This window comes from Littorina saxatilis, linkage group LG2 (genome assembly GCF_037325665.1).
Source record: "Littorina saxatilis isolate snail1 linkage group LG2, US_GU_Lsax_2.0, whole genome shotgun sequence".
Lineage (NCBI taxonomy): Eukaryota > Metazoa > Mollusca > Gastropoda > Littorinimorpha > Littorinidae > Littorina > Littorina saxatilis.
Genome location: NC_090246.1, coordinates 58914595 through 59058773, shown reverse-complemented (window position 1 = coordinate 59058773; position 144179 = coordinate 58914595). Strand labels below are relative to the sequence as shown.

At 40.4% G+C, this 144179-nt stretch overlaps 6 protein-coding genes across 13 annotated transcripts in view; 3 read left to right on the top strand and 3 right to left on the bottom strand.

The window, feature by feature from the left end:
- Nucleotides 1–24969: 24969 nt before the first annotated feature.
- Nucleotides 24970–46257, top strand: LOC138953605 (equilibrative nucleobase transporter 1-like). The gene is made up of 11 exons (XM_070325473.1): nt 24970–25462; nt 26134–26180; nt 27483–27559; nt 27831–27923; nt 29722–29771; nt 30134–30354; nt 31116–31337; nt 32179–32280; nt 32975–33164; nt 34716–34830; nt 41738–46257. Exons 1-11 carry the CDS (start codon nt 24972–24974, stop codon nt 41888–41890), a joined length of 1761 nt encoding a protein of 586 aa, XP_070181574.1. The 5' UTR covers nt 24970–24971; the 3' UTR covers nt 41891–46257.
- A 2039-nt stretch (nt 46258–48296) lies between these two features.
- Nucleotides 48297–85565, bottom strand: LOC138959391 (carboxypeptidase E-like). The gene is made up of 9 exons (XM_070330855.1): nt 85145–85565; nt 69516–69718; nt 66832–66999; nt 65530–65693; nt 63599–63732; nt 56320–56459; nt 53378–53495; nt 51709–52007; nt 48297–51009 (listed from the first exon to the last, which is right to left on the bottom strand). Exons 1-9 carry the CDS (start codon nt 85392–85394, stop codon nt 50797–50799), a joined length of 1689 nt encoding a protein of 562 aa, XP_070186956.1. The 5' UTR covers nt 85395–85565; the 3' UTR covers nt 48297–50796.
- Nucleotides 85566–85793: 228 nt separating this feature from the next.
- Nucleotides 85794–102553, top strand: LOC138959384 (transcription factor A, mitochondrial-like). The gene is made up of 7 exons (XM_070330832.1): nt 85794–85876; nt 87510–87652; nt 88173–88243; nt 88863–89012; nt 89788–89883; nt 90196–90252; nt 98707–102553. Exons 1-7 carry the CDS (start codon nt 85803–85805, stop codon nt 98986–98988), a joined length of 873 nt encoding a protein of 290 aa, XP_070186933.1. The 5' UTR covers nt 85794–85802; the 3' UTR covers nt 98989–102553.
- Nucleotides 102554–102692: 139 nt separating this feature from the next.
- On the bottom strand, nt 102693–109342 carry LOC138959385 (guided entry of tail-anchored proteins factor CAMLG-like). The gene is made up of 4 exons (XM_070330834.1): nt 109158–109342; nt 106511–106959; nt 104777–104842; nt 102693–104483 (listed from the first exon to the last, which is right to left on the bottom strand). Exons 1-4 carry the CDS (start codon nt 109261–109263, stop codon nt 104310–104312), a joined length of 795 nt encoding a protein of 264 aa, XP_070186935.1. The 5' UTR covers nt 109264–109342; the 3' UTR covers nt 102693–104309.
- Nucleotides 109343–110325: 983 nt separating this feature from the next.
- Nucleotides 110326–120364, top strand: LOC138959383 (solute carrier family 25 member 16-like). Its single transcript, XM_070330831.1, has 8 exons — nt 110326–110672; nt 113452–113544; nt 114429–114562; nt 115022–115085; nt 116832–117020; nt 117677–117839; nt 118360–118431; nt 120070–120364. The coding sequence occupies exons 1-8, from the start codon at nt 110591–110593 to the stop codon at nt 120242–120244; spliced, it is 972 nt and encodes a 323-aa protein (XP_070186932.1). The 5' UTR covers nt 110326–110590; the 3' UTR covers nt 120245–120364.
- A 20715-nt stretch (nt 120365–141079) lies between these two features.
- LOC138959382 (serine/arginine repetitive matrix protein 2-like) overlaps nt 141080–144179 on the bottom strand; it is a 41030-nt gene continuing 37930 nt past the window's right edge. For all 8 annotated transcript variants that reach the window (XM_070330823.1, XM_070330822.1, XM_070330826.1 and 5 more), the window contains one exon: nt 141080–144179. This exon is cut by the window's right edge and continues 267 nt beyond it. The gene's annotated coding sequence lies outside the window, so the exon portion shown is untranslated.

Here is a 144179-nt window from a genome sequence, read left to right as displayed (position 1 = left end):
ACTCCCAACAAGAGCAGAACTGTTGAAACCAGGAAAACAGCAGAACAAGAAGAATCACAAAGATTTGATTGCTCGCCAGAAGAAGCAGAAAGAGTACTTTGACAGAAAAGCCAGTGGAAATTTGACAAAACTCAGAGCAGGAGATCCAGTCATGATGCAGTTTGGTAACAGATGGAAGAAAGCAGAAGTAGTTACTCCTCATTCTACACCAAGATCCTATGTAGTCAGAGATGAACAGAATGTAGAGTACAGAAGAAACCGCAAAATGCTCAGACCAACAAAGGTAGCATCCAGAGACAGTGATTCCAACAGAACAGTTACCATGCCAACTACTGATCAGAATGTGAAAGACTCAAATCAGAAAGAAAAAGAAAAGAAAATAGGAACTGAACAGATTCCAGTACAAACTGATGACAAGAAAATGGTTGAAAACAAAGACAGTGCAGTAACAACCAGATCCGGAAGAGTTGTCAAACAACCCAAGAAATACAGTGATGAGTACACATGAACTGAGTAGGTACAGCTAACATGCAGTAATGATGATAAAAGTATGCTAGAGTAGACAGCAGAGAATGATAACCAGAGTAATGGTACTATTTTATTTTCAGAAAGTTATGAACAGTTCAGTTGTATTTTTTATTGATTACAGTATTGATTAAGAAAGATTCAGAATATGAATAAGAATGTATGCTGGAGATAAAGAATGTTTGAAGACAGATTTTATTTTCAATTGCTCAGAGACACTAAATGAACAGAAGATTCATTCACGCAATGTTTGAAACAATGACTATGTACAAGATGTTTGTAACACATGTCAAAACAACATTCACATCATATAAACATGCAGACACAATGATAATGTCTTGAAGATTTTATTATGTTTATTGGAGTGCAAACCATTGTCCATCTTTAGGTGATGTAGGTAAACATTATAGAATAGTAACCAGAGTGTGAATGTGTAACAAATCCATTGTCAGTATGAATGCTGAAATTGTCAGTATGAAAGTTCAATGTGTGAATAAGAACATTTTTATAAGTGAAGTTTCACAGGAGTAAGTTTAAAAGTTTTGTTTCTGTTCTAAGTGTTAATTAAAAGAAAATAAATGAAGGCCCACATAATTTAGTAAAAGATAAAGATTCAAAATCTAGATGTACATTCAAGTTGAAGAAAATGACTAGAAGTATTTTCTTATTTGTAAAAGAGAGGATGTCATGTATATTGCTAGGCAAGCATATCATGTTCCATTTAGAGATAGCTCCATTAGAGTGAGTCTATTAGCTAAAGGTCCAAGGGACAGCACTCCGTATGAATAGGAAGAGTTGAGGTTCTGGATATTAAAGCATGGCCGAACCAACACTATGTCTCCGCCTCTCTGTACGTAAACCCACAAATACAACAAGGAGGAGTTCACACCGGCGGGGCAACACGCAGCCATTAACCTGAGAGAACAGCCGAACGCGTCACACAAAAATACGTCATGACAAAGTTACACGCAAAGCGAAAGAGACTTTGACGTCATTTACTTTTGTTCGGAATTTTCCGTCTGTTCCTAGCTTGTCAGTGAAGACCTGACGTGAGTAAGCTTGCCCAAAACGTCTTTGTTCTCTATTCTCATTGCAGCTGTGAAATAATCAGTCTTGTGTCTCGGTCGTGTAGGTACAGAGTGTGCTTCTGCAATCATTGTGTTCGTGTTGATGACGGCTTCATAAGACAAAATAATAAGCGAATCTATCGCGAGGAAGACGTTTATGTACAAATCACCGAACCCAACCCATTTTTTGTGTGCATTTTTCTGAAGAATAATACAATACAATACAATACAATAACTTTATTAATCTCTAAAAGAGAAATTACATTGCTGAGCGTTTGTGTCCGTAATAATAACATACATAAAACATTCAAAATAAACATTTGTTCTTTGTCCTGAGAAAATATAGCACATTGGTTATCACATAAGAAAGTATATTAAAAATAAATAAACATGCATTCACCATCAACAATGCACAAACGTAAGTCAGCACCTTGCCGGTTATCACATATTGTCTAAGAGAGTAGAATAAGAGTATATAATCATGCAAAACAAAATCAACAGTACTGAAACAATACAGAACACTGACCCCGTGCATCAGAGCGACAACACCAGCATCTACCGCCCCACCTGAGAATTGAAGATGTGAATTGCAGATGGAATGAACGAATTTCTGTAGCGTGTGGATCTTGCGGTTGGTTGTCTGAATCTGTTGCTCCTGTCTGTCCGTCTACTGTCAAATTCATGTGGTTAATTTCATCCGTTTAATGCTTGTCGAAACATATCTGATCACAGATGAGGTCGCAGTTTGTAGGTTGAATCTATGAATCGGCCAGAGATAGATCTGCATTTCTGGTCAGAAACCAACATTCACACCACAGACATTCCAAACATTTATATTTATTGAGCGAGCCAGTCTGAAGAGTACTCGGGTCCAGCGCGAGCGTTTTTACACCCCCAAATACCTGGGACGGTCCTTACAAAAATTGGGACCAGTCAAACACACGGTTAGGGAGTTATTGGTGGATTAAAATTATACAACGACTTATAGACGGACACCCCCGTTGGTCAAAGGGAAATAACCATTCTCACTGCCACCAACTGAGAAGGTTATTTCCCTTTGACGGGGGTGTTTTTCCTATCAGAGGAATTTCTTGTTTATTTAGAAGCTCATGTTCTAAATAAGTAATTGTTTATAAACAATGTAAAAAAATTCTAAATAATTTTTTTTTTACGTAAACCATTCATTGTTTACCTAAACAATTCATTGTTTACGTAAATAATTCATGTTTACGTAAATAATTCATTGTTTACGTAAATAATGTATTGTTTACACAAATAATCCCTTATTTTACAAAATAATATTTTTGGGGTGGATAAAGTGAGCAGTTGCTAAATAAATCATTGTTTACCTATATAATGCATTATTTAGCAGATTCGCTAAATAATGAAAACTGCTTTCCCTAAACAATGAATTTTCATTATTTAGGGGAATCAAGAATTGACTTCTAAGCTTCATTTTTATATTTAGTCAAGTTTTGACTAAATATTTTAACATCGAGGGGGAATCGAAACGAGGGTATGGTGTATGTGTGTCTGTCTGTCTGTCTGTGCGTGTGTGTGTGTGTGTGTGTGTGTAGAGCGATTCAGACTAAACTACTGGACCGATCTTTATGAAATTTGACATGAGAGTTCCTGGTTTTTCTTTGTGTATATACTATAATTCAATACAAGGTATCTCCAAACATTATTTATCAGAAAATGTTCGTAAATTTGTTTATTTTACAAGCTGAAATTGCCGTACGAAAAGAACTTGAATGCGAAAACAAACAAAAGGTCAAGGTCATGACCGGGAGTGATTAGTGTTTGCATTCTCTCCCTTGAAGTTGCTGAAAAAAAGTTTTCCGTCCTAAGTTTTCTGTTCTGTCTCAACAAAAACTTTCTCTTTCCATTTCTCTTACTGCATGATTAAACTTTTTTTTATCTGTAAGTTACACAACACAACACAACTTGGTATAATTATACGAAACTGGGTAATGTGTTGAAACCCCAACAACCAGTATCCACTGCCAGTATCAAAACCCACTGCCAGTATCAAAAGTTTCTGCTACAGCAACCGCAGCAGGACCAGGTCCGCCAGACAGAATGCCGCATATGGCATCAGCAGCAGCGCGTGAAAAAACTTCCAAAATGTCTCTGGTTTCAATATTATCGTTCCTTCCTGCTCCCTCGGCCATTTTGAATTCCTTCGTGACGCGAAAATTCTCCGTAGTTTCGAATATGTTTTTACTTTTCTCTTTGAAATGAAACGATTAAAGGAAGAGAAATGGAAATACAGGCATGTTGTTGGGACATAAACAGAACAGAGAACATAAGGGGGAAAAACTGTGTTTCAACAACTTCAAGCAAGAAAATGCAAACACTAAACACTCCCGGCAGGGAAAAACCTTAATTGACCTTGACCTTTGACTGTGTTTGAGATCAGTTATTTTCGTACAGCAATTTCGGCTTGTAAAATAAACAAAATAATATCCAAACAATGTCAGCTATTTTAAGATAATAGTGTGTGGAGAGACCTTGTATTCAATTATAGTAATCACTGAAAGACATAAAACTTAGTTCAGAAGCGAATCCTAGAAACCCCTAAATAATGGAAAATGTGTTGGCTAAACTACTTACGTAAACAATATATTATTTAGACGTATTTTACATTGTTTGTAAACAATCAGCAATGTTGCTAAATAAATCATTATTTACGTAAACAATGAATTATTTACGTAAACAATGAATTGTTTAGGTAAATAATGAATGGTTTACGTAAAGAAAAAATTATTTAGAATTGTTTTACATTGTTTATAAACAATTACTTATTTAGCACATGAGCTTCTAAATAATCAATCAATCAATCAATCAATGAGGCTTATATCGCGCATATTCCGTGGGTACAGTTCTAGGCGCTCTGCAGTGATGCCGTGTGAGATGAAATTTTATACGGCCAGTAGATTGCAGCCATGTCGGCGCATATTTACCTTTCACGGCCTTATTCCAAGTCACACGGGTATGGTAGACAATTATTAACTGTGCCTAAGCAATTTTGCCAGGAAAGATCCTTTTGTCAATCGTGGGATCTTTAACGTGCACACCCAATGTAGTATACACGGGGGGTGGTTCGGACACCGAAGAGAGTCTGCACACAAAGTTGACTCTGTGAAATAAATTTCCGCCGAACCTGGGATTGAACTCGCGCTGACAGCGGCCAACTGAATACAAATCCAGCGCGCTACCGACTGAGCTATATCCCCTAAATAATGATTATTTAGCTAAAACTGGTGAAAAAAACATGAAAAAGTATCCAAATAATTATTTGACAAATGGAATGCCGTACTTACTGAACCTATTTTCTTCCATTCTGAGCACATTTATAGAATAAACATGACATAGTTATATAATTTTGAATTCAGGAGAAGATGAAGACTACATGTTTTTAATCTGTAACGGTAAATTCGATTTTAATGACAACTTTAATGAGCAAACTAATTAACAAATATTTTAAACTTCCAACTGAAGCTGAAAAGTAATCCCATAGTCCGGACTTCGTCGATGATTGCATGACCAAAATGTCAAATCAATTTGGTTGAAAAAAGAGGGCGTGACAGTGCGGCCTGCCCTCAACTTTCACTAAAAGCCGGATGTGACGTCATCAAAGATATTGATCAAAACAAATTAAAACAATTCTGGGGATATCTGCCCAGGAACTCTCATGTGAAGTTTCATGAAGATCGGTCCAGTAGTTTTCTTGGAATCGTTCTACACGCACACACATCACACATTCTCACACACACACACATACACCACCAGCCTCGTCTCGATTCCCAGACTATGTTAAAACATTTAGTTAAAATTTGACTAAATGTTAAAACATAGTCAATTCGAGTAAGCTTTGCAACAGTGATTCGTCTGAGCACTCGCTATTTTATGTATTAGGTTCTTTATATAAAACTATACCGTGTGCCGTTTCTATGACAAAGAACAGTTGTCATCTGTGGAATCTTCGATAACATAATTATGGTAACAGACAAACAAGAGGTCGACAACTAGGTTGCCCCACCGTGTGTAGGTGTTTTGTAACATATATTGCATTGTAGCAGCTGCGCACAAACAGGCTGTTACTAAAAAACAAAGTCGAAATAATCATGAGCATGGGAGCAAACTTGGACAGAGAGAGATCAAGCTCATCATTCTTGAAACGACACGAGGGAAAAACACGCGAGGCGATAACATCGCACAGCGAGGAAATGGACTACGAAGGTTTGTGCACTGCTATTTTTCTCCTGCTGACTTCTTAATTGCGCAAAAAATAAAGTCGCAATATTGCATTTCACCTGTTGTTTGTTACAAGGTGGCAAACAACCTGTCGTCTTCACGATGAGCAGGGTACGAGAGCCAGGTCACTACTATTTTCGTCGTCATCAAAAACAAACAAACAAACAAACAAAACAAAAACAAACGAAAGACAGAAAAAGATGTGGAGGAGCGGAGATAACGTTTCTGTTTTTGTGCTGCCAGACTTAAAGTGCCGGCTTCACGCCTTGGCTGACACGGAAAATCATCAAAAAAAGCTCCAAAAAAGAATTATGTGAAAAAGGGGGCGAAGAAATTCAGGCGAAACAGAGAAACAGGCAAAACGAAACTACTCTAACAGGCACACCTTGTGTAACACCAGCAGAATGCCTGTGGGTGGTGTTTTTTTTTTTTTGTTATCCTCCAAGCAGCACAACAGGTGAATCACAGGCATTCCGACAGAGTCGTTGGGTTCACGGTAATTAACATAAAAAAGAAATAATTCTCGAAAGCATGTAGGACCCATCTGACTAATTACCCTAGTTTACGCCCAACTCTTCTTCAGACTTTTCTTTCTGGAACAATAGCCGCCGATTAAGTATAAATTCCTTACTTGCGAGAATTACAGACGTGCCTGAATGAATGAGAAATATCCGCATCAAAATCAGACACGCAAAGCATTTTGTGTATGAACTGGACTTGTTTCGTGACTGACCCTAACCCTAACCCTAACCCTAACCTGAGTCCAGTGTTGTCAAGTTTCTTCCTTCAATACAATACAATACAATACAATAACTTTATTAATCTCTAAAAGAGAAATTGCATTGCTGAGCTTTTGTGTCCGTAATAAAACATACATAAAACATTCAAAAATAAACATTTGTTCTTTGTCATTCATACATTCTTGTGTTCTTATACATTTCTTCAATTCATACATCAATATTCTATCATAATTATGTACATACATTTATTCTCTTTTAACAGTCTGTCTTCAAACGCATCTCAGAGAGGGAGGCTAGAGATTTGTGTTGTGCCATAGGTAAAATCATGTGCTTAGCTATGAAGTAATGTTATCACATGTTATTTAAGGAAAATGAGTAAATATATGTACCAAGCGTATAACATCAGCAAAACTGAGAAAATACAGCACATTGGTTATCACATAAGAAAGTATATTAAAAATAAATTAACATGCATTCACCATCAACAATGCACAAACGAAAGTCAGCACCTTGCCGGTTATCACATATTGTCTAAGAGAGTAGAATAAGAGTATATAATCATGCAAAACAAAATCAACAATACTGAAACAATACAGAACACTGACCCCGTGCATCAGAGCGACAACACCAGCATCTACCGCCCCACCTGAGAATTGAAGATGTGAATTGCAGATGGAATGAACGAATTTCTGTAGCGTGTGGATCTTGCGGTTGGTTGTCTGAATCTGTTGCTCCTGTCTGTCCGTCTACTGTCAAATTCCGGTCTGAGTGGGTGCGAGTCGTCAGCCAAAATCTTCTGTACCTTGTCAGTCAGTCGTCGTTCATGTGTTGATGTGAAATTGTCCTGCTTCCTCCCAACCACCCCACTTGCTTTCCTGATGAATTTATCTAATCTATCCCTGTCTTGCTTGTTGATGTTGCCACCCCAACACACGGAGCCAAAGTACAACACACTATTGCACGTTGAAGTGTAAAACATCTGAAGGATTTCTTGTCTGATGTTAAAAGACCTGAGTTTTCTCAAAAAGTACAGGCGAGAGTGGAGTTTCTTCACAAGGGCATCAGAGTTTGGTTTCCATGTCAACTTATTGTCTATAATCACCCCCAAATACTTATACTGCTCTACCTTCTCTACGACCTCCCCCTTGATCACTATCTCCCTGTGTACATGTTCCCCCCTCCTGTTGTCCATTATCATTTCCTTTGTCTTCCCCACATTAAGCTCTAAATAGTTGTTTTCACACCACCCCACAAACCTATCTACCTCCTGCCTGTTACAGTGTAGTCAGAGTCGTCGTCATCAGTCAGCAGTCCGGTCAGTCCAGTGTCGTCAGCAAACTTGGTTATGGGGCAGGAGTCACTAGAACTTCTAAAATCTGCTGTGTAGAGAGAAAAAAAGAAAAGGTGAGAGTACTGTGCCTTGTGGTGCCCCTGTGTTTGTGCAGATTGTGTCTGAAACTGATTGCCCCCCCCCCCCCCCCACCCTAACATACTGTCGCCTGTTTGTCAGGTAGTCCATAACCCGCATGATGATGATCGAGTGCCATTCGCCATTCTCAATAAAACTGAAGGTGAATCGAACTATCGTCCTATATATCGACTCTACCGAAAATGTACAGGCCAGTCACATGCTTGACAAGGCGTTGAAGCTAACGCAACAACATTCTGATGAGATGGTACTCAGGTGAGCCACATTGTCAAAAAATTCGTGCTGTCTCGAGCAGACCACATGTATGGCGGTGCGGCACAGACACGTTTGGATTGGGGATGGACGCTGTACAAAAATAACTTCTAGGGTGAACTGCTGCAGAGGAAGAGGTCCACCGGGAAGTATTAAGAAAACAAGAACACGTCCAAAGCCTTCTTGCAAATCTTCAATCGACTTTAGAGAAGTCTAGAAAAAATTGGGGTTTTTTCTGAACATGTACGGCAACATGTTCGTGTACCGTCATCAAATGCTAGCCAACACGACTTTGCAAAATGGATTCTGGAAAGCGATCGTGCTGAACACGAATGCGTAAAAATAAAATTCCGTTTGTAAAATGTTAGCATCTATAAAGAAAAGGCATAGGTTAATTAAGCAATACTGGAACTGGTTTTTTCCCATCTCCCAGGTCAACTTATGTGCAGACCTGCTAGTGGCTTATCCCCCTTCGTGTGTACACGCAAGCACAAAACCAAGTGCGCACGGAAAAGATCCTGTAATCCATGTCAGAGTTCGGTGGGTTATAGAAACACGAAAATATCCAGCATGCTTCCTCCAAAAGCGGCGTATGGCTGCCTAAATGGCGGGGTAAAAACGGTCATACACGTAAAATTCCACTCGTGCAAAAACACGAGTGTAGGGGAAGGGCTCCTAATATGGACCACTTTTTGTTTCATGCTGATAACTAGCTTGTTTTCTTGCGAAGAAGTTTTATTTTGTGTTTGGTAGTCCCTCTCTCTTAGGTTAACCGTTAGGCCTAATTAGAGTGAAATAGCTTTGATAGACATTTAGCAAAAATTAAATACAGAAAAAATCACAAATGGTCCATATTAGGAGCCTGGGCGCCTAATATGGACCAGTGAAGCGGCCTTCACGAATCACTGTAAAAAGCACACTATACTTCAAAATAACATTATACAACTTAGTGTACAAGTCAGACTAATTAAAATATGCTTTAGATTGATCTGTTTGGGGTTGATCAGAGCATAATTGTTTGAAGAACGCCAGGAAACTAAAGAAGCTTATCAAAAACAGAGTGAAAATAAGTGAAATTATCAACTTCCACGAAAGGAAGACTTTTTGTAATAATTTTTTTAAATCTCGAGGGCTAGTTATAGGTTATTTCCAGCAAGCTTCTTAATGAATTAATGAAAATAGCCTTTAGCTTTTATTTTCTTCGATTTGTTGAAGGTGGTCCATATTAGGGGACTCGCACATACTTTGAAATGTTGCTATTATTGTTTGTTTGCAGTAGAAACTCGGGGTCAACACTGCTAAAATGTAACAAATACGGACTTAGCTGTCATATATAGCAATTTTTGTGTGATTAAAGCTTTGGCTGTGGACAGAAACGAGTCCGTTTTAGGCGGCAAATTTAGAGTGAACGCTGCCAAAAGTGAAAAAAAGAGAAAAAGCCTAACGGTTTTGAGGTTTCTGTTTCTGCAACTGTTTTGACATGTGCAAGTTATTCAGAGAGGGTGAATACAGCGAATAAAACTGTTTTGAGCGCTCTAGCGCCGTTAGTTTGTCAGAACAGGAGGTGGTCCATATTAGGAGCCGGTCCATATTAGGAGCCCTTCCCCTACGTGGGAGTTTCAGCCCACGAACGCAGAAGAAGAAGAAGGTTAACTGGACAGGACAACCATCATACACAAAATGAAACTTCTTTACGAACAAAAATTGTTTCAGGACAACAACGCACAGGTTTTGTCAGCTTGTATCTTGGCTGCTATTTTTAAATGCTGGTCCTTTCGAAACAGCATCAGCAGCCCAGTTTTCCAGGATTCACTGAAAAAGTGCGAAGGCTAACAGTAACAGTACAGTCGTCTGCGTGTTTTATCTTTAGAACATTACGTCAGTATGGTCACTGCAATCTGTTAGATATTTTACATATTTCTATGAAAATATACATGCATGTTTCTATGAAAACAGGCAAACGAGAACGCAAAATATGCTGTTTCTATGTAAACAGGCAAACAAGAACGCAAATATGCTGTTTCTATGTAAACAGGCAAACAAGAACGCAAATATGCTGTTTCTATGAAAACAGGCAAACAAGAACGCAAATATGCTGTTTCTATGAAAACAGGCAAACAAGAACGCAAATATGCTGTTTCTATGTAAACAGGCAAACAAGAACGCAAATATGCTGTTTCTATGTAAACAGGCAAACAAGAACGCAAATATGCTGTTTCTATGTAAACAGGCAAGAACGCAAATAATTATGCTGTTACTATGAAAACAGGCAAACAAGAACGCAAATATGCTGTTTCTATGAAAACAGGCAAACAAGAACGCAAATATGCTGTTTCTATGAAAACAGGCAAACAAGAACGCAAATATGCTGTTTCTATGAAAACAGGCAAACAAGAACGCAAATATGCTGTTTCTATGTAAACAGGCAAACAAGAACGCAAATATGCTGTTTCTATGAAAACAGGTAAACAAGAACGCAAATATGCTGTTTCTATGAAAACAGGCAAACAAGAACGCAAATATGCTGTTTCTATGAAAACAGGCAAACAAGAACGCAAATATGCTGTTTCTATGAAAACAGGCGAACAAGAACGCAAATATGCTGTTTCTATAGTATTAGCCAATCTTGATGAAAACATACGTGAGGCGACAAGCAAGTGGAAGGGTCTCTGCCCTCGATCAGTGGACCGAAAAGAGGTTTACGATCCCCGAGTCGGTGCAAGCACGCCATCACAGACGCAATCTTGTGACAGGTAGGCTATTTTAACTAGACACACCGCTCTGGCACTTCGTGATAACATCTATGGAGGGGCTTTGAGGGGGGAAATACAGGTATGGCAAGCACAGGTGCCTGCCAGTGCAAACTTTGCATTCGTTTCTCCAGTGTTGATAGTCTTGGTGTCCTTTGCTTACAGTTACAGTACAAAATGAATGGTAGACAGTATCAGTGCTGCTGCTTAGTGTTTACATTGTCTTTGCAAGAACCTGTGCGAAAGTGTCTGCACCAGCAAAAAGAAAGAGCGAAGAATCTGATGGGGTGCTATTCTTCCGCTTCCTTTGATGTGCTAACAAATTACAATTATTTGGAGATCTGTCTTGTTCGCCAGTAGGAATGCCACATCGGATGAATGACTTTCACCTGTGTCTGGGAGATTGATAGGGGGAAGTGTCTCCGAGGAAAAACAAAGCTTTTGGATAGTTTATATAGGTCGCTGACCTAGATTCTCCTCTTTACGTCTATGGAGTCGAAGTTCAGTGGACGCTGCTTGCTCGACCGGCATCCACCTGCAATGTACGGGCATGCTCTTTCAGTTGCTGGGTATGACGAGTTTCAGCCGTGATCTGTACGTATATGTGGAAGAGACCGAGTGATGAGATGAGATGAGATGAGATGAACGGATATGTTAGAGGTGAATGATGTCATGGTTGTATTGCCCGTGAAGCCGGGAGAGTCGGGGAGGTCGAAGAGTAAACACTATGCATATGTTATTTTACATATTCATATAATTATAAAAAAATCTCAACGCAAGAACCAAGACATGCAGGCAGGCAGACAGAGAGAGAGAGAGGGAGAGAGAGAGAGAGAGAGCGAGAGAGAGAGAGAGAGAGAGAGCGAGGGAGAGAGAGAGGGAGAGAGAGAGAGAGAGAGAGAGAGAGAGAGCGAGGGACAGAGAGAGAGAGAGAGAGCGCGAGGGAGAGAGAGAGAGAGGGAGAGAGAGAGAGCGAGGGAGACGGAGAGAGAGAGAGAGAGGGGGAGAGAAAGAGGGGATGGAGAGAGAGAGGAGCGAGATAGAGAGAGCGAGGGAGAGAGAGAGCGAGGGAGAGAGAGAGAGGGAGCGAGATAGAGAGAGCGAGGGAGAGAAAGACAGAGAGAGAGAAAGACAGAGAGAGAGAGAGAGAGAGAGAGAGAGAGAGCGAGGGAGAGAGAGAGAGAGAGAGAGAGAGCGAGGGAGAGAGAGGGAGAGAGAGAGAGCGAGAGAGAGAGAGAGAGAGAGAGAGAGAGAGAGAGAGAGAGAGAGAGAGAGAGAGAGAGAGAGAGAGAGTGGGGAGATGAGAGATATGATGACGATGATGGTGGTCGTGGAACTTTATTTTACAAAGATAGATTTAAAGCTACGCCTTTTTTTTTAAACCTTTCCTTAAATCTAATACAAAGTTCTTATAAATGATAAACAAGCAGAACAAACCAACAGATAAACAAACAAAACAAAGAAAAAGAAAAATAGAAAATTCAAAAGGATTCAGCACGCTAGCAAAACTTACAAAAGGTTCATAAAAGCAATACATAAGCCTATATAGAACATAATCAAAAACTATATTAAAGTGTCCGACACTCCCGATGCACAGGCACTTGACACGATGTGGGCGGGGCCTGTGAGCTGGATGTAAAGAAAATAATTGTAAATTAAGACTGGCTTCAGTGATAGATTAATAATCTTGCTGAAAATAACCTATTACTAACCCTTTGGCTTTCAACAAAATACCAAACAGTCTCCTTCATGTGAAAGTTGATAATTTCATTTATTATTTTTCAGTTCCTGAAGTCTCCTGTTGTGCTTCAAATAATGTTCTCGTCGAACCGAAACAAATAAATCTGATGCAGAACTGAATTAGTCTGATTCGAACACTAAGTTGTATCATGCATGTTAATTTGAAATACACTCGACTCCACTTAGCTCGACCCCGCTTAGCTCGTCCGCCGTTTAGCTCGTCGCCATATTTTTTCCCCGGGCTGACGTCCTTCTTTGTATCTGTAAAATTAAGCTGGTTAGCTCGTCCGCCGGTTAGCTCGTCCGCCGCTTTGCTCGACCAAACTTTCCAGTCCCAAGGCATGGTGTGACGTCATTTACGCCGGATAGCTCGTCATAACGACATTGTGTCGTCAGCGATGACGTCTTCTGACAGGATGACAGTAACAAAAGAACGTTCCATAAACTGCCAGACTTTTCGAATTGAATGTCAAAGAAGAAAACATGCGCTGTTTATCTGATTTTGCTACTTTGTTTCAATTTTCTCCCACTTATTAGTAGGTACAATGTACACACAAAACTTTCTTTGTATGACTAATTAGAATAATGTTTGGACAATGACACCTGTCAATCATTTCTGGCATCCATCTGTCACTCAGTCCTAGACAAATGCCAATCGTTGGGTAGTCTCACAACGCAGAAAAGATGCAAACGAAACGAATGTGTGTTCATGTGTGTGTGTGTGTGCATACCAATTAGCTCAGATCACCGAAAAAGACAAAGTCAGTCAAGTCGGCTGGATCGTAGTTTTTAGTTTCTTCCATTTTGTTGTTGTTTTTTTGTTTTAGTTTTTATATTTAGTCAAGTTTTGACTAAATATTTTAACATCGAGGGGGAATCGAAACGAGGGTCGTGGTGTATGTGTGTCTGTCTGTGCGTGTGTGTGTGTGTGTGTGTGTGTAGAGCGATTCAGACTAAACTACTGGACCGATCTTTATGAAATTTGACATGAGAGTTTCTGGGTATGAAATCCCCGAACGTTTTTTTCATTTTTTTGATAAATGTCTTTGATGACGTCATATCCGGCTTTTCGTGAAAGTTGAGGCGGCACTGTCACGCCCTCATTTTTCAACCAAATTGGTTGAAATTTTGGTCAAGTAATCTTCGACGAAGCCCGGACTTCGGTATTGCATTTCAGCTTGGTGGCTTAAAAATTAATTAATGACTTTGGTCATTAAAAATCTGAAAATTGTAAAAAAAAATAAAAATTTATAAAACGATCCAAATTTACGTTTATCTTATTCTCCATCATTTCCTGATTCCAAAAACATATAAATATGTTATATTCGGATTAAAAACAAGCTCTGAAAATTAAATATATAAAAATTATTATCAAAATTAAATTTTCCAAATCAATTTAAAAACAGTTTCATCTTATTCCTTGTCGGTTCCTGATTCCAAAAACATATAGATATGATATGTTTGGATTAAAAACACGCTCAGAAAGTTAAAACGAAGAGAGGTACAGAAAAGCGTGCTATGCAGCATAGCGTAACCACTACCCCGCTCTTCTTGTCAATTTCACTGCCTATGCCGTGAGCGGTGGACCACGAGTATACGGTCTTGCTGCGTTGCATTGCGTTCAGTTTCATTCTGTGAGTTCGACAGCTACTTGACTAAATATTGTATTTTCGCCTTACGCGACTTGTTTATATTTAGTCAAGTTTTGACTAAATATTTTAACATCGAGGGGGAATCGAAACGAGGGTCGTGGTGTATGTGCGTGTGTCTGTGTGTCTGTGTGTGTGTGTGTGTGTGTAGAGCGATTCAGACTAAACTACTGGACCGATCTTTATGAAATTTGACATGAGAGTTTCTGGGTATGAAATCCCCGAACGTTTTTTTTTCATTTTTTTGATAAATGTCTTTGATGACGTCATATCCGGCTTTTCGTGAAAGTTGAGGCGGCACTGTCACGCCCTCATTTTTCAACCAAATTGGTTGAAATTTTGGTCAAGTAATCTTCGACGAAGCCCGGACTTCGGTATTGCATTTCAGCTTGGTGGCTTAAAAATTAATTAATGACTTTGGTCATTAAAAATCTGAAAATTGTAAAAAAAAATAAAAATTTATAAAACGATCCAAATTTACGTTTATCTTATTCTCCATCATTTGCTGATTCCAAAAACATATAAATATGTTATATTCGGATTAAAAACAAGCTCTGAAAATTAAATATATAAAAATTATTATCAAAATTAAATTGTCCAAATCAATTTAAAAACACTTTCATCTTATTCCTTGTCGGTTCCTGATTCCAAAAACATATAGATATGATATGTTTGGATTAAAAACACGCTCAGAAAGTTAAAACAAAGAGAGGTACAGAAAAGCGTGCTATCCTTCTTAGCGCAACTGCTACCCCGCTCTTCTTGTCAATTTCACTGCCTTTGCCATGAGCGGTGGACTGACGATGCTACGAGTATACTGTCTTGCTGAAAAATGGCATTGCGTTCAGTTTCATTCTGTGAGTTCGACAGCTACTTGACTAAATATTGTATTTTCGCCTTACGCGACTTGTTGTTTGTATGTTATGGTTTTGTTGCGCAGATTTTTTGTTGATGTGCATGTTTTTGAAAATGGTGTGTGTGTGTTTTGTGTGTGTGTGTGTATGTAAGCACGCAAATGAGTTAGTGCTTTTTTTGCGTGTGTGTTTGTGTGTGTTTAACTTTTTTCTGGCGCCGTGTTTACTTGGTTTTTCATTTAAAATTCTTCTCATTGGACTGCTTATTTTTGGATTTAATAAAAAAAATCCCAAGAAATGTGCTTTCTGTTTCATGGTTTACATCTCTCTCTCTCTCTCTCTCTCTCTCTCTCGCTCGCTCTCTCTCTCTCTCTCTCTCTCGCTCGCTCTCTCTCTCTCTATGTCTCATTCTCTCTCTCTCTCTCTCTCTCTCTCTCTCTCTCTCTCTCTTCTGCCTATCTCTCTGTTATTTTCATAGTAACACATGTTACAAACCCAATATGCGAAACGAATATAAACTCTATCAACATCTTACCGAGTCTATGAACAGAAATTCGTCATTTGACCATTGCACATCATAGCTCCTACTCCATGGTGATGAAAGGATAACTTCTGGTTTGTAGACACGGTAAAATGTCATGTTGTGAACAAAGGGCTATTCGAGGATGATCTACTAGATTGATAGTTATCTCAGAACCTGATACACCCGTTTACAAGTGTTTATGTGCTTTTAATATTGGTCTGGACGAATTCGCCGGATAGCTCGTCGCAGCATATCCCCCAGGGAAATTGGACTCCGTTTACCTCGTCCGCTGCTTAGCTCGTCGGCCGGTTAGCTCGTCGCGAATTTTTCGGTCCCGAGAGGGACGAGCTAAGCGGAGACGACTGTATCGTGTGATTACTACAATGACTCGTAATGGCCGCTTCACTGTCCGTATTTGCGTGCCTAGGCTCCTAAAATGGACAAGTTGTGAATTGTTCAGTATTCAGTTTTTGATGAATGCCAATTTGCTTTAATTAGGCCTAACGGTTAACTAAAGAAAGAACAACTACCAACCACAAAATGAAACGTCTTCACGAGAGAATAAGTTATTTATCAGCATGAAACAAAAATCGGTCCCTCCCCCTCCCCCCGCAAGAAAAAGGTCATCGATCAAGTTCTGTGCGCCTCGATGGTTTTTTTTTATGATGACCCAAGAACAAAGGTAAGTACGCACACAAACAAAGAGATGATAACACGACGAAAAGAAAGATCAGCGGAACTGGGAAAGAACACACACACACACACACACACACGGCACACGCACACACACACACACACACACACACACACACACACACACACACACACACACACACACACAGTACTCTCAAAGCCAGCCTTATCACTGCAAAGGGGTTAAATTCATGTTTTTCTCTTTTTTCCCACAGGCCCACAGAAAAAAACACGTAACTAATGGCATCATGAAAGAACCATTAAAGGCACAGTAAGCCTCCCGTAAACCATCACAGAGCTCCCCGAGCGTCTACATACAGTACACGCATACTTCCATTTGAACGCTAACCGAACGGGAACATCCTGGCTGCTTTCTGTCGAGCGTGAGAAATTTTCAAAGAATTTATTTTCGTGGACTTGCTCCTCTACAACAATGGCGCATCGTTTTGGTGCTGGACGTCTGTTATGAATATTCAATACCGGAAATCACGCCCGGACAGTAAGCCTCCCGTAAACCATCACAGATACTGTCAGGATTTTACACACAGTACAAACACCCTTCCATTTGAACGCTCACCAAACGGGAACATCCTAGGTGCCCTACGTAAAGAGCGAGCAATTTTTAAAGAATTAATTTTGCAGATTGTCTCGAACACTTTTTGGACCCATCCTGAACTCAGGTCAAAAATGAGTTACTTCCCTTCGGGTCTCATTCTATCGATGTAAACTGGCCATAGCCGTGGATCGATGATTAACAGAATGTTTTTGAACCGTGGTGCGTTTTTACGCTAGACCTAACTTTTAAAATCTAAATAATAAATTGACAGCTTGTTACACAAACATTCTTTAATCATAAAAGAATTCTTTTTTTCATCAAGACAAGATCAGTACAATTCGAAGTTGTGAAAGTTTGAAAAAAGAAAAGCCCGGAAGCTGGGTCACGCAAGGGTCGTAGCAGACGACGGTTTATGCATATCGCCGTTCCTCTCAACAGTCAAAAGCCATCGCTAGAGTTCTTGTGAACCACAGACGTTTGTTTCGTGCATACAAACGTGCTATTGTAGATAACAGGGGCGGACGAGGGGGGGGGGGTGCACAGGGTGCAGGTGCACCCCCCTTCCAGCAAAAAAAAATAAAAAAAATTGGAAAGCTGATTCTATGACCATTTATAAGTTCATATGGCATCAGATGGCACCATTTTGCTTCTTTGGGCCAAAAAAATTTCCGGGGGTGCATGCCCCCGGACCCCCCTAGCAAATTCGGGCGCTTCGCGCCCATCACATTCACTTTCGATTCAAAGTGCACCCCCCCTTACAAAGCAACTGATCTGCCCCTGGATAAGCTCACATCGAGTCGCATTCAAATGACTAACTGACGACTACATTGTGAAAGAGGGAAACTGGATCGCACGGGTTCACGATGGCTCAGGGGTAAGATAAACCACGCAAAAATAAATTCTTTGAAAATTGTTCGCTCTTTACGGAGGGCACCTAGGATGTTCTCAATCGGTGAGTGTTTAAATGAAATGGTGTTTGTACTGTGTGTAAAAGCCTGACCGTATCTGTGATGGTTTACGGGAGGCTTACTGTGCCTTTAAGCACTACCCAACTGCCCGCAAATACTTTTACTGGAAAAAAACCCCAGAGAAACGGCGATCCCAATAGATTCGCTGCCACTCTCTGTCTGGCTTACCACTCTAAACAGAGCCTGTGGAATTACCCGAACATTTGCTTTAAAAAGACGTTCACCTAATTCTAAAGGTCTGGATACTGTCTCTGTTATAAATGACGCCCTGTGAATGTTCTGATTGTGAAGTACAGTCTCTATTGGTGTGTAAAAGTAATTTCTTGTTCAAATCTCCTACCGCCTCTATTTTGTTCCCCTGATGGTGCACTTTTTCTGATGGATGCTTTAAAGGGGGTCGTCTACATTTTTGCTTTTTTTTCAATAATCTTATGGTTAGATTTCGCTAAAAAGTTCTGTCAGATGATGAATGAACCATGGGGAAAAAAGTTATAGAAAAAAAATATATGTAAAAAAAAGATTTTATTTTTGGGTAGCGTGACTCACGCTTCCAATATTTTGTTTTCTGTTTGCTGAGAACATGTGCTTTGCCTAAAAATACTGACCAATCAAATTCATGTCACTATGCTTATAGCCACGCCCAAACAAGTGCAGCAACAGTTTGACACTGGAGCGCTGTCCACGCTTTTTTTTAAACGCACAAAATGCACGGGATTTGAGAGGAGTTTTGCGCTTGGCATTTTCCAAACTAAGGATATCCTACTATGAGTACTACGCTGGAATACTACAAGGAATTTTCAAACGGCAACACTGGCTTCGTCTTTCCTGATCGAAAGGAGGTGTATTGTTGATAATTGTAGATAATAGACTCTGCATTGTAATGGTTAAATGGCGATTTTCGGTATAAAAATGTAGACAAAGACCTTTAAGCAAATGATACGTATTTTCCTTTCGTATTTTTGAAAGGTGAATATGCCTGATCAAAAGTGGAATTGAGAGGTAAGTGAAAACAAATTGTAATAATACTGCATCATGCTTGTTAAATGTTATTCGTTACACCAAGCGCGTGTGTGTGAGTCAATGAAACAGGGAATGCAGTGGTACGCAAAGTCCATAGCTTTGTGTGCATCTTTGTGTTCTTAACAACCACGATCAAGAAAGTAAATTAAGTATTCCTATATAATGCTTGAAATTTTATTTCTCGTTTTATAATTACGGCTTGAAACAGGTGTTCTCTCAACTTGTGTCTTTCAAATTTGACAGTAGAGATATATGCCTGTGCCGGCACCTGTCGCAGTACCGCGCTACCTTTACTATCTGTAGGCCTACTTACCCGTCATAAAGATCTAGGCAGATACGTCAGTTTAAGTGCAGATCTTTGTGATGAGACCATTTATTGTACAACCAGCAAAGGCCATTCATCCCCTACCATATTCAACAAATTGATGTTACACTTTTACATTTTACACAGTGTCTGTACAGTGGAACATGCAACACATGAGCCGGAAATCTTATACCGTAAAATGACTGGTAGTAGTTGAGAAGTTGCATGGTACAGACAAATTGGCTGCTCTCTTGCTTGGGAAACGAGTTTTGCATGTTTCTATGGTTTCTTCGAATCGATAATCTTTTTCTTTTCTTTTTATATTTGGTCAAGTTTTGACTAAATGTTTTAACATAGAGGGGGAATCGAGACGAGGGTCGTGGTGTGTGTGTGTGTGTGTGTGTGTGTGTGTGTCTGTGTGTGTGTGTGTGTAGAGCGATTCAGAGTAAACTACTGGGCCGATCTTGATAACATTTTTAATGAGAGTTCCTGGGTATGATATCCCCAGACGTTTTTTTTCATTTTGGAGAGAGAGAGATAAAAGAGCAAGCCACTCAAGGAGTAGTTCGGTCACAGAGACACGAACGTGACCATTGCAAATCTAATGTTAGAGATGCCACGCTGTTACAACGCTGCAGGTATTCCCAAACTGCACAAGTTTAATCACGCTGAATGGGAACGAGCGCTCGAGCCTTTCACTGACGATCGTCGATGAACAGTTGATGTGACCGATTACAGTGTACACAGGTTGGATTTAATGGGCGATGGCATGACAGCTACTTGTACCAAGATCGTGCTGTACAGCAGCAATGCATTCGTACTTTCCAAACAGCATCATCGCACGCTTATTACAGATAACGCGAAGGTCAACAGGGATCGTCTGCTACAGTGGGTTGTTCGCTTCAGGCTGTAACGTTCTGCTTTATTTACATGCTGCATCGAGCCTCGTAAGTAAGTGTTTTGCAGGGTTTTCTCATTTGGTCATGATCGCACGTGTGTTTTATTTGCTTCAGTTGTAATGTATCATTGTTTACTGATCTTGCGATGCTAGTCAGTAAAAGGGCCACTAAGCTTACTGCGACTGAAACAGACAGTTATCCTCATTCTGCGCGCTTCCTAAAATGAGGTATTATACTAAGTGAACAGAGTCGGTATCAAGGTTGGCAGGGAGACCAGTGAAGCGCCGATTAATTGTGACAAAGCAGTCAAATCCTTCAGCTCTCGTTGCCCTCTTAGTTTTCTCTGGCATCTCGTGAATAAATATGTTCCTGCAGTATTGGGATAATCTGCCTATATAGCGTCTACTGGGTATCCATCGGAGCTAGGTAGCCCGGGTACAGGCACCCAATGTTGATCGGTTCGCTGTGACAGTGGTTTAATTTGGGGGAAGGCAGTAATGGTGTCTGCTCTGTTCTTATCGGGAACGTCCCACTAGTCCGAGGGTTCACTAGTCCGAGGGTTCACTAGTCCGAGGGTTCACTAGTCCGAGGGTTTACTAGTCCGAGGGTCCACTAGTCCGAGGGTTCACTAGTTCGAGGGTTCACTAGTCCGAGGGTTCACTATAGACGCTTGAACAAAGGATATTCAATTTGATTTGTTCCAGCGTCGCGGACGACGCTGGTATCTGTGGTTGGGAAGAACGTGCCTGTGGAGAATTAGTCTCCAAGCCAAAGCGCGCTGACTCTCCAAGCCAAAACAATTTCAAAGCTGAAAAAAAATGTACAATTTACGCGAAACGATTAAACACAGCTTTCGGGTGTTTTTTTTTAATCTAAGATGTACATAAATATACCACTCCGACCATAAGGAAAAGAAAAAAAGACACACACAAAAAAAAGACCGAGAGGAGCCGAGTCAATCCGAGACCAACCGAGAGGACGTGTTTCGCGCCGTTTCGACGTCGTTTGTTCAGATGCGGCCGGTTGGATCAGTTGCGGTCATACAAGAAAAGATCTTCAACAATCCCGATCATCATCATGGTACAATAATGTTTTGTGCGCCCCCATGTATGTGTTCTGTGCTAATAATGCACGGTTGTGAAATGTCCGTACACATTTTGTGGCACTATGTAATTGTTAGTGCATCCTCCTGCGGATGCTTCGTGCTAAAAATGCACTTCCATTAAAATATTGTACGCTCATGTCAGTAATATATTTTCAATTGTTTCTCTGTCAATTTCAAGTGTTTGTTTCCAATTACTTCAGTATCTCCCTGTTGCAATTCCAGGTGATTCATTATGCATGTGCCAATTTGAGGTGTTTAATTCTGATTCCTGTATTTACAGTGTAAAATTAAAACTATTGTTTTCAAACATTCCTATGACACCTGGTAATGGTTCTGTGGTTTTGTTTTTAATTTGTATTTTGTTTTTCTGCAATAAATATTTGAAATGGATCTGAGGCCGACTTACCACTTTTAGCACTCTTTTTCACCACATTCCCACGTACAGATATTGCAATATCAACTCTTCCTTTCTACCTGTTTCAAACAAGCTCTATTTTTTAATTAAAACGTTTTTACTAAATGTCTTAACATAGAGGGGGGAATCGAGACGAGGGTCTTGGTGTATGTGCGTGTGTGTGTGTGTGTGTGTGTGTGTGTGTGTGTGTGTGTGTGTGTGTGTGTCTGTCTGTGTGTGTGTGTCTGTCTGTGTGTGTGTGTGTGTGTGTAGAACGATTCAGACTAAACTACTGGACCGATCTTTATGAAATTTGACATGAGACTTCCTGGGAATGATATTCCAGGACGTTTTTTGGGTTTTTTTTTTATAAACGTCTTTTATGACGTCATATCCGGCTTTTTTGTACAAGTTGAGGCTGCACTGTCACACCCTCATTTTTCAATCAAATTGATTGAAATTTTGGCCAAGCAATCTTCGACGAAGGCCGGACTTCCGTATTGCATTTCAGTTTGGTGGCTTAAAAATTAATTAATGACTTTGGTCATTAAAAATCTGAAAATTGTAAAAAAATAAATAAATTATAAAACGATCCAAATTTACGTTCATCTTATTCTTCATCCTTTTCTGATTCCAAAAACATATAAATATGTTATATTTGGATTAAAAACAAGCTCTGAAAATTAAAAATATAAAAATTATGATCAAAATTAAATTTCCGAAATCGTTTTAAAAACTATTTCATCTTATTCCTTGTCGGTTCCTGATTCAAAAAACATATAGATATGATATGTTTGGATTAAAAACACGCTCAGAAAGTTAAAACGAAGAGAGGTACAGTAAAGCGTGCTATGAAGCACAGCGCAACCGTTACCGCGCCAAATAGGCTCGTCACTTTCACTGCCAGTTTTGCACTAGCGGCGGACTACGTTCAGTTTCATTCTGTGAGTTCCACAGCTTGACTAAATGTAGTAATTTCGCCTTACGCGACTTGTTTTTTCTTGTGGCTGTTTGATCAATTCATAGCAAGCATTGACTGAAATAAACAATTTATATATCCAGCACAACATGCAATTCATTGACTTTTGACCCTAACCTTTTAACACTTCCCAAAATAAATCTTTGGTGGACATTGCATCGACGCTGTTCATTTTGAATGAACATTTTTCTTGTTTTTATTTTGTGTGTGTATGTGTGCGTGGATGTGCGTGTGCGTGCGTGCGTGTGTTTTTCACTACTGTGGGAACCAAATCGAAGAATATTCTCAAAAAAACCCTGAGTTGTTTTCATTCAAAAAGATAATGTGGTGTTTTATATTTGACTGAAGAAATCTCAGACTATTTCCCCCAAGAAACTTAGTTATTTATATTTTGACTGAAGAAAGGATATTAAATTTATCAGGATACCGCCCCGACTGGACAATTACGTGATCGAACTGCCTACAGTTTTTAGTCATATTATATAGCACCTCGGGTTTCCTTTTGCCCGTGAGGGTCAATTAGTTATCCCACCGACCTGAATTATGGAGAGGATCGAGCCTGGGTTGTACTACAGCCTCACACATAATTTCATTGAAATCGGTTCTCAAACATCGGATATCTATTTGCGGACAGACACACACACACTTACATACACACACACACACACACACACACACACACACACACACACACACACACACACACACACACACACAGACAGACACACACACACAGAGACAGACAGACACAGTGAAACCTATATACCGCCTTTTAAGGGGCGGTATAATAACTGAAAAATCAAGCGTCTATAGAGAACCCTCGGACTAGTGAACCCTCGGACTAGTGGGACGAACTGGAAAATCAAGCGTCTATAGTAAACCCTCGGACTAGTGAACCCTCGGACTAGTGAACCCTCGGACTAGTGAACCCTCGGACTAGTGAACCCTCGGACTAGTGAACCCTCGGACTAGTGGACCCTCGGACTAGTGAACCCTCGGACTAGTGAACCCCTCTCGTTTTCAACCTCTGTGTAACATATAAAGTTATATAGCTCTGTGAAATTCTTGTTCCTAATTTGTGGGTCGCACTGCTGGATTCTACTTTAGTATACTTTTAAAGAGCACCGTGCTGTGAGATCGACACTCACTCACTCTCTCGGCTCACTCTCTCTCACTCTCTCTCCGGCTCACTCTCTCTCTCTCTCTCTCTCTCTCTCTCTCTCTCTCTCTCTCTCTCTCTCTCTCTCTCTAAAATTAGTGGGTAGCACTGCTGGATTCTTCCTTGGTATTTTTTTTAAAACACCGTTCCGTGAGATCGACAGACTCTCTCTCTCTCTCTCTCTCTCTCTCTCTCTCTCTCTCTCTCTCTCTCTCTCTCTCTCTCTCTCTCTCTCTCTCTCTCTCTCTCTCTCTCTCTCTCTCTCTCTCTCTGAGAGCATCAATGGTGTTCATTTAACTAAAATATTTCTCCGAGGGGCGGGAAGGGGTGGTCAGTTCTGGATTGTGGTTTTGTCGTACTGGGTCGGTCAATGTCTAAAGGCAGAATGTAGAGGAAATTAACTAAACCCAACGCTTATGCAACAAACGTTAGGTATCAACACAGACTCGAAGAGAAAGTTTGAGAGAGAAAGAGAGAGAGAGAGAGAGAGAGAGAGAGAGAGAGAGAGAGAGAGAGAGAGAGAGAGAGACTGACTTAGTGTGTACATGTGTGTGTGTGTGTGTGTGTGTGTGAAGTCACAGGTTATGCGCGTCTTTGCCGGGTCCCAAGGCCTTCGCTAGCCTTTCTATGAACCTTTCCTTGACACTTTATTTATTTATTTTATTTATTTTTTATGTTATGCAATTTATATCGCGCACATATCTCAACCACGGATTCAAGGCGCGAAGATATTGCAGCATAGCAGGGACCTTATGTTCGATGGTAGGCCTATTTTTAAATTACAGATCAATAGACGGAAATGTGTTTTTAATGTGCACTGCAAGTAATGAGTGCAAGTATCAATGTCAGAATGTCCATGTCAATTTGTCTTTGGTCACAAAACCCAGAAATGCTCCTGGTTTGTACAACTTGATGTAAGAATTCGATTCACCGGACGTGAAACAAATGCACAGAAGAAACAGAACACGAAAAATCCAGAAAAAACAAAAAATCGTAGTAGGCCCTATCAACATTCTAGACAGTAATTAGGTATGTCAAATACTACTTGATTGGATCTTTTACTTCCTCCACAATGTCATATACCTTTTGAATTTCAGATGGTTCGATGAATATATATAACATGGAAACAAAGCAGGCCAGAAAATGGCGATGGCTCATTTTTGCATCAGCGAGCCTGGAAACAATCCTCTTCGGTGGAATCGTGTTCGGTTGGAGTTCCTTGGTCTACGTCTTGAAACAGGATGGTGTCTTCTACCATTTGTGCAACGATGTCAACGTGAATTACTCTCATGTAGTTGTAAATGTTGGCATTTTAAATCTGTCACATGCTCTAAATCAAAGTACTACATTGTCTTCGTTTGATTACTCTTACGGGTACGTCACGAACGACTCATTCAGCAAACCAAGAGTGTATTCTTCGCCCACCGATGACGTATCAGACGCTATGACGTCAGGGGTACTGATGACGTGTGATGCTCAGGACAACATGCTGTCGCTGTGTTTCTCCGTAAGTTCGGGTATCCTGTACACCGCTGCAAGTATCGTTGGAGCGATGAGTTACAAACTGGGAACCAGAACCACCAGACTGGTGGGTTGGTAAGTCGTGCGTGTGTGTGTGTGTGTGGGGGGGGGGTATGTCACATAATGTGCCGGTGTGTGTGTGTGTGTGTGCGTCAGTGCACGTCCATACACCTGTGTGTCTGAGTTGTTGACTTGGACTTGTCTGCACGAAGGCAAGGCTGACATATAGCTTCTGACGATACGTAAATAAATAAGATATCATTACTCCTCTTGAAGACACATAAAACAAAATATGGTAATAAATCGTTCATAAGATAAGTACTTGAAACGTTTAGGGATGTTTGGCATCTATGTTTCTATTGCTGTGTGGTTTGTGCGGCATGCCTATTACTCACTGAGCGTTTGAAGACGTGGTTGTTTTTTTAGAGGGATGATATACCTTCGTCAAAAGAAACTTGACAGGTGCTTTTGGGTGTAGATCTGTGTGATTGGTGGTTATTTATGTTACAATCAATTAGGTTATAGAAAGGCAATTCACACTGCTACATTTTGCAACAAACAGCTTGATTTTAAACGAGAAAGTGTCTATCTAAACAATTAAGTGTCTAAATAATCGCATCACAAAGATCTACACCCGAACGCACCTGCCTAATTTCTTTTGAAAAGTCGTATGCTTTCCATCGTTAGTTAGTTTCAAATAATAAAACACTGTTTTACTGGCAACCATCCTTTGGTCTTTTCTTCAGGTTGACTTTTACTGTTGGTGGTCTTCTGACAGCATTCACGTCACCAGGTAAAGACACATAGTTTACTGCGGAAAGTGCACTTACTAAGCATAATTGTTGACGGGAACTAATTCTGCTCAAAATACCTTGCTCATCAGTAAAAAGTTCGAGCGACGTTGTTTGGAAGGCAGAGGGTCATATTTTAAAAACATTGCGCGAAGCTTGTACTGGTGACTGATTGGCTGATTGGGAATGATTCATATAGCTCTTCCTGTGTAAGTGAGATCTGTGAATTTGCAGGACATGTAATACAGCAAAGACCAAATCGACTCCTCCCTCCTCTGCCTCAAAAAAAAAAATATATATATATATATGTAGTCTTTGCCTATAACTAGCGAGGACGTTGAAAAGAACACAGATAGACACAAAAAACAAGTCGCGTAAGGCGAAAATACAATATTTAGTCAAGTAGCTGCCCTTTTTCAGCAAGACCGTATACTCGTAGCATCGTCAGTCCACCGCTCATGGCAAAGGCAGTGAAATTGACAAGAAGAGCGGGGTAGTAGTTGCGCTAAGAAGGATAGCACGCTTTTCTGTACCTCTCTTTGTTTTAACTTTCTGAGCGTGTTTTTAATCCAAACATATCATATCTATATGTTTTTGGAATCAGGAACCGACAAGGAATAAGATGAAAGTGTTTTTAAATTGATTTCGAAAAAAAAATTTTGATAATAATTTTTATATATTTAATTTTCAGAGCTTGTTTTTAATCCGAATATAACATATTTATATGTTTTTGGAATCAGCAAATGATGGAGAATAAGATAAACGTAAATTTGGATCGTTTTATAAATTTTTATTTTTTTTTACAATTTTCCGATTTTTAATGACCAAAGTCATAAATTAATTTTTAAGCCACCAAGCTGAAATGCAATACCGAAGTCCGGGCTTCGTCGAAGATTACTTGACCAAAATTTCAACCAATTTGGTTGAAAAATGAGGGCGTGACAGTGCCGCCTCAACTTTCACGAAAAGCCGGATATGACGTCATCAAAGACATTTATCAAAAAAATGAAAAAAACGTTCGGGGATTTCATACCCAGGAACTCTCATGTCAAATTTCATAAAGATCGGTCCAGTAGTTTAGTCTGAATCGCTCTACACACACACACAGACACACACACAGACACACGCACATACACCATACCCTCGTTTCGATTCCCCCTCGATGTTAAAATATTTAGTCAAAACTTGACTAAATATAAAAAGCAAACACGAAACAAACAAACAAACAAACAAACAAAACACTAGAAGAGCTGTTACACGACTGTTTGTAAATTCAGAACTGCATTATATATTTTTTTTCTCAGAAATCCCATGGCTGCTATTTGCTGGGCTACCAATCATCGGTTTTGGTGGCGTTGTATTATTGATCACAAATATTCAGGTACGTACTTGCTTCCCGGACATATAATATGATTGATTGGATGAGTTATTCATTTATTGATTCCTTGGCTTGTGGTTGAGTGGGCCGGTTGTTTGTCTGATGGAGGAGTGATGCTTGAATAAAAACGATAATGGCATACAAGTCAAACATAATTGGTTTGCAAATTGTTTGAGAAAATTAGTATATTGCTTATATGGCAGCTATGCTTTACACAAACAAAATGAATTGCTGATTTAGGGTAATTTTGCAAGTGACATTGTATTCTGTTCAGGTAGGGACTTTATTCGACACAGGCAGTTCAACGGTGATCGCCGCTATCTGTGGACTGTTCGACACGTCCTCTGTCGTCATGCTCTTCGTCAAGGTACCAAGTACCTTTTATTGCTCCTTCTTTTTCCTCAAGTATCATACATATTCAAAACATTTGAGCAAAATTCAGGAAGAGGTTCCGATGTATTTGCATTGAGGAATATTGCATATGTGGTAGTCGAAGTTCCTTATAAGCTACGTAGATCTGTGGCTTTTTTCACTGGCTGATGCTAAATGAACGAAGACCACCTCAGTATGAGGAGGTGTTCTAACGCGTTTTGTCAAAATGTAAAAACTTTTTACAAAACGCAGGGGGCTCAAACACGCGTTTTGTCAAAATGTAATAACCCTAGAATTCTGGGCTATCATCCAGTTTCAGTTTTACAGCAAGCTGTTATACAGGGAATTGATTAATTAAAAAAAATGTAGCCAACGAGGTTGTCAATTGGTTGGTCAAGATGAAAGACATGTCTGAAGGTGCCGGCAACCGCCTGTGCCGACAAGTCGGCTTTCTTTGATGATTGACGTCCATTTAACAAAGCAAAATCAGGCTATCACACATACACGCACACTAAAAAAATATTCGTTCAGAAAATCTTTGTTTACATTTATATGACGTTAAAATTATCATATCACTGACTCCCGCTGGAAAACCCCTTTAAACGCAAAACAGCAGACTATAACACAAGCAAAATAATGCATCGTGCAGAAAATTTCATTTATTTCGGCGACGATTAATGGCAACTGACTTCCACTTGATTGTCGCTTTAACTGCAAAAAATAAGACTATCAAGCAAACCAGAACACAAAAACAAAATGGTCCTCATTCAGGATATTTACATTTTGAGTTAAATTGAACAAAATGACTTTTATCTGAATGTCCTTTTAACTGCGAGAATTCAGACTATTACAGAAGCAAAAAAAAAAAATTCTTCGTTCAGAAGATCGTTGTTTACAATTTATATAACCTTAAAATGGCCCCATTGACTTCCGCTTGGATGTCCTTTTAACTAACACCAAAATGAAACTATCCCACATATATATACAAAGAAGCAGATGTTGTTTTTGATCAGAAGATCTTTGTTTACATTTTATATGACGTTGAAATTATCAAATTTGTTTCCGCTTTGATGTCCATTTAACTAAGCAAAATCAGGCTATCACACAAGGCAACACAAACACGCACACTAAAAAAAATATTCGTTCAGAAAATCTTTGTTTACATTTATATGACTTAAAATTATGTTCTCACTGACTCCCGCTGGAAACCCCTTTAAATGTGAAAAAGCAGACTATAAGATAAGCAAAACAATGCATCTTGCAGATTTTTTTTTTTTTTTTTGGGGGGGGGGTGGGGGGGGGGGGGGGTGGCGACGATTCATGCCCACTGACAATGTAATGATCCTAAAGACTTTTGTTTGATTGTCCCTTTAATTGCAACAAATCAAACTATCAAGCAAACCAACACACAAAAACAAATATTGGTCTTCATTCAGGATATTTTAAATAATCGGGGTAAAAGGAAATAAATGACTTTTAATTGAACTGTGGATTTGCATGAGTAGCATACAAACAGACAGACACACAATTTGGAAATTATTTGATGGTGAAGATTCTAAGTTTTCTTGACTTCCAATTTCAAAGAAGATAAGGGGTCTTGTGGGCGCGCCACTCGTTTTGTCAAAACGTTTTTACAAAACGCGGGGCGCGCCCCGTGTTTTGTAACAAAGTGTGAAATGTTTTGACAAAACACGGGGCGCGCCCCGCGTTTTGTAAAAATGTTTTGACAAAACACGGGGCGCGCCCCGCGTTTTGTAAAATGTTTTACATTTTGACAAAACGCGTTACAACAGGAGGGTCTACACTGTGCTCAAAGCTACTTTGCTAAACCGCGCCGGATCCAGTAAGAGGCTGTTTAGACCGCAACGCGCGATCGGCTCGAGTCTTTTAGACCGCATCAGCGAGGTGTGCTTGTTGAGGACCGTGATATGACATTTCTCTGGTTCTGTTCTTCATCATTCTCTTCTTGCAGTGTTTACTTGTGCGGTAGTAAAAAAAATAATAATTAGTTCAGCTTCTGCACGCACACCTTCATTTCACTTTTTCAGTCCTTGAGCAGCAGAGAGGTTCGAACTCTTTTAATCCCAAGCCCCATGGTGAATTCTGTGTAAAAATTTGACTTTATGAGACCTTTTTTTCTTCTTTTTACGAAATAACTACACGTTGTAAACTGCAGACAACAGAGAAATAATCAATGTTTATGAGGTCAATTTGTTCGTTTCCGTTTGCCAGCGAAGCCGGATTCAGTCGTCGGAACAGCTTGTTAGTGCTGACCGGCCTGCACGTGCTGACACTGCTGAGCACCATGCTGCTGATGCCACGGACACACTTCGCGTGGAGCGACGTGCCCAAGAAGACAGTGGACATCAAGCCCTTGAAAAACGGCGACGCCGCGGATACGGAACCACTCAACGAACACCGTAAAGGTAGTGGCGAATAACGAGTGTTTTTTTGGTCCAGAGGTGGTAAGAAATACTATAAATCATTGGGTGTGATCTTGGTTGTGGTCCTCTCACACTGATCAAGCTATATGTTTTGACATGTGCAAGTTATCCAGAGAGGGTAAATATGGCGAATGCAATTGTTTTGAGCGTTGTAGCACCGTTAGTTGTGTGGTCCATATCAGGAGCCGGTCCAAATGGGTAGCGCCGTGTACTGTATGGCAGCTCGCTTTCCCCGGGGAGAAAACAGCCCGAATCTCACAGGACTATATATGAATCTTATTCTTATCCTTATCCTTATATTAGGCAACCCTCCCCTATATATGTAGCGCGAACCACACACTTTTTGAAAGCTCTCCAGGCTTTGCGATATGACGTCACGAAACACTTTCAACAACTTGAAGGAATGACATTACAACACAACATCTAACTTACAGCATTACGACGTCAACTTTCAAGAATTTATTTTGTGTGAATGTTACGACCTCGGTCATAAAACGACATAGCAACATCCCAAATGAATGTCTGCTCTCGATTTTGCTTGCTTTTTATGTCGAATTTTCTTTTGGACTAGTTTGGGTATGACATTCACTTATAATGTACGTTCTGTTGCGATTTTGGTCTTAAAAAGACAGATCAACTGATCAATTAAATGACAGTTTCTTCTTCTTTTTGAAGGTGTTTCTTCTTCTCGTGCTTCTCTCTGTATCTTCTTCTTCTTGACATTATTTTTGTTTCGTCAACAGAAGGAAGCCCAACGCACTTATCAAACGACAAATTTCTAAACAACAACGGCATTGTGAATATAGCAGAGCACAAGAAGTACATGCCCACATTGAGAGAGTGCGTGCTATCCACGATGTACATCTTTGAAGTAGCGTGGATAGCGCTGTTACAACTCCGGTTCTCCTACTTCCTCGTCTCCATCAACCCGTGGCTTACACACCGTCTTCACACTGAGCAGCAAGGTTGTGTATTTCTCATCAGAATACAAACAAATACTGCTTGAATGATTGAATAAATCATTGGTTTTAACTTATCGTACCTTACCTTACTTTACCTTACCTGTACCTGCACTCACTCAGCAGCAAGGTTGTGTATTTGTGATCAAAATACAAACAAATACAGCTTGAATGCTTAAAGAAATTATTGGTTTTACCTTACTTTACCTTACATTACCTTACCTTACTTTATTTTACCTTATCGTAATTCACACTGAGCAGCAAGTTTGTGTATTTGTTATCAAAATACAGATAAATACTGTTTGAATGATGAACAAAATCATTGGTGTTACCTTACTTTACCTAACCATACCTTACCTTATCTTGCCTTACCTTGCTTCACACTGAGCAGCAAGTTTGTGTATTTGTTATCAAAATACAGATAAATACTGTTTGAATGATGAACAAAATCATTGGTGTTACCTTACTTTACCTAACCATACCTTACCTTATCTTGCCTTACCTTGCTTCACACTGAGCAGCAAGGTTGGACATTTCTTCTCAAAATATAAAACAAATACAGCTTGAATGCTGAAATGGATTTATTTGTTTTAACTACTCTTTGCATACAAAGTATCCCCAAGGGTCTATATAAAACGTTCAAAATCTAAAAGTAACAATTGAACTGTTGATATGTGTGCGGAATTGAAGATTTTTTTATTTTTTATGAATGCACAAGAAAATAACAAATCCCAAAGACGAGATGTTTGAACTGTTCAATGTTAAAAGGTAGACTGTGTAAAACGTGTTCTCAATATTTGCTTTTAGGTTATTTCAAGCGTTAACGATTATATGTGAAATGTTGCAGTGAGTCACTTCACGAACGTGTCGATGTATTCCATGATGTGCGGACTTCTGGTATCCCTCCTCTCAGGGGCCATCTTTGATTTTTTCAAACACATCTTTGCAAGTGAGTTTGTTGTGCCCTCTGCAGAAGAGTTTTTAGTTTTTTTAGTTTTTTTAAAAATTGTTTATGATGTACAGTCTCCTCTTCATTATTGTTGTCTCTGTTTCTTCGCGAGTGACTTCCTGTCGTTGTTGAAACTTTTGTTTCGTTGGCTGTTTCGTCTCGTTTTGTGTTGTCACAGTTTATTTTAATTTTACAATAAAGTCAATATGATGGATGTTACGTACGTGAATATCCTCCTGGTTTTTCCCCGAGAAGCATGTGTCATAAAACTGTCTGATTTTTGATGAGAGAGAGAGAGAGAGAGAGAGAGAGAGAGAGAGAGAGAGAGAGAGAGAGAGAGAGAGAGAGAGAGAGAGAGAGAGAGAGAGAACATACAGATAGGCAGACACACAGACACAGAATCAGAGAAATAGAGACAGAGAAACAGACAGAGAGAGAGAAACAGAGACAGAGAGACAGACATAGACAGCAAGAGAAACAGAACTTGATTCAACTGATAGTGTAATCATAACAGCGTTGCTGCAATGTGAAATACACATGCTTGAAAACTGAACAATGCTTGGAAGCAATCCTATGCCTGCGATGAACTCATGTACGTTTTAGGATTCAGTCATTTATTTTCAGCCTTACCAGTAATTTAAAAAAAAAATCTGTTCATTCATGCTATCATTCCACCAGTAGTATCCCATTTCAGAGCAACCGACGTTGGAAGGACGTCATCTGTATCCTTCAGTAGCCATGTTGTGTATCACGAGCGCTGTTAGTATGCTGATGTCAGTGACAGTGCTGATCCACACCATCCCCTCTCTCTACGCCGCCTTTGTCTTTACAGCCCTGCTCAGGTCGTTTCTCTACAGCGTCGACGCTAACGTCGTCACTCTTATGTAAGTATGGATAGGTTTAAATGTAGAAACTTGGATTGGTTTTACATGTATTGGGACATCTTGAGTGGAGTTTGGTTTTGTTTAGCTAATTGTATGTTAGTAAGTATTACCAAGTACCATTTTTACCTCGAAGAGAAGCTCTCTTTCCACTGTGGCTTCGCCCTCTCTCTCTCTCTCTCTCTCTCTCTCTCTCTCTCGTTCTCTCTCTCTCTCTCTCTCTTTTTCTCTTTCTCTCTCTCTCTTTTCTCTCTCTCTCCTCTCTCTCTGTCTCTGTCTGTCTCTGTCTGTCTGTCTCTCTCTCTCCCTTTTACTCTCTCTCTCTCTCTCTCTCCCTTTCACTCTCTCTCTCTCTCTCTCTCTCGCTTTCTCTCCTTTTCTCTCTTTCTCTCTCTCTCTCTCTTCTCTCTCTCCTCTCTCTCTTGTTCTCTCTGTCTCTCTCTCTTTCTCTGTCTGTCTGTCTGTCTGTCTCCCTCTCTTTTCTCTCTCTCTTGATCTCTCTCCTCTCTCTCTCGTTCTATTTCTCTCTCTCTCTCTCTCTCTCTCTCTCTCTCTCTCTCTCTCTCTCTCTCTCTCTCTCTCTCTCTCTCTCTCTCTCTCTCTCTCTCTCTCTCTCCCATGGGCGAGGGCTGGATGTAAAAAAGCACCTGTTTGCTTATGCCATTACCCTCGTTAATAAAGAATTTGTCATTGTCATTGTCATTCTCTCTCTCTCTCTCTCTCTCTCTCTCTCTCTCTCTCTCTCTCTCTCTCTCTCTCTCTCTCTCTCTCTCTCTCTCTCTCTCTCTCTCTCTTGGCTCTCTCTCTCTCTCTTCTCTCTTCGAATCCGGGGACGGACACGGGTCAACTTTTTGTGCAGACCCAGAGACTGTATCCATGCTCTTGTAAAAATCAAGTCCAAACAAACATGATATCATAAAGTGAGAAAATGTAATTTGCAAAGTTTTCTTTGACAACTTCAGCTTGAGTTTTATTTAGATAATATTACACACATTCATTTTAAAAGGAGCAGTATAAAATATTGGTCAAACATATAGCTCTGAGTCAGATATTGTATTACCTTCTGGCAGAAAGTAATGACTACATATTACGTTGCAAAATCTAATGAACAGTCGATTTAAACTCTTGAGCGGAATAAAGTGTCACATTTTGTGTATTAACATTTAAAGTTGATTCCCCATCTGCTGTGAAAAAGAATATTTGTTGCCAAGGCAATAAACGAAGAATAATCTCTATGAGCTTGTATGTCCGTTTCTGTGTTTTACGCCAGGTTTTCGGTAATATAAATCTTCATCATTGTTCAAAACCTGTGCAAATGGCGTCACGGAGGGAGAGTGCTGTGGTGACAGCACTTCTACGGGTCTTGAGTGGGAGTATGCCGTCCATCCATTTTTAACGTATCCTATACTGACCTCACCTTGAAATTAACGATTTTTTTCAATTGTGATGTCCACACATTCAGGCAACAGCTGTGTATCTAATCAGCACTGTTTGTATAATGCATCTTAATGTATCTATTCTATCGTTCTATCGACCATACTGTTTATGTGGCAGATTTCCACCGGAGTACTTTGGGGCGATGTTCGGTGTGAGTGACTTGGTGGGAGGGGCGGTCAGCACACTGCAGTACGCGCTTGTCCTCTGGCACGAATACGCTGGCTTTGACATTGTGAGTCGCTGATTAGTTGCACATGCAGAGGCATTCACGGGCACAGACACAACAAACACCCCCCCCCCCCCCCCCCCCCCACCGCACTTAAATATACACAAGCCTAATTATCTCTCTTTGTGTCTCTCTCACACACACACACACACACACACACACACACACACACACACACACACACACACACACACACACACACACACACACACAGGTGTTTCTCTGGTTTGGTTTGGTTTTCGTGTTGCACTTTGGTGTGTGTCCTGCTTTTGGGTTTCTGCATTTTTCCTTTTTTGTTAAAGCACAAGTTTACCCTTCGCACGGTTGTACGGTGCCCTCTGATGGTAACTAATGGCTCGCATCTTTACAGTTTCCGCCAGCACAGTAGATTTCACCTACACGACCGGAACGTCAGGCACAATAACCATGCAGTTCACTCGCTTAAACCCATTGGCTGACAAACTTGCTGGCATGAACAATTCTTAAACCCGTACGATCCCTCGTGTGTTGTATCATTCATGGGAGATCTATGAAGGTTCTCGGTTGGCCGTTTTCCGTTCCCAGTTCGCCGTATGTTCTCAATGGAAATCACCACCAATGTCGTTTCGCGGTATGAGGGAAATACAATTTGTGGGCTCATGTTCCTCTCACTGACAGAGTGCTTCCTCTCGCAGGGTTCGTACAGGTCATGGAAAACCTGGAAAGTCATGGAATTTGATTTGTAATTTTCCAGGCCTGGAAAGTCATGGAATTTCAATTCAAGTCATGGAAAGTCATGGAATTTTAAAAAAATAAGAAAGAAAAAAGATTAACCTATATAGCTATTCTGATGGACACGTGGGGGAATTCGGGGGCTGTGATTGGATCGTCTCACACATCCCTTTTCCGATCATCAAAGCATAACGCTACGAAAGTCGGCCATTTTTGCCGATATCCAAACGATATCGGCAAAAACAAAGACGCATGGTTCCGGTTTCTTCCACGTGTATAAAGTACACGCATACCTCGCCAGGTTTGTTCCTGTGACTAGTCGACAGACGATGCCATTTGCTTTGTGTGTGTTTTTGTTGTTGCTTACTGTACATGACATACATTACGTGTAAAATCCAGTTCTTTAACAGGCAACAAACCTTGCACATTTCCAGAAGCTGCAATCTGAAGAGACCTATCTCTGATTCTAGCAGACGATCTCTCCAATGTTTAACACAAAATCAGCAAACTCTCCTGTCACATAGAACGTCCATTGTATAGTGCAATGTTGAAATGAAGTTACCGGTCTGAAACATTTCGTCGTTTCTTCTGAGACAATCCTTGTTCTCTTATCATCTACAGATTTACCGCAGTCTTCACCACGCGAATTCCCAACAGAAGTCAGACTTTCGAACATACAATCTACGTAGGCAAGCATGATACGTCATGACGTCATATGATTCCTAACATATTGACGTAATGCTAAGCATCCGGTTATCTCGAGTTTTCTCCGTAATACATGTCCGTGGGTTTTTCAATGTTCGGTTATTTCCGTGGCTTCATGCGGAAAGGGAACCGTCGTCTGCAATCAACGACATGGACCATTCTGGTACTTGTTGCCGACAAAAACATGATTTTAACATAGAATTTAATGTCAGAATAGCTATATAAACACTATTGTGTTTTCATCGTAGCAATAGGGTCCGATATTTAGACTCGAACAAGTATAATGCGACTCGTCTTCGACTCGTCGGCATTATACTTGTCTCGTCTAAATATCGGGCCCTATTGCTACGCTGAAAACACAATAGCTGTTATTAGCACGCCAGCGGCTATTTTCGTCGCCCAGCAAACATTACCGATAATCTGACTGCGTTGCAAATGCTTGACATGTTTGTCGAAGAGACACTGCGTAGAAACTGACTCAAATCAACTTATCAAGTTCAGTGCAAAGCAAGCCAGTGTCAAAACTGGCAGTGACAAGACGTAAAAAGTTTGCGTGTTCGGAAATGGCGACCTGTGGATCTAGTCATGGGAAATGTTATTGAGGCTCATCATGGAAAGTCATGGAAAAGTCATGGAATTTGTTTTCTAAAAACCAGTGGGGACCCTGTCTCGGCAAAACACACCTTTTCAATAGACGAATTCCGAAAGTTACTCCATCGCGTTTGTATGGGTTGTGGGAGAGTGACCTTTTCTTGGAAAACTTCGTACAAATATTGGAGGGGCCAATCAATAGCGATGGGAGTGATAGAAGGAAACATGTGGAATTGGCCCCTCCAATGTTTGTACGAGGTTTTACAAGAAAAGGTCACTCTTCCACAATCCATACAAACCCGACGGAGTTATTTTCGAAAATCGTCTCTTCGGCAAAACACCACTTCTCGTCAGCTACCTTTCACAGTTAACTCCACGGTGGCAACCGTCCCTATCCTTCAAAGGAAAGATGCACGGGACAGCAACATTGACATCAAGTGGTCGCATGCAATACATCGCCTGGTGTAGTAGCAGCAAGCCGCGAGATTGATTCAATCTGGAAAGAAGTTGGACATTGATACAGTCACTGAATCAAAACGTACCAACGAATTTGATTCCAAGCTGAACTACAATCCCATAGTCCGGACTGGGTCAAAGAATGTATTACCAAAATGTCAATGAAATTGATTGAAAAATGCGGTCACCACACTGCTGTCTCAATTTCGTTTAAAAGCCGGATGTAACGTCATCACAGACATTTTTCGAGACAAATTGGAGAAACGTCTAGGGATACCATCTGGAAGAATTCACGTGTACAGTTTCATGAACATCTGTATGCTAGTTTTCTAGGAATCGCTCCACACACACACACACACACACACACACAACACACACACATACACACACACGCTAGAGCTGCAAAAAGGGTAGGTATGAGATAAGCAGTTAACTCACTTTGGGGATAACCTCATATTCAACGTGTCATTTACAGTATAATATTATGTACAACAACCGGGAAAGGCATGCGATACGCTGAACAACCTATTCTTTTGTAAAAGTAGTATGCAAGAATTTGTTTTAGATAGATTTTGTAAACTAAAACTGTAGTCGTACTACATTATAACATTATTGGGGCGATGAAATAACTTTAAAAGGGTCACGGGACCGCAATAAACCAAACAACTTGCGAGTGCGGGAAAGTAGCAGAGTCGAATCAAGTGTATTACCCTGAAAGCCTTGGATACTTTTCAGGGTGAAGGACCTTCCTGAGCTTAACCTCCTGCGTGCATCTAGAGAATCGAGGTGCTCGAATTTCTCCTCCTTTCTAAGATCTCCGCGTAGTCAACATAATGCGTGTAGTACCAAAGGAGACGTAAACATGTCAGTGAATCGACCATGGCATACCGAAGAGGGGGGAAGTACCTACAATGAATTGAACATGGTTCGCGTTCAGGAAACTGGCAGATTCGAATTTCCCTTACTTGTGTCAGTGGTACCGTTGAGGACTTACAGAACCAGTATTGCTTGAACTTGTTGAGCTCGCTGTATTTTCTACACGTAGCATTAACAACCGTGTCAATTGACCTTCATTATATAGTTATTGCTTTTTAAATGATGTAGCTGTACACAGCAGGGGAAAACCAACCAACGCGGCACTTCCGCTCTTAGATTATTCTCAAGACAATCAGTTCATGCTGAAAATAAAATTATTTAAGAATTCTAGAAGATTCTTCACAAATATGTTTCAGACGTCTAGTTTGTTTGAAGAGAATAATGTGTAAACGTAAATTATCATAAACAATCATTGGTAACGCTTTAAGACCCTTTGACATGCTGAACAATCTACCCAGCTAGGAATTCACGAAGCAAGCCGAGATGATCTTTCAGTGAAGCCTCTCACACCACTCACACTTCACTTCACTTCTGTTCCAGTGGAGCGTTTCACTTGAGTCATACCGCACGTGCCTCTCCGGTCTGTCTTGTCACGTTGCGACTTTGTCCGTCACTCACACGTGTCTCAGGCAACAACAGAAAAAAGAAGGTCTGGGTCTCTGACCGCTATAGTACCCCAAGGCTCCAGTCTTTTAAAGGCACACTCCTTCCCGTGAAAAAGGTTCAGCTCCCTGTCTCATAATTCTGCCCAGACGTTTGTCATGGGACAAGACCATCACTTCACGTGGACACTGACATACTGAAAATCAACATCCTGACTGCTTCCTGTGCACAGGAAGATTGATTTGATGAATTAATTCACACACATCACTAGTTTCTATTAAGAAATTCATCTAATAAAAATCCCAATCTGCACGGACAGCACCCTGACTGTTGATGTTTGGTACGTGTCCAAGTGGAGGGATGGCCTTTTCTCATGTCAAAGCCTGGCCAGATCTGAGACAGTGAGCCGAGAGTACGAGAAGGACTGTGCCTTTAAGACATACATGTGACGGAAGAGGCGGAAAGAGTGTTGTCAGAGTCTACCGTTAATCAATGCAAGAACAAAAGTGGGCAGGAAATTGCTGTTGTCTGTTTCTTGCTAAAAATTAGTTATTACTGCGGAAGGGATGTGTTCAATGGCTTGGGGAGGTCACTGACTCGTGCGTTTTTAATTATTTGACCAATGAAATAGGACGATTCACCCAGGTTATTCCTCCTTTTCTTTTATTTCTGGTTTCTTCGAGAGATTAGTAACAGCTTAGGAAAGAATAAGAATCAAAAAACAAGAAAGGTAGGTTGTTGGAACGTTTGTTATTGACAAAACAATACATTCACAAATATATCGACCCAACGGTCTTTCAAGGGCACAGACAAACAATTAATAACGAAATTGATAACGTTGGCAGTCTCTTTGTTTTTGGATTTAGGAAAGAATAGTTTCTACCAGTCGGTACGTCTCCGTTGCTCCCGGCAAGGACCATCTTGTATACTATAATACCCAATATTGACGGACTGTGTGATGATATCTTCTGCTATGGTCTGTTGAGACAGTGATATCAAAATCGAGACCGGAGGTCGAGATTTTGATATCACTGTCGAAACAGACCAATAGCAGAAGATATCATCACACAGTCCGTCAATGTTAGATATATTGCTAAATCTCTGGACATTTTGTATTTATTATAAAGAAATTACAAAAGTATTTGTCTCAGTTTTGGCTGTTCCATATCCCTCCCTCTGATTATTATTTCTTTTTGTTCACTCTTTTCTTGTACTTTTCAGTATTTCAAAATGTCTTTTCTTTCAAAAAGTCTTTAGTCACTTGCTCAACTAAATTCTGGGATCATTACATTTTCATATAAATTTGTTTGTTTTTAAATTTAGGTGTTTTTGTTTTTGAAGTGGGGAAGCAATAAAGAGGTCGTCGATATCAAAACTGATATCGACGGAAATGTCGTCGATATCACTTTTGCACTAAGCTCAGTTTTGCCCAATTGACCAATGGAAATCCACGTAACATATGAAATAGCAATAACATCTTATATCAGCGGGAATTTTGGAATCTCGAGAAGGTCGCTACCATTAGATTCTACACGGTAGATTAGTGAACAACGTATTGGTTTGAACAACAATGTAATCAAGTAAATCATAATACAGTAGAAATGGGAATGACAAGTTGGGACACGAACTCATCAAAAGCTTATGATTACGTGACCCAAATATATTCCGCCCTGATATGGCCCTTCGTGGTCGGCTGGGCGTTAAGCAAACAAACAAACCCAAATATATTTGACATTACACGAATAGTATGACATAGCAGCTAGCACTGATATTCTATAAGAAAAAAAATGAAAAAAAGAAAACAATACAAGGAACGTAGTGAAGGGTAGAAACGAGAGAGAGAGAGAGAGTGAGCAAGAACGAAAGAGAGCAAAGGGGCGCAAAGAGATATCAAGGAGACAGTTGCGAGCCATTAAAAAAACTGTTTAAAAAACCCGAAACATTCCTTAGTACCAGGCACGAATAGTGCCAGTTTTTCAATATTTCAGTGTGTTGTTCTCTTTCAAGATCAGACACAACAAATACAAATGATTCTAACAGGGTAATAGTTCACATCGATGGTACAACAGAGATACGTACGATGTCCGATCAATCAGTGACCGAAACAATTCAAACATTCAGAGCCTGTTAAAATAGTCTCTTCGGCGTGCTCTCAAAGGACCTGTGAGGTCTCGGTGACTGAGCTGTCGAGTCCGGCAGTTGTTATCAAGAAGTCTGGAGGCTAAGCTCTTCCCGGCTAAGCTCTTCCCGGTACAGAAAAGCGTGCTATGCAGCACAGCGAAACCACTACCGCGCTGAACAGGCTCGTCAGTTTCACTCCGTTATGCACAAGCGGCGGACTACGGTCATTGTGAAAAAATGCAGTGCGTTCAGTTTCATTCTGTGAGTTCCACAGCTTGACTAAATGTAGTAATTTCGCCATACGCGACTTGTTGTTTTTTGAGAGAGGAAGAGCCGTGGCATAATTATGCGAGATTTGTTTTTTAAACGGAACGTGTACACACACAGTCACACACACGCACATGCGCGAACGCACACACACACACACACACAACGACACACGAACGCACACACGCACAACTGCGCACACAAACACACACACACACACACACACACACACGCACACACACACAACACACACACACACACGCACGCACACACGCACGCACGCACATACACACACACACACACACACACATACACACACACACACACACACACACACACACACACACACTAAAGACGAACTGTTGAAGCAAGTATTTTACATCCCTTCGCCCCTCTCATGTGCACATCTTGGTAATTACGTTAGCTGTTACTAATCTCTTTATCTGAATATTGAAAGAGTATAACATACTGTTGCCGCCCTACTTGCTCTCCCGGTCTTAACTGTATCATTCTTGTTATTTCTGTTTGTACTTTCCACCAGGCCTATGGTAATTGTTGTTAACAAAGTGAACTGACCTTGCAGGTGAACTATGCAATGCTGGTTATAACGGCAGTGACCTTTGTCCACCCCGCTGTCCAGCTGTGTCGAGGTCTCAGGATCGGCAACAGCTATTCGCACGTGCCGCTTACCACTACTGACCCACTTTGCGTAGCGCACGTGGAAACCGTGGCATGACTCTAACTAATGGTAGAGGTGGTGCAACCAAATACTGCATGATATTTAGTAGCATTAGCCCATCCTGAACTCAGGTCAAAATGAGTTCCTTCCCTTCGGGTCTCGTTTATCCATGCCGCAGGATGCCTTTGTTTTCCTTCTCTGGAGAGGAAATCGATTTGTTTTTGTTTAAACATATTTAGAGCTTTTTGTAATGTGTTATTGATATATGCAGACTCGCGATCGTCGATAATGATTTTTCATGGTGTTGTGTAATTTTTAAATTACAAAGGAATTGTTATGTAAGACAGTTTCAAGCGAGCTATCTTTCGCGGATGTATTTACTGTGCAAACAACTCTAAATGTGGCAAAAGTGTCACGTGATAATCAACTTTGTCACGTGATCATAACACAATGGCTACGGAGCGGACGATACTTTTTTAGTAACCAGTTGGGAGTGACTCTGCCACAATATCACGTGTACGGTCTCCTTTCCACAGCAGTCTCAAAATTTGGACTTATTTTGACCTTAGAACGATGTCTTTATCATATATATCTGTGAAGAACAGATCACTGTCGAAGTCAGTCATTCGGAAATCGATTTCGTCTTTTATCAGAAACATTAGCGAAAAACATTCTTGTTTTGACAGATTTCGGCTTTTAGCTCCGCTTCTTTCCCCTTCCTCCGCGTAGTAATTATCCATCCTGTCAGAGAGACTTGAGCGATAGCGTGGACCGATGATTATCAGAATGAGCATTACCCTTGTTTCAATGTGTTAAAGCGGTGCCTTTTTACACCCCCGGTATAGGGGTGTGTATAGGTGTCGGTCGATGTGTTTGTTTGTTTGTTTGTGTGTTTGTGTGTTTGTGTGTTTGTGTTCGCATATAGATCTCAAGAATGAACGGACCGATCGTCACCAAACTTGGTGAACAGGTTCTATACATTCCTGAGACGGTCCTTACAAAAATTGGGACCAGTCAAACACACGGTTAGGGAGTTATTGGTGGATTAAGATTCTACAAGGACTTATAGAGAAACATATTCATGGTCAAAGGGAAATAACCTTCTCAGTTGGTGGCAGTGAGAATGGGTGCAGTGAGAATGGTTATTTCCCTTTGGTCAACGGGGGTGTTTTTCCTACCTCGAAGGAATTTCTTGTTGTGTGTATTTCCAGTCGAGTTGCAAGCGAGTAGGGGTCAACATATATATATGCAAGTGATCATGACGTTCAACACGACTTGCAATTCTCTCTCTTCAGTTTAGAACTTGACTAAAAAGAGAACAGCTTACTGGCGCCCCAGTACTGATGATTGTTATGTAGTTTGAATGTATAAGTCTAAAAAGAAGGGCTATACAGTTTCATGGTAATTCTAAATTACAATGGTCCTAGAAGGACATGCTATTGATCGAGACCATGGACATGACTTCACTTGTGAAATAGACGGCTTTAAACCGTTGTTATTGTTTGTTCATCTGTACGTCCACGTCCATGGATCTTGATTGAGAGTATGACCAAAGAACTGTTATCTTTCTTGACTTCAAAGTCTTTGTCTCATCTTGCAATTTGTTAGACCCTAAAGGATGGCCATTATAAATTGTGTGGCGTTACCAAGAGCGAGAACAGGAAAAGTATCAACTTCGCCTGGGTCCACATGGCCTTATTTCATTTCAGTTCCCTTCTATACATGAACCCAGAAGCGAATAGAAATGTTAGCATTGTGTAGCTTGTATGTGTAGTTTTGTCTTCCACATCAGATGTTTATGCAGTGGCTGTTGCAACTTATTTTACGTTTGTACATGTAATAGAGTTGCTTCTTGTTGATCTTAGTTTTGTTTTATGTAACATCTGCGAGTTTACAGACATTTATTATTCAATTTTTTAATTAACATTAATCAATAGTCAAAAGACATACCATTCTTGTCCACCAAATGTATAACATTGATTTAATTAACCACATATCTACGAATGTCTGTTAACATTTTGATTACGAGCCAGTTGTAACCTTATGAGTCCCTTTTAAGATTTCTTGCCATGAACCCCAAAGATTGTATTGGACATTATGTATTAGCCTAAAACAACAAAGATAAACCAGTATGCTTGCTAACTAGGAACAAACATTTTTGTTCAGCTGATGGCAATGTCGTTATATTCAATGGAAAATAAAAGTATAAAAAAATAAAACTTAAAAGAGGTAATAGTAATCTCAACTTTGTCATCCATAATTGTAAGTGCCTCGTTGATCAAACAGATTCAGCTACATATGTTAACGTATACATGGAGACAGTGTGAAGGTGTACGGGTTTGTTTATGATGATGCCATCTCTTGTCAGTATTGTTGCTGTGTTTTATCAGGTTTATGTACATGTGGGTGTATCATAAATAATGTGTGTGTGTGTGTGTGTGTGTGTGTGTGTGTGTGTGTGTGTGTGTGTGTGTGTGTGTGTGTGTGTGTGTGTGTGCCGGTGTGTGTGCTCGATGTTTCAGTCAGTTGCGCAAACAGCCTTTGAGATACGCTCTAATGTTTACTGTCTTTACATATATAGCCCCAAATTAAAGGGTGTGAAATTGCTTAATACCAAGGACAGAGATAACATAGCGAGTTCGCTCAGTTTAAAATGTTAAGAGCATTTAACCTGATATTGGCATCTCTACCTGCGTTTTCTGTAGCTCATGTATTTGCGGGAAATCCAGAATTATATGTTATAGAGTTTAAAGTTCCATGATATTATTAATGTTAACGTGTCTTTCACATGCATAATATTGCAAAATGTGGAGGCCTGTTTTTCTATAAGCAAATTGTTATTGCGTCATGTTATGTTATGTACCAGTGCCTTTAAAAGATCGAAGACTGCTTGTTGATACTCGTTGATATTTTGAATGCTCCACTTCCAGTTTACAATGTAGGTTTGAATCTTTATTGAACATGAGATGACGAGAGAGAGGTAGAGAAAGCAACACAGACAGACGACAGACAGACAGAGACAGCCAAATAGTCTGTGTTGGTTGCGACTGATTGGAAATCACTGCAGAAGATCGGTCGTATAAACAAAGGATGCCATTTCTGAGTAATACTCATAAACCAATCTTTAAGGAATCGATAATGTCAGAAGAATCTCAGTTTCAGTTTCAATCAATTAAACATGGCCACAAAATTATTGCAACAAATTTCAAACCCAAATTAAAGCATTAATTCACGTGTCATTTAATTAAAACTGTATATGCCAGTTAAGGCCGTTCACTTAACCTTCAGGATCACCTTTTGGATTAAATATTTCATTTACAGGGATCACGTGACCGCCGCTCAAATTAGGGTACCCTAAAAATCGACCAGACAAAAACGGAAGGGCCGAATGAAAAATCGACAAAAAATCACAATAGGCAAAACTTTGCAACTTTGACATACGAGAAGAAAGTCAAACCAATTATCTACTCTGAACAGATTGTTTTGTTTTGCTACCTTGCGTATTTTGCGTGCTATGCTATATCTACTGATGCAGGTGTCGATCGCAAGAGCGGTCAAAAACGGGTCGTTTTGCGGCCATTTTTATGGGTATCATGGCAAAAAGCGCTACATTTTAGCAATTACTTGATGGATTGCTTTGAAACTTTCAGAATATTTTACCAACATACTAGAGATACTTCGTGCGAAAGTGTGGCAGAATTTGTAACATTTATTTGTCTACAAGTACGCATGCAAAGTGATGATTTTGTTGGATGTCAACCTTTAAACGAAATTTTACCGGACGTACGTCTCGTGTGTAGACTTCAGCTCCTGAAAGTTCGGAAGCAATCCATTTGGGCGTTGCTGAAATAAAGCGCTTTTTGTGCTTGTACCCCTCAAAATGGATGCAAAAACCTCGTTTTCTACTGCTCATGCGCTCAACACCTGCATCAGTAAAACGCACACAAGAGATACGCCAGATAGCAAAACAAAACAACCTGTTCTTGATAGATAAATGATTTGGCTTTCTCCTCGTCTGTAAACGTTGGCAAGTTAAGCCTATTCTGAATTTTTGTCGATTTTTTTAATTGGTACATTACGTTTTTGTCAGGTCGATTTTGGGGGTACCCTGACTTCGGCGGCGGTCACGTGATACCTACAACAGAAATCTTTGATCTGAAAAGTGTTCCCGGTAGCCAAGTGAAGGGCCTTTAATGGCATATGAAATTTTAATGAAATGACACGTCAATGAATGTTTAAGTTGGGGTACGAAAATGGGTGCAATAATTTTTTTGCTCAGTTTATGTTTTTGAATTTGCCAGCTTGCATTTCTGTTCTCAGGGAGAAGAAATGTATAGGGCGATGTGTCTCGTCATACAATATTCAATTTTTCCATATTTGCATGAAGGAACAGTCCAATAAAAATCATAAGCTATTGTCCTTCAAAAACAATGTTTGTAACATTGTGTGTGTGTACTCATGTGCGTGTGTGTGTATGTGCATTGGTGTGTGTGTGTGTGTGCATGCAGATGTTTGTTCGTGAGAGAGAGAGTGGGTTTGTGTGTTAGTCAGTCGGGCTCTTTGTGTTTGCGTGTTATCAGATGTGATCGTTTGTGCATACACTCATGTCAATTGTCTGACTCTTGCACAGGCTCACAAAGAATGCTGCAGAAAGTAACCAAGCACGTGTTGTAACTGCACATGCTTCCATACCAGCAACCAGCAGTCTGCTCATGTTAATGGGCACGGATGCTTAAAGACCTTTCACATAAGAATGATGTAATCTATCCCTCAGCTTATAAAATAGAGCAATAAGAAAGTAAAAAAGAAAAAGAAAAAAAAAAAAGAAAGCTACTTTCTCACCCTAGTGTGGTCGTGTAAATGTGTTGTAGGGGCACACCCATTTGGTTGACCTCCCGCTTTATGATTACTATCATGTTTATCAAAGGTGACTTGCCATGTTTCAATTTAGAATGTAAACAGATTTTGTATTGTTTACTCACTACAATCGCTGCTTTTTCCCGGGTCAATGTAAACGATATCCAGTTTTCTTTTTGTTTGCATTTTGTTGTTTTATTTATTTATGTTCTTTTTGTTCCAGAAATAACCACCCATAGTTCTGAACATGTATGTGGGTGTGTGGTTTAGTTCAAGCTGCTGGGATAGTGGTGAACAGACAGAAAGAGAGAGATTTCAAATCAATTAATAAGGTCAAACATTTTCAAAACTGTACATGCAAACCAACAAACACAGAACATTTTGTGATGCTTTTATTTGATTTCACAAGACCATGACAAGGACTCACAAGGGAAGAAAAATATATCTGTGCATTGAGACTCTGGTTTGGAATGTGATCAACAAAATGGAGATAACTTTAAAAGTTTTAAATACTTGTACAGATAACCAAACAAATCCCAAAAGATGTTAAAATGCAAAAAAACTTATTGTAAATGTGACACAAATACGTAACAGACTAAAAGAAAGTCAGATATACTGGGAAAATGGAAAAGATCCAAATAAGATCTGTAAAAATAAAACCTTGCTGTTATCAGAAACCCTGTTGCGTAGCAGTAAAACATGGCAGATTAACTTCAATATAATAAAGAAAACACAAGAGATCAAGCTTAAAAAATTAAAATTAAAATTGCCATGTCTGACTATTCATTTTGATAATTGATTGAATAGCGTAAGTGATAAATGATTATTCAGTTTGAGCCAATAGATTTAAAAGAATACTTTATATACATTTTGACTTTAAGTCATAATTTTGCTAAAAATAATTATGTTCAATGTGTAAACACATTTATTAACAAAAGGGACAATGATTGCACATTTTCCTAAAATAACAACATAAACACTTCATTATCTCAAGTAATGTGTAACATTATACAGGTAAACAGGGCCGGACCAAATGAGTTGTAAGGGGGGGGTTCCTCCTTTTTTGGGGGGGCAAATCAGCGAAGTGGCGAAGCCACAAGCGCGCGCCTGCAAACTTCCGCGCGCGAACTAGGGGGGCCCGGGGGCATGCTCCCCTGGAAAATTTTTGAAAAACGGTTAAAATCTGTGCAATCTGGTGCATTCTGGGCCTTGTTTTGAGGGTTAAGAGCAGCATTGTTTTGGTGCTAAAACTAGTAAAAAAAAAAAAACACTCAAAGCAAGGTACATGCTTTTTCCAGGGGTGGGGTTCCGGAACCCCTGGAACCCCCCCCTGGGTCCGGCCCTGGTAAACACTAGATTTACACACTGAATGCAAAATAATCTAGCCAATTCTGTTAACATATAAGTTAAAGAAAGCACTTGTAGATTTAAAAAAAATACTGAAAGTATGAATCAACTATCAAGTACATGTATAGGTAATACAATTACAAATTTTCTCAAGAAACAATAGTTCCTCTATACTTAACCGCCTTTTGGTGAGCTAAGATAAAGAGCAGATATTAATGAAAAAATACTAAGACTCTGCACCTCACTTTTTTTTTGGGGGGGGGGTAAAATACTTGCATAATATTGATCCTTTATTGTGTTACCAAAAACCAAAGAACCTTTTCTGTGCGAGAAGCAGATGTACTCAAAGTTTTGATATCTTGCTGTCAGAATGAACAATTTTGTTGACCTTTTCTCTTTCTGGTTTGATTTTTCTGAAAATGGAACAGGACTTTTTAGGCCAAACAATTTTAGCACTTGAAGTGCCTCAAAATGCTGCCACACATAGAGTAGCTCCATTAATCCTCTTATCACACACACTGTATACAACATACAGTGACACTATAATAACTTTCAAGAAATACAAATCTGTGGAATACCCTTTTGTAAATGAGATATATTTGGCAATACACATGTGTGCATCATAAATTAACAAGACCAGCCTACCTCCCCTATATTCACAACCAAAAACATTTGGGGCAACAATGGCTGTGCATATAAGTACAATACAATCTAACACAGACTGTTGAGTTGCTGTCCAAACGGTGGGAGATTTATTGCACAAGAAGTAAAACAACAGGGTGTACAAATTGATTCCAATTCCAGTTTTATTAATAAACATTTTAATAATAAAAGACTAAAATGTTACTGATGTTCAAAAGGATTCACACTCTTAACAACGAATAAATGCTAATGCTGGTGATAGTACATCACAAAAATACATTTAAGAGGTACAGACAACCACAAAAACTGAATCCACACAAACAAAAATAGAACTTGTTATAGATCTTGTCACATGAAAACAAAATCTTAATTAGAGTTATGTAGTTTTTGACAGGTAATTGTATGTCGCATTATTGGATTTCAATTTGAAAAAAATCAGAGATCTTGATAAAATTCAAAGAAATGTCTCTGAGGACTGAACAGTGATGAAAAAGATACTGGCAAAACGTATGCAGAAAAATGTTCAACCTTTTAATTTATATGTTCCTTGTATCTTATTTTCCTGTGAGAAAGTTCAATTTATTTTTTAAAACATACTTTTCATAATTAGAATTATCACTGTGTCACTAACACAAACGTAAATAAAAATAAGGATTTGCAGGAGTTAACAAAAGGAGTTAAACTCTGTCCGTTGTAATATCAGCAGAACGCTGTAACCGGTTGTCTTTAGGGGAGTAACAGGGAGGCAACTCAAAGATCAACAAATGAACTGGTGATTAGTTAACTCCCTTCACATGACAAGTTTGAGGAATGTAAAATGCACCAATACCTGAGTTTGCCTCCCACATGACAGAGCAGAGATAACTTTCCAGTTACAACCGCAAAATAGATAAGCCAATTTTCTGCATAATACATTTCACTTAAATTCTCATTCATGGTTTGGGAATGGAGAGACACTTTGTATCTCACAGTTAATTGGTCTCTGCAACTTGTATTTAACATACTCTGGGAAAAGGAACGCTAAAACAATTATCAGTCAAGAAGAATGCTTTTCACTGTTATAAAATATGAACAACAGTCATGTTTAAAAACTGAGGAAAATCCCAGATCAGCTGTTTTAGTTGAAATACAGTGGCTGATCGGCAGTGGAATGGTTTGACATTTTTCGTGCAAGAGAAGAACATAGGAATGCTTGAAACAACGTCACTTTTCAATATTCATCAATATGCCTTGAGATCTTTCTTTTCTCTGAGACAATTCATGCCGGAACAGATTTTGACATGTGTTTGTGTGCATATGTGTGTGTGTGTGTGTGTGTGTGTGAGTGTGTGTGTGCGCGCATGCATTTTTATTTTAAATATCAATCTTTTTCTTTCACCTGGGCATCAGCTCATACTATATGCTTGCCACCCTCAATTTAGTACTTTCATTAATATGTACATTAAACACCTACTCTCATCTTTACGTTCTCACACAACCTCTGTGAATTTTCCAATGTCACCGTGGACAAACAGAACACCGTGTGAATTCTGCAATTATCACAGCCTTGTATTACTTCCCTTCACAACTTGCTCTCTGTTCCCTACAGCCATGCTGCGAAAGTTTGTTTGTTGTACATGGCTTCGGTCTCTCTCTGACTAGTACCAGATTGAGGGTGGCTGGCTAATATTCTTGTTTCAATTTTGCCACACCTGTTAAGCTATATATGCTAGTCACCGGGGTAGCACATTGAAAAATCCTACTAAGGTTCAGAAAATCACCACTAAGCTTTGTCACCTGCTAAATTTGTGTAAGGCTTTTTTATTTAAATAAGTCTACTGGAGTGGAAAAAAAGGTTTGACCTTAAAATACTCTATTGCATTTTAAGTAGACACTACCTGAATTACAGAAGCCAAATTTGTTTCTCCATTCTTAGAATTCCTTTTCCAGACTGCAAGTCATTTCATAACTAAACTTTTCAGCTTGACCCTTTCCTACTAAACACTATACACCCTGAGTTTGATTTTCCTTTCGACTAATACCATTAGTAACGTCTTTCAGTACCATCTCATCCTTAACAAATCTTCCTCACATGATGCCCAGAACAAAACCATTTCCACAATCCTAAAGATTTACATCTACTGCTGTGACATCAGCTGCTGCCTCATCTGTGTTGGAAGCAGACGCATGAACTCGAGGCGGGTCTTGGGGTCAAGGTTGCCCAGCTCGACGGAGAGGGCGTAGTAGAGGTCGGAGAGGGCAAGGTTGGGGCTGAGGGAGCTCCAGTTGATGCGGCCGTCCATGTAACTCAGCAACTCCTGCAGCACCTGGCGCTCCTCTGCCTCTGTCAGCTGGGGGCAACATTGGAGAGTGTTCAGTAAAGGTGGGTCTGTGTGATTACATGTTTTGGAAGTGTAAAACTTAGTGAGAGTCACATGCCATGAGAATCACATGCCATATTTGACTGAGAAATTAAACTGAAGTCAGGCTAAAGAGGTGCCTCAGTTGTATATGAATATATATATACATATATTTGTTTTTACATTTTATTCACATAAACACTGATCTTACTAAAAGCAGACAATGACAAGTATAATGAAATTAACAAGTGAATTTCTTAATTCCCTCTTTTCTCCTCCCCCTACATGCATCCCTCCCACCAAACAGCTGACATGCCCAACCCAACCCAACCTAACCTGCCCTGCCTAAGAGGCTGTTTAATTCTACGAGCTTCCAAGTCTGAGAATATAAAGTCTGCAGCAAGCTGCTACCTTTTCTGGTCATTTTAGTACAACTTCTTTCCTTCACATTTTCATTATTACACCAATCAGCCTTTTTGATGTTGTTTATTGTTGTATTGTATTTCAAAAAAGTGTATGTGTGTATGAATGTATATGCACACCAGGACAATTACCAATGGCTGTAATGCTATATGGCATAATAAATCCTGTTCTACTGTTCTCTTGTTCATACAAGTTTTGTTTAACTGGCTGGAAATACTCAAATCCACATGACACAGTTCACAATCACAGACCAAAGAGCACCCTCACCTCCATGACCTTGGCCTCCTCACTCTCCACGTCGTTGACCTCCTCAGGCACGTCACTCTCTGCTCCAGCCTTGCTCTGCAGCTGCTCGCATCGAGCGCTCACCTCAGCGTCATCAGGCTTGGCCTCTGTGCTGGGGGTGAGCGTAAAGTCGAGCAGCGCAGCCTCTTTAGCGTCGTTGGACCCCACGTACATGTCGTTCTTCACGACAACACACTTCACGCTGGGGTGGTAGCCATCAGCACCTACTGTCACCTGGTAGCTGCCGTCGCTCAGCAAGCGGTAGTAGTCACCGCCCTGCACTGTGGAACAGAATAGTATGCAGTGAAAAAAAGAGAACAGTTTGTTGTTCAATGTTGGAACGTTTAATTATTGACAAGACAATACGTTACCTTCACAGACATATCGACCCAGCTGTTTTTTAAGTGGACAGACGAACACTATTTAGACAACATTTATTTTGACAAAATGTTCAGCGGCTTGCAGTTTTGGGATTATTAGTAGGCAGTGAGTTGAAAGTCCTCTGTGTTTAGTAGGGGCAAAGGAATAGAAATACAAAGAAGCATGCTAAGACATGTGGCTAAAGACAGAAGTAAAGTGGAATTGTCCTGCGTTTCAGAAGGGGCAAAGGAGTAGAAATACAAAGAAGCATGCTGAGACATGTGGCTAAAGACAGAAGTAAAGTGGAATTGTCCTGCGTTTCAGAAGGGGCAAAGGAGTAGAAATACAAAGAAGCATGCTGAGACATGTGGCTAAAGACAGAAGTAAAGTGGAATTGTCCTGCGTTTCAGAAGGGGCAAAGGAGTAGAAATACAAAGAAGCATGCTAAGACATGTGGCTAAAGACAGAAGTAAAGTGGAATTGTCCTGCGTTTCAGTAGGGGCAAAGGAATAGAAATACAAAGAAGCATGCTAAGACATGTGGCTAAAGACAGAAGTAAAGTGGAATTGTCCTGCGTTTCAGAAGGGGCAAAGGAGTAGAAATACAAAGAAGCATGCTGAGACATGTGGCTAAAGACAGAAGTAAAGTGGAATTGTCCTGCGTTTCAGAAGGGGCAAAGGAGTAGAAATACAAAGAAGCATGCTGAGACATGTGGCTAAAGACAGAAGTAAAGTGGAATTGTCCTGCGTTTCAGAAGGGGCAAAGGAGTAGAAATACAAAGAAGCATGCTGAGACATGTGCCTGTACACAGAAGTAAAGTGGAACCTTTTCACAGAGCACTGTGACAGAAAGTCTGCCATGCTGAGATTTTGCCAACAATCACATTATTAGCTAGTTGGGAATTACAAATTTGAAAATGATCAGGATTTACATGTTTGTTCCTCAAATCAAGCAAAATATCCCAATTATCCAGTTCATAAGAAGATTAACTCTAACCGTAGCCATGAGATAAAATGTGTCACTTTTTACTTATTTGTTTTTTATAGTTCTCACTCTCCCCTTCTTCACGGTTGGACATTCAGACATTAATCTGTTCACTGTCTCATCTTCATTTCATGATAGGATGATTGTTTTAATCAAGAGTGAAAACATGCAGGTGTGTGCAACAAAAATACCAATCTGCACATTTATGTAAACCCTGTATCCTGAACACATCCATCCTGAAATCAAAACATCATAAACAAAGCAATCAATAAATCTAAGATAAGTACGGTTTCGTTTTACAACTTACAGGACAGAACGTCGTGGTCGACGAGATCGCCTGTGGAAAAGTCTGTCACCTTGACCTCAGCATTAGCCACAGGTTCTCCGGCACTGTTGCTGACCACTCCCTTGATACCAATGTGAGTCTGGAACACACCACAGCACACGGTTACCACACTTATCTCATAGGAGTGTCCATCTGCATTAATGGAGTCTTGTTTCAGCCAAAATTAAGTCTGGCCCAGTCCAGCAGCTTGGCAAAACACAGGCAGAGAACCACTCAAGGGAACATTAGATGCAGACACAGAGACACATACTGCCAATACACACATACTGAATAGCTAAATGAGGAAGTAGCTAGGTAACAAATTAGAACACATGTACTACATCAAAACAACAACAAAACACAACAGCAACCAGTGTTGGTAAATTCTTCATCAAATTTCAGTTGCGGACTTGTTCAGGATGGGAATGACAAGTAAGGAATGAGGGCATGTAATGTACATTTACTACATCAGTTTAAAAAAAGTCTGACCCACATAAAAAGCAAAAAAGAATATAAAATTAAGGCTTGAGTTGAGCTAGTTCACTTGAAAAGCATGCCTGAAAATTGGACAGGAGAGGGGTAGGGGTGGGGGGAGGGGAGGTTACGGCATTATCATGCCACACCTTGATTAAAAATTCTGGCTGCACCTGTATATCTTCACTCAAGTTTTAAATAATGTCTCATTCTTTCACATTTAAAAAATACATGCTACACACTGAAAAAAAAAACCACAAAAAGTAAAGAAAATCAGGGCAAAGCAAAGAAAGAACCAAAAGAAACATATATAAAAAAAAATTAAAAATTAAAAAACACAGAAAATGTAAACTTTCAAAATTTTACATCATGGCACACACACAAAATTCTGCAGGACAATGACTCATATCCTGTATCCGCAAACCCAACCCTATCTTTTTAGTTTCAAAATGCAAAGTGGATAGAAGAAACAAGAGTGTGATGACTTCATGTAAAGATAAGGAAAGATGACACATAATGTGACTACATGTCAGGCCAGCATCAACTAAAAAGCAAATAAACAAACAAGAAGGGCAAAGCCCATACGACTCACATGCTTTACACATTTTTCCTACCAAAATACATGTGACCTTGACCCAAGGTCAAGGTCATCCAAGGTCATGCAACACAAAGCTGTTAATTCAAGACATAGGAAGTACAATGGTGCTTATTGGCTCTTTCTACCATGAGATATGGTCACTTTTAGTGGTTCACTACCTTATTTTGGTCACATTTCATAAGGGTCAAAGTGACCTTGACCTTGATCATATGTGACCAAATGTGTCTCATGATGAAAGCATAACATGTGCCCCACATAATTTTTAAGTTTGAAACAGTTATCTTCCATAGTTCAGGGTCAAGGTCACATCAAAATATGTATACAATCCAACTTTGAAGAGCTCCTGTGACCTTGACCTTGAAGCAAGGTAAACCAAACTGGTATCAAAAGATGGGGCTTACTTTGCCCTATATATCATATATAGGTGAGGTATTGAATCTCAAAAACTTCAGAGAAAATGTGAAAAATGTGAAAAATAGCTGTTTTTTAGGCAACATTTATGGCCCCTGCGACCTTGACCTTGAAGCAAGGTCAAGATGCTATGTATGTTTTTTGGGGCCTTGTCATCATACACCATCTTGCCAAATTTGGTACTGATAGACTGAATAGTGTCCAAGAAATAGCCAACGTTAAAGTTTTCCGGACGGACGGACGGACGGACGGACGACTCGGGTGAGTACATAGACTCACTTTTGCTTCGCATGTGAGTCAAAAAGGAAAAGGCAAAAGAAGGCTGTATGAACAGAATATCTCAGTCATAATTTGTTGCTGCCCTATATATTTGTCTCACACACACACACACACACACACACACTAAAAAAAAAGAACAGAAAGAGAAAGCAAAGTAAGACCCTCATGACAAGTCACAGAAAAGGGAGGAGGAACAAAACCGCCTCTGAACTCCTCCGGGACAAAAAAAGCTTGTCAGTTCCAATTATCTTAAATACCCTTCACCAAGCAAAAAACACATAAATCAATGGCATAAATTCACCACACTCGCAGCAAAGCTATCAAATCAAAATGCATCGCATAATTTCATAACAAGACCCACTGGTTTTCCATTACCTACCTCTCCGCTCATCCTGCTGTAAACAATTAGAAAGTTTTCATTTACATGGCGTTCCTTGTTAAACACACAGTCCTCCACGTGCAAACATTTTGACTCACCATCTCAGATCTAGCCAGGCTTTTGCATGGGATAAGACCATCCCTCCACTTGGACATATACACAGAATCCACAACATGCCTGCATGCGTTCTGAGCAAAGTGGAATTCTTTTTATTGATCAATTTCTGATCAGACACTTTGTCACTAGAACCCTCACTTCAACTCAAATTTGTGTGCGAAACTTTGTTACTGGAACACTTACTTTACCTCAAATTTGTGTGCGAAACTTTGTTACTGGAACACTTACTTTACCATAATTTGTGTGCGAAACTTTGTGACTGAAACACTTACTTTACCTCAAATTTAAATGTGCGAAACTTTGTCACTGGAACCCTCATTTTACCTCAAATTTTATGTGCGAAACTTTGTCACTGAAACCCTCACTTTACCTCAAATTTTATGTGCGAAACTTTGTCACTGAAACCCTCACTTTACCTCAAATTTTATGTGCGAAACTTTGTCACTGGAACCCTCACTTTACCTCAAATTTTATGTGCGAAACTTTGTCACTGGAACCCTCACTTTACCTCAAATTATGTGCGAAACTTTGTCACTGGAACCCTCACTTTAAACTCAAATTCTTTTGCGAAACTTTTTCACTGGAAGTGGAACCCTCACTTTAACTCAGAAACTTTGTCAGTGAAACCCTCGTTTAACTTTGACGGGGAATGGCACATCTCCATACCTGCAGCATGAAGTTGAGGAGGGCGACAGCGTTGTCCTGCCAGTAGGACTCCAGACGGTCTTCAGGGGGGAACTTGTCACAGCCCAGCTCCAGCGTGATCTCAAAGCAGTTGGTCTCCAGGTAGTTGTAGTCCTGCATTCCTGTTCACAAATAGGACAGAGATGGTCACAACTACGCAGTCAACAGAAACTCGAAAATTTTTAATTAAATTTTCATTTGATTAATATACTTACCCGAGTCACATATTAGCATTGACGCAGTCGAGATGCTAGGTTGACTGAAAAACGCTATCCCGTCTATAGTATAAGGGAAGCAACCCAAGCAAAAAAGTAGCAAGCTTGCTACCCTGGGTTGCCTCCCGTAGCGTGCATCACGCCACAGATCTCGTACCCGATACGAGACACCCTCATTCGACTTCTAGAATACAAAGAAACTAAAAGCGGGGAAGGTGGGAGGGAATTACCTATGTGACTCGGGTAAGTATATTAATCAAATGAAAATTTAATTAAAAATTTTCGATTAAATTACATATTCTTACTCCGAGTCACATATTAGCAGATAACTCCAACAAGGTGGTGGGTAAGATCAAAAAGTTCAAACTCACTCTAAAGTTCTGGAGAGACAAAAGCCAGCTGCCGCCAAGGAAGGAATAGGCCGAGACCCATCCTGACAGAGGGCAGCAATGTCTGCAGAACCTGATAAGACAAAATCCTAGCGCCAGAAGCTGTGCGCAGGACATCATCCAAACCCCATAGGCCAAAAAGGCCAAGGAGGAGGCCCAGGCCCTGGAATGAGCTCGGGCCGAGCCGAGGGAAAGATAGCATAAGCTATGACAAGGCGGAGGGCAAGAAAATCCCTTGCCAAGAAACTGGCCCACTGCCAAAAGTCAGGAAAGGATCCCGTGAGAAAGCAACCACTGACTCACTCTAAACCCTTGCCAGGAACTGGCCCACTGCCAAAGGACAGAAACGGACCGAGAACCACCCTGATTGACAGCCGAGATGTCTCTCAGGCAAGAAATGCGAAAGACGACCTCAGAGAGCCAGTAAGCTGTGCCCAGCACTTCTTCCAATCTTCTGAACCGTAAAACAGTCCGGAAAAGGACCCCAGTCTTGGATAAACCCGACCAAGTAGAGGGAAGGACAAGCTGCCCCCCCCCCCCCCCCCCTTAAATGGAAGGAAATGCTAATGGCCTGGAAAAGATCCGTGCGTAAGGTTGCCGGCTAAGCCCTGAAAAGGACCGACCCTCACGGAGACCATAAGGCAACCATGCCAAAGTAAGAAAACTTTGGGATGGAGTGAGGCCCAAAAGGCCGTTGAGAGAACAGTCAGCTCCGGAAGAGTGACCAAACTCCAAACCGGAAAGAGAGAGACGCCTGAGTATCAAGTACCAGGGTCCAACTCAATGAGCAAAACTCAAGGGAGACGGTCACCGGTCGTCCCCTGCCCATCCCTGCGAAAGCAGAGAGAGGGGTAAAAAAGGGGACGAAGCGACCTAAGGTAGTGCATAAGCACCGCAAATGCGGACCCGCAGTGGCCAAATCCTAATGTGACCGGAGACCGGAAACAAAATGACAAAAGCCAGCGTGATCGCAGAGCAGACTGCTTGTAGGTAATTGAAAATGAATAAAAAAACCCGAAACAGAAAGGACGAAGCTGGTAAGAAAGACGGAAAACCGTGAAGCGAACCAGCCGTCAGCCTCCCGAGACCAGAGTTCTCAGTAATAGTCATAGTTGCAAGTGAAAAAGGGGTGACCAGGCCGGAAGCCCAACCCAGCAGAAATCGTCCCAACTCACATCATGCAAGCATGATGGAGAAGAGGAAGAGACGAAATCCGCAGTCACAAGAACCAATTGCCAAAGTCGCAACACGACAGGCAGGAGACTATAACACAGGCTAAGGCCGAGAGCCTTGCTGCCCGTAGGCCGGCCATTGCACCAAAGTACTCAAAGTACACAGGCACAGTAAGAAACCAAAAGTTTCGGCCGCCGAAAAAGATGCTGGCCTAGAGGCCAGCACCGAGAAAACTGGAACATTAGCTAGACCTCTGCCCAAAAAGGGGAGGAGTAGCCAAAAAACCTGAGAAAAGTGACAAGCCAAGAATGACTTCTCAAACATGCAATGCCCAGACAATGCACCCTCAGGAAAATCTGAATGTTACTTCCGAGGCCAACTCAAGTGAACCTTAAGTTTGGACGAAACACCAGAACGCGTCTGATCGCTAGAGAAAGACAAAGTCAGACTCGGCGAAAGACAAACCTGGACCGAGTCCAGAAGCTCGTGGCAAGAGAAAACGGGGAAGCCCAAAGGCAGAAACCCCCTTTTAAACGGAAATCGACCTCTCAGCACCCATACGCTGGGAAAGAGAAAGAATGTCGAAGCCCGAAGCCACAAGCACAAGGAAAGCAACAACCACCACCTCCAACGGATGAAATGGCTGTTGCTCCCGCCGAGGCTAAAACCCCGAAGCCCTAAGGCCGGCTGTTGTTTCAAAAACCCAGCGTACCTATGACGGCTGTGAAAGAAACAATCTCACCTGAGCTGAGGACGTAGGCCGCTTAGGCTGAGTCCGCTTAGGTATAGCCTGCTTAGGAGCGGCCTGCTTTTGCTGCTTTCAAATTGAAGCTCAAAAGAAGGGAACCGCTGTTCTCCGTTGGTCTCAATCCCCTGCTTCTGGCATGAGAGGCCAGGCTGCCGGAGAGAGACCGTCCACCAAGGATGACGAACTGAGAATGTTCCTTGTCGACTCCTCAGAAAACCGGGAGTGGGCAAGAAACAAGTCCCTTCCGCACGAGACCGCATGGAAATAGTGCAGAGAGGACAGCCTCATCTGTGCCTCGTTCACCCTTGTAAGTGTGGAGAGGAGTGAGACACTTCCTCCGCGTCCTGCCCTTTACTAAGGGGAAAGGGCGCCAAGGAATCTGCCAGAGCGCGAGAAAGCGCCCGCAGGAGAGTCTCGGAAATGGAACTGAGTTCCAAAAGTTGTCAGCCCCCTTCCTCAGAGAATAGGAGATTCTGCCCATAGAGCGGCAGAACCGAATCCTTCCTCAACGGCTTCGTAAGAAGCGAAAGAAGATCCGGCGTGACCGGAAACGGTGCACGCGGACGGGGAAAGGCCAACAGGCGGCTACGAGACGACCCTGGCCAAGGCAACTTCCTCTGGTCCGCTAAGGGCACGAAGGAGGAAGCCTGCGCAGGAGCGGCAAGGCATTCCGATGCCGGCTCCGAAGCTGAACCCTGAGGAACCAGCAACGAAACCGACGCCGGAGGCCACCCCCTGTCAAAGAGGGGGGCTCGGCGAAAAGGCAAAAAGGCGAAAAGCTACAAAGGGCGATTCTTCAAACCAGAAGTAGCTGCTTCCTCTTTGCCAACCGAAGTCCTTCCTGTTGGCAATCGATTGTGCTCATTCCCTAACTGAGGGGAGGATGAGAGGAATCAAAAACCAAGGAAAGTGGGAGAGAGGAGCTAGCGGCCACCACCGGAGTGTGTGGATGCTGCTGTCCCAACAGAGGCAAGAAGCCTGTATGCCCATAGGGCAAGCCTTGTTCGAAATTCACCGGCGACCAAACGGAAGCAGCGGGAACTGAACCGGAAAATCCGGGAGGAGCCGGAAGTGCGGCAGCAACAGCAGCGCTATGCCAAAGCTGGTGCTGAGCCACCTACGAGCTGAAGCTCGGAACCCAAAGGTAGGCCGTAGGCCAGAACCGGAAGTGACAGTAACCTGTGCACTACCCGCTTGACCTACCCTCCTGCCAAGGCCGGAAGCGAAGCTGCCGGAAATGGCTGCCGTGCAAAGGGCAAAGCTCAAACCGGAAAGGGCCATGGGCTGCCCACACACCGATGAACTAACATTTCCAGCCGGAGCCGGAAGAGAAGCTGTCGCGAACGACTGCTTACGTATAGCGCAGCTCAAGCAGGATGGGATCATTATTTGTCCACCTTCCAACGAGGCACTACTTCCGTGAACCGGAAGTGCCGCTGTCGCGTACGACTGCCGACGTAAGGCAAGGCTCGAACCGGACGTGACAGTAGCCTGTGCACTAACCAGTGAACCTACACTTCCGGTCGGAACCGGAAGAACAGCTGTCGCGGGCGACCGCTGTCATAGGACAAGGCTCGAACCAGACGTGACAGTAGTCTGTGCACTAGCAAGTGAACCTCTACTTCCGGCCGGAGCTGGAAGCGGCTGCCGCGAACGACTGCTGACGTAAATTCGGAAGCTGGCCAGAGCCGCCGAAGGCAGCTGCTCCTCGCACACGGACCCGAAGTCCGAAACGCCACCTGAAGGGGACGGCTCATAGCCAAAAGAACCCGACAAATGACGCTGCGAGGGAAGGCCGTAAGCCGAACGCCCATCCTGTTGGCCATCGATGAAACTCGCACCCCTGACTAAGAGGAAGATGAGAGTCACCAACAACCGAAGGCAGCTGAAGAGAGGAGCTAGCGGCCACCACCGAAGTGGGTGGCTGCTGCTGTCCCAACAGAGGCAAAAAGCCTGTATGCCCAGGAGAACCACCGTATTCGAAATTCACCGGCGACACAACGGAAGCAGCGGGAACCGAACCGGAAAAGCCGGGAGGAGCAGGGAGTGCAGACGCAACAGCAGAACTATGCCATAGCTGGTGCTGAGGAGTCTGCAAGCCACAACCCGGAAGCCCTAGGCCGGAACCGGAAGTGACAGATGACTGTGCACGACCCGTTTGACCTACATTTCCTGCCCAGGCAGGAAGAGCAGCTGCCGGAAACGGCTGCTGTAGCAGGGCAAGGCTCAAACCGGAAGGGACCATGGGCTGTCCGCAAACCAGTGAACCAACACTTCCGGCCGGAGCCGGAAGTGAAGCTGCCGCAAGCCCTAGGCCGGAACCGGAAGTGACAGATGACTGTGCACGACCCGTTTGACCTACATTTCCTGCCCAGGCAGGAAGAGCAGCTGCCGGAAACGGCTGCTGTAGCAGGGCAAGGCTCGAACCGGAAGGGACCATGGGCTGTCCGCAAACCAGTGAACCAACACTTCCGGCCGGAGCCGGAAGCGAAGCTGCCGCGAACGGCTGCTTACGTAAAGCGCAGCTCGAACCGGATGGGACCATGGTCTGTCCGCAACCAGTGAACCACCACTTCCGGCCGGAGCCGGAAGGAAGCTGCCGCGAACGACTGCTTACGTAAAGAGCAGCTCGAACCGGAGGGGACCATGGTCTGTCCGCAACCAGTGAACCACCACTTCCGGCCGGAGCCGGAAGGAAGCTGCCGCGAACGACTGCTTACGTAAAGCGCAGCTCGAACCGGAGGGGACCATGGTCTGTCCGCAACCAGTGAACCACTACTTCCGGGAACCGGAAGTGCAGCTGCCGCGGACGGCTGCTGCGAGCACATACCTTGTGTCGACCGTATCCCCCAAAGGGACCTGCTCAGGTGCACTCCCGCAAGCGGAAGCCACCGAGCGCCGGCCGAGAAGAGAAACGCCTCCCTGCACGGACTCCAGAGCCATCACAGAAGCCAGCAGGCTGGACAGGTGATCAGGAACAAAGGAAGCCAACGACCGAGGGTCGCACACCCCCGGGAGGGAGGCAGAGCTGGAAACAGGGTCCGTCCGCGACATTTCTGTACGAACGAGCGTCCGAATTTCTGGAATCAAAGAAGACAAAAGGCTAGCAACAAGAGCGCCAGCCTCCGGCGCAGGTACAGGGGTAGAAACGGCCGTGGTAGCGGCCACACCCGCCGCCCGCGAGCCAGACGAAGTTTCCTCCGGAGCCTAAATAGGCACAGGAAAAACGAAGTTAGTCTTCGGGTCAGAAACGTGAACCGTGGGGTTCCTAGCAGAAGAGGTGGAAGCCGAGGACTTAGGTTTAACAGGGCCTTTGCCCCCAACCTCGGCCTTAGCCGCTCGCTTTTCTCACTATCAGACATGCTGTCACACGAGAAAAACAAACTACTGAAAATACACAAGTCTCTAGGACGTAAAACTTCAGCAGAATAAACTAGCACTAACGTACCAGCTACAAGCAGCTACCAATGCTACTGGTAAACGCTCAAAGTCCGTAGCACGGACCCAAACTAACCAGCAAAAAACACCACGTGTAAGCGAAAAATGGCGACCAAAATGGCGGCCACAGCAACAAACTACTGAGCAAAATTCGTAAGTCCGCGGACGGAAAAATTCTCAGCAGAATGACAATGCAAACAACAACAAAAAGGAACAATCTCACCGCTAGAAACAGCTATGAGCAGACGGGGAGCCGAGGCCGGTAGGTGTCAAGCAGACAGCAAAACCGGCCTAGGAGCGAAATCAAGCACGACCTGTCTCTCTGGCTGAAAGATGTCGAATGAGGGTGTCTCGTATCGGGTACGAGATCTGTGGCGTGATGCACGCTACGGGAGGCAACCCAGGGTAGCAAGCTTGCTACTTTTTTGCTTGGGTTGCTTCCCTTATACTATAGACGGGATAGCGTTTTTCAGTCAACCTAGCATCTCGACTGCGTCAATGCTAATATGTGACTCGGAGTAAGAATATGTAATTTAATGTATGCTAATGGGCGATCCTTAATTGAGGCCGAAGTCGACTTCTCAAAGTCTTTTTACCGAAAACTCAGTACTAATGCTCCATACGACTTAAGCTCCGTGAACCATACTTCGCCAGGTAATTTGAGGCTTAAGGGACAAAATCAAAAGCATATATATGCTTTTATCAGCTGCTGCCAAAAAAATTGAGCCTAATATCGTCATCATCATCCAGCGATGTTGCTAGGATTTATTTTTTCTGCTAATGTGGCGCAATGACCGTGAAATTATTGGCAAGCTTCTGAAGTTTAAGTCAGTCCTTGTTGTATCCTTTGAACCTACTGTGAGAAAAGTTTGTGAGATCTGGCAAAATAACGGCAACGTTTTTTCCTATTTCAAAGAAGTTTCCGCGTTTTCTGACTGCCCCCAGCAAATGCCATCCCTGCATATTAGCTGCTGTACAGCTTATCTCGCTCCTTATCTCCACCCTCGTGTAATTCTAGTTCCTTGACATCACTCGCTGAAAATGATCGACACTAGTTCATTCAAAGCCTGATGAATGTGTATTAAACAGGTCATTAATAAGATTTGACACATCAGTCGAGAGCAGCTGCAATAACTTGCATCTAGACAGATAGGCCTGACTTAGAAAAAAATCTGTTGTTACTCTTAGAATTAAAAACTCACCCATCCTGCTTATCGCAGAAAGATATCCACAGACCCACATGCAGTCATTTGCAACAAACAAAAAACATTTACAAGTGGCAAAGCTGAAAACCTTACCTCTGCCCACAGAGTACCATGCTCCACCGTTTGTGATTCCATCTTTAAAGCTGTCGCCACTCTTGCGGTCACATGGTTTGCGAGTGGGATCGGCCATCTTGGAATGGAAGTAGGAGTATGACTTGGCCAGGTAGCTAGAAAAGAAATGCATGCAATCAGAATGAGTTTATGCATATATGTGCTGGCAGGAGAAAGTGAAGCTGGAAAAAGAAATATATATAACCCATAATCAGTTAACATGTATGATGATGAGGAATTGATACTGACAAAAATCATCAAAGATCGCAATGGAAAATTTCAATAGTAAATTTTCATTTGATTAATATACTTACCCAATTCTCATAAATGCATTGACTTCAATCTCACATGCTAGATGTCGAAAAACTACTGAAATTACCTGCCCTTGCAAGGGTGGTAACCAAGCTAAAAAACAGATGCCATAGCCGTTGCTATGACCGGTCCCACCTGGTTACCCATAACCCACCGCGCACCACGTGAGCGCCGGCATCCGGAATAATCATTCGAGACTTCTCAAAAACCCTTAGGAAATTAAGTAGCGGGGATGGATGGGAGGGTATTAACTATGAGAATTGGGTAAGTATATTAATCAAATGAAAATTTACTATTGAAATTTTCCATTAAATTACATATTCTTACCCCAATTCTCATAAATGCAGATTGCTCCTAAAGGCGGAGGGAACTTACTTATATCCCTGAGAGAACCTGTCTTGCAGAAACTAACGAGGGCAAGGAAATGGCCCCATCAAGTCAAGAGCAGGAGATGTCCAGGAGGTAAAAAATTAATGAACACTCATCAGACCTCCAAAGAGCTGTTGGCAAAACTTCGCCTAGGTGACAGGAACACCACCAGCGAGAGAAGAACCCCAGGCTCTGGACTCCTGAACACCTGTAAAGGAACAGAGGGAGGACTGAACGCCACCCCCCCCTCCCCCCTGTGTTCAATAGGCCACCACTCATAGGACTATCCTATGAAAGTAGCAACACCTCTTGTGAGCGTCAATTAAGAGAAGCCTCTTTCACTTATAGTGTAAAGAGATAAGAACATGAGCTTTTGGCTCTTCGTTCCAATTGACTGAGCGCAGTTAAAAAGGATTTTAAGGCTCTAACCAGACAGTTAGAAAATCCAAATCGCCAGGAGCGAGAATCCTCCCGAGAGGAGGAAATTAAACACCAGAGGAGATTGACCAAGTTTCTGATTCAAGGAAATCTGGCCAAAAAGCCGTGAAAAAAGGGCAGATCTCACCATGGCGAACAGGTAAAGGACCCAGCAAGCCTGTATCGTCTAAAAGACGAGGGCTAGTGAAGTCCAAGTGAGCAGTCAAATTCCGCACATCCTACGTGCGTCGTCGAAAGTCAAGAATGATTATTCCGGATGCCGGCGCTCACGTGGTGCGCGGTGGGTTATGGGTAACCAGGTGGGACCGGTCATAGCAACGGCTATGGCGTCTGTTTTTTTAGCTTGGTTACCACCCTTGCAAGGGCAGGTAATTTCAGTAGTTTTTCGACATCTAGCATGTGAGATTGAAGTCAATGCATTTATGAGAATTGGGGTAAGAATATGTAATTTAATTAATTTGGTGTATGCATAATACTCCAGTGCACGTATAAATTACCATTCAAGAGTTAACTAGTAAAAAATGTAAACATGAAGTCAGAAACTGTGTATGTGTGCTTGCATGTGTGTACGTCACTACGTGTGCATTCACAAATGTAGCTGGCACATGTGCAAGTTATTTGAGAGAGATGCAAACTGTAGAATTCAAATTCTGTTCCAAGTAAATCTTTATTGCTCTCGCATGACCCTCTGCAAATTGTTGGGTCTTAATTATGCCAGAGGTAAACCAAAACTTCCAAATAGGACATGAGAGTATAGTTAGGAAGTACCGTAACCAGAAACCTGCACAACTTACACAAATGTCTTGTCATCAGGGCTGGCAGTGTAGTCCTGGGAGTCCCCAGAGCGAGTTTCATCGTAGGGGTAGTTGGCCACCAAGTCCCCGCCGTGAAGGTTGGAAGACAGCACAAAGCCTATCTCAGCCAGCCATTTCATCACCGCCCGCGTCTCTGGTTGCAACTAATGGCAAGAAAAAACATCTGTCAAGCATAGTAGATCAATGTATTCAATACCATCTGCCCACCTGCCACAGAAGATGCAGTTCTATCTCAGCTACTTTATTTCCTTGCTTATGTTGTTCTAGTTCCAGTTAACTGGAAAGTGAAAACAGCTATTATGCCTAAACAAAAGAAACACTACCTACAAATTGAATGCATGATTATGCAGTTCCATTTCGTCATGATTTCAATGCTGCATATTGTGTTGCTGTGATCTGGCTCCAGCTATAAATGGAAAAGCAAAACCACCTATTATGCCTAATGAACAAAACATTATCTGCAAATCTAGTGATCACGCAGTTCCATTTTGGTTAGTCATTGTGGCATGTGACTCTGGTTACAGCTAAATGGAAAGCAAAAATAAGTTTTATTCTTTGTGCAAACAGATCTTTGTAACCTACACCAAAAGGGAAAATGCAGTTCTGTCTCAGTCAGCCATTTCTCTGCTGCGTGAGGCGTGATTTGTTCAGTCGATCATCATTCTCAACATCATTTATTGGTCTATTGTGTTACTGCCCGTCTCTCTGGTTACATCTAGAAGTAGCAAAGGAAAGTTAGTTATTACACATAGACTAGAGCCATATCTCGTGATTCAGATTGCAGATATTGGTCTTGGCCAGACATAATTTCTAACCGCAAGCATTTTTGGCTTCAAATAATGGGACAAGATAATAGTATATTTATTATGGTTGAAAAACAAAAGAATTCTGTACTCACTGATACAAGGACAGCACAATAATACTAATTTTCACTTACAAAAGCTGCATCAAGGAAACAAAAACAAAGGACAACAAAAAGCAAAAGCAACACTGACGGAAGGAACACGGACAAGGTTGGAAAAGAAGATGGAGGGAAACACAAAAGGGAAGGAACCCTGGCAACAGAAAGAAAATAAAGGGGAGAGTCCCCTTTATTAGATGGCAACCCAGGTTAACCAGATCCCATACTCTTTAATGTAAGACTGACCTCCTGACCACTCACCACAACTGCATGGGCACAGATCTAATTTAAATAAAAGCCCACCCACCCTCTCGAACTATACCCTCATTACCAAAATAAAGCACAAAAAAAACCAATACAAATTTAGTTCAGTTTCTTACGTCTGAGTTGAGCTCAAGAGCCTTTTCCATTTTCATGACGTGGTTGTTGCGGCCGGTTTCTGACTGTTCGTGGGCGTACACCTTGTTGTTGAGGTCAGGGAAGTTGCGGTTGAGATCAACGCCATTGGCGTTGGAGCGTCCATTCAGCCAGCTCACTGTTCCATTCTCCTGAAACATTCATACAAAATTGCAGTGCAGTGGAACCACCATTTTAAGACCCCCCAGTGTAAGACTCCCTTCTTTTTAAGACCCTGTTTTCACAGCTTTCCTCTTCATAACCTCTGTCAATTTACCATCATTTTAAGATTAAGACCTGATTTTCTTAGATTTTTGAAGGTCGTAAAAGGGTGGTTCCACTGTAATAAAAAAAAAAATGTTTTGACCTCTTGAACTTGCACACCTAAATAATTCACAATTATCACAGTCGGTAGCATCTAAAACTGTACACTGAAATTGCACAATAGGATTCCTATTTACAGAGAACACGTCATTCTTTAGGATATCAAAGGAGGGGAATTACAATCATTAATTAACATGTATTATAATAAATATTTTGGCTATACCCTCATCATTGGGTGGTTCATGCAACTGCCAAGAACTGGAGGTGAGTCAGCTCAGCAACCATAAATGCAAAATATCTGTGTTTTTGAGAAATCTAGTGTGTCGATCTTTTGGTGTGCTTTGTTAAATAGAAAGAATTTTCCAACAGAAAAGACAAAAACATTTTTTTACTTGAACAAGCTGATCTACATTTTTGAGAAATCTGTGCACCAGTGTGTTGTCTTTGCTTCATTCTTTTTTCTTCTTCTTCTTTTTTTTGGGGAAGAATTTTGTAACAGAGAAGTCAGAAGCTTACTTTTTATGGTCAATACTGTTACTCAGGTGCAGACTGAACAATATACCATTGATCAAGTTGAGCATAGTTGTGTTTTGTCAAATGTCAGCATGTGTGGCCTTTGCCTATTTTCTTTCCTTTCTGAGTTAACTTATCTTTGGACTCTATTGAAACTTAAGTTAGCACCACATTCATGCCAGATCAACTGTTCTCCAGAGAAATCTGGTGCACAAAGAGAGCAGGGGGAGGGGGGGGGGGGAGAGAGATAAAAACTTGCTGTGCTTGCACTGAGTGGCATCATCAGGGATTAATGCTCTTCAGCCGCTTACCTCAATAGCTCCAAAATGTCATTAACTTTGTTCTTTTTAACATTTTTCTGTTCCTTTCTTTGTTGTATACTGTGTGTGTGTGTGTGTGTGTGTGTGTGTGTGTGTGTGTGTGTGTGTGTGTGTGTGTGTGTGTGTGCATGTGTGGGTTCGTGCGTGCGTGCGTGCGTGCGTGTGTGCGTGCATGTGTGTGTGTGTGACGTGCATCCGTGCATGTGCCTATATGTCTGTGTCTGTCTTCCTGCATGTGAATACACATGTATACTTATACAGGGGATTCCAATAATCTCAGTTGCCTAGCTTGCATGCTGACGCTCACTACTTCAGGCTGCATCTGTTAGTGTATTCTATTTTGTCATTTTTCTTCTGAGATCACAGTTAACAAATGACATAAAGATGACTCATGACAACAGTGCATCATTTCACAACACGCAAAATCTGTGTTTTACCAGAGGCAGTTTGGTGCAATGCCATCAATATTTCAACAGAAACCAAACAGGATGTTTACAAGGCATACAGAAATAGCACAGGCATTCCGCCCACACATGGCCATACTTTGAAATGAAATACACATAATCATGTTCATAAACTTCTGAGAACCATACTCTTTTTTAATAAAAAAATGAATGCTTTTACTGCATTGGCCTTGGATCAAGACCTGACATATCAATCAAAATTAGATGCTCTCTCTTGAAGAGAAACATTACAGTTTCATCTGCTTGAATCAGGTTTGAATCATTACCTAACTGGAGCAAAAAGCACACATAAGGAAATTGTCTTTTTTCAAAGTTCAGCATACGCGCGGACAGACAGACACACACACTTATATATATGTTCAAACACGCTGTGTGCGCGTTCAGATTACACACGTGCACACACACACACACATACACACACACACACACACACACACACACACACACACACACACACACACACACACACACACACACACACACACATATTCAACTTAGTTTTGAACTCAAAGTAAGGTGGGCCAACAATATGGAGATAAGGTAAGAGTGTACATTGCAATTCTTCTAGAAGTTCAAATGAACTGTAATTTGATCCCTCAAAAGCATCATAAACCACTTAAGATGGGTCCGTAGCTCAATCGATTAGAACACTTGACTTTATTACCAGTTCGTCGCTATGGGTGTGGTTTTTGAGACCCTGAGAATGTTTCTGTATTTCCCAGAGTCAACATCCAGTGCAGACTCAGCGGATGGAATCCTACCACCCTCATTCAGGCCATGTATACGTTAAGAATCTTGAGTTTCCAGCAAAAGCCCAGGGACTTGAAAACATACAGATAACTGGCACACATAGTGACATACCCTCGAAGATGGCATCGCTACCCCCATGGCAGGGTAAAACAAAAATCAGTGTGGGACGCAAAACTGATCTTACCATAAGTATAGACCCATTCTGAGAGAAAAAGCTCAGGAACGGTGAAGAAGAGGAAGAAGAAGAAGAAGAGGAAGAAGAAGAAGAAGAAGAAAAAGAAGAAGAAGAGTACACACCTTATACTCCTCATAGGCCTTCTGCCAGCCGTCAGGGTTCATGGTGGGCATGATGTGGAGGCGGGTGTGCTTGAGGAGGTAGGTGACCAGGTTGTTACCGGCAATGTACTCTTCACACAGGTACACGATCAGGCGCAGCAGCATCTCCTTGCCCACCACCTCATTGCCGTGCATGTTGCCGATGTACTTGAACTCTGGCTTCTCTGCAACACAGAACAATACACAAAGTTAGATACAATAAGTAAAAACAAACCAAAGAAAACATACAAATCCCATCATCTGCCATGAATGCAATACATTCAAATCTTTGACCACAGCCTTTCTGCCAAGCATGTCGCACACACAAGCATCAGCAAGAAAATAAAGTATTGTGCAAAATAACAACAACAAAACAAACAAACAAAACAACAAAATCAAATCTTTGCCCACAACCTCGTAGCCTGATGCAGTGTTATCACACAATATACCAGAGCTCTAGCTTTTCTGCAACAAAAGCACTGTCAAGCCTGTGAGACATTTATTTATAAAAATAAAAACTGCCATCATTCGCAATGAATGTGATACTAGGGATGTTATTAGGATTACTTTTCTCAGAGGTGGCATACAAGTTTCAGAAGTTTTAGGCAGTCCTTGGTGTCATATTTCCCAACAATGAACAATCTGGCGCCAGTTGATTGTTATGGCACTTGCTACTGCCGATGCCAATAAAATCCCTGAATCACCACCAAGAGATCAGGGGGGGGGGGGGGGGGGGGAGGGGGGGGGTGGTGTTGTAGAGGAGGGAAGGGGAGGGAAGGATGAGAAAGAAGAGGAAAGGCTCCTTCCATTTTACACATTACTGTTAGTATGGCAAATGAACAAAAAAAAAACATGTTTGAGGACAGTGCCTCCTGAAGCCATTAAACCTAAGGGAAATGAGCAAGGAAAGATTTAGCCAAAGCTGACACTCCCACAGGGTGAGAGCAAATGAAAACGGAGATGCCCACCAAGGAAGAAAAAAAAACAGAAAAAAGACTCACAGTCACACCCTCACTAAACTCCCTTTTTTTCCCTCTCAGAAAATGTGATGGTTTTTATACAAACGAAGTTAGTGAACATTAGGGGTTAGAATGCAAGAAGTGAAAGAGGCAAAAGATTGGGGGGGGGGGGGGGGGGGAGTGAAATATGTGGCAAAGGTAAAAAAAAGCAAGCATGGATAAAATACTCTTTCCCTTTCCAACCACTCCAGTTCGTGCTTCTGGGATAGCTAGTTGATAACTGATCTGGTTGCTCCTTTAGTTTCTTGTCAATCTTCATTTGTAACATAAGAAACCACTCTGAGAGTACGACGAGTTTCTTGAAATTCCCTTTTCTGGTGATACAAATGGTACAACAAAAACGCCTTAGAGAAAATACTGATCATCATGAGAGCACGAGGTCAACTACTCTGGAACGTGTAGAAGTGAACATATTCTCTCTTTTGCTCTCTCTTGGTGTGTGTGTGTGTGTGTTTTAGAGAGAAAGAGAGAAAGAGAGAGAGAGGGAGAGCGAGAGAGAGAGAGAGAGAGAGAGAGGGAGAAAGAGAGAGAGAGAGAGAGAGAGAGAGAGACCGGCGGGGGGGGGGGGGGGGGGCACAGTTGTTGAGATGCGGGAACAGCAAAGCATATAAAGGAGACAGAACAACAGTTTTAACAGTCACGCAGAGTAATTTTCACCATGAACACGAAACTGTGTCCGAGGATTATTGTCCAAGGGAGGCAATCAGACAAGCATCAAGTCACCTAATTCTAACAAATTAGCAACTCGAGTATCCTTCGCCCACACTCTCCAAGACTGCGGACCCCAGACTGCATTTTATCCATCCCATATTGCTCCTTGTCTTTTTGCACTTGTTTCTGTGTCTGGTTTGTTTGTCTTCGGTTTTGGTGTTGTTGGTTTTTTTCAGTTAGGACTGAGTTAGTTATTGCTTGCAGGACAAAACCAGCTCAGCAGTTATTCTTCCAACTCAATAAACCTAGATTGTGACAGACACAAACAGTGCCTGCAGAAGAAAATAAGATGCGTAACAACATGGCCAAACATGTATTCCAACAAGACAAAATGATAAATGACCCAACAAATCATGAAATGTCCCGTCTCTGTCGACATTCCCTGCAGGCTGATTTTCCCAAAGGTCAGATTCTGGCATAATCTTAACTATTATCACCCCGTTGCTTTGGCAACTGGCCCTTCCTTGCTTCCAATGAAACTCTAGGGACATACTGTCTTCGAGGGACCTGCCACGTATGTGGTAACCACCGCCAGAGCTTTCTGTCTCCGATTACCCCCCCCCCCCCCCCCTTGTTCACCGTTCTCCCTCGAATCCACCATCTATATGTCACATGTGTGATGCTGACATGTGAAGGAAGGGGGAGGAGGGTGAACGTAACACGGAGTTGGAGAAAGAGAGAGAGAAAGAGAGAGAGAGAGAGGGGGGGGGGAGGGATGGAGGGAGAGAGAGAGCATTTCACCAAGAATTGACTAATGACTGAAAACATGATTACGTGTCTGTACCGACGTCAGTAACATACAACAAGAAAATTGGTTGATTAAAATCAACATGGCCGAAGCAATGTTTTCGGTTACATGTGTTGCAGAGTATTTGAAAATCCGTAGGCATAAAAACATGCAAAGAAGAGTGATAGGTCCCTGTTGTGAATATAGTCAAGTGGATAACTTGATTACTTATGTTTGATACTAGTTTTGCTGTTACAGCAGTCCCTCTCATGAACGGACACCCTTGGGCCAGTGCAAACCTGTCCGTGCATTGCGGGTGGGCGGTCACGGGATAGCCCCCCCCCCCCCCCCCCCCCCATCACACACACTCAGGCACACTGACAGACTGAGTGAGTCTTTGCTACTGGTGAACGAGCTCTACTTGTCCTAAAACAATAAGGTCAAACTACTACAACTTATAACTGAAAGGAAAAAAACTGTCCTGTAAAAATGACGTTAAATCAACGGTGTCAGAAAAGAGAGATAAAAGAAATCCTCAAATTCCTGAGGATGCAGGTACCCCATGAAAGCAGCCACGAACATACTCACAGAGGCACACATGCTTGGAAAACCTGCATATGTGGTAACATCTTTTTTGTGTGTGTGGCTTTATTGAATACTTCAGGCAGTGACTTTTCCCTGTCCAATTTTCTCTTTCGTCTCTCTTACCCCTCGCTTACCCACCCCCCACCCCCTACTCCCTTTCCCCAGCCCCGACAGCACAAATTTGTAATCTGCAAGGCAGAGTACACATTATCTAAAAGGAAGACCACTCCTCTTCAATTATATCCAGAGATCTTCCAGCTGTCTCCACCATAAGCCAAACCGGCACGGTTGGCCTAGTGGTAAGGCGTCCGCTCCGTGATCGGGAGGTCGTGGGTTCGAACCCCGGCCGGGTCATACCTAAGACTTTAAAATTGGCAATCTAGTGGCTGCTCCGCCTGGCGTCTGGCATTATGGGGTTAGTGCTAGGGCTGGTTGGTCCGGTGTCAGAATAATGTGACTGAGTGAGACACGAAGCCTGTGCTGCGACTTCTGTCTTGTGTGTGGCGCACGTTAAATGTCAAAACAGCACCGCCCTGATATGGCCCTTCGTGGTCGGCTGGGCGTTAAGCAAACAAACAAACAAACCATAAACCAAGTGGTCGAGTCTTATACCCCCTTTCCACACAACCGTTCTAGGTCCCGTTCCCGTACCGACCAAGGAACGGTGCGGGCACGGGAGGGATCGGGACAGAACCGCAATGAACGTAACTGATCGTTAACGGAACTGCTTTAAACGGTAGGGTCGGTAGGGTCGGCTGAGTTTGGGCTGCATGTTCAAATTTTTAGCCGTTCCCCTCCCGATCAGAATGAACGGTAATGGAACCTCAACCCATCGGTAACGGAACGCTTGGATCGTTAAAGGAACTTAAAACAACGGTAACGCAACGGTAGCGCTCTCACACACTGAGTTGTCATATCCGCATTCCACACATCCGTTCTAGGTCCCGTTCCCTTACCGACCAAGGACGGCTGCCACTATGGTCAGACGCTGCTGAAAGATGCCAAAAAACGGCCGTGTGCGCAGCGTTCCATTGTTGTGGCAGCATTCCTTGGTTGGTACGGGAACGGGACAAAGAACGGCTGTATGGAATGGGGGTATAACTTTTGACACCGACAAACTGAAGAATGAACAGATCTATGAGCTAACCGTTTCAATGGTCCAGGCTCAGGAAACAAAGAGTATATATATGGCCTGGGGCGATTGTAGCTTCCCTTCTTCGTGTCCGATAGACAAGGACAATAAATAGTAGAGCATAGTGCAATTTCATGTTGGCATCTTCTCCACTGAAAGCTATAACCCAAAGACTGAAGACCAAAGTGCTTTACACCACTTCTGACCCGAATCACCCCCCTCCTGCTAGGTACACGTGCACTCAAGTTAACCTCTGCTTTGATCTGTGTGCCAGGAGTCGGATGAGAGAGAGAGAGAGAGAGAGAGAGAGAGAGAGAGAGAGAGAGAGCGAGAGAGAGAGACACACACACACATAGACAGAGATAGACATAGAAAGACAGAAGCGGAGAGACTCAGAGGGAGACACAGACAAAGACATACTTACATACATACAGAGAGAGAGAGAGAGAGAGAGAGAGAGAGAGAGAGAGAGAGAGAGAGAGAGAGAGAGAGAGAGGAAAAAACTGTAACTGTAATCTCGTGAGAACGGTAACAAAACGAGACTTGTGACCTCTCCGAATGCATTCCAATAGATGACCGCTCCTGCGGCCATCAATAACAAGTCTACCAGAGAGAGTTTGTTCACGACCGAGTCTACAGTCTGTATGTATAGATGTCCCTGATATTCTATCATCGACATTGGTTGTTGAGATTTCATCGGTTATTGACTGATTCATGTACAATGTGTAAATACTTCGATCCTTTCTTTTCCAAGCTTCCAAGTGTATACACAACCGAAACAGTAAGCTTAATTAAGTCCTATTGACTACAACCGGAATTAATACGAAATGTACTTCGCCTTTTCGCTACGCCATACCAACAATCATAACGGTCCATTACTTCGATCAGACCTGCAGACGATGCCACGGTTTCTGAGACGCATGAAAAGGCATTCGCTGTGTCTGATGGACGGCAAGCGACTAATATGTTCACTTATGCTGTTTGGTCGGGGATCTGCAGACGAAAGTCGGGGACCCCAGGAGCGTGTGTCAAAGCGCCTCTCAGCCCCTAATCATTACCATCGACATCGTACTGTCATCACGAACTATCGTTTATCAACAGTTAAAAAAAAAAATGGTTTGCAACGGTAGTGTTTTAATCGAAAGGTCGACGTGAACAGAATCGAAGCTAGGGACTTGGCAACAAAATCTGAAACAAATAGACCAGCTCAAAAGCAGGACGGGTAATTTATGGAATGTCCAATTCAAAACATGGTAACAGTCTGCTTGCATGTTCATTTTCCGAGAATGAACGGTCGGCATCTAAACTTTAGATCCTTCATTTTTGTTTGTTTACCTTCTCACTGCAGTTTCTGTATTCTATTGTTGAATACGTAGGGTTTTTTAAACTTCAATGGCGTATGAGTCTAAGATCAGCGAATGCTTTGCAATGTATTTTTAACCAAACGTTTCCATAACTTCCCGTTTCCTGTCTTTTAATCAAAGCCGAGATCTCAGCATAAACACAATTCCTATGGCAGCATCATAGACAGCAGAGAACAGCAACAATGAGAATCGATAGTGGATCCAGCGAAGCTCGCCCACGCATGTACGCTTAGTGCTGAAAGTCCACCTCCTGACCCCCCGCCGTCAAACATTTGCCAGCGATTTCTAGGTCCGTGAGCCTGCCTGCCATTTGCCATTTGCCTTGAGTTGCCCCCTTCTGATACAGTGCTGAATAGCCAGGGGTTTCCTGGGGATACTTTGGCCGATTCTTGCTGTTGACAGTCTGTGACAACCTGTCTGCGCTTCAGTCTATAGTCTAGGCTGGGAGACGCCTGTCCATTACCTAGTACGCCCGTACTGTTTGTTTTGGAGCCGTACTGACTCCCCCTCTTCGTCGCAACCTGCATCCATCGCCCGGACATCCACCCCTTCTTTGATCTCGATCTCTCTCTCCATCCTCCCGTGTACAACTCTCTCTCTCTTTCTCTCTCTCTCTAACACACACACACACACACACACACACACACACACACACACACACACACACACACACACACACACACACACACACACACACACACACACACACACACACACTGATCAGCTCACAAAGAACTATCCCGTCTTAATCTCTTTTTTCCCGTCATAATCCGATCGTCCAGATCAAAAACCTGTCCCGAATAGCTCCTTCATTCCTAACAGGATCAGTCAACGCATCCTCTGTCATTTACGCTACCAAGCACGTGAAGCCTCCCATGGTTCTGGAGATATTTATGCAGTCTCAGAAGTTTTATAATGACCGAGCTACAAGTTCCATAAAGCAAAGGAAATCGATCGACGGGCCAGACTTTTATTATAACGGTAACATCAATATTTTGTGTGCAGTCCGTTGCGGAAAAAGTGATGTTTTCACACAACAAAAGAATTACCGTTGACCAACATCGCCTTCATCTGTGCTTTGCCCTAAAAATTAAGACTACGTGTAGTTGTGAGATCATACATATTATTGTAGTCTTGAACATATAGACCAGGGGCCAGTTTCATAAGCCAGAAACACAGTCGACCAACTGCAGTTGTCCGAGAGAACCACAGTAATCCGACGTTATCGGGTTTCACGAACAAAATTTCAGTCGGCCGACTGCGGGTCGTCTCACCGGAAGTCGGCCAAACACGGTGAAGCTCTCCCCCTAACACTGAGTTCGGCTTACTGCGGTAAACCGAAAATAAATGTAATTATCCGCACAGTCAATGGCACAATGCACACACTTTTTTGGATTGTGAGCCAAACCTTGTGATTGTTCTTCGAAATGTATCTATCATGACGCAGTAATCCAGGAGACAAGTCAGGGTTATGTCTTGAAGACGTCACATTATGGCGTAAGAGGGTTCGACGTCACGCGAAGGAATTACTGAAAGTCTCGGTCATTGTTATTTTGAGCGGGCCGAGACTAGTTTTTTCTTCGAAATCGGCCATTTCCACGTGCGAATGAGCAAACGGAAGTGGTAATGTTGCTAAATTTAGCCCTCGACTTGGCCATTCGGATTACTGTACAGTCGGTCGACTGCGGTTGTCCGCGGGTGACGGTGATTCGCTCATGAAACGCGCTTTTCGGTGACCCGGCGATTCACCACAGTCGATCGACTGGGCAGTCGATCGACTGTCAGTCGGTTGACTGCTATCTTATGAAACTGGCCCCAGCTGTGAGACCTACAATAATCCTGAAAAGGGACCTGACCTGTTGTCAGGCCATGCACAATATAATCCAGCCTGAGATCACATATATTTTAATCATAATGTATTAATAACCACATGTGTAAAGGTTTCACTTCTGCCTTGGGCTAACAATAAACTAGTTGTAGACTATGGGAAGAAAGAAACAACACCCACGGGAAATCAACAAAAACCTAACCCTTTTGTATTACCAAATTGCGAAAACGATTCATTGGGTAGACTGCGTGCGAGTATGATGAAAAGATCAAATAAAAAGTACAATGCAATCACTACCAAGACTGGTACCTGGAAACTCGACTGTATGTGATTCAATGCTCTTGGAAAATATAATTACAGGGCGATGACACATGTCCTTACTCGCCCACTAAAAACGAAAATGCATAAGGGTGTTCCCCATCATCAAACTAACATGACATAGAAAACAATAGCACCAGTATATAAAGCAAGAAGCAAAAACAATTTCAGTTTTATGATTATCCCTTCGTGAGCTTGCACTGGTGGTGCCGAACCATTGCAAAAATTTACCAGCTCCGACAACTGCATAGTTTCTGATTGACCAACAACAACAAAAAGTAAATAAAACTCAGTCTGAGACCAGTATTGAGTGCCAAAGACAAACTGTTACTGTTAGCCATGCCTTTTGCACCCCTACCCCCCCCCCCCCCCCTCTCTCTTTATTTTCTAGTCCCATTTCTCGTTTTTTTCTTCTTCTGTTGTTGTTGCATGTACTTATAATCTTGTGTAATGGTCAAGAAATCGTAATCCAAATTACGCGCGGACACTGGAACAACGAACGTGATCACTACATCTGACACCTTTCTAAATGTCGCCACGTAACCAACCAAGAACTGTAATCCCTATACTGCAATAGCAATCTTCAACCTGGCACAAAGTAGGCTACGTGCTGAACCTCTGGAGTCAAGATTGTTTTAATCAATTTTACCCACCCTCCCCCACAACCCCCATCCACACACAAATAGAGAGAGAGAGAGAGAGAGAGAGAGAGAGAGAGAGAGAGAGAGAGAGAGAGAGAGAGAGAGAGAGAGAGGGGGGGGAGAGAGAGAACAATTTACAAACAGAAAACATGATTAATTGTCCGTATGGACGTCAGCAACACATAAAAAGTCTACCAGAATAATAATTTTACTAATTGATTATCGATCATCTCGGTCGTGTCAAATGACTGCCACACACAACAAGGACACACGCTGACCACACTGGTCTATTATGAGACGAGTGGCTGACCAGCGACACAAACACGTTGGCCTCGAAAATATCACGGTGTTTTGCCGGAAGGCCCTCTAGTAATTAGACAACCTTCCATTTCCATCCCACCGCCGCTCTCGAGGCAAGGGTGGTGGAAAAGGTCAGAGCATCGCCTGGAGGTTTGACAGGTGCCGCAAACGAATCGAACCACCCGGATCTAGCACGAACCGAACCGACTGACACGCAACCCAGTGACTGCTATTGATGGGGTCGACTTTTTTACCGTTTGGTCTCAGGTTAGTTGCTGGGTGATATTTCGTGTCCATGTGGCTTTTCGGGACTGATTCAGTTGTGTTTTCTTTCTCAGTTAACTTAGCCAAAGGAAAAATCTAACAGATAGACTTGTAACATTCAAAAGTCAAGAAGAAAAGAAAGGCAAGTGAATGAAAAGTTTAATTGTAGACGAAACTATACAATATTATATTCAAACTGAACGAAATTTTGATTTGATTACAGTTTAAACATTCCATGAGGAAACCTTTCTTGCTCTGTGTTTCCCTTAAGGATTTTCTCTCTCCATTCTACAAATAATAGATACTAATATTATAGTGAACCCTTACTTAACCTTTCTTTTGAGTCCAAGAATATATATCCCAGTGGTTTTTTTGTTAAATTTTGCATAGTTAACTTTGTAGCCACACACACAAAAAAGCACCACTTTCCATACTTCAGTTAAAGAGGATATTCATAGTCCGAGTCAACATTCTTTCCTTCAGAAGTCACGGAACTTTCTGGATAGATTTCTAAAAACAGTAATAAGATGGTTGGTTTCAGAAGAAGGAAAACAAATCAGAACTCAGACTGAAGACGGAAATACGAAGGACAGAAGATGAGTTAGACAGCCTAAGAAGGGAAACGACAGACGAGAAAGAAGCAATGATAAACAATCAAAATAGTCAATACACTTCAACTAACCTACAACTAAAACTTGTACAGAGAAAGGTTAGAGAAAAATGACTCTGAAGCAAAGCTAGTTATATGAATCTATACAACTTGACAATCGACATCCAAATAAAGCTGGTTAAGTAAAGCTGGTTAAGTGTCGTAATTTACTACACGGTTGAATAACAACAAGTGGTATATCGTGATGTGCTCGAATCCGTAGGGTTAAACGTCATGAAAAATCTTTCCGCTCGTATACCTACAGACACACTGCAGCTGCTGATTCCCATGGCATCAATCGCAAAGGTTATTGCAAATGTCCAATAAGACCACAGTGAAAATAACTGATGGAAGCGTCTATCTAAAAGTTCTAAGCTGTTCTTGAACAAATAATACTTTATTCAGACGCAATGCGCCATCTACTTTGCTGTGTGCGACTAAGTGTGTTGCGAGTGTGCAATCCGAACCTCTGGCAAACATGCTCCAACATTCCAAAGCTGATCAGTTACCCGGCAAGAAAAAAAGAGCCAATAAAAGCAAATCATATCAGAAATCTGCAAAGCCATCCGCTTCATAAATCAAACACGACGCAAAGTTCGGAAGCCGCAAAATATGATAAGAATGTCAATTAAGGCTTAAAGTGCAAACCAAAACGGCAGACAATTCAGGTTGTTATTCTGCAGGATCCCGGTTTGGTCAAGTTTCTAAGCGGGAAATCTCCGAGGGTGATTATACCATGTTTTCTGAGCCAGACAAAAGAGGTCTCAGTGTGCGTTTGGTGGCAGGACTGGCCCCTTCAGTGGGTCAACCTGAGTGGATACATCTCTCAGGGAACGTAATTCCAAGCTGTGATGGAAAGTAATCAATATCCATTGCCAGAGAAAAGAACCCGCCGATTTCCGTTGCAGCTGTTGAAGGCTCTTGTTATCCTGGGCGCAGACGACTCTCATTTCCCACTGTTGGAGATGAAAAAAACCCGCACAGTATTTGTTTGCGACTCAAAGAGGGAGGGGGAAGTGCCGAGGGACTAGGATTGCTGGCGGCGATAACCACATTCTGACCGAGACACTTTTTGGAAACAGAAATCCTGATACACACCATCTCATTCCCCTTCCCGCGCTCAGCTCACTTTGTGTGTCCCCATAAACTCAAATGAAAGCGCTAGCATTTCTCGATTATAATGGCTGTTGTTATTCTGATTAATCCCTCAGGGAATTTCATCATGTGCACCCTTCTTATCGGAAAACGCCCAACAAAACAGTTATGTTTGGATCCAAATTGGTATCATCTCGATCATTGCCAATAAGAACCCCACAAATGTCAAAGGGGACAGTCTTGACCGGTAAATATTTACCCAACATAAATCATTTTTTCTGATCACAAAAACGCGTTGCCCATTTTGTCGCCAACTGGAAGAGCTGCTGCTGAATAATTACCAAGCCTTTTAAACCCCCCAGAGCGATTTCCACAGCATACAGGTCGGGCCACCTCTATCCTTAGCGGAGAAAGAGAAAATGTAAGTTTTACGCCCTCACGGCAAAGCCATTAGGGGCATGTTACACGGGAAAACCCGGCTTTGTATAAAAATAAAAAATAAAAATGCAGGGGGGGGGGGGGGGGGGGGGGATGTAGACAGCTGGCTGCCGGCTGCTAGAGGAGACCTGAAATGGGCTAGGGACCGGGTTGGGTCGTCTTAGGTCAGTGCTGAAATGGTTACTTTATTGGCTGTTGGCCAAACGGACACCCGCGCTTCATATTTTTGCATGCATGTATTCGTGTTTCCAAGGCCTGGGGCTTTCGCTGTGACCCTGGGATCTTTATCGTGCGCATGCGTGCACACGGGGGTGTTCGGACACCGAGGAGAGTCTGCACAAAGTTGACTCTGGGACACACATCCCGCGCCGAACTTGGGGGTTGAACCCACGCTGATAGTAACAACCGGTTTTAAAGCCAGCGCCTCTACCGACTGGGCAAACTCCCCCCCCCCCCCCCCAATTGGTTGGGGTCAAGAAGTTCCATGGAGGGCGGGGGGTATGGAGTAACACATAGTGTTTTGCTCAGAACATTCCCACCCAAGCAGAGCCGCGCTAGGGGTACGCATTACCGTGAAGCTGGCAGTCAGTGCTACCAAATGTCGTCTGTGTCTACCACTCGGTGGTGACTTAATGTGGGTCTATGTAAGCAGATGCCAGCGCAAGCAATCTGTTGCAGAGTCAGGAGGCAGTTTGGTACAAGAGAACCTTAGAGGCCACAGCCTCGGCCGTCTAAGGGATCTGTGTGTCTGGAGGCACATTTGGTTTCTGAGGTTCAAGCAGCTTATGGTAGTGTGGCAATGTGCAGAGCTTAGGTTAAAAACACATCGTTCAGCGTTTGGGAGGCCGGATATCCCTCTCGTACTTTCCTTTTCAACCTTGTTAACTCAATAGGCACGCTTTTAGCATCCAGTTACAGGCGAGTTCACTGACCTAGCAGTACGAGAGGTGTATCCTTAGCGGATTATGACTTTATTCGGTTATTCTGCAGAAAAGACAAATGCTGGAGAAAAAACGTTCTTTTCTGCAGCATTTCTGCATAATGTCATCTTTCGCCGAAGCAGCGTTTTTTTCTGCTGCAAAACATTTTACTGTAGTAAAATTGAAATCAAGAATGCTGCAGTAAAACAGTGCTGTTGTTTTACTGCAGAAAACCTGTTTACATTTTTTCTGCAGCATTTTGTACTGGCTCTTGGCGGATTATGACATTATTCAGTTATTCTGGAGAAAAACCGAAATGCTGGAGAAAAACTGTCTTTTCTGCAGCATTTCTGCCTAATGTCATCTTTCGCCGAAGCAACGTTTTTTACTGCAGTAAAACAGTTTTTCTGAAGCATAATGTTTACTTGGTTTTCTGCAGCATTATTGCGATTAACTTTTTCTTCAGAATAGTCTGTGACAGTTTTTCTGGAGAAAAACGAACAACCTTGTAAAGTAGCGTTTGTATTCGGCACCCCCTGTAGTATAATAGTTTGTTCCGCAGTGTACCAATCAGAAGGCGTGTAGCATAAGGGCATTATATTAATTTGAAACTTTGAACTTCCGGCGGAAAGGAAGTCAGACAGACAAAATACATTCGTGTTACGCACAACTATTGGTAATTCTGGATGAGTCATCTCTCGACAGAGGGGGGCTCGCGTGCTCGAACATTATAATGAGCCAGTACAAAATGCTGCAGAAAAAGTGTAAACAGGTTTTCTGCAGTAAAACAACAGCACCATTTTACTGCAGCATTCTTGATTTCAATTTTACTGCAGTAAAATGTTTTGCTCCAGAAAAACCCGTTGCTTTGGCGAAAGATGACATTATGCAGAAATGCTGCAGAAAAGACAGTTTTTCTCCAGCATTTCTGTTTTTCTGCAGAATAACTGAATAATGCCAAAATGATGAAGAAAAAGTGAAAAAGTGAAGAAAAGTTTTTCTCCAGTAAAACAACATCACCGTTTTACTGCAGCATTCTTGATTTCAATTTTACTGCAGTAAAACTGTTTTACTGCAAAAAAACAACCTTGCTCTCGCAAAAGATGACATTATGCAAACAGTTTTTCTCCAGCATTTCTGTTTTACTGCGGAATAACCGAATAAAGTCATAATCCGCTAAGGATACACCTCTCGTACTGCTAGGTCAGTGAACTCGCCTGTAACTGGATGCTAAAAGCGTGCCTATAAATATAATGCAGTTATTTGAGTTAACAAGGTTGAAAAGGAAAGTACGAGAGGGATATCCGGCCTCCCAAACGCTGAACGATGTGTTTTTAACCTAAGCTCTGCACATTGCCACACTACCATAAGCTGCTGGAAATTACAGTGGAGCCCCCCCCCCCCCCCCCCCCCCCCCCACCTGCCATCCTTGGTGACCCACCCCCTTTAAGGCCCTAGTTTTCAGATTTCCCGTTCATAACGTCCGTAAATGTACCTCCATTGTAAAGACTCCCTCCCCTTTACCGCCATTTTAAAGACTCCCTCCCCTTTTAAGTTTCTCAGATTTGATGTCTCAAACAGGGGGTTTGACTGTACTGGGGAACCTGGCCGAATGGTAGCTGCTAAATAAGTGAAAATAATCTGCAAAGAGTAGTGTGAATGACGACATGACAGGAGGAGAACAATTACAGGCTATGATTGACAGAATGTCCATGCAAAAAGCGGAAAAAGAGTCTGGTAGCAGGCATGGAGAGAGAAGTATTAAAGAGACACCAACCATGTCTAATCCTCTCTGAATTGAATCAATGAGAACATCTTTGGATTTACTTCCTGAAAATCATTTTCAAGTTCTGCAAGCTGACGTTGTTGGGTTTAAAAAACAAAAACAAAAACTGCTGTAAAGTTTGAGTATCCCTAGGTTATGTTGTGAAGTACGTACTATGAAATTGAAAACCTCTCACATAAGCAGAGGAATAATGGTAACCTCTCAAATAAGCACTAAAAGTAAAACAGACATCACATCAGCCTGATCAGAGACAAAATAGTGTTTTCATCATTATTACATTGTAATTTGTATACATGATGTATTAGTAGGCCTACTATTAGTATTACTACTGCTAGTCCTACAAAATGATTTCAGAATGGGAGAAAACTATAAGGGAATTTATAAGTGTCAATCATGATCAGGCAAAAAAAAAAAAAGTCTGTTTACGGTAACCCGACCGACCCTATTTTTTTCGCGCGACCCTAGACTTTTTTTTGGCATGTGGGAAAAAAAATAAATAAATAGGGTTTTTTTGCAAAATAACGTAAAAATATGGTTTTTTGGAGAAAAAAACTAAATAAAAAAATCTTGACCTACCGACCCTATTTTTGGCTCCACGTAAGTGTAGCCTATGCGATGATAAACTTTGTCTGTCTGTGCGTGCGTGCGTATGTATGTATGTATGTATGTGTGTATGTCTGTGGTAGAAACTTTAACATTTCCGAGTCTATGGATTACGTCAGTCTCGGTCAAAAGTGTTCGACGTGTGTGATAGAAACTATTTGAAGACGTCACATTATGACGTAAGAGGGTTAGACGTCACGCAAAGGAATTACTGAAAGTCTCGGTCATTGTTATTGTGAGCGGGCCGAGACTTCTTGGCAGATCCAGGGTCTCGCTTTCTTGCATAGTTTCACCTATGCTTACTGTGTGTGTGTGTGTGTGTGTGTGTGTGTGTGTGTGTATGTGTGTGTGTGTGTGTGTGTGTGTGTGTGTATGTGTGACGGAGTGATTGAGTTTGTGTTACTGTTTGTCGATTTCTTACGTGAGCCTTGAAGGCTTCGCCTCTTGTTTTGGCCTATGTTACCGTAAACAGACCTTTTTTTTTGTTGGCCTCAGTGTTATAGTTTACAAAATGTATAGTCAGTAAACTGGATGCCAAAATTAGAAATACATACATGTACTGTTCAAAAGCTTATTCTGTTTACCAACTGCTTTAGATATTGAAGTGAAAATATATATATAAGTGGAAAAGGTTAAAATTATGAGAAAGAAGAAGAGAACAGAAACAAATTCACAAAATAACACAATACATGTACCTGATATGATGTCTACTTGGTAATTTTATATAATTCAAAAGTAATCTCATCTTAAACTGCTAGGATCTTCTTATGACTAAGATAAAGACATGTCAAAGCTCCAAAGCTAATTTCAAATTCTTCTGTGTGGAACTGCTGCCATACAATGATACATGTACATTATGTTTAATAATTATTTGTGTTCATGGAAGTCGATCTACAAAATAGGAAACTGCTTTTGGACTTCAGGAGACTGTTCAAATTTATATTGGATCTAAGCTTAAAAACCAAATAGATGTGCTATGGTGAATAAGGTTTTCTGCCTTGATATTTACAACATACTCAAATCATCCTGGAATATAATGTACATCCAAGAGGGGGCAGTGACACTTAAGTTGAAGACTCAAAGACAGATCCACAGTTCAGCCAGTAACCAAAGAAATGAAGCCTGACTTGCGCTTTGGTAGCTCCTAAATCATACACGATTATTTGCTACACAAAAACATGCTGAACAGGAAACAACACCCAAAAAGTCTTAGACTTGATTGATTACTTACTTATTATGTGTTTGCCTGGTTCTTCAGTCATCTCAATGACGATCAGCTCCCTGCCCTGTACTGAAGGTTCACTCAGGTTGTACAGTCTGGTGATCTCAGGACATTTCTTGTTCACCTCATCAAGAAGAGCCACTGTAGCGGGATGGTCATGGTGGATGGATTCGAAATTGATCTTTTCTGGTTCCGATGCCTGAACCAGTGCCAGACAGGCAAAGGTAAAGATCGAAACCTTTACCAATGATTGATTCATTTTGATCTCTTCAATCTGCTGGCAGTGCGGACGCTGAATCGTGAGAAGCCTCTCAAGTTGAGGTCTGATGCGAAAGAGAGTCGAAGAGGCTGCTTTCTCACAGAAACAGCTGCCAGCCTTTTCTGCCACAAACACATTCGCGTCATTAGTGATAATTTATGCTCCTGACGCAAATAATGGCGTCAACGGGGTCTATCATTATGTGAGAATACGATCTACGAATTAATCTTGTTTCCTGAGGATTTTATTTGCATACTTTGCTAAAGTTTTGCAATATTGTTTAATTTAAAGTTATGTTAGTTGTTTTGACTTCATAGATTTAACGCTTACAGTAATATATATCGCACTTACAAAATACGACATCTTGAAAATAATCTCAACCCCCGACTGCGCGCGACTGCCTCAAACATGGCTGTCAGGGCGGCATGTGTGCGAGCCTTTATTGATATTTTTCACAGCCGCGTCCCCCCTGTCGCATCTAGGTAGGTGAAAATGCATTAGAAATGTATGCCCGACTACAATGTATTGCGTTTCCTCGCCTGTCTATCAACATTTGCATTGAATTAGGAATTACAGGAAACATAAATGCCTCTGTTTTTCAAAATTCCTGTCGTCTGCTTCATCTGTGCAGAAAAAACTGACTCCTCTTTGCTTTTACCACAAAAAAACTAAATTTTGTGTCGGGCCACTTACTCAGTAAGTTGTTAGGTGTACATATGATTATCATATTGGACAATCAGTTTTGGTTTGCAAGAAAGGATTAAAGGCATGTAAGTTGTAACAAGAACTTGAAGAAGCGCTTGACATGAAGGTCAGGCTACAGTCACAGTGATTGTTTTAAGTCCGGTACATTCAGAGCTCACACTCCAGTGGCATTTTATGGACTTATTTTGGTAATGTTGATCTTGAGCGTGTTAAATTCATGGCTCAGAATCCAGTGGCATTCAATCTTTACTTATTTTGTTAAATGTCCCTAGTGTAAGTGTAATCATGCAAGCCAAAGAACATTTGTCATGAAATTAATTGACGGATTGAGCTCCAAACTTAAGCATAAGTAATTAATATGGTTGTTTGATCAACGAAAATGATGCGAAAATGCATACGTTTTCAAATTCAACCAAGGGACATCACTTACAGTTACACGACAGAGTTGCCTACCTTGTCAGCTAACACGGATAATTCCTTCTTTGACGCATGTAAACGAAATGCATTCGTACAGTTCATTCCGTGACTCCAAAGGGATCTAAAATGACTTGTTATGTTTACAAGTGCAGGTTCTGCAGTATTGGCGTTAACCGGTAATTACCGGTATTTTACCGGTTGAATTGAGAAAATACCGGAACAAAAAATGGTAGCCGGTATGACCTACCGGTTGATTTTTGAACTACCGTGGTTTTTTTGCTGGTAAAACAACAAATCCAGTACTGTGAGTTGGACTCTTACTGGTTCCAATGACCAGCCTACCGTTTTTTTCTGGACTATTTGTATCATAACAGTTTGCGTACCGGTTTGAAAAAATACTAGCGCCATCACTGGTTCTGCAAATTTAGAGGGTTATAAATGCTTCTGAATTATGAGCTAAAGTTCAACGTTACCCTTATTTTTATTTTTTTTGTATACGAGTCACTTTCATCAAGGCAAAGAGTTAAACTAATCGATGAACTTAAATTCAAAATTAGGCACAATTGTCAATTAATTAATTTGGTCACTTGATCCAGGAAAATGGCTGCCAGAAATTGAATGCCGTAACATCAACAAAGTTGTCTTCCTTCCTTTGTTAAAGGCCGTGGCTGGAGAACGGATGAGTCAGTTATACGGAGCCCCTATGCTCGGGAAACTGCAATTTCCAGTCATTCATAACGATTTTTTTATTATGTTAAATTCAAAGAACGGTGGTCTTTATTTTGTTATGGGGAGAAAGATTTATGGAGATCAGTGATTGCTGAATCTGAATGGAGTCAGTGACTAGTGAGCTTTGTTGTGGAAATCTTCGAGTTCGATCTTTCAGAAACCACCTAAACACTTAGGAATAAAGAAGAAGAGAGCGAAATAAAAGAAAGGAGAGTTAAGAAATTTGGTGATTTAATATGTGTGTGTATGTTTTTCTAATTTTAGTGTACATCCAAATCTTCACCATAGGCGATGCCTGGTTAGCATCTCGCAGCGCTTCTTGTCACTGGAACCACCAAAGAAGCCAGCTGGTGCCTTCTGTAAATTCATGGAAATGAAAACTTCAGTGATAAACAGCAAAAAGCCAGGTAACAATTCTGTTGTTTGCACCACTTTTAAATGTTTTTAATTTGGACATAGAGCGAAGTTGATTAAATTCTTCTTAATGATTTAGTTGATCAATATAAAACAACTGGCATTAAGTCAAGCTCTTGACTGGAATATTTTGCTAAGACCTCATACGACTACGAGTTATTTGTGTACATTAGCCAGTGAACCGTTGTGGTTTATAAATTCACTGTAACTGAGTGTAAGTGTAACTGTAACTATGTGAGTTTACATCTTGATAAGTTAATTACGTGGTAACTTTTAAGGCATGCAGTCATCCCTTGAACCAGTGTCTTAGCCTGTTACACTTCTTAGATCTATCTGTGCATTACAATTTAAAGTTTGTTCCTAGACAGGTAGGAAGTGTGTGGTCAATGTGTTCTGATGCAAGATTGCTTGCTTACTGCCAGGACTTTTTGTATTTGCTACTGTTTTTTTTTTGAATACAATGAACTGAATATGAAATTCATCCATGTTTAATAAACTGGTCTGTTATTGCAGGTGCCAGTATAGGAGAAAAAGCTAAAATTTGCAGTGTAATGTGGCGTGAATTGGACCCAGAAGAGAAAAATGTAAGTTGTAAAAAACAAACGTGTACGAAAAAAGAACAGTGACATTGTACAAAAAAAGTGCTTCAGCTAGCTCAGTTGAGGGCTAAAGGTTTTGAATAGAGCATTTGTTTTATAAGCACAGTGCAAGAAATAAGAGCTGACCAACTTCAGTGAGAAGGATTAATTTGCATCACTCCATAATACAGACTACCAAGTAGGGTGCAAGCATGCAAACCACAGAGTGAAAACGTGATGTACTGTACCATGATGCTCCTCCGAAAACGGCGTATGGCTGCCTAAATGGCGGGGTAAAAAACGGTCATACACGTAAACTTCCACTCGTGCAAAAAACACGAGTGTACGTGGGAGTTTCAGCCCACGAACGCAGAAGAAGAAGAAGAAGTACCATGATGCCATGTTAAAAACTGGTGAAATACATTCTTTGTGTTTATACTGCACTGAATAAACAATGCTGATAAGGATGAAAACAGGATGTTTTTTGATAGGATAAATGGTATTTGTACTGGTCCGTAAGCCACATGATTAAAGTTAACCAGTAAAGGTTTGCAAATGTTCACGTACAAGTAAATATTCTAGCTGTTGTTGACCATTGTACAGCATTGTATTGTACCTGTTTCAGAAACTAAAGCTCGATGCAAACGAACAGATGCAAGCATACCGTGAGAAATACATGATGTTCTTGGATGGACTGAATGATCAGGAGAGGGAACAATTCTTTCTGCAGAAGAAGAATAAAAAACAAGCCAAGATCGAACGCAGGCATAAAATGGTATGAGTAATTATTTATTTAGAGTTAAAAGTATTTTATTCATATTATATATGAAAAGTGCTTTGCGTGGCGACAGCACAATTGAGTCTCATGGTTCGGATTTAGATATGCAGTTTGTGGAATCTGGATCTCAATCTAGCCACTATACAGGAAATACAAACGGCTTTACTAAATTTGAGTAAAATCTGTTACTGTTTATAAAGAAAGAACATAGAAACACGTCAGTATATTAGATAATATATTTCGTTATCATTTCCAATGAATGTTTTGTTGATAAAGTAGAAGCAGCCACTACACCCTCTTCCAGACAGCTGTGCACTTGTCTTGCTGAATAAATCGGCACACCTCACGAGTGTGTGCATGCCTTTGGGCGAGTGTTCTGGTTGGATTTAGATAACCCCAAGTCTGATTGAGGACAACACACCTACCTCCAACATTTACCGAAAAAGAACCCGCTAAACATCTGAACGTTATCAAACAGACACATATTCAAAGTAAAATTAGCTCATAGAATACACTATCTTGCCAGACAAGTTGTCTATACTAAACTTTATGACTTAGAGCCCTGAGAATGAAGCAGTAAACATGATCGGAACTACATACATCTACCCTATACCTGTGTTTATTTGAAACATAAAGGATTCACATTTATCAGGAACAGAGATCTGACCATTTCGAGCTGCAGTCAGAGTGTGTACTTGCTGAAAGTGGATTGTCATCGTGTCTTTACTGTTGCTATGCTCTTTCATTTGACCACTAATCTTCTTTCTTTCAGGAACTGAGGAAGTTTGGAAAGCCGAAAAGACCACCAAATGCCTTTATGCTGTTTATTAGGTCTTCACGCTTAGAACGCGGAAATGCCCATCCGACAGTGAGTCATCAAAGATTTGTTTATGATTGGTAGAAACTGCAATTACATCTTTTGTTGTTCTTGTGGAATAAGCATAAACTGCGAATTGCAGTAACGTAAAGACATTCACCATGTGAAGAATTCCCTTTGCAAGAAGTCTGTGGAATGTCCGAATGATTAAACAACAGTGAGTTTTGATAATTTTGAACCATTTTTCTTATCTTTCATGGAGGCCATGATGTGTGAACCAGAATGAACGACCTATTACAAAAAAAGAGAGATTTGGGTATGGTTTCATATTTAGAATAAGTTTATGAGTGTTTTTGTGTGCAGACATTTGTGAAAGGTCTGGTAGAGTACTGGAAGCTAATGCCTCAAGAGGAGAAAGAGGTATTTACTTTTTTTTGTTTTTGTTATTGACTAATGTTGCTGTTGTTGTCACGCTCGCCCCCCCCCCCCCCCCCCCCCACCCCTCTCTCTCTCTCTCTCTCTCTCTCTCTCTCTCTCTCTCTCTCTCTCTCTCTCTCTCTCTCTCTCTGACGTTTGTGTGTTTGTGAGTGAGACTTAGAGTACATGTGTAATAAACTAATATGGGCGCTCAGTTTCGGTTTTAATATTCTGCTGGAAAGTTCTTTGAATGACTCTTGAGACATCCGGCAGATTTTCTCTTAATACAGAGCAGGTTGTCCTGTCGTGAATTATTAATTTGTGTTAGGAAGGTTGTTTTCCTTGAACAGAAACTTGTGTTGTAGTTGTGATGGGGCAGTAAGTGTTGGCAGTTCAGTTTACATGTATGATCAATGTCAGTAGCTCCCCCCCGCGAGTTAGGGGGAAGAATTTACCCGATGCTCCCCAGCATGTCATAAGAGGCGACTAACGGATTCTGTTTCTCCTTTTACCCTTGTTAAGGCTGGAGTACACTTTGGAGGCCCAATTTCAAAGTGATTAGGTAGTTTTAAAAGTTACTTTTTCTGTTAGTTCAATGTTTGCTTTATCAGGAAAATACAAAATATAAAGGGCTTAACGCGCAAAATTTTAAGATAACGACTGAAGTTTAAGCATAGGTATCAGATTTTTTCACGCAAACACTACTGAATAAGTTGCAATATTGTATTGTGAAAATGTAAACAAAATAACAATCAGATGATCACAAACTGAAGAAGAGAAATAGGGAAGCAAAATAGAACATTAAACGTAGTGATTTTACTTGTGAATTCGGAAAAAAATCCTTTTGTATCCATTTTGAAGCTCAATTTGAAGCATGGAACACCAACAAACATTGATTAAAAGTGTTAAAGTGATTACAGTGTTCAGAAATAGTGTTAGATACCAAGTTGAGTTATCCCTCTTTACCAATTTAAAAAAAAATATACCTCTTAACGCGCAAAATTTTGAACTGTGATGCTTTTACTACCCCCACCCCCTTCCCATTTGTCAGAAAAGAGTGCATATTATCTTCCAAATAGAAAAGCAGGGTAGTCAGATGATCAAAAACTTAAGAAGAGAAAGAGGGAAGCAAAATAGAACATCCAACATAATGATTTAACTTGTGAATTATGAGAAAACTATTTTTTTTACCCATTTGTGAAGCTTAATTTGAAACTTGGAACACAGACAAACATATATTAAAAGTGTTAAAGTGATTACAGTGTTCAGAAATAGTGTTAGATACCAAGTTGAGTTATCCCTCTTTACCACTGTTAAAAGAAATACACCTCTTGTCGCGCAAAATCTTGAACTGTGATACTTTTACTTCCCCCACCCCCTACCCATTTTTTCAGAAAAGAGTGCATAATTATTATCTACCAAATAGAAAAGCAGGGTAGTCAGATGATCAAAAACTTCAGAACAGAAATAGGGAAGCAAAATAGAACATCCAACAGTGATTTAACTGGTGAATTCTAAAAAAAACCCCACTTTTTTACTCATTTTATTAGCTTAATTTAAAGCTTGGAACTGAAGACAGAAAAAAAATTTAGAAGTGCTAAAGTGGTTACAGTGTTCAGAAATAGTGTTTGATACCAAGTTGAGTTATCCTTCTTCATCACAGTTAAAAAAAACACACCTCTTGTCGCGCAAAATCTTGAACTGTGATGCTTTTACTACCCCCACCCCCTACCCATTTTTCAGAAAAGAGTGCATATTATCTTTCAAATAGAAAAGCAGGGTAGTCAGATGATCAAAAACTTAAAGAAGAGAAAGAGGGAAGCAAAATAGAACATCCAACATAATGATTTAACTTGTGAATGATTAAAAAACCATTTTTTTACCCATTTTTGAAGCTTAATTTGAAACTTGGAACACAGACAAACATAAATCAAAAGTGTTAAAGTGATTACAGTGTTCAGAAATAGTGTTAGATACCAAGTTGAGTTATCCCTCTTTACCAATTTAAAAAAAAATACACCTTAACGTGCAAAATTTTGAACTGTGATGCTTTTACTACCCCCACCCCCTTCCCATTTGTCAGAAAAGAGTGCATATTATCTTCCAAATAGAAAAGCAGGGTAGTCAGATGATCAAAAACTTAAGAAGAGAAAGAGGGAAGCAAAATAGAACATCCAACATAATGATTTAACTTGTGAATTATGAGAAAACTATTTTTTTTACCCATTTTTGAAGCTTAATTTAAAACTTGGAACACAAACAAACATAAATTAAAAGTGTTAAAGTGATTACAGTGTTCAGAAATAGTGTTAGATACCAAGTTGAGTTATCCCTCTTTACCACTGTTAAAAGAAATACACCTCTTGTCACGCAAAATCTTGAACTGTGATACTTTTACTTCCCCCACCCCCTACCCATTTTTTCAGAAAAGAGTGCATATTATCTACCAAATAGAAAAGCAGGGTAGTCAGATGATCAAAAACTTCAGAACAGAAATAGGGAAGCAAAATAGAACATCCAACATAGTGATTTAACTGGTGAATTCTGAAAAAACCCACTTTTTTACTCATTTTATTAGCTGAATTTTAAAGCTTGGAAGACAGAGAGAAAAAAAATGAAAGTGCTAAAGTGGTTACAGTGTTCAGAAATAGTGTTTGGTACCAAGTTGAGTTATCCCTCTTCATCACAGTTAAAAGAAACACACCTCTTGTCGCGCAAAATCTTGAACTGTGATGCTTTTACTACCCTCACCCCCTACCCATTTTTCAGAAAAGAGTGCATATTATCTTTCAAATAGAAAAGCAGGGTAGTCAGATGATCAAAAACTTAAAGAAGAGAAAGAGGAAAGCAAAATAGAACATCCAACATAATGATTTAACTTGTGAATTATTAAAAAACCATTTTTTTAACCCATTTTTGAAGCTTAATTTGAAACTTGGAACACAGACAAACATAAATCAAAAGTGTTAAAGTGATTACAGTGTTCAGAAATAGTGTTAGATACAAAGTTGAGTTATCCCTCTTTACCAATTTAAAAAAAAACACACCTCTTAACGCGCAAAATTTTGAACTGTGTTGCTTTTACTACCCCCACCCCCTTACCATTTTTCAGAAAAGAGTGCATATTATCTTCCAAATAGAAAAGCAGGGTAGTCAGTTGATCAAAAACTTAAGAGAAAGAGGGAAGCAAAATAGAACATCCAACATAATGATTTAACTTGTGAATTATGAGAAAACTATTTTTTTTACCCATTTTTGAAGCTTAATTTAAAACTTGGAACACAAACAAACATAAATTAAAAGTGTTAAAGTGATTACAGTGTTCAGAAATAGTGTTAGATACCAAGTTGAGTTATCCCTCTTTACCACTGTTAAAAGAAATACACCTCTTGTCGGCCAAAATCTTGAACTGTGATACTTTTACTTCCCCCACCCCCTACCCATTTTTTCAGAAAAGAGTGCATATTATCTACCAAATAGAAAAGCAGGGTAGTCAGATGATCAAAAACTGAAGAACAGAAATAGGGAAGCAAAATAGAACATCCAACATAGTGATTTAACTGGTGAATTCTGAAAAAACCCCACTTTTTTACTCATTTTATTAGCTGAATTTTAAAGCTTGGAAGACAGAGAGAAAAAAATGAAAGTGCTAAAGTGGTTACAGTGTTCAGAAATAGTGTTTGGTACCAAGTTGAGTTATCCCTCTTCATCACAGTTAAAAGAAACACACCTCTTGTCGTGCAAAATCTTGAACTGTGATGCTTTTACTACCCCCACCCCCTACCCATTTTTCAGAAAAGAGTGCATATTATCTTCCAAATAGAAAAGCAAGGTAATCAGATGATCACAAAATTAAGAAGATAAATAGGGAAGCAAAATAGAATATCCAAAATAGTGATTTAACTGTAGATTTCAGAAGAAAAAAACACTTTTTTTTAATCATTTTTGAAGCTGAATTAGAAGTTTGGAAGACAGAAGAAAAAAAAGAACAAAAGTGCTAAAGTGGTTACAGTGTTCAGAAATAGTGTTAGATACCAAGTTGAGTTTTTGCTCTTTATAAAAGAAACACACCTCTTGTCGCGCAAAATCTTGAACTGTGATCCTTTTACTACCCCCGCCCTCTACCCATTTGAACAGAAAAGAGTGCATAATTTGTATTCTCTTCCAATTAGAAAAATAAGTAAAAGCAACTGGACATTTTTAAAATACATCTTTTCTGTCAGTCCAAGGATTGCTTAGTCCATTAAAAACAAACAGACTAGGATTTAACGCACCCATTTTAAGAAAAAGTTAACATGATAATTGATATATCAGACTTTTTTTTATGCAATTACTACTGAAGATTCCAGACCAGGTAAAACAATCATTTTCCTTTGTCACATTTGTTTTTTTATTTTTTATAAATCTATCTATTGTCACTCTCTTTGTGTCATTTAGTTATTTTCAAGAATTCTATCCTGGCAACAACAACAACAAAAACACCTACCTACCTACCCTATTTTTTTTTAGCCATGTTAATAGAAACAGACAATTTATTTGTTTTGGCCTAAAGATCTTGAAACATTTGTTTTAATAGAGAAATAACAAGTACAGCCATTATAGGTATTAGCTGTGTCACTCGAATTTCTTTGTCAGGCTGAAACTTAGCTGTTGCGTTGGTGTCTGCTGTGTGTATAGATCTGGGTCCAAAGCAACTTTCACATTCTCATCTACACACTCACGTTACACAAGTATATATATATATATATACAATTCCACCCACAGAGGCGTTCGGGGATGGGGGTCTCGCACTCGGGCGAATCACACCACAAAATACAAAGTATAACGTACACAGATTTTACTATTGAACCAAAAAGCAAATTAAATCATGAATAAATCAATCAAGCAAAACTTCCACACAATGACACACTCACTCTCGGTTCACACTGCGCTCTGGACGTGCACACTTGGCAGCACGTATACCGTTCCGGCACCGTTTGTCTTCCTGCAAGTCCAGCATAGGCACACGATTGTCCAAGAATCACAATAATCCTCGTGAATGTCACAGCAGGCATAGTAGAAAAGTCCAAGAGGGTGCGTTGATGGTGGTAATCCGGTGTACACACACACACACACACACACACACACACACTCCGGTTTGGTAAGTTACCTGATAAATAATGTAGCCTGTGGATTTCAAGAACGGGGAGACTGGTCAGACAGGAAGAGCATTTCACATTTCCGATGTTCAGTGATAAACTTGTTTTCTTCGAGAGTTCGATCTTCGTGCGATTCTGGCGCGTTGTCACCAAGAACGTAAAAAAACACCAGGATATCATCATGATGCCTCTCTACAAAAACCAGGCAGTCTAGGAACTCTTCATCTAAAGTCAGTCAGTATTAGCCCCTCAACACAATCCTCATCTTGTCCCATAGTGATTTCTGCCGCCAAAGAACGTGTGGTTCTTAACTCACAAGATGGATTTGTCGTCTTCCATTGCGAAATTCAGATCTACCCCAACTACGTGCATTGATCTGAGCAATAAAATGTAGATGCGATAATCTGCAAACATCTCTTCAACACAATCTACATCTTGTCCCATCGTGATTTCTGTCGGCAAAGAACATGTGGTTCTCAACTCACAAGACCGATTTGTCATCTTTCAGAAATTCAGATCTGCCCCAAGTACGTGCAATAAAATGTAGAAGCGATAATCTGAAAAAAAATCTTTTCGCGTGAACGCTGCCACGTTGTCATCAGTCCGATGTCTTTTATCCAGAGCAGGGATGAACACACTTTTTCATTAGTAATTTGTTATGTTTATCCGCAGACTGCTTTCCATTACTAATTGTCGTCTGTTTTAGCTTGACTCGTGGGGTTCTTCAGCCAGGCAAAAAGTGCTTGTTTACTGACACGTTCTCACGCACGACATGTCGTAAATGCAAGTTCTAACGATTGTTTTTTATTGCACTGATAGAGAATGTCGATATTTGTAAACGTCTGCCATTTCCTAATGTTTATTTCATTATTTTGCATACGGATATGGCTAGTAAGTGGATAATCTGTTACGACACGAAACGCGTTCTAAATCCGGGAAGGGAGGCTACTCCAACGTAGAAGGGAGGCTACTCCAACGTACTTTCCAAAGTGTGCTCCAGCCTTAAGTGTTTCTTGTATAGAATATAGTAAATTTTTGTAAAGATTTTAGTCAAGCAGTATGTAAGAAATGTTTAAGTCCTTTGTACTGGAAACTTGCATTCTCCCAGTAAGGTAATATATTGTACTACATTGCAAGCCCCTGGAGCAAATTTTTGATTAGTGCTTTTGTGAACAAGAAACAATTGACAAGTGGCTCTATCCCATCTCCCCCCTTTCCCCGTCGCGATATAACCTTCGTGGTTGAAAACGACGTTAAACACCAAATTAATAAAGAAAGAAAGAAAGAATGTCAGTGGCAGAGTTTTTGGCTTGACAGGAACACTTATTGAAAAACATAGTTAATCTTTGTTACACCCAGAGCAGAGCTAGTGTGTTTTGGTTTGTGATTCTTCTTCTTCAGCGTTGGATGATGGTGGCTTGTGATGAAAATTATTGATTTTAATCTTCCATTGGGGAACCTTGCCAGGCAGGGTAACAAATTTGACACCCTTTATGCCTGAAGGTTCTCCCCATGGTTGGGGAGTGATTTGTGAAAGGGAGGGAAGAGCCTGGCGCTAATGTTTGCAAAGCAGTCAATGTTGTGGTTTTGAACATCTGCTTTTTTGTGTGTCACGCTTTTTTTTGTGTCACGTTTGTCTTCAGGCATATGAGGATCAGCCATCTTTTTACATTTAGTCAAGTTTTGACTGAATGTTTTAACATAGACGGGGAATCGAGACGAGGGTGGTGGTGTATGTGTGTGTGTTTGTCAGTGTGTGTAGAGCGATTCAGAGAAAACTACTGGACTGATCTTCATGAAATTTCACATGTTAGTTCGTGGGTATGATATCCCCGGACTTTTTTTTCATTTTTTCGATAAAATGTCTTTGATGACGTCATATCCGGCTTTTTGTGAAAGTTGAGGTAGCACTCTCACGTCCTCATTTTTCAATCAAATGGGTTGAAATTTTGATCAAGTAGTCTTCGACGAAGCCCGGACTTTGGTATTGCATTTTGGCTTGGAGGCTTAAAAACTAGTAAAATCAACTTTTCACTGACAGATTTAAAAATGATTGCATCGTATTCCTCAATTTCTCCTGAATTCAAAAATATATACATTTTGTCATGGTTACTCTAAAACTGTGCTCAGAATGACAGAAAATAGGTTAAGTAGGCCTATAAGTACTGCGTTTGCACGCTACGCGGAGACGAGCGAGACCCGTCTTGGTCTTTGGCTGTGGTTAGTCGAGACTATCTTAAATATAGTCTCAGCGATGACTGTTTGTTGGTGTTAAACTGTTACTTGACTAAATGTTTTTATATCGCTTCACGCGACTTGTTTTCTTTTCTTTTATCTTTCGTTTTTTGGGTTCGGTTTTGTTTTTTTTTCCTATCAGTCATTGACATATTACTCGGTGAAAAAAATGATGTTTTTTTAATGAAATGTTGATTGGTTCTGTTACTTGGGGATATATGATACATTTAGAAATATTTCTTTTTTTGTGTGTGATTGCATGTTGATTTGTGATATGAGACTGAAGAATCTAAGCTGTGAGCTAAACCTTGTGTACCTTGTAAGTTGTACGAGTGTTGCTTGAATCTTAGACCAATTCATTACATAAGATTCTTATCCAAGTTATAATTATTGGCAGAATCTTGTGTTGAAAGCAAGTTGCAAAGGTAATGAGGATAATGATGATGAAATATGCTCAATTGTATCATATAATAAATTAATAATAATTTATGTATTGAGACTGAGAGGTACATATTACATCTGTTTTTCTAATCATATACACAAATAACCAAATAACAAGCATTGAAATGAACAAGGATGAAAGTCGCTTGTTCATTTCAATGCTTGTTATTCTCTCAGGTGCCAGAAGAAAAGGTTCCATACAACTCTCGCTTACTCTATTACACGTGTCATATGTATAAAGAGCGATTACTTCCCTTTGGTTATTTGATATCTTAACATCGCTCTGCCTCATTCTGTTTAAGATTCTAATCATATACACATCTCTAAAAGCCCTTTTCATGTTAGCATTTAATGTATCTGTGACCATGCATCTTAGTTCTATTCAAAATTATTAAATATCTTGAGTAGTGATGTCGGTTTGCAAAAGGTTTAATTATTTCAAATCACCAAATATTTTGCCTTAACACTTTTTTATGTTGGGGGGGAGGGGGGGGGGGGGGATTGTTGTCAAGGACTGCCTAGAATATTTGCCAATGAAAATAAATCTTATTTGCTAGAGGGTATTCATACATACAGACTTTCTCTATTGGGTTTGCTGAGTTCCAATATGACAATATATACACCTGTCATATTTTCTTATCAGATCTACCAGGACGATGCCAAGGTGGAGAGTGAGAAATACCAGCAGGAAATGAAGGAATGGGAGCAGAAGATGAGGGAAATCGGACGGGAGGATCTCATCCGCAAAAAGTCCCAGACCAGGCCCAAGAAAGTGCGTTCCACCAAGGTCAAGAAGAAGGCGGCCAAGAAACCTACGGCAGCGGCAAAATCAAAAACTGGAGCCAAGAAAACCTCAGCGAAGGCCAAGACCACAAAAAGCGTGAAGAAGAGAACTATATCTAAAGAAGTGCAGACTGAAGAGTAAATGGCATTGATTAAACGATTGATTTTTTTCGATTTTTTTTCCCAATCGCAGGCAAAATCTGAAGTGTGTTGCACAGCTTGCCGTCTTCCAGAGTGTGTGTTTGTCTGAAGTGTGTACTTTTCGAATAGATGAGTGTGATGAATTGTATGATGCAACCAAAGAAAGCGTGAAAAAGATGTTGAAAAGCATTTTACCTACATGTACATGTACCTGCATTTATCAGAAACAGTGCCAATGTGGTTGTGTCATGAAAATAAGCGGATATTAAGATGCATAAAGTTTGTTTGTGTTTTCGTTTGTCCCAAGGTTTGTTGACTACCTGTATGTTCTCTGTTGCCTTTTTTGGCTCACATAAGTGTAGCCTATGCGATGCTAACTTTTGTCTGTCTGTGTGTGTGTGATAAAAACTTTAACATTTGACTGAACACCGAAATACTAATTTTACCTGGTTATTATCCAAGCAACAGCTTCAAAGTATTGAAGCAATGATCAACATTTCGTCGGCACGTATGTAGTTAAAGTGTGTATCCAAAGAAAACGGGTTTTGGGGGGGGTAAAAACAGGTGACTGGTTTGTGTCGTGTGTGGTATGTAGACCAGGTCAGGGGTCAAAGTTAAGTCAGATCGCGTGAAGGATTGTGGTATAGATACAGTTCTCACCCAGCTGCAGTTCGCCGATTCGGGGAAGACGATTTCACATTGTTCGGTTTCGTAGCCCCAGAAAAATAAAGAAGATACCAAAGGAGATTTCCTACAGGTTGATCTGCACAGCGTGTTTCCAGTGTGTGCGCGAGGAAGCGCTGTCGAAAGCGCAGTGTCGATCTGGCAGTCGTGTCCCCGTAAGTAGGCTACAGACAGACAGATCTAGATCTAGTGTCTCGCACTCTTGCACCGTGTCACCTATGCTTACTGTGTGTGTGTGTGTGTATGTGTGACGGAGTGAATGAGTTTGTGTTACTGTTTGTCGATTTCTTAGGGAGCCTTGAAGGCTTTGCCTCTTGTGACTTATTTTGAGTTTGGTACCAACAGACTTTCGATGAAATTGTTGGGAAAATATAGCGAAGAAGGCAAAGTTTTCAAGACTGTGTCAAAGGATATTACCACTATATTTTTATCATTCTGGGTAATCTGTTTTCGTGCTGATATTCTAAAAACACTTAATTTAGCGATGTGTAGTTTCTGTAGAGGGAAAGTCCCTCAGATTCAGGTCTTTGAAGAGTGTGTCGCTCGTGACTTAGCTTTTGCTGAACAGCCATTAATGATTTGTATGTTTCATTGTATGTTCTGTGTGCAGAAGATTTTGATACAGAATTAAAGTCGGGTCAATTTCCACATCTATATTTACCTTGATCATTTTTGCATTGTAACATTTCAGTAAACATGACCTTTAATTTGTCACAGTATCTAATAAGGTTGTTTTTCACAAAGCATAGTGTGTTTGTGTAACTTTTACCTTCTTCTGGTAAGTAAAGAAAATGGTTTTGTGTAGAATATTTTATTTCATGCTGGATTTGTTTGTTTAGTCATTGTGCGTTTATCTCACTTGTTGTATGTGTAGTAATACTGCTGAAATTCTTTATTTAGGCCAAAAGTCTGATATGATTTCAGAACAAATACGTAAAAACGGAAATGTGTTTGATTTCAGGAAATTTAGAAAATAAATTAAACAATAGCACACAACAGCATGGCGCACGTTATATGTCAAAGCAGCACCGCCCTGATATGGCCCTTCGTGGTCGGCTGGGCGTTAAGCAAACAAACAAACAAAGCACACAACAGCAGAAAATGTCAAGTGAAGGACTGCTTCATGTTTTATAATCCTTTGTTGTTACCTCAGAGGTCATGGCTTTTTTTCTGTTTCATGAGTAAGAAGTTAAATGCGTAAGAGTTCTAGTAAAATGTGTGTACTAAATGGCAGCAAATAAATGCACCTCCATTCTTGCTGCACAGACCCCTCTCACTTTTGCGTTTTTGTGTAAGTAACTTGGTGAATGCCTATTGCCTTATTCTTTTGCATGTAAATAATGTCATTGCACTGTATGGATGATTTGCTTTGTATCATTTTTTCATTGGAGACAGATTTAAGTGTGCGAGTGCCTTTCTTAGTTTGTCATAGTTTTTTTTATACCATGGGCATTTATGAATAGCAGTCAGTGACATAGCATGGATAGCTCCATGCTTTTTTTAGATGTTACCTGGGCGGGCATTTACAGCATGCAATGTCACTAATTGCTGTTTTAACCACATTTTGTGTGTTCAGTGTGTCAGACCTGTTTACCCCTAAAACATTGCATGTGTATTTTCTGGGAGCAAAATGAGGCAAATGTGTAGTTTTGTAATTGAATGTGTAGAATTTCTCGTCGACCTATCACAACAACAAGAACAATGATCGCTACTTTTTACCACATGTATTGATTGACTGACGGAAAAATGGGAATTGCAGACAGTGCAATGAGCATGATGTTTTCCTTTTTGCGAAGACAAGGCATGGGTAGTCCTGATGATATTTTGGCAGAAAGACTTGGTTCGGCGCATTGCTCGTCTTTTTCTTTTTGGTCGGTGGCCTTTCGGAGTCATTTTCTTCACAGTTCTCATCTTCACTTTCGTGTGCTCTGCGTTCAGCCATTGTGTCGAAACGCCCGCATGGTTTGGCAGTAACGCTTTCAGTTGTGCCCGGCATTTGCTTGGAGAAGCCTATTCGGCATTAACAAGCTACAACGCAACGCCCGTGGGCGCTTTACGCGCTGCACGCAGCAAACGACTGCTGGCCGAAAACATGGATTGGAAAATGGATCGGTCAAGGGAGATGAAGAAAATTACGGATTGTGATATGCGTAGCCGAAACAATACCGTTTGCGTGCAGGGACGGGACGGTGTGAGAGCACAACGGGACAAAGAACAGGTGTAAAGACGAAAAAGAAAGAAAAAATTTTTTTTTTTTTAAAATACCGTTTGCGTAGAAAACGACAGACTTGCGTAGTTGCGTAGTATATTATTCAAATTCGTAGTTTACTACGCTCAATGTGTAGTGTAAACAGGTCTGGTGTGTCCATATGTTTGCATGAATCGTTTCTGATTCAGAGTGAGTCTGTCTTTTGGGACTGGGAAACAGAGTGCCCCCATTGGAGCAAAGAGTGAAGGTTAAGAAAAGCTTGGCTGAAAAGTGAGGGTCAAGCATTTTAATATCAAGGTTTAAGAAAGTGGAAATATCTTAACATTCTCCCACTTTAAATGGTGTGATTGCAAAATGATCTGCGAGTTCCAAAACTACATCGCAAATGAGGAAATAAGTATGTCCAAGAAAAACGTATACAGATTTAACTTTAGTTATTTGTAGAAATTTAAAAAGTTTTATGATGCACAAATGTGCATAAGGGGTTTTCTACAGAAAAGAAGAGTGGATTCAGTAAGTTTACAACAAAAAAACATCCATGTCAAAATCTGTTGTAACACATGTAACACCTTAATCAGGTTTGATTTTTTAATTGTTTAAATACACTGCTTGAGAAATAAATGTTTGATACATGACATGTACACTTTTGCAAATAAAAGATCTATACAGCTGATTTGCAATTGTCATGCTTGAATCTATTTTACATGTTCTGTAGTGTTTGTCCTGTGTGTAATTTATGCTTGGTATGATTCTTGTCATCTTTCAATCTTGCTTGATGTTTGTTTACCCCCAGAAATGGAACAACAGTCAAGGACGTCCAAAGACTTTATTTGAAAATGAATTACTGCACACATCAACTAGTCATCAGCAACAGGGTTTCATCTAACTTAGGAATAACATTACATATGAAACGGATGCTTTCTAACTGAAGTGACAAAATTAAGAAAAAGAAAAAGCCATCCGAAGGAACAAAGAAGAAAAACCGACAAAATACAAATCATACATGGTAATTTTTCTATCGTCTCGGAATAAGATGGAATGGAAATGTTCAGTCACAATGCAAAACTGCAAATGCTTATCTCATAGTGGGTAATGTTGAAGATGATGGCTTTGATGTTGATCCCAATCAGCACACAAAAATGCACACCTCTATACTTGCATATCTCCATGATGTTTAAGGCACAGATGTGAGACAAAGCAGCACCAAAAAAAATAAAATAATAATGTGGGTCATATAGACTATGCGCAAACACACTGTAAATTTGGTTTAGGCCATAGTCGGCTCAAACACACTGAAAATGTGGGTCATAGTCTGCTCAAACACTATCAACCTCTCATCCACACACACTAGCATTACTGACAAACCATTCAAACATCTCTGTACCCCTATGCCTATGGTTTGTTTGTGATCAACATTTTTATAAACAGTATTGCACAGCTTTTTCTCCCTGGTTAACACAAAGATCTATCCCGGTAGCTCAGTTGGTAGAGCACTGGACTTGTGATCGGAAGGTTGCAGGTTCGAATTCGGGCCAGGACGGACACGGGTCAACTTAATGTGCAGACCCAGAGACGGAAGCCATATCCCACCCCCGTGTCATCACAATGGCATGTAAAAGACCTTGGTCATTCTACCATAAGTGCAGGTGGCTGAATACACCTAAACACGCAGACACCTTGGTAGCGCGACTCCGTTGCTGCTAGCTTTCCACTGGGAGGAAGCGACCCGAATTTCCCAGCAATGGGACAATAAAGTAATGAAAAAAAAAAATCCCTTTGGTCTCAGGAAAATTAATCTTGATGGTGCCCACCGTGGTCACACAAGCTATAACAAATTGAAAGTAAAGAAGCAGAAAATTGATAAAGCTCCATTAGACCCTCCATATCATTTACTGCATCCCCATGTCCCAAAACTGGTATTTCATTTGCAGTACACATTAATCCTACAAAATCAAAATGTCTGACTTAGATATATATATATGATATTCTTTGATATAATATAGTTGTCAGAAATCCTAAACAATGCCCACCTTATTCACAATTTAAAGAACAATAACAGAACACCAGTAATACTTTAACAGTAAATAGATAAATAATAACTAACTCCAACCTAAATCTACTTACAAACTTAATTTAACAAAATATGCAAAACTGACAGGCCACTTACTGACAAACCATGGCACACAAGCTATGAGTTTATTTTTTTGCTTCATAAATATGCACTTACTTTTGCTGAAAAGTCAATCCAACAACAACAAAAATCATTCATAATGCCAACAACCACCATAAAATGCAATGCCAATGAATGGTCTTGTGACTAGGGTGTAAAGTCTTCACATTATGTTCTCCTTGCACAAATGGTTATTTCTGTAACTGGTCAATCTTTCCTCTATTCCTGTCAACAATTGTAGCTACCATCAACAAAGAGTTTACGCTATCACAGCATGGGAGAGCAAAAAGGTGAACAGGTAGAGTGCAAAATCTTCGCTGCCAGCACTGATGTAGCCCATGATAGCGTTGTACTTGGTGATCACCTCTGGTTTCATGCCCGACAACAGAAGGGCATAGGATATCATGGAACTCCTGTGAGGCAGCTGAATGTCCTGGAAAAATAAATCGAATGAGATGTACACTCAGATTCAAGTGGTTTATGTTAGAGAGTGCTCACAACCCTTACAGTTTCTTTTTGCTCCGACATTCTCATCTCGTTCACTCGGAGAACATCACATGCACACACAACCAACATACATCACACAGATCTAACATACATCTCTCTCAGCTCTCACACACACACTCTTACATGAAACAACTTCTCTTCTTTCAAATGCTTCCACATACTCTGATGACTCTCAGTTTGTTCAAAAGGACACAAAAAGATTTCATTTCTTGCGTTTACCTTCATGTGCATGGTCTGAAAATAGTACAGAGATCCTTCCAGAAGAATGAATGGAACAAGCACCAACTGAAATAGAACAGAACATTTTATAATCCATCCACTGAATGATTTTATTTATTAACTCTTACCAGTTCGGGGGTTTTAGGGCATATTTTACAGTGCTGTTGGTGCCTACTTGCCGAGTGGCTATCTGGGGTCATATTCTAAATGAAATATAGAAAGTTATATATCAAATGAAAGGAAAATGAATAAGCTTTTCATATTTGCAAAGAGAATTGTGCTATCTTTAAAGGTAAAAAATGTTATGGGGGTGACAACATGATTTTTGTTGAAATTTGTACGCCCATTTTTTGGAACACGTGACAAACACAAAGCTTAAAGAAAACATTTTTTTTGTGTTCAGTTTATTTTAGATATGCTGCTAACTAGTCTGTTTTGGCATTCATTTTACATAAGATAGCAAAGTTTTATTGAGTTTTGCTGATAAACAAAAAAGTTATTGTCACCTGAATACCCCCACCCAAATTTCAAAGTTGGACGTTTCATGACATACGCATGCCTAAGGCACACCAAAAAAATAGTCTGTTTACGGTATCCCGACCGACCCTATTTTTTCCCGCGACCCTAGACTTTTTTTGGGCATTTGGGAAAAAAATTAAATAAATAAATAAATACATTTTTTGGCAAAATAACTTAAAAATGTTTTTTTGGAAAGAAAAAAAAAAGGTCTGTTTTTTGGTCTAATAACTTAAAAATATGGGGGTTTTTTTGGGGAAAAAAAAAAAAAAAAAGTCCCGACCTACCGACCCTATTTTATTGGCCTATGTTACCGTTAACAGACTTTTGTTTTTGTTTTTGCCTAATAATGCATTCCTATAACTAACTTATAACAAAAACCCAGCTTGTTTCTGTCTAACATATGAGTTTATCCACTGTCCGACCCATCCAATGTAAAATAACAATTATTTTTTTTCGATAATTAGATAATTGGTCAGTGGAAAACTACAGGGGGGGCATCGTAAGCTTGCTTACGATGGGTAAGGGAGCGAACTGGTAAGAGTGAAGGAGATTTCTATAGCGCATAACTAAAAGCACTATGCGCTTACCAGAGAGCAAAAAGTTTATCTGGAAACATAAACAATCTATTTGCTCGCTGTAACGATATATATCTATTTTCGATGTGCTATGACTAAAAATTGGTTTTCTGCAACTCCTGTGTTCCAAACGTTACCTCATTTTCATTATGAATATAAATATATGTGAGACTAATACCAAATAATAACAATAATGATGAGAGGCCGAACAATAAGATTAAGATCCATGTTCTCTGCGCTTTACATAGTATGACTATGAATAAAACACACTAAGTCACCAAAATAATGAAATGAGACAACACTTCAGGGTTATTTCCTACTTGAATCATTTATAAGCCTGCTGTTTAACAATTTTAAAGTCCATCACAACATTTGCAATCAGAGAACCATGGTAATTGATATGTACTATGTTTACAATTTAAAACACAGCCACAGATCTTAACATTTAAATTTGAAGTCCTCACTTCTGCCAGAACATTAGCTTATGGGATTGAGGTCAGCTCTGAACCTGAACATTTCAACACAGTTCATATCATATCATATCATATCATTTCATGTCATATCATTATCAGTCAAGAAACAACAACAACAAAAAGCAAACAAATGATAAACAGAAGGCAAGCACACACACAAACTTCACCTCAAAGAAAAGGATTCCTAAGCCAAAGCTGAGTGCCCAACGTGTGAAAAACGCAGTCAGCAAACACCCTCCACACCTCATCAGATCCAACACTTTGACGGGGTCAGTGTCGGCAGACACTTCTTTTCCAATTCCAGGGATGCTTTCCAATCCATTCCCATGCGTGCTGGTTCCGGGAAATGATTTCCCTGGACCATTGGCTTCTGTGGTCACTTTCGGTGCTGGCTGCTGGTCATTTGCTGGAGTTGTTCTTTGTGTCCTCTGCCTGACACTGGCTGCTGAGGCTTCAGATTCAATGGGTTCAGTTGTTTCTGATGTGCGTTTTATTCTGTTTGTTGGATCTTCCACTGGCAACGGGCAGCCTAGTAAACTGCTGCTGTTGAAAGCATTCCCTGAACTGTCTTGCTGCAGGCCAAAGCTTGGGATCCCATCCAAACTTTTAGCTGGCTCTGCGAGAGAAAACATTTTTTTTAATATAATATCTCACTTTTAGAGATCTGTTAAAACTTAGTGTTATCATGATGCGTATACCGCTCTTACTGAAAGCTTAAATAGTCAGCTCTTCAAGAAGTAAGCAAGAGCATAATTTTAGCTTCAGTCAGGGACAGAGTAGGTATGGCTAAATCGTCCGCCCGGTCGCAAGGGGCAAGTGAAAAATCCGCCCGGCTAGTAGAAACCATCTGGCAGGTTGCCCGGCTGGCAAGTGAAACAACGCAAAAGATACATTGCATATATATCTAAACAAGGTGAAAGCGTGAAAATTTGTCACCCTGTTTTCAAGAATGCTACAGACAGTGATATGCCATTGTTAAATGTTAATGTTATAACCGATAATCACCCCGTCGCGATATAACCTTCGTGGTTGAAAACGACGTTAAACACCAAATAAAGAAAGAAAGAAAGAACCGATAATCACCGAGTTTAAATCGACAACACAAACGTCAAGTTTATAAGATGTATCAGTCACACAACAAGCAAAGCTACGTGTTGTAGACAACCACTTTACTCAAGAAAAAACAAGTCGCGAAAGGCAAAATTACTACATTTAGTCAAGCTGTGGAACTCACAGAATGAAACTGAACGCACTGCATTTTTTCACAATGACCGTAGTCCGCCGCTAGTGCAAAAGGCAGTAAAAGTGACGAGCCTGTTTAGCGCGGTAGCGGTTGCGCTGTGCTGCATAGCACGCTTTACTGTACCTCTCTTCGTTTTTACTTTCTGAGCGTGTTTTTAATCCAAACATATCATATCTATATGTTTTTGGAATCAGGAACCGACAAGGAATAAGATGAAATTGTTTTTTAAAACGATTTCGGACATTTTATTTTAATCATAATTTTTATATTTTTAATTTTCAGAGCTTGTTTTTAATCCGAATATAACATATTTATATGTTTTTGGAATCAGAACATGATGAAGAATAACATAAAAGTAATTTTGGATCGTTTTATAAAGAAATAATTTTAATTACAATTTTCAGATTTTTAATGACCAAAATCATCAATTAGTTTTTAAGCCTCCAAGCTGAAATGCAATACCAAAGTCCGGCCTTCGTTGAAGAATGCTTGGCCAAAATTTCAATCAATTTGATTGAAAAATGAAGGTGTGACAGTGCCGCCTCAACTTTTACAAATAGCCGGATACGACGTCATAAAAGACATTTATCGAAAAAATGAAAAAAACGTCTGGGGATATCATACCCAGGAACTCTCATGTAAAATTTCATGAAGATCGGTCCAGTAGTTTACTCTGAATCGCTCTACACACACACACGCACAGACACACCACGACCCTCGTCTCCCCCTCTATGTTAAAACATTTAGTCAAAACAAGACTAAATGTAAAAAGGACGCAGCCAATGAGATTTAGATGGAGACACCTTTGTGCCTGGTCAAGTGATTTTTCTTCTTTGTTAAATTTAAGCGTTGGAACTCTAGTTGCGTATTCCCAAGTCTACGGTTATACGTTCAGTCAAGTAATGAAGTATTACTATTAACTAAATATAAAATTTTAAAAAGACATGAAAATTGAAATCTGCTCAAAATGAATGCTACTTTCACTTCTTCCCACTGTCTGAGCACTTCAAACTTTTACAATTTTTGAGTAGCAACGTTCTGAGATAAAAAGCATGCAGACTTTTGAGCAGATCGTAAACAGCCAAAGTTCTTCCCAGCAATGTACTCCACAGTAATCACGGTGCAAGTCTGCCCACAGGCGGAAGGTATCGTCCACTGGACTAGATCTACTACTATCACAGAAAGACTTTTCTGTGATAGTAGTAGTCCAGTGGACGATACCTTCCGCCTGTGGTCTGCCTCCATAATCATGAGGCAAAACAAAAAAAGGTGTGGTTACGGTAACATAGCCAAATAAAATAGGGTAGGAAGGTAGGCAACCACTTTTTTTTCAACTTTTTTTTCTAATGTGTACAAATTAAACCTACTTGACAGGGAAATAAGTGTGCGACTCAGGCGCTTTCGCTTTCATTGCGTTTTCTGCACTCGTTTTCTTGTTTGTTTGTTTTTGTTTTTTTTTTACAAATGTAATAAAAAGTTATAGGGTCGGCCCCTAAAAATAGGGTAGGTCGGGTTACCGTAACCACACCTATTTTTTTTTTAGGCCTGATAGTCCATTCGAACAAAATTACCATTTTCGACGACCTCAGAATTTCCAAGCACTCGATTCAATCGATTTTCTGAATTTTGAAGAATCTTGCGTCGGCGTGCTTCTCTTCGGGCTTCTGCGTCTGCCATTTCACACAAGTTGTCTTCCAGCTGAAGAAGATTATCTTGTTCCACGGAGCCTGTGTCTTGTTCGGAAAGCAGAACGACTTTGATGGGTATCGTTTTACCAGAAACGCTCACAAAGAAAAATATCTGAATCTGGTTTTATGTCGTGTGTGTGTGTGTGCAGGGGCGGAGCAGTTAAGCCTGAGGGGGGGGGGTTACAAACTGGGGTCCAGGGGTAGACCCTATGTGGGGTACAGGGGGGTCTGGGGAGCAAAGCCCCCCTGAAGCTGAAGAGTTTTAGCTATATTATAAACAATTTATGGCTTATCCTTGATTTTAAACATGAGCAACTGGTGTCAGCAGCCACTCATTATTTCTTTTAAAGTTAGTATTAAATCTTTGGGCGGGGGACAGCCGGGGGGGGGGGGGGTCCTGAACCCCTGTAATCCCCCTCCCCCCTATCCGCCCCTGGTGTGTCTATGTGTGTGTGTGTGTGTGTGTACTACGGTGTCACTGTATGTGTGTGTCACTGTGTTGTGTGTGTGTGCAGTGTGTTGTGTGTGTGTCTGTCTGTCTGTCTGTCTGTCTGTCTGACAGCTGTTTGTCTGTGTACATAATCAAGTGAATCGGGAAACGACGTGTCGATTCGGATACTGTAAAAGGCTGAGAAGCAGCAAATATATAATATACACTCGGAGTGCGTGTCGCCAGTGCGATTATATATACACACAAAAAACAAGCATTCTCAGATTCACTATTATTTTTGCCTCTGAGTGTTTATATATACCTGTAAATCTTCTACAGACATGGCATAGTGAATATGGACGGGTTAAGTGTATTTTGTGATTATTTGTGTAGTATAGTAGTTAAAAGATGATAAGAGACTTGCTACTGTCAGTTTCGCATTTAGACATCTTCATTGAAATTGCTGCTTTTATGATGACAGATTATTGAAATCACTACATGTTCTAACTCGTTGCTAGAGCTAACGCAAATATATGTTTTTGTTGATGACAGCATCTCTTGGCTTTATTTTTTCAACTAGCTCTGGGCAATAATGTACAACTTCCGGTTCTGAAAGACCCTTTCTCTCGGGAAAGGAAAAGTGAAAAAGTTTTCTTCTAAGTGCATCACAGAGAAGACCTCATGCGGCTTTTAATGCTGAGCCGGAAATTTTAAGTTAAACTGCAACTCATCATGTAGATGTTAAGTTGATCAAGCGCTTGAAGATTTGTGTAGACCAAAGGCATGAGTGACACCGATGTCTTCTTTCGATTTCATGCTGTATACGCCACCAAGGACAACAACACACCTGAGTTTGTAGTGATCGTCTGCCACTGTAACTAAAGCAATGAAAGGAGATGAAAATGACAGATTAGATAAGATAAATCGTGCACTTACTTCAAGAACTGCGAAGACGCTCTTGGCGGGAGGTAAGGGAATCTTTATTGATTTTGCAAATGTACTGATATTATTATTATTTTTTGTACGGTTGATTGTGTGGAATGTAAGGTTGTGAGATTGTTATGTACGAGTGTATGCATGAAGCGCCTTTGTAAACGCCACGAGCTTCCCTTTGGGAAGGTGTGCGCGTATAAATAACCATTATTATTATTATTATTATTATATAGGCTAACTGGAATGTTTCAACTTGGGAAAAGCTATACGCACTCTGAGTGTATACAGGATCAATGGGTCTGTATACACTCCGACAATGAAAAGCTCTGTTACAAATCTGTAGCCAATGAAATGCCCCCTAACAAGTCGTTAGGAACTGAGTAGCCAATGAAAAATCAGTCTGACGTATGGACTTCCGCTATCTCTTTTCGGAGTGTCGAGGGTTGGTAAATAATGTACATTCACATAGTATACAACCGTTTCTAGGTCGAAACACACTCAAAGTGCAAAGTGTGTTCCAAACTCCGACAATAAACTGCCGTGAAGGCACTGAAGCATCAGTTTCGTGTGTGTGTTTGTTTTTGTCTGTGTTTGTTCCCAGCATATTTTGATACCATGAATCGAAAGTGAAGCGTACCTATTAAGCAAAATGGCGCCGAATGACGCTCTGAGTGTTGATGTGGTTCAGTGTCCGGTCTTTTAAGTACACCCCGAAAATGTAATCTACGTTACAGCAAAGGCCGTGCAGCATCAGATTGTTTTTCGTTTCTTTGTACAGTAAAACCTGCGAGCAAAGGACGCTCTTGGGGAGCCTTGCCACTGTCCTTTGTAGCAAGGTGTCCTTTCTTATGAATATGAATGCGCCAACATTTTTTTGGAGAAAAAAAACACCCAACAGTCACTGATTCTTTTTTGCCACAGTGATTATTAAAACTCAAAGTTTTGAAGCCCTCAAGTTTTTTTTGTTTTTGTTTTTGTTTTTTGTTCAAAGAACAGGAGAGAGAGAGAGTGAGGTGCAATCGGTTTCTTATCTGAAGCAATGGGCCATTCACTGGAAGATTCTTTGATCGAGCTGTTGAAAACCACTCGAAGAGTTCTTCGTTCAACTCGTCATAGGTTGTTTTTCTTCTCTTAACACATTTTGCCGTCGATCTGGCACCGGAGTCCCACTGACTGAGAATTTGTGTTCGATCAGCTTTTATGTTGGAAATTTGAGTTTTTCCTCAATTCAGCTCATCAGCAACTTTTCGAACGGTCTTTATGACATCGACTCTCTCTTCTAAAGTCAAATTTTTTCGTTTTGGCATGATGAGACGAAGACGAAGGATGACACGAAGATGCATCACAGTACAGAAAGTAGAAACCCGAAATGTTTGTGAGTTCACGGCATCGACCAATGAGCGTGCACCATACAAAAATCAACTTCTTTCAAGTGCTGTCATTGGCTTCTCGCGCGTTCACATCGCCAGCAAGATTGTATTTGCAGAACCAAGATGGCGGACCAGCGTCTGCTAAAAGCTGTCTGCTTCAAGGGTTTGTCCGTTGTTGACAAGTAACGAACCCAATCGGGACCAAAAAAGGGTGTCCGCGTCCACGCCTTTGAGGTGTTCGCTCTTTTAAGGTGTTTTTGAGAGTAAAATACATCCGTCCTCACTTGAATTGTCCGTTATGCTAAGGTGTCCGCCGAAATAAGGGTCCGCTAGATGCAGGTTTTACTGTACTCTTATGAGTCTTATATTATATAATCAACTGCTCTGCGTTTCTATCGCTAAGTGGTGTCGAATGGCAAATTAACGCCGTAGTATATACAAGATTCTGACCCCTGTATACACTCCGAGTGCGTGTATAGCCAGTGCGTTTCAACTTTCACTGTTTTAGTCAGCATTCCTTCATTCGAATCATTGTTAGAATGGTGTGCAGAGAAATAAGGCCCATAGGTACGGATCTTTCGTTCTTCATAGTTGTAGTTCCTAATTCTGACTATGCCATTCATATAAAATTTATAACCGACTAACTCAGCTAACTTCAATTAACTGATCCCGGCAGCAGCCTTGAAATTAAATGAAAAGGCTTCTTGCATGGCCAGGGTACTACTTTTCTCAGAAAAAAAACCCATCTAAAAGAACTGCAGTGACCTAGTGGATAAGATGCCAGCTTCCCAAACAGAAGGTCGTGGGTTCGAAACCCAACCATTATTATGCAAGACCAGGCAAATGCACATACAAAGGACCCTGTAATCCATGACAGAGTTACGTAGGTGATAGTAACACGTAATATATACTAAATATACCAAGCTTGCATCCCCCCAATATGGGGTATAGCTGCCTAAGTGGTGGGGTAGAAATTGTGGTAGTTTCAGACCATGAACGAAAAAGAAGATCTTTAAATAATGTCATTTGACATGTTTGTTTGAAATCATCCCTGATTTATGCCATTTCAACCATTATTTATGTGTTTGTATCAGTTCACTTGCTTTTAGTTTTATAACTTCCGCTCCATCGCAAATCCTGACACAAACAAGAAAATAAAGGTGAAAATTGCAGATATTATTAGTTATGATTTTAATAAATATATATAATATATATCATGATTTAACTTTAAGGACAGAATATCTTATTTTCTGTTGAAGTTTTCAGTGGTTTTTTTGTTAGAACAGACTAATATTACCGGGCATCATGGCTATGTCATCAGATGATCAGGAAATAGGGCCAAAGGAATGTTGTTTTGGCAGTAGAATGTATGAATCTGTGCATTTTTAAAGTCTCAAAATGTCCTCAAAGTTTTGATTCTATCATTTTTTTGTTATATTTTCAGGGGTAGCGGGATGTTGTGCAAAATCTACAGTGGCACCTCTGGATCGTGTGAAGATCCTCATGCAAGCTCAGAACACACACTTCAAAGATCTCGGTAAAATTTCAAACTTGTCCTCTGTGGCTATTTGCAATTGCAGATGTATATTGCGTGAAGTTCACATTCTGTTTTAAAATCTCTTGAAATGTTTCATATACATTGGTACCTCTGATGAGAGAATATGATTAGGATAAACAAAAGTGTCCCCACATTGTAGCTGCCCCATCATGACAGGTGTACTTTAAGTTTAACATGAAAGAAGAGGACAGAAGTGTTACAAACGTTCAACTAAAAAATAACAAAGTCTCAAGGTGTACTTTTGTCTAGTTCATACATGTATATCAACTCGACGGGCGCAGTGGCCTAGTGGTTAAGACGCCAGCCTCCCACGAGTAAGGTTGTGGGTTCGAATCCTGGCGACGTCTTGTGGGTTAAGGGTTGAGATTTTTCAAATCTCCCAGGTGAACTTATGTACAAACCTGCTAGTCCTTATCCCCCTTTGTTGGTACACGCAAGCACACGACCACTGCACACGGAAAAGATTCTTTAATCCATGTCAGAGTTCGGTTGGTTATAAAAACACATAAATACCATGCATGCTTCCCCCGAAAGGGGCGTATGACTGCCTGAATGGCCATACACATAAAAGATCGTGGGAGTTTCAACCAATGAATGAAGAAGAAGAATTAAGACATATCAGTTGACAAGGGACAACAGGAGGTGACCTTTACTTTGTTGGGGGATGTTCTCTAATTGCGGGGGTTCTGATATCACCTGTACCACTTAATGTCATGCAATCACTTTCAACTGCTGTAGTTTTCATCTAGACAATAAGTGAAAATAAGTGAGATGTCTTCCATTTCCAAGCGCAAACTTTTTCTTAGTTTTTTTTTTATGACCTAATTTTAGTTTGGTTTTGAATTTGATAATGTTTTGTCCAGGTGTCTATGGAACATTTAAACAAGTTTTGGTCAAAGAAGGAGTGCCTGGTCTCTACAAAGGCAATGGAGTGCAGATGATAAGAATTTTCCCGTATGCTGCCATTCAGTTCACTGCCTTTGAACAATACAAGAAGGTGTGTATTTCAGATTTTACACATCAGATACTGAGATAGCTCTTAATCAACCAATAAAGCAAGTCGTTAATAAATTTAGCTGAGAAGTTTCATTCTTAAATGTCTCAGCAGGATATTGTTTGACCAGGTGGACTGGTCGTTGGCTTCTGTTGCTTCTGAACTTTATGCTATTTCTGAAGCTAGTGAACCTGAATTGTCTGTGTATATATTTTTGGAGTTTGACCGTGGATGTGAAAAATCATGTCTATGTCTGAATTAAGCTGATATGGAATGATTTATTAAAAAACTTTTGACGTGTTTGTTGTTTTCAATAAAAAAAATATCATTAATAATTCATTATTGAGTGCTGTGAGTTTACCAGAGTAGTCATAGTTTATATAAAAAAAAAAAAAGAATGCACATGATTTGTTCTCTGTTTGCAGCTAATTTGTCAATTCTGAGATTATCCATATTTTGCAGTGGCTGAAACCTGCTTTCCCAAATCATCCACATATTGACAAGTTGTTTGCTGGATCTTTAGCAGGTAGGCAATGCCCATATGTCCGACCTGTTTGTCTTCTATCTATATATATATATACGACTTGTGTCTGTCTCTGTGTGTGTGTGTGTGTGTGTTCGCGATGCACGGCCAAAGTTCTCGATGGATCTGCTTCAAATTTGGTGGGCATATTCAGGTAGACCCCGGACACAACCTGGTCAATGAGAATTTTCAACATGTGCTCTCAGCGTGCAGCGCTGAACCGATTTTGGTTTTTCTGTTCATCTTCCCAGATCCATTCCCAGTAACTCTTCCTTATCTTCTCCAGTGTTTTGCGTTTATCTCCCTTCCTTCGTGTGGCGTCAATCCATATTCCCGTTACTATTTTTAGAAGGTCACTGTCCACAACGCTTTCATCCCGGCGAAGCCGGATATTCCCGTTACTATTTTTAGAAGGTCACTGTCCACAATGCTTTCATCCCGGCAAAGCCGGGTATTCTTCTACTTCTTCCCGGCGAAGCCGGGTACCCGGCGAAGCTGGGTATTCGGCTCTACTTCTTCCTGGCGAAGCCGGGTATCATTCGGCTCTACTTCTTCCCGGCAAAGCCGGGTACCCGGCGAAGCGGGTATTCATTCTAGTTAATATATATGTGTGTGTGCTACACATGAACACATGTGTTTCAGTTACAATTTAAGGCTCTAGTTTACAGCTATCTAGGCGACTAGGTCTTATGGGAAATATCAGCCTGAACTTAGTCAAGGTAGTATGCTGCTTCATGTAGCCAGCTTACAACTTATAAGTACTGTATGTAACATAAAAATAAAAGTCCTTGAGAAGCAGTCACCTGAGCTGACTTAATTGTTTTTTCTGGCGATAATCATAAAAAATTATTGATACAAAAATCTTTTATAATATGCAGCCCGGCTATTGAATCTTGGCATATGTTCTGTTCATGAGGAAAGGTGTACAGTAAAAAAACCCTTTTAAGACCACCCAATTTAAGACTCCCTCCGTTTTTAAGACCTTGCTTTTTCACATTTTTCGCAGAACCTCTGTAAAATTTACCTCCATTTTAAAGGTCCTTGTCTACATTTTTATACCGAAATCGCCATTTGACCATTAAAATGCAGAGTCTATTATCTACAAATATCAACAATACACCCCCTTTCGATCAGGAAAGACGAAGCCAGTGTAGCCGTTTGATAATTCATTGTAGTATTCCAGCGTAGTACTCATAGTAGGATATCCTTATTTGGAAAATGCCAAGCGCAAAACTCCTCTCAAATCCCGTGCATTTCGTGCGTTTAAAAAAAAGCGTGGACAGCGCTCCAGTGTCAAACTGTTGCTGCACTTGTTTGGGCGTGGCAATAAGCGTAGTGACATGAATTTGATTGGTCAGTATTTTTAGGCAAAGCACATGTTCTCAGTAAACAGAAAACAAAATATTGGAAGCGTGAGTGACACGCTACCCAAAAATAAAATCTTTTTTTACATATTTTTTTTCTATAACTTTTTTCCCCATGGTTCATCCATCATCTGACATAACTTTTTAGCGAAATCTAACCATAAGATTATTGAAAAAAAGCAAAAATGTAGACGACCTTCTTTAAGACTCCCCCCTTTTTAAGACCTGATTTTTTCAGATTTTGTTAGGTCTGAAAAAGGAGGTTCCACTGTATACATTGTGTATAGCTTCATTTAAATGATTGGATAGGGTTGCAATGGTTTACACTGCGATTTATACCTGTAGGAAGGTGCAATTCTACATCTGAATTTCTGTCCTTGAACAGGATTGACAGCGATTTTGGGGACGTATCCTCTGGATGTTTTGAGATCCCGACTGGCCTTTCAGGTGAAATCTCCGTCCATGGAGCTTGGCATGAGAGAGATGGTACGACGAATGCATCTAACCGAAGGTGGAATGCGACCGTTTTTCAGAGGCATGGTTCCTTCCATGATAGGGATGGCGCCTTACTCAGGTTAGTGTGAAGCTGTTTGAATTATCAATATGCTAAGTTTTGGGTTTATGCCTCTCCTGGAATGTTTCAATTAGTTTTACTTCAAAGCAATTTTCCTAGAACGTTATTCTCTCTTTTTTTCAATAAGAAGAAATAAAAGAAGAACTACAAGCAAGTGCTACATTTTTGCAATCAGCTTAGAAAGTCTTTAACAAACATATTGTCAAACCTTTTTTTAACGTGACACATTCTACAGACACATGCATAGTACATGTATGGATAAATCTATGATTCTTTGAGACATAATTGTGCATGCTGTGTATATCTGAGAAAAAAAGGGGTGTAAGCGCTCTAAATGCATACAACATGTGCAGCAATAGTAAGTTAGATTCAAGCAGAACCAATCTCTTGGCAACTGAAAAAAATAACAAGCTTGCTGTTCAATTAATGGCAAGAAAGTTAGCAACAACAAAAATCTTGCACAACAATCTTGAATAAGTAATGCAGACCCAATAAAACAAACTGTTGAACTAATATTGATGGGACAATTTATAGGCTTGACGGCCCTACTCCATTTGTCCCCACGAACTAAACTAAACACATTCTATGTGTTCCTTTTTATCCTTGCTTTCAGCATGATTTTACAGTTTCTAATGACTAGATGTGTGTCTCTCTAGGCCTGTCCTTTTATTCTTACGAGATGCTGAAGAACTGGTGCCTAGACACCTACCCAGACATTGTGGGCAGTCCGTGCCCACAGAACACAGGAGGTCTGGTGCTGGTGGTGCCTGCAAAACTGTTGTGTGGAGGGGTGGCAGGCGCTGTGGCACAGACCGTCTCGTGAGTACTATCCCTCTGCTGGTCTGTTCGTCTGTCTGTCTATCTCTCATTGTCTGTCTGTCGCTGTCTTTCTCTGTCTCTCCCCTCATGAACTCTGTATCGCTCATTTTCTTTCTCTCTTGTATCTCTGTTTGTCTCTCTGTCAATCACTCCGTCTGTCACTGTCTTTCTCTGTCTATCCCCTAACGAACTCTGTATCTCTCATTTTCTTTCTCTCTTTGCTCACTTTATTGCTCTCTCCATGTTAGAGTGATACTGATAGATTTACTTAAAAATAGCCTAGTGTATATGCAGTGCTGGTCAGGTCAGAAGTAATGGTTGTCTCCTTTGCAAAGCTGTTGTAAGCGTTCATAATTTGTGTGTGCGTGCATGTGAATACACGTGTGTGTGTGTCTCTCTCTCTAACTCACTCCTACACACTCACACACGTATACACCTCCCGATCCCCCGTCTGTTTTGTTTCTCTGTCGTTGTCATTCATGCTTCTTTAAATAAACTTGATCATTGTGTATGTTGTTAGATACCCACTGGATGTTGTTCGACGGCAGCTTCAAGTGGGCAAGATGCACAGTGATGTCAACAAGTTCGAAGGGTGAGCACTTTCATACTCATGTTTGTGGATTGATGTTTTGTAGTTAAAAGTCAATGTCACACTATTCATGAATCTCCATCATGACATTATTTCACCTTGTTTAAAGTTTCTCTTTGTTGTCTGAAGGACCTGTGTCATACTGCATGTATGTAACAACTTTGTTTGTCAGTGTGATAGACATGTTGATATTTTTGAACCAGCGGGACAATACTTGCATCAAGCAGGAAAGCCCTTATAGATGATTTATTGTTATTGATTAATCTTTGAAGTTTCAAAATAATATGCATATATACATATGTACAGTACAATCTCCCATAACGACCCCTTCCAAGAACAAAACGTCACGTTTTCCGACTTTTTGATTTTCTTGACACGGATGCCTCTTGCACTGTAACTGACCTCCGAATAGTTAAACCTCCCGTTTTCTGACAACAGACCAACCAGCCAATGAGTCAATAAAGACTTTCATCTCAGTTTACTACAGGCAACTGTGTCCATCTTTAAGTACTTGTGATTTGATTCTGACTGATGTGAAATCTAATCATGGGGTATTGGTTTGGGTGTATAAGTGTTTGCCATCACTGTGAGAGCGTGTGTCACGCATGCAAATGTCTTTTAACCTTCACCGTGCTTCGTGGGTTGTGGACCACCCAGAGCCTCACAAAATGGCTTTTAACCTTCACCGTGCTTTGTGGGTTGTGGACCACCCAGAGCCTCACAAAATCGTCTTTATCTCTGAAACTATGTGGAGTTTTTAATTGAGACTTCATGTAATCTCTAATCACTATGCGACCTTTCCATCGCCCAACTTTTGAAAGATTATCTTTGTAAACAAACAAATAAATGATAACGTAAATTGAACTACACAGTCTGGATGATGTGTGTCGTGGACAACCCATATGGAATTACGAAAGGAATTTTACGTTGTTTATCCTTATTCTGATGGCGTGGCTCGTGCACGACCCATACTCAGCAAAGAGGCGGCAAAACGTGTATCCCAGTTCGGATGGCGTGGGTCGTGTACGACCCATACTTTTTACATTGAATCCTTCTTTGGAAAGTATGGGTCGTACACAACCCACATCATCCGCACTGTGTAGTCCAACGCGTGATCGGGTGAAGGTTAAGGAACGTTTCCCACTGTTCCTTAAACTTGTAAGAATGCAAATATCAAAGGAAGGCAGGAAGTGAAATGACAAGCAGTTACCTCCTACTAATGAAATGACCAGGACATTTTCATGGGTTTGGGTGTCCAAAACATGTGATTCCCAATAAAGACCTCTCCATTTTACAACCGATTTTTCTGAAAGTTGTCAAGGTCACAAATGGGAGGTTTTTACTGTATCTGCGATGACAGCTAGCAAATTCTAACTGAATTGTGGAGCTTCTGAAATGATGATGATAACAGTGATAATGATACCCTGGAACCCAAAAATCTGAGAAAATCAAGTCTCAAAGAAGAGGGAGGGTTGAAGAGGGAGGTAAATATACAGATGTTCTGAACATAAATCTAAAAAAAGATATGCTTTTGAAAGGAGGAGGTCTTGAACGGAGATTCCACAGTAGTGATGATAATAAATGATAACAACAACACTGATGGTGACTCTGATCTGATAATAGTTTTCTCTGTGTCAACAGTCGCAGGTGGTACAACGTGCTGTTTCTTGTGTACCACGATCATGGGGTGGTGAAAGGACTATTTCGTGGAATGAGTGTCAACTATCTACGCATCATGCCTATGGTCGGCGTTTCCTTCACAATCTACGAAACGATGAAGCAGTTTTTGGGACTGGACACTGGTTTTGACAGATGATGAAGGTGCAAGTGTAGACCACATTTGTTGTAGCTGGTTTTAATTCTTCTTTTTTACATTTAGTCAAAGTTTGACTGAATGTTTTAAGATAGAGGGGGAATCGAGACGAGGGTGGTGGTGTGTGTGTGTGTCTGTTTGTGTATGTGTGTGTGTGTGTGTGTGTGTGTGTGTGTGTGTGTGTGTGTGTGTGTGTGTGTGTGTGCAGAACGATTTAGAGAATACTACTAGACCGATCTTTATGAAACTTTACATGCGAGTTCTTGCAAATGATAGCCTCAGGCATTTTTATCATTTTTTTTATAAATGTCTTTGATGACATCATATCCAGCTTTTTGTGAAAGTTGAGGTGGCACTGTCACACCATCATTTTTGGGAAGCTTAAAAATTAAGAAATGAGTTGGTAATTAAAAATCTGAAAATTCTGAATAAAATTAAAATGTTAGTAATTGATCAAAAAAGGAATGCATCTTGTTCTTTGTCATTTCCTGATTCCAAAAACATATAGATAAGTTATGTTTAGATTAAAAACAAGCTCAGAAAGTTGAAAAGGATAGAGAAAAGTGCGCTTTCCTGTGAAGTCCACCATACTGGCTTGTCACTTTCTGCACGCTTTTTTTGTGAATGTTTCGGCGCTTTCTTGGTGCATGGCTGCGGGGGTAAAAATTATAATTTCATACTGTTCAACAGATTGACTAAATGTAGTAATTTTGCATCTCGCAACTTGTTTTCCCTGTTCTCTCTCATGGGAGGGGATCACTTTCAGAAGTTCAGCTCATATTATCAGGGATGCATTTTTTTTTACTTTTTCAAATTCACTGAACAAATGCATGACATTTTCTTTTTTTAACAGTTTTTTTTTCTCCATTATATGGGCATTTTATTTAAGTGTGACATTAGTCAATTTCAGAGAATGTTTGTGTGTGTGTGTTGCATTTGGTACCTTTAATCCATAAGCATTAAGCCAAAACAGCTGGAATTGAGTTTGACAAGATGAAAAACTGCAGTTGAAATAGTTTGTTTGCACTGTGTTTAGTAGTTATCATCTTTTATCATTAAGGCAGACAGCTGGTTTCAGTCATTTGCTTCCATGCAGTCATTCATTTTTCCTGTTAACATTTTTCCCTTGATGAAAATGCTGTTAAAAGTAACACGAATTTGCTTCATTGTGTTCATTTGGAAATTTAAGGTTTGGTAATTGAGAGGTTCTGGTTTGGTTTGAATGCCTACAGTTTAATGTTGAAAGTTGTTTTAAAGAAGGCATTCACTTTTAAGGTTTAATTTAACAATGGGAAATCAGCTTTCCTGTCAAAATCTTCTTTAGATGTGACAGAATGTGGCATCAGTTTAATCAAAATGTGCATTATAATTTCCATCTTTATAACTTCTAGATATTTCTGTTTTATCAAATCGGCTAACTTCATACTACTTTATGTGTAGGGTTGGAGGGGCAGGGAGGGAGAATGGGGGTGGATGGCTGTAAACAGCATTTATCAGGTCTTTTTAAAGATGCTCTTTTGAACTTGCAAATGTTAATTGTACCCAATGATCTTGTAACCAACTTTTATAAAGTGTGTGTGTGTGTGTGTGTGCGTGCGAGCATGCACACATGCATGTATACATTGTGTGTGTGTGAATGCTTCATAACACACATACTAAGTGCCAACTCCAGGTGTATATGTCAAAGTGTGTGTGTGTGTGTTTGTGTGTTTTATCTGGAGAGATTATATATATTTAATTTATGTTTTTCTCTTACCGGTTATTCAGTTGTCCATGAAGTTGGTGAAGTTTCTAGCACAGACTTATTTGTTATGTGAAATTTGTATATTGAAACTGTTTGGATGAAAGTAATTGGAACAGGTGAGTGTCTGAAACAGGTAGAATGTAAACTTTGATGCAAAATCTCAGGATGTCACTGCGTGTGAACTTTTTGTATATCAAAACTTACATCATCAGAATCTTTTTTCCCCATTTCTTGTAGATTTTTCAGTTATTGCTTATTCTTCAGTTATTGCTTAAAATGACATGTACTGATGTAGAAGCTCAAATAAGTGCCAAGATTTTAATTGTTTTTTATGTGAATTGTTTGGTAAATGGATGATAATGCTATTGCAAATATTGTTGTGGAGGGGGGGGGAGTGGGGTGTGTAAGAGTTAAGTCTTGATAGTAATGTTTCATGTTAAGTAATATAATGTTACAGAAAATGTGTTTTCATTTTTGTCTCCCAATCTGAGTTTGTTTTGTGGAGACAGATGCAAGAGGTCTCCCTTTGGTTGGATAGCTAACCAGACAACATTTTAAAAAAGAACAGTATTTTATCCGTCATCTGGTCCTTATGTCATATACTTTTAAGTGGTAAAAGGCTATCACAGGTTATTGATCACTGTTTTTTTAAAATCATAAACTTGCCTCGGCATTCAAAATGCAAGTCTCCTGAGTAAGATATCATATGGTTCAGTTTACACTATCCTGCATTAATTGTTTTGTATAATTTCTGAAATGTTGAATTTTTTTTCCTGTCAAACATGTTAAAATGGCTTTGTTAGAGTTATCCATGAAACAGGCAAAGTAGTATTACCATTACTATGACTAGATCATTTTGTTCCCTGTCTGAAGCGGTATTGCAGAGCTTATGGTTTTATAAGCCAACAGAATTAAGTTGTGATGAAGTTATTATGTTTAGCACCAGTATAAAATTTAAGCAGCGTTGCCACACTGACATTCTTCTACACATAAGAATGCACCGAAATTTCATTTACTATTACTGTGTCCTCTTTGGAACAAATAAATGCAGTTAAACATTAATTTATTGTAGCTGTAGCTAAGCCTTTGTTAGAACTGTTCAAGTCTTGAAAGAAAGCTTAACTTATTTGATCAAAGATTGTCTTAACTGGCCTTCGACACTGAATCAAAAGACATGAAGAGAAGTTACTGTATAAGTCCTTTTTTTTATTTAGACCCTTTTTTCGGACCCCGTTTTCTGAGATTTTCTCTGCATATCAATGTTTTGTTTTGCAATTTAATCTTGGTTTTAAGATTTCCTCTTTCCCAAATTTCTCAAATTGTTTGCAATCTTAAAAGGGTGTTACATCTGCCACTGTAGTAGCCAAACTCATGTGTGCTTCCAGAAAATCTCTTGTAGAGATTGACTTTAGGCACACACAAAAAAAAGTCTGTTTACGGTAACATAGGCCAAAAAAAAGGTAGGTCGGGATTTTTTTTTTTTCTTCCAAAAAACCATATTTTTAAGTTATTTTGCCCAAAAACAAAGATTTTTTTTTTTCCCCAAATGCCAAAAAAAAAGTGTAGGGTCGCGCGAAAAAATAGGGTCGGTCGGGATACCGTAAACAGACTTCTTTTTTTTGGGGGCCTTACAGTGAACACTCAAAGCAGGAAAACAAGTATAATGTGAAACAGACTTGCATTCCTCTTTATTTTTCTTTCCTGTGTATTTTATCATGCCTGGAAGGCTTTACATCTGTCAATGTTATTAGTTATGATTTGCATTTTGACTGATATACTCATTTCCTTAAAAAATGCAACAGCAGGTCATGTTTATTGTAAATATCAGGTTAATTTATTGTGATCTTGTGAATGTCTGTTATTGTGATGTATGCATGTATTTTAGTTTCTTTGGTCATGGATAGGATGGTTATTTTTAAGCATTTATTATTTAGATATCAAACTTAAGTGAAAGAAATATTTCATTCAAACCTCACTTTTTTTTCAGACAAACATTGTTAAAAAGTGTGAAGATTTTGAGTTTGAAGTGTGCAGTGCTTCACCAATGAAAATGGATATTCTGTTCATGGTCCATTCAGTGTTTTGTGTTTACTGACATAAGAAAAGTTTGCAGTGAGTACATTTCGCACTAGAACACATCACACCAAAATATTTTCATTGTCATATTTAGAGAAGCATTATTTATCACACATCAGAACACAAAAACACAATTCTGCCACTCACCCAAAATGATTTCATGATGATAAAGCTGTTTTTACCTGGTGTAATTACTGTTACCTTTAACAAAAAGTGTTTAATTATGAACCAATATTTGGGCATTATACAAATATTTTTGTTATAAAATGATTTGCATTACATTTTTTAAATGGTTGAAAGACTGTATTCATCACAAAACCATTCAGTTCTGAAGCTGAGAGTCACAATGAACAAAAACTCAGAATGTATGATAGATGCATGTTTTGTGTGTACAATGTGTCATTGATGTATTTCAAACATACATTCTTTCCTGTGAGACCAGTCATGACAACTGGAGCAAATTTTTGATTAGTGCTTTTGTGAACAAGAAACAATTGACAAGTGGCTCTATCCCATCTCCCCCCTTTCCCGGTCGCGATATAACCTTCGTGGTTGAAAACGACGTTAAACACCAAATAAAGAAAGTCATGACAACCATCACACAGGTCGGTGCAGGCGTTTGCATGTAATAAGAGCCACACATACCAAAAATTAACAGCTTGGCTGCATTCTATGGGAATGTTTTGCTTAATTGATTTTGCATGTTTACACTGGTTAATATATTAATTCAACTAAAATTTCCCCCTCTGCACAGAAAGTAGCCAGGCCATTGAATGTTGGTATGTGTTCAAGTTGAAGGACACTTTTATCCATGAAAAAGCCTGGACACATCTGTGTTGGGTGGCATGATCCGTTAAATAAGAAGGAAAATACATGCACTTTTAATGTGTTGTCACCACTACATGCACTTTAATGTGTTGTCAGTACAGTTGTGTTGACTGCGGGTTGGGTCATAAGTCTTTCATTGCGAGTATGAGAGGTGTACATGAATGTGTTTTTATTTTTTATTTTTTACCTATGTCATTCCACTACACATGTTTTTAAGCAACCAAAGAAACACAGAGAATGTGTATACATATGTATGAGTCAAAATGCAGGGAAAGCGTTCTCATTCACAGTACAGTACAGACTGTCATCAAGATTTTTTTCTTCTGATCTTCAAACAATGCTGTGCTCAGAACGAAATTTATCCCAGTTGATTTTCCAAAGACAAATTGTCTGTTTTTAATGCTGTACATATTTTCATATCCCAGTGCATAGTTTCATGTTCAATGACAGTTTCATGTTCTCCCTAGACACAGTTCTGCTAGGAATTAAGTAGCAACTCTTTCGTGATACAGGGAACTGTCACATGTCACCCAATGTCAATAAGAAGCGACCAGTAGATTTTGAAAGTTCCCCAAACATTTTGTGGCCTTTTTGTTCAATATTTTTGTATTTGTGTAGCTTAATCGTCCACCATACTATAGAAGTGTGTATCAAAGCTACATGCCGGTTACATACATGACAGGCGCTTGCAATTCACGTCACGATAGAGCCAGAAGTCAGCCGATGGCTGTTCTTTTATTGTTCTTATGATATGCTCCTGTTGGCGAAAACCATGTCCAAAGTACTGGCATTAGGTGATACCATTTCAGAGGAATAAGCAGTGATGTTTGTGACGGTTTAGTAGCCCTATGTTCAAAATTTATTATTGCCTTTTTGTTGCAGGTAGACATACTTTAATAGTGAAAAACCAACCGGTACATTTAACTTATTTAGGTTGTTTAAGGGATATTTGTGTGTAGGAGCTGCCACAAAATGGGGTCCCAAGATATTGTCACAACAATGTACTGCTTTCACAATAGTTTCCCTGGAAATTTACTTTTTTACCATGGTGTTGACTCACAGGGACTTCCTCTTGCACGTAAGGACTGCAACAGCAGCACTGACATTCGTATCATTAAAAATCCTAGTGCTTGTGACGAGAAATGGTTGGTCTATATTTTTTTTCATGAGTTTATTTTCATAAAGGCTACACCAGGACAGTAAAGTATATGATGTTTCTGTGCGTATATATTTCTCTCAGGACTATAACAGGAGCTACAAGTAATGGGCATTTATTGATGTGCCTCAGTTAGCTTACCGCCGATCATATTAGGGCTGAGGAAAGTTTAGTTTTTACATCCCTTTGCATTGGCTGCAGGACCCACCAGACAATAACAAAATTAAAATGGTCGCTTCTTATTGACAACAAGTGATGTATGTCATGTAGGCTCAATTGAGAATGAAACAGTAGATTGACTCAGACAATGCAAAAGCGGCTATATTCCTAGAATGTGTTATAGTGTGAACCATTAGGGTATGCTCATTTGATTCTGGGGTGTTTGAATGTGATGTGCCATTGTACATACAGAGAGACTGCCCATTGCTCTTGGAAAGCTAAAGCTACTTAATATGAATATCAGAGTGATGGGTTATTTTTAAAATGTAAACAAGAAAGTCATGGAAAATAAACCTTGCATTTAAGAGTGTGTGTGTGTGTGTGTGTGTGTGTGTGTGCGTGTGTGTGCGTGTGTGTGTGTGTGTGTGTGCGTGTGTGTGCGTGTGTGCGATTCACACATTTTAAGTTTGTAAAATAAGTGTTCAGCAACAGCTGCATGATGAGATGAAGCTTTGACTAAACAGAAAGAAACAACAATTACATGTACCACCAATTTTTTAACTGAATGGAACTGCGACACACAGCTTTATAACGTTCATGAACTTTTGTATTATAAGGATAATCGAAAACCATGGGAACAAAAGCATATGTATGATATGAGAGATTCATTAACAAAAGATGGGTCAGCAGAGGTGACTATTTCAGCAAAACTTCATTGTCTCAGAAGATCTTAATAGACGATGTTCGTAAATAACTCAAGTTTTTATGGATCGTGGAAGAGATGCTTTTCTTTGTTTCCATAGAAACACTTAGGCAAGCTACATGTGACATTGTAGGATTGCCTCGGTGTTTCTGTGAAAAAAGCCAGGGAAAACAAGGAAAAGGCAGCTCTTCTAGAACCAATAAAAACCCGACCTAGTTATTTCCGGAATTCGTCTATTGTGAAACTTTTTTTCTTCTGATAATGGCATGCATAAATTGATTTCTCTTCGGGACTCTGAGACTGTATACTCATTAACACAATTCAGTATTTAAACACGTGTATGATGATGTTCATTAACATAGCCCAATAGGTCGGCATTATCATTGATATTACAGTGTTCTAGATGATCGAACGTGTAGCAAAGACCTGAACGTGTACGTGTAGATATTGCGTCACCCGTGACTCACTTTTTTCTCCAATGTTCCAAATGCATACGTTGTTTTGCTTCCACCAAGACTGCAGATCTTGGCAAACGCGTGACGTAAAAACTAGATTTGATGACGTTATCCGTACACGTTCCCGTACACGTCCTGAAAAGAGCTGATCTAGATCTTGCGAAACAAGCCTGGGCAGTCGCCAAGCCCTCATGTTTGCAGTGACGTCGTACTGAGCTATGACATCAATCAATTGGTATCATATAGAAACGTCCAGTCTGATCAGAACTCCAGTGAATGAGGAAAGAAGTTCTCCCTGAAGTTGAGTCGCATCCCCGTCGAATCTTCTCACCCACACTCTTCTAATATGGACCAGTGAAGCGGCCTTCACGAATCACTGTAAAAAGCTCCCAATATTTCAAAATAACATGATACAACTTAGTGTACAAGTCAGCCCAATTAAAATTTGCTCTAGATTTATATGTTTCAGGTTGATGAGAGCATTATTTGAAGCACACCGAGAAACTAAAGAAGCTTATGAAAAACAGAGTGAAAATAAGTGAAATTATCAACTTCCACGAAAAGAAGACTTTTTGTTGCATTTTTTTTAAATCTCGAGGGCTAGTTATAGGTTATTTCCAGCAAGCTTCTTAATGAATTAATGAAAATAGCCTTTAGCTTTTATTTTCTTCGATTTGTTGAAGGTGGTCCATATTAGGGGACTCGCACATACTTTGAGATTTTGCTATTATTATATTTAGTCAAGTTTTGACTAAATATTTTAACATCGAGGGGGAATCGAAACGAGGGTCGTGGTGTATGTGCGTGTGTCTGTGTGTCTGTGTGTCTGTGTGTGTGTGTGTGTGTGTGTGTGTAGAGCGATTCAGACTAAACTACTGGACCGATCTTTATGAAATTTGACATGAGAGTTCCTGGGTATGAAATCCCCGAACGTTTTTTTCATTTTTTTGATAAATGTCTTTGATGACGTCATATCCGGCTTTTCGTGAAAGTTGAGGCGGCACTGTCACGCCCTCATTTTTCAACCAAATTGATTGAAATTTTGGTCAAGTAATCTTCGACGAAGCCCGGACTTCGGTATTGCATTTCAGCTTGGTGGCTTAAAAATTAATTAATGACTTTGGTCATTAAAAATCTGAAAATTGTAAAAAAAAATAAAAATTTATAAAACGATCCAAATTTACGTTTATCTTATTCTCCATCATTTGCTGATTCCAAAAACATATAAATATGTTATATTCGGATTAAAAACAAGCTCTGAAAATTAAATATATAAAAATTATTATCAAAATTAAATTGTCCAAATGAATTTAAAAACACTTTCATCTTATTCCTTGTCGGTTCCTGATTCCAAAAACATATAGATATGATATGTTTGGATTAAAAACACGCTCAGAAAGTTAAAACAAAGAGAGGTACAGAAAAGCGTGCTATCCTTCTTAGCGCAACTACTACCCCGCTACGAGTATACGGTCTTGCTGAAAAATGGCGTTGCGTTCAGTTTCATTCTGTGAGTTCGACAGCTACTTGACTAAATATTGTATTTTCGCCTTACGCGACTTGTTTTTTGTTTGCAGTAGAAACTCGGGGTCAACACTGCTAAAATGTAACAAATACGGTTTTAGCTGTCATATACAGCAATTTTTGTGTGAAAAAAGCTTTGGCTGTGGACAGAAACGAGTCCGTTTTAGGCGGCAAATTTAGAGTGAACGCTGCCAAAAGTGAAAAAAAGAGAAAAAGCCTAACGGTTTTAAGATTTCTGTTTCTGCAACTGTTTTGACATGTGCAAGTTATCCAGAGAGGGTGAATACAGCGAATAAAACTTTTTTGAGCGCTCTAGCGCCGTTAGTTTGTCAGAACAGAAGGTGGTCCATATTAGGAGCCCTTCCCCTACATGCACTGTAACAGTGTTGGAGGAGCGATCGAGGTAGGGCCCGGGACCACTTTTTGGCTCACGTAAGTGTAGCCTATGCGATGATAAACTTTGTCTGTCTGTGCGTGCGTGCGTGCGTGCGTGTGTGTGTGTGTGATAGAAACTTTAACATTTCCGAGTCTATGGATTACGTCAGTCTCGGTCAAAAGTGTTTGACGTGTGTGATAGAAACTATTTGAAGACGTCACATTATGACGTAAGAGGGTTAGACGTCACGCAAAGGAATTACTGAAAGTCTCGGTCATTGTTATTGTGAGCGGGCCGAGACTAGTTGGCAGATCCAGGGTCTCGCTTTCTTGCACAGTTTCACCTATGGCTATGCTTACTGTGTGTGTGTGTGTGTGTGTGTGTGTGTGTGTGTGTGTGTGTGTGTGTGTGTGTGTGTGTGTGTATGTGTGACGGAGTGTGATTGAGTTTGTGTTACTGTTTGTCGATTTCTTACGTGAGCCTTGAAGGCTTCGCCTCTTGTTGTTTCATGCTGATAACTAGCTTGTTTTCTTGCGAAGAAGTTTCCTTTTGTGATTGGTAGTCCTTCTCTCTTAGGTTAACCGTTAGGCCTAGTTAGAGTTAGCAGGGACCTATCTATGGAGTTAGTAAGCTTTGATAGATATTCAGCAAAAAATAAATACAGAAAAATCACAAATGGTCCATATTAGGAGCCTGGGCGCCCAATATGTACCAGTGAAGAGGCCTTCACGAATCACTGTTTAAAGACCCCTATACTTCAAAATAGCAAGATACAACTTAGTGTGCAAGTCAGACTAATTAATATGCTTTAGATTTATCCGTTTCGGATTGATGAGAGCATTACTTGAAGCACACCAGGAAAATAAAGAAACTTATCAAAAACGGAGTGAAAATAAGTGCAATCAATCAATCAATATGAGCCTTATATCGCGCGTATTCCGTGGGTACAGTTCTAACTTCTAAGCGCAGGAATTTTTTTAATTTTTATTTTCTTTATTTTTTTTATGCAGTTTATACCGCGCACATATTCAAGACGCAGGGATTTATTTATGCCGTGTGAGATGGAATGTTTTTACACAATACATCACGCATTCACATCGGCCAGCAGATCGCAGCCATTTCGGCGCATATTCTACTTTTCACGGCCTATTATTCCAAGTCACACGGGTATTTTAGTGGATATTTTTATCTATGCCTACTAATTTTGCCAGGAAAGACCCTTTTGTCAATCGTGGGATCGCTACGTGCACACCCCAATGTAGTGTACACGAAGGGACCTCGGTTTTTCGTCTCATCCGAAAGACTAGCACTTGAACCCTCCACCTAGGTTAGGAAAGGGGGGAGAAAATTGCTAACGCCCTGACCCAGGGTCGAACTCGCAACCTCTCGCTTCCGAGCACAAGTGCGTTACCACTCGGCCACCCAGTCCACATTATCAACTACCACGATAAGAAGACTATTTGATATATTTTTTTGAAATCTCGAGGGCTAGTTATAGGTTATTTTCAGCAAGCTTCTTAACGAATGAATGAAAATAGCCTTTAGCTTTTTATTTTCTCCGATTTGTTGAAGGTGGTCCATATTAGGGGACACACACATGCTTTGATATTGTGCTATTATTTTTGCCAGTTTTGTAGTAGAAACTCGGGGTCAACACTGCCAAAGTATAACAAATACAGTCTTAATACTTTTGTAATTTAGAAAAGCGTCATTTTGTAAGCAAACAAATGTTTAAACTTGTATCAAATAGCGGGGAAACCTTGACAGAAACAAAAGATATGTTACAAGAAACTAAAGAATATTATCAAAATCTCTATTCAGAAATAGAAGTTGAGGATGTTGATCTGGATACATATGTTCATTCTTTACCTAAACTATCAAAGGAAGATGCAAATCTACTGGAGGGCATTATCACATTAGAAGAAGCAACTGAATCACTCAGAAGAATGAAAAATGGTAAAAGCCCAGGAACTGATGGTATGACAGTAGATTTCTTTAAAGTTTTCTGGAGACAACTTGGTGGCTTTGTAATACGCTCACTAAATGAAGGTTTTTTGGAGAAGGAAATGTCTATAACTCAAAAAGAAGGTATAATCACTTGTTTACCTAAAGGTGATAAACCAAGAGAATATCTAAAAAACTGGCGTCCTATCTCACTTCTGAATGTAATATATAAAATTGGGTCTTCGTGCATTGCAAATAGAATCAAGACTGTACTCCCAAATCTTATAAGTGAAGATCAAACTGGTTTTGTGCATGGGAGATACATAGGAGATAACTTAAGGTTATTGTATGATGATATAGACTATTTACAAGATCAGAACCTCTCGGGATTACTGGTTTCAATAGATTTTGAAAAAGCGTTCGACTCAATCAGTTGGAAATATATGAATAATGTTTTAAAAAACTTCGGGTTTGGAGAAGGAATTTGCCAATGGATATCAGCTTTTTATAAAAATATAAAGTCGTCGGTTGTAGTGAACGGTAAAATATCCACAAGCTTTCCAATTAAACGGGGCTGTCGTCAAGGAGATCCAATCTCACCCTATTTATTTATTCTGTGTACAGAATTGTTAGCATGTAGAATTAGGGAAAACAAGCAGATAAAGGGAATAGAAATAACAGAGAATACGGAGTGCAAAATTAGTCAATTTGCGGATGACACATATTTTTTACTTGACGGAGAAAAAGTATCTTTTGAAACACTGTTTCAAGAGTTAGAATTATTCAAGAATTTGTCAGGGTTAAAACTTAATTATGATAAAACATGCAATGTTTGGCTTGGGAGAAAAAAAAATAGTGAAGTAGTGTTTCTCACACACCTGAACATGTGTTGGAATCTTGACAAATTTAAAATACTGGGGCTCTGGTTTAACAATGATTTGTCTAATATGGCAGAGATGAACATTAATGATAAATTCAATGAAGCAAAAAAGTTATTTAACGTATGGTCAAAACGGTCAACAACACCGGTAGGAAGAGTAGCAGTCCTGAAATCACTTGTATTGTCCAAACTTGTTTATTTGTGGATCATGCTTCCAAACCCACCAGATGCACACATAAGACAACTACAACAAATGTGCTTTAAATTTGTATGGGATAATAAAAGAGACAAAATAAAAAGAACAATGGCTATCCACAAGATAGAAGAAGGAGGTCTAAATATTCCATTCATTAAAGCTTATATCTTTTCTTTGAAACTTAACTGGATGAAGAAAGTTCTGAACACCACATATAATCCCAAATGGAAAGCAATACTATTAAGAAGATGTCCAAAATTAACAGAAGCATCAAAGTTTCGAGGCAAACTATTTAACGACTGTAGAGTAAATCTGTTTTGGAAAAATTTATTTGAAGCCTATGAAGAAATCCACTTCAAAATAGAGATCAATACATCTGAAGAACTGTTGACAGAACCGCTTTTCCTCAATACCAAATTCAAGATTAATAATAAAGTGTTTAATTTTGTAAATTGGACTGAAAATGGTATACAATATGTCAAAGATTTATTAAAAGAGAATGGAGAGTTTCTAAGTTTTAAAGAATTTAAAGAAAAAATACAAGTTGAGACATCCTTTCTGGTGTATTATGGTTGTATCAGCACGATCAAAAGTTATATGCGGAAAAATAAAATTGTTATTGAATCAACAAAATCAATTAACAATATTAATACGGCATTTTCTCCTTTTTTATCTGGTGGAAAAGGAGCAAAAATATTTTACGATCATCTTATTAGAAAGGCTGTTAAAAGTGTCCCAAAGGCATGTAAAAGTTGGGAAAACCTCCTTGGCACTGAAATTAACTGGGATAAAATTTTCCATAAAACAAAGAAAATACAAGATGTGAAATATCAATGGTTCCAAATTAAAATAAATAATAGGGTTCTCGTGAATAATTCAATATTGAAGGACATGGGTGTAGTCACAAGTAATGTGTGCAATTTTTGTGAACTGGAAAAAGATACAGTTTACCACTACTTGTGGCAATGTGAACATGTCCAGGTTTTTTGGTCTGAGTTTGAAAAATGTCTGAAAGAAAAATGTTTTAACTGTGACAGACTCAGACTAACACCAACACTGATATTACTGAACCATGACAACCACATTAAAACAGACGCTGGTTTTGACTATATTTTATTAACAGCAAAGTTTTTTGTATACAAATGTAGAATTAACAAAATTCGTCCTCGCATGCAAATCTTTTTAAGAGAACTATGTAACTTATATCAAATTGATAAATATGCTCACAATATCCTCATGAAACAAATTCAGTTTATTACAAAATGGAACCCGTACCAACAGCTAATATCAGTTTGATGATGACTGGTGATGTTGTGATTTGCTATTACAATAGCCGTTAATGCATTTCTGATTTCGGGATATGTATGCTTTGAAACATATAACAATACCAAATGCCATGTAGCTTGTCATATGTGTTTAACTCTGTTACTGCTGCAATTTACTATCAGTATAAGTATCAATGCTTTTAATTTGTCATTGTAAATCTGTGTTTGCCTGAATAAAAAAACTGTTGAAGAAAAAAATACAGTCTTAGCTGTCATATATAGCAATTTTTGTGTGATAACACCTTTGGCTACGGACAGAAACGAGTCCGTTTTAGACGGCAAATTTAGAGTGAACGCCAAAAGTGAAAAAAAGAGAAAAAGCCTAACGGTTTTGAGATTTGTGTTTCTGCAACTGTTTGACATGTGCAAGTTCATCCTAAACTCAGGTCAAAATGAGTTCGGCTCATTCTCTCCCTGACAGGATGCCTTGAGTTTCCTTGTCTGGCAAGGAAACCGATTTTTTTTTTTAACATATTTAGAGCTTATTTTTGTAATGTATTATTGATATAAGCAGATTCGCGATCGTCGATAATGATTTTTCATGGTGTTTCACGGTAATTTTTAAATTACAAAGAATTGATATGTAAGACAGTTTCAAGCGAGCTATTTTTCGCGGCTCTATTAACTGTGCAAACAACTCTAAATATGGCAAAAGTGTCACGTGATAATCAACCGTCTGGTTTCGGCGCTCACTGGAGCAGACGATTTTTTCTGTAACCAGTTGACAGTGATGAATTTACGGTCTCCTTCCGGCAGCAGTCCCAAAATTTCGACTTAGTTTTTACCTTAGAACGATGTCTTTATCATAACTGTGAAGAACAGAACGGAGATCACTGTCAAAGTCGGCCAATCTGCAATCATTTTCGTCTCGCGAACACCGTGATCTCAAATTTAGATCAGTGCTCGCGAAAAACATATGGGACGGATAACTCTGTATTCGTGTTTTGATAGATTCGCGTAGGACTGTAGCGTCCGGTCAGAGAGATAACTGGCGTTAGACGTTGAGCGATCATGGACGGATCAAAATGGTGCAAGTTATCCAGAGAGGGTGAATACAGCGAATGAAATTGTTTTTAGCGCTGTAGCGCCGTTAGTTTGTCAGAACAGGACTGGGTGGTCCATATTAGGAGCCCTTCTCCAACGTCGTGTCATCCCGACTGGCTTCCACTTTTGCGATGGGCGATTCTGCCTCAGTTTACCATCTGCAAGAACCCATTGCAAACCATTTATATTGCGACCTGTTGTTGGTGTTGTTGTCGTGTCTGTGTATGTGTGGTGTGTTGGGCAGATAGGACAGACACCGAGACAGAGTATACCAAGTTTTGGCTCCACTAGCGTAAGTCTGGCCTTTAGTTTCTCAATGACCTGTGCCGGTGACGTCACCACAGCTTCTAGAGGATTCACATCATTTTCCCTCTTCATCGTCGTTCCTGATATCACGCTGAATGTTGTCACAAAGAACTTGAAAACAAACAAATATACTACCGAAGCCATTTGAGATCAGAGCTAGTGCGCAACGTGTTTTTGTGTGTGTTTGTTTTTTCGTTTTCGTATTTCATTTTCTTCGACTAGACTGTTGCTTCCTTTCTGAAGAAATAGACTCGAATGTGTGCACATCTGTTTTTTACAACAGCCTTTTTTTTTTTTTTTTAACAACGAAATCGGGTTTTTTCCAAGCTTGCCGAAGGTTTCGCAACAACAGCTACAACTGGCACACAGAAAGTTACAAGTATAGCTGAATGCCTTCGACAAGGTGACAGGTAAGATAAAATATTGTGATGTAACATAGACTCTTTGATTATCTCTCACTCAGGTAAGACTGTTCAAAATACACTCTTCAAAAATAGTTAAGGATCGGTTGAAAAAACGGATCTAATTATAAAAAATTGCCAACAAATTAAACATCGACATAATAATTAAAAGATTAATGTGTTTGAATTAACCAGAGACATCTATGTCTCTGAATTAACAAATGAACACTGATGAGTCTTGACCTAGCATTTTGTTTGGCAGGCAGAGTTATTTCCCTTTGTGTGACTTCTCAAAAGTTTCTGCGTTTTGGAAGAAAAAGGGTGTTTTTTATAGCCCCATGAAATTTGCGGAACGCATGCCAGGACAAAAGGTTGTGATGCACGTGCTACAACAGGGTCCTGGCTATGAACATCGCTCACCACCTTGTGTTTAAAGGTTGACACCCTGACACAATTATGCACAGTAGCAACATGCCCCCACGAAGAAAACTGAGCGATTTGGATAGAGGAAGGGCAATAGGATGGCTACAAGACGGTGTTGCTGCCAGGCAAGTGGCCCAGAGGCTTGCAGTGGCTCCCTCTGTCATCATCAGACTAAAACAGAGATTCCACGCAACTGGAAGAGTGCAGGAGCGACAACGTTCTGGTCGGCCCAGAGTCACAACACAAAGAGAGGATCGCTTCATTCAGAGGCAGGCCATGTAACAAAGAATGGCTACGGCAAACAACATTACGCAACGCCTACAAGCTACCACCAACACTGTTGTTAGTGGTCAGACGATCCGAAACCGCTTACACAACTTTGGCTTGCGTGCAAGGCGTCCAGTCCGAGGAACAACCCTGACTGCTAATAGGCTAGGCAGATTTCATCAGATTTCACCTCCTGTGTGAACAAATTGCTATAAAATTTATTTCACCTTTTTTGTACTCTACATGCATCCATTGATCAGGTAAAACCGAGTTGGCCAACGTTTTCCCATGCGAACTATATTTTTGAAGCTTTTAAAGAATGATGACAACTGTGCAATAACGGTATTCCGAATATGCTCCGTCCCTCACCTCTCACGTCTATAACATGTCTTATTTTAAGGGATGTGCCATATGTCACTCAAATAGTATGTAAGAAAAGCACATTCAGTTGATAAATAGGTTCAATTGCATTTATTTAGCGCGAAATAACGTAGCCGAAGCTCAAATCTAGTGCATTCGGTGTGGTTTCACAGGGCGCGTCTCCCGGGTCGCGTTTGACAGGTATGTGAGTTGACAATTACTGTGCTGATATTCTCCCTCCTTTACCCGTTACTGTTGCATTACACGTGTGAACATGCAACGCACACTCTATTCAACATGACCTCGTACTTACGCTAAAGCCCGTCTTCATCGTCTGATGTACCTACACAGGCAACCTCGGTCACAGTGTTGGCACAGCTCTCCCCTCTGCACTCTCTACAGCCAGACGTACACACGAGGCCGTGTTTTCGGCATGGACATCTTGCTGTTCGACACTCTGTCTTGCAATTGCATCGGATGACATCGAGTAGATCACCAGGAGCAGCAGCAATGTCAATGAGAATAGGAAGCATGGCGCCTTGAACAATCTCCCATCCCCAGTCCATCGGATCCAGGAGGAACTGTTCTTGATGCAAGTGCATCCATTCTTGCACCTGGAAGTATGTTCTCATGGAATAGAATTTAGCTGCTGCTGATGTAGGTGGGAGTTTGCAGGGCTGAAACGATGAGGTACATGTAGAGACTTTCTGCATGTACTTGATGTAGCGGAGGAAGTTCAAAGTGTCTCTTTCCTTCCCCCCATAGAGTTCTACAAAGGCCCTTTCTCCTGCTCCTATCAGCTCATCAGTGTGTAACCGAGTACCGAAACACTACGATCACCTCGGGAGGCGAAGTGCAATCAAACAGGATTGAAAATGTTAGAGCTCATTTCTTAGCCCTATAAAAACTGTTATGCAAACCCGAAGGTTTCCATGAACATACAGACAATCGGATACCACCAGATCCCATCACAAACAGAATTCTACAATACACCGGTGTTGACTTTTAAAGGCCAACAACTCGGGTGCAGAGTCTGCTGTGAAAGGAGCGGAAGCCTCCCCTGTCACAATCGCCCCCGTTTGAATGAACTTCGTCCCGAAGTTCCGAACCGGGGGACCACTGTCCATCCCAAGTTCGCAGAATGGGAACAGCACGAAAATGTTCAGTGGTCATATTATGCCATTACCTGAACATATCATGCAGAGTCCCATCCCTGCTCGCAAGCACCAGATGTAACCGAGTGCCGAAACACTACGATCACCTCGGGAGGCGAAGTGCAATCAAACAGGATTGAAAATGTTAGAGCTCATTTCTTAGCCCTATAAAAACTGTTATGCAAACCCGAAGGTTTCCATGAACATACAATCGGAAACCACCAGACCCCATCACAAACAGAATTCTACAATACACCGGTGTTGACTTTTAAAGGCCAACAACTCGGGTGCAGAGTCTGCTGTGAAAGGAGCGGTAGCCTCCCCTGTCACAAGTGTCTCTGCAAGGACTGGCGCTGAAGACATGGGCCTGCTGCACGAACACTGTTGACTGGGTCAATTTCGTTAAACACATTGGTTTTCCAATCCCGAATGGACTGCTAATTGTATCGCATCCACCAAAGGCGTGCGCAAACACGATGTTCTCACAAACTTGAGATCCAAGAACAGTCTGGACTTTTCTGATGTCCCACATTTTGCAGCTGATTTTGCTGTCGATGATCTCACTGATGTGAAGAAGACGGGGCAGTGATCTGGCGTAAGATGGTACAACAGAAGCATGAGCAGATCGGTGTCCTCGCCAACCAGAATCACGTTTCCCTTCCTTGCCAATTCCAGAGAAGTCTTTACGACGAGCCTATCAGCATCAGCAGTTGTATGGACAGTGTCAAAGCCGTGCTGTGAAAAACGGGAACTAAGGAGGTTGATGAACCGCTGTTTGTTGTTTGGATTCGTCAGGAAGCGCTCCTTTGGTTCGCACAGGACCATCTCACCCTCAAAAGTGATGGCACATGCTGTATTGGCTCTGCTTGTTCTTCGCAAATGGGCTGCATCTTTGGTGGTAGGTCCGCAGCTGTATCCATCAAAAACAACAGTTCCTTTGCCAAAATGACGAATGAGAAAGTCTGCGTAACTCGGAGTAAGCTGGTTGTATGTTGAACCACGGCACCAGGGCAGAAGGTGCAACAGCAAGCCACCATCGATGACATATGTTACATCATCAGGAATAACACCATTTACCTGCTTTGTTGAAGTCCAGATGTAAGTTGCCAGTGCAGCCTTGGTACCTTGTCTTGGCAGACCACCCGAATCAAACAGCGATGCTGGGACACTGCACATCTCAAAGGCAAAGGCGTCCTCAAGACATCCGTTGGTGTTCTTCACAGTTGTCACTAGTCTCTGGAACAACAGCATGGAGTCAACATGTACTAGATCATCGTGCAGATTGGACGACTTGGCTTTCAGAGCCATGGTTACAGCTTGATCCTTCTTTTTAAAGGTGAAATCCACAACATTATTTCCGATCATGCTGCTCAGAATCTTGTTTCCTACGCCTTTTGCTTGTTCTGCATTCACAGTAGCTTTAGCTTCTTTTCCGCTTGAAATGGGTCGGAGGGCTGTATCCACAGTGAAAGGGTTCCTATCAAGCAGATATCTCAAGATCAGCTGAATGTCTGTGTGATCTCGCTTCTGCCTTGCCACGCTCAACTCTTTGTGCTGCGTTTGTTGCTCGCTAGAATGGAATGCAACGTCTGTGACAGACTGCATTGCGTCGGGGATTTCTGCACAGGCAGGCATACACAGTAGTAGGTGGGAGATCAATGCCATATGATTGCGCAGCATTCAGTTCAAATTTCCGTACCTCTGTGTAAGAACAGCTACAGCCAAGGTGGCTGAGGGTATCGATCAGAAACCGTGAACCGAATGATCGGTGCATTTGCACGCCAAGTGCAAACTGCAATGGTGCAATAACAGTGTTTGGCCTACTGAGCTGAATGATTGCTTGTCCTATTGCACTGATATAATGTTAGGTAACCTTGAAAGAAATACATGTACGTATCCACTAACAAATGCACAGATTAATAAATAAACGCAACGTAAGTAGGTGAAGCTGAACATGGAAAAAAACTTATTACCTAACAGTCACATGCACGATCCACGTTGTTCTCAATGGACATAATTTCACAAGGCACATAGACAAAGACTGAATCTGCAATCGCCTAACAATCATTATAATGCGAGCAGTGAAATGCGCCCCTGGGAAACAAACAAATATATCTATACATAGATGAGACCAATAAACTGCTTACGCCATGCTGATTAAGCTATCGTGTGATGTTATTGAATAGTTTCCTTGGGTAGCTTGTGAAAAACTGTCGCTCCGAAAACTAAAATAAAATGTACGATATTTCGGACTCATCGCATGGTTTTTTCCCGGCCAACTCGATTAGATGTGTGCAGGCACACTGAAATGAATCAACTGCACCTAAAATGAATTTTATAGCAATTACTTCGCACACATCCAAACGCTTCCCAGCCTATAATCACCGAGCAGCTCGCCGAGCCTGGTGCACTCAACATGTGAGGTGGCAACGTCAGCAGTGGGCTCAGGTGTTGTTTACAGATGAGTCCCGCTTTTGCTTGGAACCTGCTGATGGTCGTATTCGAGTGTGGAGGCGTCGCGGAGACTGAGCGCTTCGCAGAAGGCGCTGTTCTGGAACTACAGCGTTTTGGCGGAGGCTCTGTGGTGGTCTGGGGAGGGATCAGCACACGTCAAAGGACACCTCTGTTCCATGTAGTGGGCAACTTGACCGGTGTCCGCTACCAGAATGAGATCCTGCAACCCCTGGTCGTTCCAGCCCTCCAAGCGATCGGCCCTCGTGCGAATTTCTTCAGGATGACAACGCACCTCCCCATCGCTCTGCAGCTGTAAACACCTTCATCCAGCAGGCCAGGGTCAACAGGATGCTGTGGCCAGCCAACAGCCCGGACCTGAACCCCATAGAGCACACGTGGGACGAGCTTTGTTGTCGGGTACAGCAACATCACCCTCCTCCTGCCAATCTGGGTCAACTGCTGCAATGGCTCCAGCAGGAGTGGAATGGAGTTCCCAGAGCATTCACATGCAACCTGATCCACTCCATGCTCCAACGATGTGTTGAATGCCTGGCACACAACGGAGGGCACACGCGTTATTGACACTGATTCACATTGTTGTGAATTCCATTTTCGAGGGTTGTCACGTTTGACACACTCTAGATAAATTATCGCTGCCGCGTTCGATCTTTGCTTTGTTTGTCATTACTCCTTGGTTGTTCAATTATATGATTAAAAAAAAAAAGAATTTGGTCTTGTCTGTTTTGTGTGGCGTGCTTGTAAAAAAGTAATCCTTAACTTTTTTTTAAGAGTGTATGCAAGTCCTAATTTAGAAGTCAGCTTTTAATGTATACTGTTTGATTGTCTTTTTGCCCAAAATTTCAATACAGTTCGACCCTCTTTACACACTTACACACACACACACATAAACACACATTTACACACAAACACGGCGCACACGCACACACACACACAGACATACACACACACGCACACACATGCACACAATTGCTAGAATTACAACCAACGTCCTTCTCACTGTCGTCAGCCATATGGAAGCAACATTCAAAGCAGAAGGCATCCATATGTTTTGTGTGTCAAGTTTAATGAAAAACTATCATTCTTGAAATGAAATATAATGCTGGTTGCAGCGTATCACAACGTTACGAATGTTTGTCCATGGTGTAATCATAAATTAAATCCACAAAACCTTTCATTTTCACACAAATAAACAGTCTGGACTGAAGAGATTCATTCTATCACATCAGCAGTGTTAAGTTAAAACTTATTTATTTATGAAGTAAGAAATCGTAAGGCAACCAATGAGAAAACAACACACAAAAACGAGTTTGCTGTTTTCTATAGCTCTATTACTTTGACATGATAACACGTACACCAGCAGAATCCCATAGCATACATTTATTAAACACTTCTTTCATATACTCAGCCTGGGAACTCTGCTCTTGATATCAGTGACAATGATGTTATGCAAAAACGTGGTACACCTAAAGGTTTTGTTCGAAGACTTATGTCAGTATAATGATGGACGGAATTCACACAAACAAAAACCTTAAAATTGTTTTTGACACGTAATACTGGTACTAAAATACATTTTGCTAATGCAATTATTTTCTATGCAGAAGACAAGACCAAACAAAAAGCTTCTCCTTCTTCTTTTTCACCTTCAGCGTTCGACAAACCAAATAAATAACAATCATTCACAAAATTCAAAGAATAATTCATGATGATGTGAAAAAGGGACACATTTCCGAACGTCTCCAGTCCTATACACCGAACTAAGGCACATGTTTGAATAAGCAATACAATGTTTTGTAAATAACTGAGGCAACAGCAAATGTATATGAGAAACTTTCTAGCAAAAATATCGCTTCGCTTATCATCTAACATTGTGCAAAGATATGATGTGTATGCTAAATGTGAAAATAATGTAAACTCTACGACTCAAAATGGTTTTCTAGCAGTCAGTAATCTAAAACTGTCTCGTAAATAACACACGCGTTAACATAGTCCTTGTACACCTACTATTTTCTTTCTGTGGTACAAAAGTGCACGCATACAAACGAACTACAAAAGTAATAACAAACATACATCTCCACCGCAGGACTTTTTAACAAATAGATACATGTATCAACTGTGTCACTAAAGATATCCTACTGCATGAAGGCACAAATTAGTTTGTATAACTGAATACATGTGAAGTTACATATAACAATTAAAATCATCCAGGTTTACAACTGAAACAACGTTGAAGATACTGTGTTCTTTCGAAAACTGCTAACATCGCATTCTGCAACAAGTAGTAAACACTCGTACCATGTTCTTTCTCGCTAAGATTAAACATATCAAAAATGTGCTTTCATTCAAAATGTTTCCTATGAAAGTTGGCATATGTGTATCTGGCAACTAGAAATCCATGTTGTGCTGGTTGTAAACCTCTGAACAGTTATTAAGAGGCTCTTCGATCTCTTAAACCCTCTGAGTGTTACTTCACTTGAAAGTTCAGATAGAGCAGTTGTAAACAAAATTGTTAAAAATACGTGAACATAAAACAGACAACTGTTAGTGTTGCCTTTGTCACCTGACCCAACACAAATATTTCGATTTATTTGAAAAATGACTATTAAGTTGATGGAAGGTGTATAAAGTAACAAAGGCAATGACAACACATAAGCACACAATCATTATGCACATCATAGTTTCTGATTTGTGAGATAAAGTCTACACTAAGGTCACTATACCTCAAAACAAGATTCAATCCAGTGTAAAAACATCACAGTTAGATGACCCAAACATTTAATCTTCTACATAAAATCACGTGTCACACTTGATTACGAAAACTGAATTCATCAGATTTAGAAGATCGGCAGGGAATCTTATAAAGAGTGATTTTATTATTTGCATATCATCTAAGGCTAGTCAGCTCATTCAAAACAAAACAAAACGAACTTGTACATGTACTTAAAACGAATGAAATAAAGGAAAATATGTGCTTCGCATGCAAACCTAGCGAAAGTCCTCCCCTGCGTGGTTGAAATATGCGAGCATAGTTCTTGCTGGTGGTGCACCAGAAAGAAATCAGTTGTCCCAGTTCAATATTTTTGTGTGAAGAACAAACCCACTTGGACTCTTTACTACAAACCAACTGTTCTATAATACATATATACAAAAGAAACAAAAATAACTTAAAAAAATAGAAAATATCACAGCAATAAACACTAACACATTCGAATACCCTTTCTAGAGCAAATAACACTTGTGAAAATCACATTTACCGCTCAATATAAAAGTCATTATTATTTACAGTATGTGTATTTGGTTAATATTTACATCCAGCAGTGCGTTTTTAATCTTTAAAGGCTAATACAACATATCGTATCTAATGTTATATATATGCTAGCCGAATATTGTGTATAAGTTTGTAAAACGATTATTAGTTCTAAAGTATGATTCTTTTGAAGAAGGACACATTTCAAAGTATGAGTTCCATTCAAATGTTTCATAAACACGTGTTACTGAACATACTCTCGACCGACCTGCACATCATACAGTGCCCATGTGTCACATCGCCGTATAATTCAAGTGTTAAACTAAAAATAAAAGAATTGTTTACGTAGGAAAACTTAAAGCAAGTATATGGACAATAAAGAAAACATGTGCAAGAATTGTACACAAAAAGTTTAATACTGATTGTTAAGGACTAGATCATCCCAAGACAAATACATCTCGGGTGAACCCAGCAAACATCACAATTTCGAAGGCTGTTTTAAAAACCAACGCATTTTGCTTCGAATGTGAATGATTTTCACACAATCGTATATACAAAAAGAATAAATATGTTTTTATTCATTTATGATATTCTGTACATCAATATGTATTTTTAATATATATACATTTCAACTACATACCAGAATCATACTACTTAATACCGTTTAGTCATCAGCAGTTGTTAATCATTGTACATTGTACGAATCTGTTATCCTCCATAAACAGAAGTGACATGCTTTAATACATTGTAGTTAGATAGAGGGATAATAGATTAATAGACTGTTTGCATACAAAAGGCAGTAGAATATCGATTGAGCAGTTTACAAATGTTCATGTAAAATGATACTGGCTAATTCTTTAAAAATATGCAGCATCATTTCTGTTAAATTCAATACAAT

Coding starts and splice junctions, on each gene's coding strand:
- LOC138959391 (XM_070330855.1), bottom strand. CDS start 85,394: ATGAATCAATCATTGGTAAAGGTTTCGATCTTTACCTTTGCCTGTCTG. Junction 53,496..56,319: donor TCCTCAACTTCATGCTGCAG/GTATGGAGATGT, acceptor GGTGTGTTCCAG/ACTCACATTGGTATCAAGGG. Junction 51,010..51,708: donor AGGAGGCCAAGGTCATGGAG/GTGAGGGTGCTC, acceptor TGTTGCCCCCAG/CTGACAGAGGCAGAGGAGCG.
- LOC138953605 (XM_070325473.1), top strand. CDS start 24,972: ATGAATATATATAACATGGAAACAAAGCAGGCCAGAAAATGGCGATGG. Junction 25,463..26,133: donor ACCACCAGACTGGTGGGTTG/GTAAGTCGTGCG, acceptor TCTTTTCTTCAG/GTTGACTTTTACTGTTGGTG. Junction 30,355..31,115: donor ACTCAACGAACACCGTAAAG/GTAGTGGCGAAT, acceptor TTTCGTCAACAG/AAGGAAGCCCAACGCACTTA.
- LOC138959383 (XM_070330831.1), top strand. CDS start 110,591: ATGAAAGGAGATGAAAATGACAGATTAGATAAGATAAATCGTGCACTT. Junction 110,673..113,451: donor GAAGACGCTCTTGGCGGGAG/GTAAGGGAATCT, acceptor TTATATTTTCAG/GGGTAGCGGGATGTTGTGCA. Junction 113,545..114,428: donor CACACACTTCAAAGATCTCG/GTAAAATTTCAA, acceptor TGTTTTGTCCAG/GTGTCTATGGAACATTTAAA.
- LOC138959384 (XM_070330832.1), top strand. CDS start 85,803: ATGGCTGTCAGGGCGGCATGTGTGCGAGCCTTTATTGATATTTTTCAC. Junction 85,877..87,509: donor GTCCCCCCTGTCGCATCTAG/GTAGGTGAAAAT, acceptor TTCTAATTTTAG/TGTACATCCAAATCTTCACC. Junction 88,244..88,862: donor TGGACCCAGAAGAGAAAAAT/GTAAGTTGTAAA, acceptor TACCTGTTTCAG/AAACTAAAGCTCGATGCAAA.
- LOC138959385 (XM_070330834.1), bottom strand. CDS start 109,263: ATGGCAGACGCAGAAGCCCGAAGAGAAGCACGCCGACGCAAGATTCTT. Junction 106,960..109,157: donor TTCTGAGGTCGTCGAAAATG/GTAATTTTGTTC, acceptor TTTCTCTCGCAG/AGCCAGCTAAAAGTTTGGAT. Junction 104,843..106,510: donor TAGGAATCCTTTTCTTTGAG/GTGAAGTTTGTG, acceptor GTTCTATTTCAG/TTGGTGCTTGTTCCATTCAT.